At 42.0% G+C, this 112,797-nt stretch overlaps 5 protein-coding genes across 7 annotated transcripts; 2 read left to right on the plus strand and 3 right to left on the minus strand.

Moving 5' to 3' along the window:
• Positions 1-12,982: 12,982 nt before the first annotated feature.
• Positions 12,983-18,775, plus strand: LOC310913998 (histamine H3 receptor-like; the record flags this gene model as incomplete). The annotated part of the gene is made up of 3 exons (XM_083869877.1): positions 12,983-13,208; positions 13,276-13,442; positions 15,647-18,775. The coding sequence occupies 3 exons, from the start codon at positions 12,983-12,985 to the stop codon at positions 16,532-16,534; spliced, it is 1,281 nt and encodes a 426-aa protein (XP_083726003.1). The 3' UTR covers positions 16,535-18,775.
• A 200-nt stretch (positions 18,776-18,975) lies between these two features.
• On the minus strand, positions 18,976-43,498 carry VPS35 (VPS35 retromer complex component). Its single transcript, XM_083869876.1, has 17 exons — positions 43,444-43,498; positions 36,552-36,650; positions 35,107-35,203; positions 34,478-34,601; positions 32,885-33,067; positions 32,358-32,571; positions 31,524-31,607; positions 30,987-31,096; positions 27,872-27,968; positions 27,632-27,780; positions 26,933-27,140; positions 26,260-26,415; positions 24,434-24,556; positions 23,326-23,505; positions 21,924-22,163; positions 21,095-21,238; positions 18,976-19,842 (listed from the first exon to the last, which is right to left on the minus strand). The coding sequence occupies exons 1-17, from the start codon at positions 43,444-43,446 to the stop codon at positions 19,663-19,665; spliced, it is 2,391 nt and encodes a 796-aa protein (XP_083726002.1). The 5' UTR covers positions 43,447-43,498; the 3' UTR covers positions 18,976-19,662.
• Positions 43,499-43,659: 161 nt separating this feature from the next.
• Positions 43,660-49,435, plus strand: ORC6 (origin recognition complex subunit 6; the record flags this gene model as incomplete). The annotated part of the gene is made up of 7 exons (XM_083870394.1): positions 43,660-43,724; positions 43,949-44,078; positions 44,858-45,021; positions 46,074-46,163; positions 46,951-47,063; positions 48,317-48,388; positions 48,764-49,435. The coding sequence occupies 7 exons, from the start codon at positions 43,660-43,662 to the stop codon at positions 48,931-48,933; spliced, it is 804 nt and encodes a 267-aa protein (XP_083726520.1). The 3' UTR covers positions 48,934-49,435.
• An 874-nt stretch (positions 49,436-50,309) lies between these two features.
• MYLK3 (myosin light chain kinase 3) lies at positions 50,310-85,612 on the minus strand (the record flags this gene model as incomplete). 3 transcript variants are annotated; one of them, XM_083869903.1, is made up of 14 exons in its annotated part: positions 50,310-51,441; positions 52,393-52,525; positions 54,262-54,414; positions 55,491-55,619; positions 57,065-57,135; positions 57,890-58,031; positions 58,666-58,775; positions 59,048-59,141; positions 60,195-60,300; positions 61,505-62,058; positions 64,124-64,550; positions 65,820-65,910; positions 83,092-83,215; positions 85,344-85,612. In XM_083869903.1, the coding sequence occupies 13 exons, from the start codon at positions 83,098-83,100 to the stop codon at positions 51,370-51,372; spliced, it is 2,091 nt and encodes a 696-aa protein (XP_083726029.1). In that variant the 3' UTR covers positions 50,310-51,369. The 3 variants fall into 3 exon arrangements, with proteins under 3 accessions (XP_083726029.1, XP_083726028.1, XP_083726027.1); XM_083869902.1 differs by lacking the exons at positions 83,092-83,215; positions 85,344-85,612 and adding an exon at positions 79,626-79,731; XM_083869901.1 differs by lacking the exons at positions 83,092-83,215; positions 85,344-85,612 and adding an exon at positions 68,990-69,502.
• A 4,069-nt stretch (positions 85,613-89,681) lies between these two features.
• Positions 89,682-106,525, minus strand: LOC310914399 (UPF0547 protein C16orf87). Its single transcript, XM_083870509.1, has 4 exons — positions 106,372-106,525; positions 102,282-102,378; positions 100,031-100,213; positions 89,682-94,551 (listed from the first exon to the last, which is right to left on the minus strand). The coding sequence occupies exons 1-4, from the start codon at positions 106,435-106,437 to the stop codon at positions 94,433-94,435; spliced, it is 465 nt and encodes a 154-aa protein (XP_083726635.1). The 5' UTR covers positions 106,438-106,525; the 3' UTR covers positions 89,682-94,432.
• Positions 106,526-112,797: the final 6,272 nt, after the last annotated feature.

Genomic DNA, 112,797 nt, shown 5'->3' on the forward strand with positions numbered 1-112,797 from the left:
TCCTGCCCCTCTAGAGCTGCTGGCCACATCCTTGAAAGAATAGCTAAGATGCAGTGATTAAAAGTAAAGATGAAATCATGATAACACCAGATGCAGAATGTAACAGATTGTTAGGCACAATTATGTCAGGAAGAAGGAATGATTGAAGAGAATGAAAATCACTTGCACTAGTGATTTTGCGTGATCACTGCACCTCTTCATTCACTGTAAACAAAACAAAATTAAATTTACTAATGATGCAACAGAATGCAGCTGTTGGAGATGGGATATGTTGTTTTGATCTACACTGCTTTTCATCTCAGTTAAAATTTTGAACATGGCCATTTAAAAGCAATTCTCCTATAATTTTGTGATAGTTCAAGTACTTTAGGTTCTTTTTTTTCCAGAGGACAGCTGTGTTGTTATCTTGACAACTAATGTGCAGTAATGACAGATTAAGGTCTTAAAAATTAGCTGCTGAAGTGTGTCAGAAGAGAGATGAATTAGCCTGAAGTGATTTCTGACAAACCCTTGTCAGTGGGTTCCTGATTGTCTGAGCAGATGCAGTTTGGGAAGCTGGAGCTGTCTCAGTGCTCTCCCTCCAGAGCTGTGAAGAACTGACAGTTCAGCTTGGGCAGGAGAAGCCAGAAGAAAGAATGCAGAGGACACTGGACTTGTAGATTTGCTTTTCTGGTGTTGACTCAGTTTTCTGCAATCTGCTTAGCAATTTGTGCATAATCACAGTGATCTTACTACATGCTCCAATAATGACACAACACATAACTACATACACACTTAAATGATAAAGCCAATTCTTGTTCTAATAGAATTCTCAAGACACTTGGGAATTTTAAAAATATGTTGAAGGCCTTTCAGGAAAAAAAGTGTTTCAGACAATATACATGTTTTCTGCTCAGTAAAGCAGGTACTGGGGTACATTCTAAGGTGTGTGGTTTATAAAACAATAGAATATGTGACCCAGTAATTCCAAACAACTGCAATCAATGCAATTAACATCTTGTTAATTTAGCTTGTATGAAAAAAAGGAGGGTTTTTTTTTTTTCCAAAACATATTTTGGTTATTTAGTGAAATGTTTTAATTCAAATATGACAATGAAAAGATGCATTTTGACCAATATATATGATCTTTAAATTATAGCCAAATAAATAAATAAAATAGATAATAATTTAAGATAAATCTTAAATTAACTGAAGTCACTGCATTTATTTCCTTTGTACACATCCCCACTCCGGAATAGCATCTGTAATGTAGAATACATTCTAATGAGATGGAATATGGATCGTGGCCAGCTAAAAGTAAAATGAAATTAAATATAATTAAATAAATTCCAAGGTCTTAATGTTGTTTTTATGCTCTTTCTTTAGAAAAGATAAACCTATTTTTTTTGTTGGGGGCAAAGCAAAGCACTGTGTGCTGATGAGAATCATATATTTTTCTTTTACTACATCCTTTTAGACCCTCTCCTCTTATATCCTTGTTGTCTGAACAGGAGAGCTGTTATGCTGTTTGAAATAAAGGGCAGCTTAAAAGCAAAGAGTATTCCTGAGGTGCAAAGCTCAGCCCCATCCATGGTAGGACAGTGGCCCCACCTATGACTGGAAAAAAGCTTGGTGGAAGCAATAAAAATCCAATTAAAGCTGTATTAAAGCACAGGCAGCAGAGGGTGGCCTAACTCCCCCAGCTCCCAGGCAGTATTGCTGTGGTGTAGTCAGGACCTGTTTCAGGAGCTGGTGGCAGAGGGAAGCAGGGATGTGCCTAGCTGGGTGGGAAGTGCCTGGCAGTGTGGTATTCCCAGGGCCTGAAAACAATTTTTTGTGTGTTCATGACAGTGCTGATGAATAAAGGCTGACTGAGTTTGTTCATGCTCATCTCCTGTCTCATCTTAACTCACTAAATAGGCAGCCTCCTGCTAGACAGATAAAACTCCAGTATTCCAAATCTTGTTTATAAAAAGCATCTTTTACTAACATCCTTCCCTTGGTATCAAACTTTCTGCAGCACTTGTAACCACACCCCTGGCACGTGCTTGTCACTGACTTTCTCATCCCAGATTCCTTCCATTCATTAACTCCATTCCAAGTACAAAAATGCTGAGGTTCCCATGTTGTCAGTGGCAACAGTACCTCACTCATCCCTACCACAGCCCCCTGTGTGACACACCAGCTCCTGTTTTCCTGCTGAAGTCTGGAGGAGTGAGCAGGCACTGAAATGCAGCAGATGACCTGAAAAGCCTTCACAGGAATATCAATATGCTTCTAACAAATGTGCCCAGTGAGAAATCCTGCTTTGGCAAGGCAGCAGACAGACTCCTCTCAAAAGCTGCCAAGAAATGGCACAGTCCTAATTCCCCATATCACAAAAAGGTGTTGCTGTCCAAGAGTTAACATTGGTACTGAGCCAGATTTTTCACCTCTGAGAAGATAAGGCTGAGAGGAGTTGGGAGAGACCATATTTTTGTTCAGAGCTCTGCCACTGCTAATAGGAAGATAACAGCAAGTGGTTTTCTCTAACTGTATCAAACTAACCAGGTCCCAAATGGAATATCCTATATTTACATACATTTACTTTCTATATGCCTCATCCATCCTGATCTGTAGCTATTTCCTTGAGTTTATCAAACATTGTTCTTTATAGAACTCTGCTAATACCAACACACAGCCTGGCTTTTCAAATTATATAATAGATCAACATGAAATGTCCCAGATACTGCACTGGAAAGATTGAGAGGAGTTACTCATCACTTGTCCAATTACCCTGGTAAAAACAACTTGTCACAACTCCTTGCCAGAATAGATACATACTTGGGAATGATAAAAACCAGTAGCTCCTAATAAAAGGCCAGGACCTAAGCTGGTTATTTTCAGTGTGAATTGTAGTGCAATGCCACTTACATTGAGCTGTTGTACTGCATGGGAACCAAAGAGTCCTCCAGAAACTTGCACAGCCAGGACAAAACTCAAGGATAAAGCATGAAAGAGCAAAACAGTAGCAGAAATCCAAGCAAAAGCAAAGAGTTTTAAGAGAAGCCAGAAAATTAATTTCAGGTGTGTCTGTATCTATGCATATAAACATGCATGGAGAAACCTTACTCAGTGTAGGAAAAGACAACATGAAATCAGTAATAGAGCAGATTACAGCTGCACCCAAAAAAAGCACAAGTGATACAAACCCCCTCTCCTAGGTACTAGAAAGAAAAATACAGCAAATATTTTACCTGTGACTAGAAAAGGGACTGACTTCTAGGGAAATCAGGTTAGCCTAAATACTGTAGATATATGGTATGTTCTTATACTTTACTCATTATGTTATTCATTTCAGCTTTCTGAAGCCATGGATATAAATAACAAAATATAATATAATATTATGTAATATAATTAATATAATAGAATTAATATAATATCTTACGCTAAAGCAAGAAGGCTCAGCCTGGCTCTGGCCACTGCTCTCTTCTAAAGCTTCTCTCTCCTGATGCCAAAAGCCAGGCTGGAAATAAATCCCCACAGACCAATTTCTATAGAGCAAGTATTTGTTTATTGCAGCACTGGAGCTGAGGGGGATTTCTCCTCCTAACTCACCCACCTTTGTCATGTGCTGTGGTATATTTATACAGTAAGTATTGCTGAGTGTTACTGTGTCACTACAACATCATCATATTCGTGCCTGAACTGACTTACACTGCAGGATCTCATGTTATAAATAGTTCTTTTGCACTACACTTGCATTTCCCCAGGGGGTCCTAAAGGATCTTTGATGAAGGCTTTCAAAATCTTCTTCACATGTGAATTTTGAATTTTGTGTTCAGAGCATGCACAGTTCTGATGTTTCTTGGTCTGTCTGGTCCTAACTGGCCTAAATTCTTTGCTTTGTGGCTAAATGGCTTTGTTCTTGCCAATTTTTCATTAGTACTGTACTCATCTATCTCTCATCTATCCACCTGGTGAGTTTTTTCTTCTTTTTTTGTCTATTCAGCATTAAGCAACTAGTTAACCATAAACTAGCCATTAAATTGTATAGAAAGTTATTTGTATCAGGTTATATAGGTATTAAAAGCTATGATTTAGGTTATATAGGCATCAGGTTATATAGATATATAAGAAGTCATGATTTAGGTTATCTTGATATCAGGTTATATAGATATCTTATAACTCAAGCTATATAAGCACCTTGAAACTTTGATCTAAATTGTATAGTCATCACTCCAGGCAGCTACTCAGCATGGCTCTTGTTGCAGGCTTAACACCTTTAACAGTTACTGCAGAGTTATGAACTTCAAATATTAATTTAAAATTAAGAATTTAAAAGTGAAAATACCAGCTCAGAAACAGGAAACCTTGCCCAAATTAATTTTTGCATAGTTTATTGGTTTTTAAGAGGGATCCTGGTTCTGATAAGGTTATCTGAGAAACGAGAGAGAGGGAGATCCTTCAAAACACAAAGGTTTTGTTGCAACCAAAACAGATGGAGACACAGAGCCCACAGAAGCAGCAGCTGGAAAAGGCAGCTGCTCATTCAAAGCAGGCAGTGGCTCTGCTGGTTTTAGGTAGTCTTGTTAGCAAACTGAAACAGGAGTGAAGACTGCTCAGGATGTGGTGATGAATATGCTGTTCTGCTGCCTCTGCAGCTGAGAAAAACACAAGCTGCTCAGGGAGCATCCCTCCTGACACTGGCTTAGGAGCAAAGTCATTTTGAATAAGAAAATGAAGCTGCCATCAGCATATCAAATCATGAGAGTTAGCTAAAGCAAAGACTATGGCCAAAGGGAACAAAACAACCCTTATTTTTCTTATTTCATGTCACAGATGACTATGTAGAAAAAATTTAAGCTGACACCTTCTGGTTGGTCTTATACCACTGACCTGCTGATTGCCAAGAATCTCATCCATTGTGCACCTCTGCTTCTAGGAAAAGTTCCTGTGCAGCCTCAAACTCTGCATGATGACTAAAGAAGAGAATCCTAGGAGGGAAAAAAACAACAAAACCCAACAAACCAAAAGGTGCAGAAGAGACATACAGACAACTTCCATAGATGCTGATATATTTCACAGGAACGCAATGGGAGCTTTTTCTTATGGGGTAGATCCTTCTTAGCCAATAACCTCTTATAGTTTAAGTGTTCCCATCAAGGCTAGACTCAAAAGGGTGGTCACAGACTGAACAGATGCATCAGAGCTTGATTCTAATTGTAAGGAACCTTTGAAAATCTACACAGGTGAAGAGAAAAATACCAATAATATCTATCATTAGCAATTGTAATATCATTTCTCATTTACTGTAGTGTCACCTCTCAGAAAAACCAGCATGGATCAGCCATGATCAACATGGGGACTGTAACACCTTTGGGTATCTGAGAAATGTTATACCCTCTTCACCTTGACATTTTCACAAAAATTCTTCACCCTGTCCATGGAATAAATAAAGCTATGGCTGCATCAGAGAAAATCTGAAGGTTGATCTGGTGGAAGAAAACTCATTAATCTCTACGATGAGACAACAAGTTCACCACATAGCTAGAAATGCAGCACCTGTGTTTCCACTCCATTTCAATTGCATTCTTTATACAAATAACAAAACTGAACTCATTTCATCAAAGGATGAGTATCAAATTTTAATACAGCAGATTTTTTATCATCCTTCTTACAAGCAAGATGAAAAATTAATTTGATGAATCTATACTGTGTCCCATCAGCCAGACATGGATGGGTGAGTGTTCGCAGTAAGTTCAGGCATATAATTCAGGTTCCAGTGCTCAAAGCCAAGGTCACTCTGGATAGTCTTTGAGAAGCACAGACCCCAAATGTTGGTGTCTTGATTAACCCTGGGAGGCACCTGCTCTATAAACTCAGCAGAATCTGGTAATTTACACCAATACCCCTGCAGAGTGACAAATGAAAAGACATGTAATTCACTGAAAATTTAGACTGGGATGTGAAGCTGCATGAAAAAAACTTAGAAGAATCTCATTGATTTCTATAAATCCCAGATCAATTTCTTCTTCTGACCATCTCTTAAATATTTCATGGTCAGAACCAAACAAATATTCCACTGAAATCTGAGTTTTGATGCTCATAGACAGCATACACACGTTGTTGTGGTGACAATTTGAAAGCTACAAAATTGCAGAGCAACGTCAGAAGCTGGTTTTTTTTTTTTTTTTTGAGTCAGACATAATAAATACACACACATTGAAATCCTTCTATTTCTTGATTGAAAGGTCAAAACTTTTGTGAAAGGCTTAGGGAGAAAACATTAATTTTCTTCATAAACAAGATGAGGTCACTTGGAACATGACAGGAAGTATATATGAAATCACAAGTTAAATCAAAATGTTAATAGTGACAGCTGAAGGATGATAAGAGGGGATGGAATTCCCATTCCTAAACTGGCGTTGAAGGCTGGTTCAATGACTATAAAATACAGTGCAAATCTGAGGGCAAGACAATCCCCCTGACAATAATTACCAGGTCCTGGTATTAGCAAGAAAAGGGCATTTTTATCATTACAGATGTACCTAGCAGAAATGTTATTACCCATTAAAGTCCCCCATTATCCTGCTGTCAGTTACCATCTGTTAATGAAGTCTTCATGATCTGACAGCTCATTCTGTAATTGTCACCCTGTGCCAGTCTCTGGTTCACAGCACACTGTGAGCTGATCCTTCATATATTATACATTTCATGAGCTGAGTTCTCCAGGCTTCACCTCTGATGTGATCTTTATCTCCTCCCCAGGTGACATCCTCCTATGCAGCCAGCCCAGGCCTTCAGAGAATCCTTTGTGGACTGATAAATTACAGATTTCTGTGCTATTCTGACAGTGGAAGAGTATCCTTATGATCAAACATTTCTTTGGAAGTTTCAAGTCTCCTGTGAGACACATCAACTGGAATGTTTGTCATTTAGAGGTATTTAATGCTAATTATCCTGCCATTCCTCAACCCTGTCTCCAGAGTAGTTTTTAAGTTTCCATAGATACCAGCTCTGGAGCTCTGTTAAATAGCACCCTTTCAGAAAATTGTATTTTTTCCCCTCAAGAAAAGATTGCTTATACCTAGGAACCTGTACAACTACATTTATGTTTTAACAGCTCCTATGCACTCTGATGCCTCTCAGATGCTCCTCTCTCCATGTGATATTCCCACCACCACAAAGATTGAAGTGCTTCAGGTGTGTGTGGCATACTAATAAAAGGTCCACAAATATTCAGCACACTGAGAGGGAAGCCACAAAAGCTAGCCAAAAGCAAACTCTCAAAGAAAAAGATTTTAATTACTCCTTTTCTCAATTTTAGATGGCAAAATCTCCTTTGCGAAGAGTTGTGTGTATGCTGGAATTCTATAATTAGAGCATTCTCCTGGGGAATAAAAAACAAGACATGGGGTTATTAATCAAATACCAAAGCAGGTGTCCAAATAACGAGGCTGCAATTTCCTCTTCCCCCACTCTCCCTGCAGTAGCTGTCACTGCAGCACCTTTAGAGATCTGAGGAACTCAAGCTCAGTTTTCTCCTCAGTCTTTCAGCTTCTATACTGAACACATGAATGAAGAGAGGGCTAAATGGTTCCAGCTCTGCCACATCACAGAAGGAAACATGAGCCCCAGACACACGGCAGCATAACCAAATTTCATCCATGGAACTCAAACACATTGCCTTTTCAGCTTTGAATGGTCTGACATCAGGCCAGGTCTGTGCACTGCCTTCCAACACAAAGGGCTAATTTCTGATACTCTCTTTTGAATTTTATAAAATGTTTCTGATATCCTTTCCTCTAACATTCCAGGTATCTCAGTTTAGTACCTTATGAAGGAGTGTTTTCAGAATTGATGTCCATTTTTTATTTAATCTTGCATTGTCCTGCTAGATGCAAGCTGCTCTCAACAGCAAAGCCTTAATTATGTTTCCCTTTGATGCAAGAATTCATCATCTGGCTCTGGTTATGATCAAGGCTGAGATTTTGAAAACCAAGGGCTAATATAAGAACATACAAACTAGATCAGGCTCAGTGACTTAAATCCTGTCTCCCACAGAAAGCTTTGCTGGGAAAAGAGACCTTCCTGGTCTCCAAGCACTTGCAGCACAGGGAATTCTTAAGAATAAGGTTACAGGTTTCTGTATATTTATCCTAAATGGATAAATTTATGGTCAGAATTTACATGAACTTTCAGTATCCACTATGCCCAGTGACTTCTGATACAGGTAAAATGCACATTTAGAGATGCTGGAAAGAATACTGTGAGTCTGTGCTTATTATCAGCTTGCCATGGAAACACCTTCTTGGCTGGGGCCAGGGGAGATACAGAGAGCAGATGTGCTTCCAGCTTATTCCTTGGGAATGCTGGACCAGCAGGAGATACAGAAAGCAGCCATACCTCCAGCTTATTCCTGGGGAATGCCATCTGCTGGTGGAAACGAACGTGTTGTGCAAATACATTGAAATGCCAGAAACACTGTTTGCCTAGAACTTAAATATCACTCTGGCTAGAATTGCCAGATTAGCAGGATTATGTATCTGGACATTATCAGAGCAAATTAAAGAGGTAATGAGTCGGGGGAAAATGAACTTTTCCAAGGATCAAGAAAGAAGGAACTAAAAATGTGAAATGAGCCACAGTCTGGGTACCTCTGGTTTTTGCAATGCTCTCATAACCAATACAATGTTAAGAGATATTTTTGGAAGTCTGTCCAGCCCTCACTGAGTGTAACCAGAGAACATTTGGTGCTCTGTAATGTACTTGCAGCCAAGAGACAAAGTCAGGATGACATCCTTTGATGCTGGCAACATAAATGAGGTTGCGTAAGTGAAATACTGATGCATCAAGTATCCAGAATAGGAATCACACCAATGTCAAACATGCCAGACTGCTGAATTGGTAATGCACAGCACCAGGAATAACAGGTGAAACTGCTGAATGAATCCAGAAGGAGCAAAAGGAAATAAAGCTACTTGTAGTGCCTATATTTTGTCATCATGGTTCTCAGTGCTAATAAAATTCTGGTGTAAGCTTAAGGCAAACGTCTATGGGATGACTATTTCTATTTATTGGAGCCTAATTAGTTAAACCATATTTCAAATCTCTCATCTGTATTCATCAAACTCACAAGTCTTACTTCTTGAGAAGTTGTTATTAAAACAATAAAGCCAGACATGGGGGGGATCTCAGGGCCAGGATGTTTGGATGAATTCTCAGAGTGGGACATGGCAATCGTGTCATGGCCTCCCCTGAACTGCACAACCCAGAGCAGACCCCACTGACCCCAGCCTGGCCCCTCTCACCTCCTGCTTCTGCCTCTCTGTCACACCTGAGCACAGCAGGGGTTCATTAAGCAGCAAGTCACACTGGAAGAGGATGGACACCAGTTTCCTGATGTCCGAGCAGGCCATGATGCCTCTCATCAAGAACCAAAGGGGTTGTAGTCTGCTTGCTTTGTACCAGAGCCATTCCCTTCCAAGTGCCTTAAAACCAGGTTGGGATAACTACACCAGCTACACCAAAGATCCCACATCCCTCACATTGGACTAAGGTCCAATGGATATTGCCTTACTGAAGAAAAGCAAATGCCTCCTCAGTAAATGGTAGGTGACTGTGGGCTCTGAAGCAGATGGCCTTCCACTGGCACTGATCAAACAGATGACTTTTCTCTGCGTGTGTGGGAACAAGAAAATGTGAACTGCATCACATGAAGGAAGACTTCTACAAAACATTAAAAAAAAAAAAAAAAAGAAGGGAACCTGTAGACAAACAAAACCCTGGATGGCAAAGGGTATAAGGCTAATAGGAAATGCTCATGGCAGAATTTAGTTTTCCCCATTCATTTAACTAGGATCAGCTCCAACATTATTTGATTATATAGTGTATATATATATTATATATTATTATATATTATTATATATATATTATTTGATTTCCCAGGTCATAAAGCCTTATAGGCATTTTCTCAGAGAGTCTAAAAATCACTCCTCTTTTCCTGGCCAAAATACCAATCACTCATGGCAAGAGGATCGTCAACAACAACATCTAAATATAAAATGGGGCTATTAACAAGTAAATACTTTGTCAAGATTTTTTGTGAAGATTTGCAAAACTACTAACGCATAGTTTCTTTTAAATAAGTGAAGGTTCCAGCTATGGCATCCCACTCTTGAAATGTGCAACAATTGTCCTTTAGCTTCAGTAAAGCTTTGGTACCAGAGAGCTTGTGGCACACTGAGAAAACTGCCCTGCATGTGAAATCTTAGGATTAACAGGATCTCTGTAAAGAACATTATGTACACTGTGCTATTTGGAAAAGGCACAATGATTTAGCTTTGGGTTCAGATTCAGGCAAAAAGACAATGTTAATATATTTATTACCTTATTTAACTCTAAGAAGATGTCAGCAGAGGACTTCAGCACCCTCTGGCCCTACAGCCCTACAGCCAGCTGGAGTGTTCCCCCTCTCCCTGTGGTTTCCCAAGGCTTTTTGGAAGCTGCTTTTGACCTGTTTTGGGAAAAGTGTTATCTGTCTGCAGTGTGGGAAAATCATTCTGTTTTTCTGTCATTGCTCTGGATATACTCACCCACATATGCTCGAGTCATGGGAAATGGCATGATTCAGGCAGTTCTCAGAAATTACTGAAGGATGTCTTTGGAAGTGAAAACAATTATCAGGAAATCACAGGGAAAAAACCTTAACATTTCAGAACACATCGGTATTCATACGCTTTGGAAAACAAACCTCTATTTTTCATTTTCTTGGGCTGTTGTCATTCCTCTTTACTAACTCTGTTATGTTTCTTGTTCTGAGGATTAGAGAAAGGTAAAGAACAAAATACGTTTTCATTAAAAACAGTGACTCACAGGACATGAAAAAAAAATCCTTTTTCAGGGTAAAATAAAATGCTTGATGTCTGGATTTTAGGCCCTGCTGTTCTGAGAGTGCTGCCCACCTAATGCACACTTGTATCTGCTGCCTGCAAGGTCTCTGGACAGCATTAGCACAGTCTTCAACAATAAGTGTCCAAAATGCAGAGTTATGAACTGATAGTTCATGTTTTTAGGAACAGAGTTTTGTTAAGACATCATCCCTTACGAAAGCAGCAATAACAAAGGAGCATTAAAAGGCAGTAAAGGTAATTATGGGACTTACTGAGAATCTCAAAATCTGCCAGGAGGTAAAACACTACAAAAGCTACTTCACATAAAGGACATAAGTTTACATGCTGCAAACTCACTGAGCTGCTGTAAAATTACTTTACACTAGAGGAATTAAAGAATATAGCAATTATTCATGAGAGAATAAATCCTCTCATGTTCTCCTGGTGCTTGAGATATTTATTTTTTCTCTTTTGAGTCTCTTGGTCGAGTCTTTTATCTTTTAAATACCACAACACAATCAGAGAGCAGTAAATATCAGAAACTTGATCAGTAAATGGAAAACTGCCCCTCAAAGGGTAGAGAAAGTGAGTTCCCAAACTAGGGGTTAATAATAATCACTGTGGTAACAAGCCCCATTGTTCCTTTCACTTTTGTTTTGCATGGCTTTACTTATTTGCTTTAGAGACATAATGATATGGAGACATGTAAAAAGAGTATTTTCTCACACATATTAGATATGCAGATGCCATTTCTTGTCTCTGGACTGGCAGTATCATAAGCAGTTTAAATTGCAAACTATCCTCAGTGGAGCTCCTGATTTGCAGAGATTAACTGGCCTGAAATTTGTACTTCTAGCATTGACAAAGGCTTCATCTTTCCCCCTGAGGAAAAGGCTGCTCCACTCACTCTGAGAACACGTTCCACCCCAGACAAATAATAGAGAAGTTATTCAGCTGCTCTTGTTGTCTTACCTGATGCCCATTGGAATAGTTCTCTTTAGAAAGCTGCCGTGATTGCTTCTAAACTTATTTCAAACTGCTGATTTATGCAAATTTTTTATAAAAGAAAAGTTTGCCACGTTGGCTGAATTAAGGGAAGATTATGTATTGGTTTTGAGCAAGTTCTGTTGTCTTTCAGTGACAAAGGGGCCCTACTGAAGGCGGCAAATCCCAAAGTGCCCTCGGCCCACACAGAACTCTCATGGAAAGGGAGGCAAAGCCTCAATGGTCACGTACGTTAAGGCAGATGAAGATCCAGTGGGCCAAATCAGGAGAGTAGAGATATAAAGCTGTAATCCCTCTTCTGAATTACCCCTCAAAGGCAGCAAACCTCGGCAGCCTGGGCAGCTCTCTCGGGGTCACCGTGTCCCGTCCCGCTCCCCGGTGCCTCAGCCATAGTGCCACAGTGAGGGAGGCCCGGGCCAGCGCCTGGGTTTGGATTGGAACAGAGCTGCTTTCTGTGGTAAAACCGGCTCCCTGACACCACTGCTACAAGGGACTTTAAACACTGTCCAAGGTCACTGCCAGTTTGGGAAAGAGGCGTCTCAGAAATACCTCATTCCTGCAACTTTTGTGGGAAAGAGCAGCCGGGCAGGGCAGTGGGCCCTGGTTAGCGCTGTCCCGGAGGGAAAGGCCGGGGCGCCTCACGCCGGCAAAGGCAAAGGACAGACATCCCCTGAGGGCGAGAGGGCACAGCCCGCCCGGAACGGCGGAGCAGAGACTATCGGGGAGCCCGGGGGCCATGGGCCGAGCTGAGGTGCGGTGTAGGGAACAGGGCAGGGAACCGAGCCTGCCCGGCAGCGGCTGCGAACGGACCGGGAGAGATGGGAGTGTCCCCCGGGCTGGGGAGGAGCGGGCGGCGGGCACGGGGCGGTGCTGCCCAGCCCCAGAGCCCCGGGCTGGACTTTAATGCCGCACTCCCCGCTCCCCAGGGTGGCCGCAGGACTCCGGGAAGTTTTGCCGAAGCGGGGCCGTCCCCAGCAGCGGCAGGACAGGACAGGGGAGGGCTGGGCAGGGCCGCTCCGCCCGGCCCCTCGCTCCGCCCGGCGGGGCGGTGCCGCAGCCCAGCCCCGGTGCGGGTTCGGGTCCGGGTCCGGGTCCGGGCAGTGCCGCGGGCTCTCGCCGGCACCATGGGCCGGGACGGGCCGTGGCTGAACCTGTCCGGCAGCGCCTGTGCGGAGGGCGGGCCCTTCCCCGCCGGCACGGCCGCGCTGCTGGCCGCGCTCATGGGGCTGCTGGTGCTGGCCACGGTGCTGGGCAATGCCCTGGTCATTCTGGCCTTCGTGGTGGACCGGAGCCTCCGCTCGCAGGGAAACTTCTTCTTCCTGAACCTGGCCGTCGCCGACCTGCTGGTGGGTGAGTACCGGGGCGCCGCGGGGCGGGAGGTGGCTGCGCCCGTGTCACCGCCGACCTCTGCCCGCAGGCGGCTTCTGCATCCCCCTCTACATCCCCTACGTGCTGACGGGCGAGTGGAGGCTCGGCCGGGGCTTGTGTAAGCTGTGGCTGGTGGTGGACTACCTGGTGTGCACCGCCTCCGTCTTCAACATCGTCCTGATCAGCTTCGACAGGTTCATCTGTGTCACCAGAGCGGTAAGGGCTGGGCGGGGGTGCCAGCGGGGGCGGGAGGGGCTCCAGCCATTCCAGGCAGGGGGGTTTGCCTCGGGCACCGGGATTTCAGCGCCCTTGAGCCTCTCTCGAACAGCACATGAGACAGGGGCGATCGAGGCAGCTCCTCTCAGTCCTGGAAATAGTTCTGGGAGTGATTGGCTTTGCCAGAAAATGCATTTCCTTCTCACTTTTACAGTGGTAGAGGTACTCTGCTTTAAAACAGGCACAAGCTGTGTCTCAGAGGGAACACGGTGTACTAATTTCCTCCCCAGCTACACCTTGAATGAGCTTTAAAAGTTAAAAAAGCTGAACCAGAGCTGCTTTTCCAGGACACGGCCATGTCCCGTCGGCAGCTGATAGCCCCGGGCAGCCCCGCTGTGGCACAAGGCAGAGACCTCCCTGCAGTGGGTATCAAACTGCCAGGGGAATGTTGTGTACCGCTGTGGACGGGTTAAAAGATTATAAATTATCTAGCACAGGATGCAAAAGCCATTTCCATGTAACGGCCACAGAAGTAGCTCAAGTCGTGGCTGCAGCATGAAACTTATTAAAAAAGAAGATTAGACTTTGCACTTAATTTTCACCTAGACTATAATGCTTCAGAGTATTTTGGATGGTGACAAAATAACACATTTTATCTGTTAATAGTTTTCACACTTCAACACACACCTCTTGGTTATGTTCCACCCACATTTTCTTAAAATGTTCACCTAGGTCTGTTGCTCATTTAAATCACAAACAGTACAAAGAGAGGCTTTAGAATCAATTCAGCAGTTTTACCAACTTCTTTTTAAAGGGGGAGAAATGAACAGATAATTCTTAAACAGACAACACTCAGAATTCCTTTATTTTCTAGGTTCTGAATTAGCCATGAATTTTTCTTTCATAAACCAATCTCTCATGGCTAAGCACATAGTATAAATATATAAACTAGATGGTTTCAGAAACAGAAATGGAAACTGGTCATAATAAATGAAAATAGTCATCCACTTTAAAATACTTCAAATTAATCCCTCATATAAAAATCCCTCCCCAAGCAAGAGTACAGAAAATGACTGTTGGGTTAGGGCAGTATGAGAATGTATAAACAGGAATATCTGAAGTTCCAAATTATACTCCATCTCAATGAAAATGGTAACTTCCTCCAAGACTGCTCCTGAAATCATTCATAGCTTTGTTAAGGACTGCAAAATCAGACCCAATTCAGACACACTTAGGTTTCCTCAGCTCTGTGGCTCCTCTACCACAACAGCACAGCTGATTTCCACAGCTGTGGAGATCAAGGCCCACAGATGGGGGCAGTAAACATGAACCCCATACAGAATTTAAGGCTGAAGACTTCATATTCCAAATGCTGTGTGGCTGCACTGTGGAGACATGAAGGGTGAATTCCAAGCCCCTACATGAGTGTTTGCCCAGTGCCTCAGGGACAAAACATTCCAGGGAATCAGAATAGGGAAGATGATCTTGACTTTAAGATTCTGATGAATTCCATTGCAGATATGGCTTACTAACTCAGTATTACTGACACACTTCTTATTTCTGCACCTTACCTTCCCTATTTTCTAAATAATGGAAATGAGTTATTCTTTTGTAAAGCACTTTCCAGACCAGAACACTTCATCTATACACCTGAACTGCAAACAGGAATTCTGCAAGTACTTAATGAAAGAATTAAATTAAGTATATCAAACAGAAGATGATGTTGTAATTTTTTTGGTGTGATTTTCACATTAAGAGTCTCTCTAGAAAGCAGAAAGAAAAGAACTTGCATGATGTTCTGTGAATTCAAACCCTCTTACGTATTTCAAATTATTTAAAAACTCCAAAGTGTCAAATAAACATTTTTAACCATTCTGTAAACAGGTATCAGGGCTAATGCAATTAAATATGAAGCAACTGGTGACAACCAATTCTAGGAAGAGCAGTAGTTATTTGCTTTGAAGGAGACTTGGTTTTCGAGCTTTTAAGATCCGATGAGTGTCCTCAGAACTTACCCAATCACCTTGATAAGGTTTCTTGAAAGGCATATTTCAGAAATAACTCTTCTGTGAGCTTGGTCTAACCCTCACCCCAAAACCAGTCTCTCACCAACCCTCACAAGTGACAGAGAGAGAGAGCTAGGCTCCAAAGCAGCCACATAACTGTCTGGGATATAGGTAATGTGTGTGACTTTTGTCCCTCAGGTCAGCTACAGGGCTCAGCAAGGCACGACCAGAAATGCAGTACTGAAGATGATGACTGTATGGATTGCTGCTTTTCTCCTCTACGGGCCAGCCATTCTCAGCTGGGAGCACATTGCCCAAAACAGCATTGTCCCTGAAGGAGAATGTCATGCAGAATTCTTCTACAACTGGTATTTCCTAATGATTGCCTCTACTGTTGAATTCTTTACACCTTTCATCACTGTTACGTACTTTAACTTAAGCATTTACCTTAACATCAGGAAACGCACATTGCTCCGAAATGAAAACCTCTCACCTAGTCAAGAGGACTGTGAAATGAATTTCCAGGGGGAAAAAAGGGAACACACTGTGTTTTTTGTAAAGCCAACTAACAGAGACAAACAAGAGAAGAGAGCAAGCATCCTTCTTCCCCCAGGGAGAGCTCCAAGGCTTCAGGCCTTGGCTGAGCTTGGCAATCAGCCATCAAATCTGAGTGTCAGTCACAACCTCCCACCCCTCCGGGTGGATGGAAAGACCAGGCCTCCCAGGAATGGCTTCTTCCCAGCAACAGAAAGCCTGTGCCAGCCCAGCAGCAAAGTGGATGTTGCTAACATTATGGCAAATAGATTTAGACTCTCCCGGGATAAAAGAGTAGCCAAGTCTTTAGCAGTTATTGTCTGTGTGTTTGGGTTCTGCTGGGCTCCATACACACTCCTGATGATCATCAGGGCAGCCTGCCATGGGCACTGTGTGCCCTACTCCCTCTATGAGATCTCATTCTGGCTCCTGTGGGTGAACTCAGCCATTAACCCTGTTCTCTACCCACTGTGTCACACGAGCTTTAGGAAAGCCTTTATAAAACTCCTGTGTCCACAAAAGGCCAAAGTCCATCCTGACATTTTGACATGAAAAGTAGAGAGGCTGAAAATTAGTACATCCTGTATTTGGTGGGAGCACCAAAAAGCAAGTATTGCAATACCTGCAAATATTTATGAAATACTGGTAAGTAGGTACAAGTGTAGATATTTATGAACGTGTAGAAATACAGTCATCCACATTGCTGGGAAAATTACAGCAATGAAAAGAAAGGTCATTTTTCAGAGCTCTTCGGGAAATTACACCAACAGCATATTTTCTAGTAATGGTGCATTAGTGTTGAAGCACTGAAAATAATAACTTCCATGGCTAATAATTAGAGTTCAGGTTCTGTCACTTTTAATAACTGTAAATATAATGCATAAAGCATTAATCTTGGATCTGTTATATCTTACCCCAAGACATCAAGGGTCTCAGTTTTTAAGTCTAGGAAGCTTTCCCCCTCCACTTCATGGCAAGCCAGACAAGACATGACCAACGATAAAAATACAGGAAAAGCATGGGACAGGAGGCAGCACAAATGATGTTACCAGAGAAGCTGAGCAACTGCAGCAGATAAGGGAGGACTGATTTGAGTGGAAAAGGTGATGGCAATGGAAGAGTGGAATATTTAGTAGAATGAAGTCCAGGAAGAGAAGTATAAATGAGTTTTGAGCTTTGCAATAGGAAATACAAGAATTGGTAACTTATACACTGGAAGAATTTCACTAGGAGTCCCCTCCCTCAGCAGTGACTTCCTGCCCCTCACCAGGATCCTGCATGGGCAGGAATCTACTGAGGTCAAAACTACTCCCTACAGGGCTGAGGGTATTACTCTATGCTTTGCTGTAAGGACAGAGTAAGCCTAAGTAGTTCTGTAAGATCCATGACAGAGGTTTAGGTAAACTTCCAGTAATTTTTAAAACACTTAGAGTTGGACCTTTACTACTTTTAGCTAGATTTTAAAAAAAGTGTTGTTTTCCCCTACCCCACCCACTGAATCTTTCTATCCATCAAGTCATTAGCAGTCAAGAAAGTATCACTTGAAGTGTTGAGATACTTCCCAGGTTGTGCATCACGACTGGCATGACTCAAAGCCTTTACAATTTACAGCCTTGCTGCTGCCCAGGAGTGTCTCTGTCATTGTGCCTGTGCCACAGGAGCAGTTCACACCACTGATCCTGAGTTTGGAGTAGATTTGTCCCACAAGGTGTCACATTGAGCATCACTAATGATACAAGTTTGTCCCACCATCACCAGCATTTACTACATAACCTAACAGATGCTTTCCTTTGCTGACAAGTGATAATTACTGAACAGCTTTAGTTGTCCATTGCCACAGTCAAAAATGCATGGTAATACAACTGATCTTAAATTTTACAGCAGTAAAATTATTTACTTTGTAAACTTTCAATAAAAGTAATTAAGAGCTGTGGAAGAGTCCTAACTGTGTAGCCCTAACAAGTGGGAGAGGGTGAAAAAGCACCAGTCTACAACGTTTGGGTAACTGCAGTCGAAACTGCAAAACTGGTATTTCAAAGACACTTTCTAAGATACAAGGACTGACACTGAGAACTAAACAAACATGGTTAGCAAATACTGTAAACTAGGAGGGCATAACCCTACACTATGAACATATACCCACATGAACATCACCACCATATTCTGCTATGGATGTGCTATAACAAAACAGCTTAACAGTTCTATGAGGAACAGTTTCAACAAATACAGAGCACCATGAAGATTTCTGAATTAGCATAAATTATAAACCTGGAGAGGTAAAGCCTTTAAATTATCTCCCCATTCATTCCTCCTCCCTTCCAAGCCAGACTTATTCATCAGGATATTAATGATCTAATTATTGTCTACTCTGCAATTGTTTCCTAGGACTGCATTTGCCTTTTTCAGAAAACAGGTAGCACTAAATTACTGAACAATCCCACCAAAGTCTCATTTACTATGCAATCAAGCCAGGACACATTTTCAGAAAACAGTGGTCACTCAAGGAGTAATGCAATTCAATCAGTTATCTTTAGGACACCATATTCAGTAAAGGCAAACCAGACAGGTTAAAACTTTCAGCAACTGGCATTAACCCATAGACTGCACCAGCTTCACAGCAGCTGCCACTGGCTGTGCTCCACTGCTCAGGTTCCTACAGCACTGTCATTCAATTGCCACTCAAAACTCTGGCACAGAATCCAGTAGGATTCTTCCTCACTCCAGGTAGTCATAAAAGCATTCTGAAACGTGAGCACACATCATCTCAGTACCATGTGGAGAAACACTGGGTTTGTATGACAAACTCCTACATTAGAAATGCCAGCAGTCACCCAGCTCAGCCAGGGTAATTATGCCTTATTTTTCTGTCCCTACAAAACAAAAGTTCTTTCACTTTCATCAGAAGGTTCAACATTAGCTTTGAGTTCAAAAGTGGGCTCTGAAGAGACATGAAACAACAGGTGTTAATAGCAACTTTATTTTTCACTGGTGCAAAATCATGATACTGAATAAACTTGTGTAATGCATTTTCCCCTAAATTTACAGTAATGAAGGTTATACATATCTATATAGATTGCAATTTCTCTATTTTTTTATACTATTTGGAACAAAATTATCTTGATAAATATGCCCTGTGCACAGTACTGGCCCTCACTGAACGTCACAGAGCCTTAATATGCAAAATATAACTTCTGTTTTTTGAACATGGTACTTTAAAACTCTCCAAACATGCATTAATATATTCTAGTTTTAGGGAAAAATATTACACTTAGTCTTAACTCGCATTAAAAGAAAAGCACAAGCAGAATTTGACGTACAATAATCCCAAAAATCTGATGCTCTGTAAGGATCAGACACAGTTTCAGCTGACAGTCACTGCCAGTTTAGAGCTCTAGTGCTACAGAAGCAACAGTGAACAGACAGAAGAGAAATCAGAACTGAAGAGCCCTACCATGTCACATGGATTTCAAAGAAAGTTTCAGCCATGCTAACTGATGAAACCTGTAGTTGCTGGTCCAACCTTCCAAATTTGTTAGAGTACTCAACACAAGTGTTTGAAGTGCCAGACTGAACACATGAATGTTAAATTTGACATTTCTGAAAGGCACAACCTAGGAACCTATCTTAAAAAAAAAAAAAAATACGGTATGTCAATGAAAACAGGTACAGTGCGTGTCTTTCTAAAGAACAAGACCTTCATAAATTGGCCCCTCAGATTCTGGTGATTCCCTCCTCAGACGCAAGTGCTCCAGTGTGTTGTGAAAGTGTTTGTTAATTTGTTCTGTTTCTTCAGTAGACTCAAGGTTTGGGAGATCTTCTCTGATCTTCTGTATTAGCTGATTCAAAACCTGAATTGTCACCTACAGAAAATAAAACAGAAGTCATCAACACCACCTGTGTACAAGTGCACAGACATTAGTTTTAACAGACTTGTCTTTAAGCTATCTGTATTTGGACAATCCTTCCAAATGCTGTTAAGACTGTATGCAGACAAACTGTTGAGGACTGCCTTGTCTGGTTCCTCACAGGAGCCTTCCATCCAATTTCAGAGTTCTGTGGAAACTCCCTATCCCAGCAAATGTGAAAAACTTGTCAATAGACTAATAGCTTCATAACTATTCCAACAGCATTTCTCTCCAGTGTATTCAATACAAATTAAAAAAGCTTCAAACAAATGACACACACAATCAGATTGTATATGCACTGTGAGATAATTGTTTCCTATAGAAGTCAGTCAGGATGGTAATATCAGATTTAAAGTTATTCCTAGAAAACAAGACATAGCTGCCTATGGGCTGAAGTTCAGCACTACACAAAATGCTCTGCAAACCACCAGAGTATCCAGAGAGTAGTTTTACATTTGCCAAGTGCTTTGAAATTCAAAGCTTTATTTTCATCTCCATCAGATACAGCATCTCCAATACTAGAGCACTCCTATACTGAGGAGCCAGTTCAGTTATTGGAAAATCAGCAAATCCCTCAAATTTCTTTAGGAATTCTCTCAGAACTACAGGGTATTCTTTAATGTCTGCTCTCAATCAATGAAATCACAGGAGACACTGATCTCTACTTGACCAAGCAGGTTTTGCAAACTGCATAACTCTTCTTCATCTGCCAGCAGAAAATGGATCTGGTAACTATCTCAGATTATACACAGACACAATTTTAGCTGAGCACATATGGTGTCTTATCTATCTTGCAAAATTAAAGCTTACACCAACCTGGCAGGGTCAGCAGTGACCATGAACACCTGTAAAGAATTTTCTTTCCCTTATGTACACATTCATAAATGTGTAGTTCTAAAGCTAGAATCTTACTATTTTCTCATTTAAGTTCCAGTAAGTTTTAATCTAAAATATTTCAGGTATACAAGCCTCACAATATTTAAATTCCTAACTAAATGCAAACATTTCCCCCCAGTGTGAGAAGAACCAAGTTTAATCTAATTGTTTCACTAGCACATCAAGAATTGACTCCTCTCTTATCCCAAGAACTCGTGCCTCTCATGAGACTACAGGGCAAGCTGAAGAGAATTTGTGGTGTAAGTGTGAACAAAGAGCTTAAAGAAATGCTCTTTAAAAAATATGCAACAGAGAATGGATTTCCACTCACCGCCTCATTTTCCTTTTCATAAAAATAGATATATCTATTCAGAATTTCTATGAAAAGCTGGACTTGCAGAGAAGGGTCCATGCACTGATTTGCTATCTTCAAAGCCTTCTTTAGGCATTCCATCACTCTTTTTCCTCCATGAAGCTAGAAGGAAAAACACCAAAGTTACAAGAAATAAAAAAGCCTTAGGGAGCTGCAGTGTCTCCTCCCTTGGTGCGCACGCACACAGCATTTCCTGTTCCACAGAAACACGAAACTCCACAAAGAGCAGGCTGTCACTGACAGCCTGCCCTGCCTGACTGCCACCAACATTAGATTGTTAAACTGCACAGTAACATGAACAGTTGTTGAAAGCCTTCAATTATGAGATCAATTAACTCAATTTTGTAACACGCACCATAATGCATACTTTGAAAAATATGTTTCAAACACTGCTTTTTAAAATGACAACAGCTTATGTGACAAGCCCTGAAGAACAGAGAATTTTTTTACCTTTACTTCCACAACTTTTATCTTGAATTTGGAATTTTAGTAGTTCACATGCAAACTGAGCAAATATAGTAAATACAAGCAAGTGCAGAGCAGACAACTAGCCTTTAACTAGCTGAGACTCAAAACCTTGCCTGGTACTTCCACCCTTAAATTAGAGTTTTCTCCATTTTTTCATTTATGCAGTTTACACTGCAGTGAGTATTAGAAGTTTCATGTATTAGAATAAATTCCAGCCAAACAAACTTCACTGATGTATCTACTTTAGAAGTGTCTACGGAAGGAAGGCAGAAGTGGTACTGAGGCAGGATGTGTCCCACTGGTATGACTTTGGTCTTACCTCCTCTCCATTCTTGTCAGTGTTTCGGCCAGACCAGAACAGATGGGCACAAGTGCTCACAGCTCGGCACTGGTCTGGCTTCTTCAGGAGTTTGGAGGCTGCCAGTGCACACTGAGTCCTCAAAGGCTCATGGTTCTCCTCACTGAAGCACTTCATCCTCTCAAATGTCCCAATTATCAAGGTGATTGCAGCCAGCTGTGCTTTTGAGTCACTGATTTCATCTTCATACAGAGAGAAGGCCTAGACAAGGGAGAAAGCAAGATTCAATCAGAACACATCAGAAAAAAAAAAATAATAATCACACCTGCTACTGACACAGCAAGAAACTGTCCAGATTTGCATTTGTTAAAAGCTTCAGGCAGGAAAAAAAAAATTTCATGTAGAGTGTAAAAATCAAGTAAATCCACAGACCAGAAAAAAGTCTTACAAGAAATAGTATTCAAGTGGTCATAGCAAACAAGTGAGATCCCACATATAATCTGAAGATTGAGTTTTTCCTCGTTTCAAGCACCTATTCAAACACAGAACTTCAGCAGCAGAAACAGTCCTCAAAGATTTTGTTCTTTGAAACAAACAAATTGGCAGAGCATAGGTTGATGGCAGGTCAGTGATGACAGAGTAGGTAAGAAAAGCACTTGCACTGCTGCTACATGGATGAAGAATCTTCAGAGAATAGAAAAATCTTGAACTGTATCTCTAATGGAAAGTACATAATTACCATGCTGCTCTCATGGTCAGAACTGTGCTACAACAGCAACTGATGCAACACAGTGAGCAAACCCAGCTTATCAGCAACTGTTTAAAAACATGCATTTAGTAGCAGTATTACAGGAAAGATTAGACAGAGCTACAACATGGATAACATGGAACACATTGGTTCTTTATGTGATGGGAGGAGGGGAAAGCTTTTGCAACAAGTAAGGCTTAAGACCAAGTTACAAGTTCAAATAGATTTTCAGTAGTTTATAATAGGTTCCAATACAAGGATTTTAATTGGAAAGCCCAGCATAGCAGTTGTGAACACTGCAGATTTTAGAAAACTTCCAAAGAGTGCTTGTGGTCAGGGCAATACCAGCTGGGTATCAGGAGCTGGAGACAGAAGCAGTGAAGGAGCATTTTATGCTGAGAAGACTACACTCCTCCAGTGAGCCAACTACACGAGCAGGAGGCAGCATTGCAACATACCACTGTTGTCAGACTGAGTATTCAAATCAGTAGCAATGGAGCTTAATTCCACAGCAGCCTGGGAAGCAAGAATGAAATGAGGAGTTTCTACCTAGTAGCACTAGCTGTCCATCATTTCAGGCGTTTTAATCACACCGGATGGTTCAGTGTTCAGCAAACCTACCCAAATCAAATTAAAGGCAGCACAGGACACCAGCCCCAACAGCTGGACACTCACCTGGGACATGAACTCATAGGCCACAGTTTCATGATTCTCAAAGCCAATCTCTCCTGCAGCCAGTGCTCCCTGCAGGAAGAGCCGCAGAGGCAGCTCTGCCAGCTCTGCTTTGATCAGAGCACTGATGGTCTGATGAGCAAACGAGAAGATCTTCTGGCACTTCTTTTCCCATTTGTCATCCTAGACAAGGAAAACAAGTAAAGGCTTGAACAACAGCATTGCTACAAGGAAAAGAGAATCTAAATTGCACTAAGATCTGTTAAGTGCTCCAGTCTGTTGCTCTCTGATGCCACTCCAGTCACTCCAGTGCCTCAGCGGTACAGTGTTGGCTTCAGTGGGTCTGCACAAAGTATTTCTTTCATTTACAAAAATTTCACACCCATTTTTCCTACCAGCTAATAGAAGCCTTCCTCAGAAGCCTGCACTGAACTGCAGTTGGGGCAGTTATGCTTAGCACAGAACTGAGCAAAAGCCTAGCTAATCAAGGGGAGAAAAATTCTGTTCAGAGCAATCAGAAGTGGAAGAGAATTTTAAAACCTTCATTTTGAAGAGAATTTCAAGAAACATTTAAACTTATTTCCCCAAAATATAACATCCACAATAAAGGAAATACATATTTAAGGTAACTATCTCAATCAGAAAGTATTTAACAGCCAAAATGGATCAGTCATTATTTTAATGTACAGTTTTACTACTGCTGTGTAAGTTAAAGCAAGTGCTTTTTTGTAGGTTTAGAAACATTACAATAATGCAGCTACAATTTAGAAGTTTATGAATTTCAATATCCAGACTTAAGTCAATTTTATGCCATCAGTTCTGGTCCCCAGTAAAGGCACATAATCAGTCACCTTAATGAATAAACAAAACTGGCCAATTTCTGCTTCATCACTTCTAAAGTACTAAAGTAATTTACTATGACTTCATAAAAACCTTCATTAAATTAAAAAGCATTCAAACTTCAAGGAAAAAAAATCTGCCTTGAGAAAAAAACCCAAACGAAACTAGCCTTCTGTATCAAGTCTGAGCATACTTATGCAGCCAGACAAAATGCATTTTCAAGAAGACAAAGCCAAGCAGGCATACAAGAGCAAGCTGGAGGTGAACTTACCACTTTGGAGTTCTCTTTGTAGCGGAAAGCGAGCTGGTAGGCAGCAAAAACCAGGGGTGGCAGCGTGAACCGAATGCGCTGGTTCCCCCCCGCCCCAAAGTGCTTCCGGGCAGTGTTGAGGATCTGGAACAGAAACACTGTGAGCTCAGAGAATCCTGCACAGAAATGAGCACTCAAGGGAAGCTCAGTGCCCCACCCCAAACATTTTTAGATTAGATGTAGAATTCATGTAAATAACCTGATCATACAGAAGTCTGTAATCACCCATTACACACTGGTTAGCCACTCTGGCTAATACACTTGGACTAGGCTGTCTGAATTTGCATTTCATACATCTTCCATACAGAATGCATAATTTAAAGTGAGATACTGTGAAAATCTTATAGCCTTGGATCTTTTCCTGCTGCTGCTGTATTGTAGAAAAATTTGATGCAAGCATTTGTGATGCTGAGTGAGCTATTAAGCATTATTACTAAAAGGTGTTAAGTAGCTTATAGAATTGCACCCAAAAGATAACGTGCCAAATCCTTTGATGGCATTTAAAGGTGGTCAGTGTGATTATAGCAGAGCACTGCTAGACGAGAAAGACAGGCTGAAACTCAATCTTTGCAAAAACAGCTTTAACTCTCTAGCTATGTAAATTCTTTTGGGGTAGAAATATCAATTTCCTTGGTGCCAGCATTGCTTTGAGGGAAGCTTTGGTCTCTGTAAGGAAAAAAAAAAAACCACCAAAACTACAATGCACCAAAAAACCCCTTCTGCTTTACTCTAGCAATAAGGTGCTGAAACACAGTCTCCAATTCCTGTGAAGTTATGATTCTCCCCATTACACAAGTTTCATTACACTTCAAGCAAGAATGTTTTATACCAGACTTTAAAGCCAAGCTAAATCAATACTAGTTGTGTCATGCATAACTTGCACTTTGTTCTGTTGCTCTATTCTCACTCTTTATAAAGTGTGATGTTGCTGCAGCTTCAGGACAGAGTCAGTCAATTTTTTATCAGGCACAAACTGTAACTTCACAGTAGTCCCTAGGCAGGCTGACTCTGACATGAGCTAACTGTGCCATCTGCAGCAGAGCATCTGCATCCAACTTCAGCACAGCTTCTGTCAGCTTCTCCAGTGGATCTGGCACAGACAGAATATCCCAGGCCCTCTTCTCTCACACACACTTCTCAAGATAGTTTATTTGAAGTTTAAGTGACCTCCTTAAAGCCAGATATAGCAGATTAACAACAGAGAACTATATTAAGCTGCCATAGATCAACTCAAACCATTACAAGTACCATAATGCACAAGTTTCAAGGACACATGAAATCTACTGTTATAGATGAACCAAGCAGAGGAAAAGCATCTGGAACCAAGCAGCAGGATACTACATGCTGTATGAAGACCTCATCCTTACAGAAATTAAAATCTCTAGGGCCAAACATACTAAGCTGTATTTTCTGATGGTTTTTTTTGCATTCTCTTGGTATCAAAATACACAAATAGCACAGTACTTCAAGTAGCACTTGCTGTGTTTTCAACAGATGGTTACATGAAGTTGTCAGAACGTTAGGAGTTCTACAAACTAATACAGATAGTTGCCACCTCATGGGATCAAAACTTTAAATCAACAAATGCTCAAGTCCTCATCTGCTTTTTCTGAATAAACAACATATCAGCCTACCACTAAAGATGTCACACATAATGTTCTCTACTGAGTTTGTAGTCCCAAAGCAGTGATGCCCCAGCTCCCAGCTTCACCCAAGTGTTGTGCAGTCAATAATGCAAGAACTGTGACAGGTCAGAGCACAGACATTGAGAAGCACCAGTCACCAACCAGGTACTGTTGGTCAGGGTCATCAGAACGCAGCAGGTGAATAAATCTTCCCACAAGACTCTGCTCATCAGCAAAGTCCTCAGGGTCAGGATCCTCAGCAGGCTGATCTGGCTGATCCTGGATCAGTGTGGATACCAAATTCATGATGGCATCAACCTGTTAAAGGCAATAGAAGCTCTGTTGAATCTATAGTACTCCATAAGCATAAATTGCCAGCAACTGGGAACATCTTTACAGCCTTTCACAGTGGTGGATGCTTCAGACATGCGCCTTACACCCTGAAGAAGGATCCCTCTCAGCACAAGTGGGACAGGGAAGCACAGCAGTGCAGAGGAAATTCAGATTCCAAAGGCTATGCAGCCTTCTTTAGATAATAGACCCAGTTTTAAAGGGATTCAGGGTCTTTGTTCACACCTAACAGATTACTGTCTAGGCTGAGGTTTGGGTGTAGCAGAAGTAGCCTCTAGGATGAGGTTAGATAGGACGTTTAAAGACATTTAAGAACACAAGAGGAAGAATTACCAAGTGGGATAAAGTCTGTGCCAGGGGAGGCAGGGGCATGTAGGCTGGGAAACAAAGCATGCCCTGCATGAAGTCACTAAGTGTGTTTTCAGGTCTTTGAAGAGTCATTTAAATACCTAGAATTTCAAGTTAACTTATATATATATCATACCTGATCTTGGGACACAATTTCTGTGTTGTAATCCAATACATTGCTAAGCACGTAACAACTCATGCTCTTCCTGGACTCATAATCAAAGTATTCAAAGAGTGGGTGAAAATGTTTTAGTTTCAGAACTGTCAGGATATTGTTGTAAGTATCAACTGGGATTTTCAGAAGTCTAGTCAGCTCCTTTGAAACAGCACTGCTTGTTGCGATACTACAAGAAAATATATGCAAAAAAACGCAATTAGTCAATGGTTCACACACATAGACAGGTTTAAAGTCTGCTTCAGAATATCAGTTCTGAGGTATACAACAACCACCAAGCAGCTTGGTGCGAGGGAGAAAGGAAAGGGAGTATCAAAATAAGTCAGAGCTTTGGGACATACAGTAACAAATGCATGTTTTAAGTTGCCGCCAGCAGAAGCAGAGAATGTAGCTGCAAATGCAACAATAGCAGAACTCAAGCACTGTAAGGGATGCCTACAAAATGCACACATTTGTGTGGCTGTACAGCACAACTTATGTACAGAGGAGCCAGTCCCGGTAAATCAGGAGTTTATCAGGGCTGCTGCAGCTCAGTCCAAAACCAGTGACCTTACACATCCAGAGCACATCCTCTGCTATCTCACCAAACATAGTGAAATGCTAAAGGCCTGATTTTAGGGTATTAATTGCCACGTCCAAGAAAACGCAAGAGAGACTTACTGTTCCAGATTAAGTTTGTTGAATATTTCCACAGTAGTCTCCAACACCTTGTCAACATAGTCCACACGGTCTGGGTAGCATTTCATAGCCAGGTTAATGAGAGAAACTTGCAAAGACACCACATCCTCTGAGGGCATATCCTGCCGAGACTGAAATTTAAGACAGCACAAAGTTGATCCTAAAGCACAGAAGTTTGCAAAAAACCACCCCCAAAACTGCATGCAGGGATACCCAACATACCTGTATAACAGTAGCAACCTGCTGTGAAAAGATATCAAACAGTTTGATATCTGCTGGGATACCAGGTCCATCTTCACGATGTGCAAATAAAGCTAACCTGGTGACAGAGCAAGGAAAGCAGCTTGGTCAGGATCACTTTTCCACTCAAATACAGAACAGAAAGATGGACTGACAGAAAAAGCAAGTCCTTTAGGTATATTTGGAAGCTCTATTACAAGCAAAAAGGAAATTAATGGAAGTCATAAGCCTTATGAGCAACTGAGCCTGGTAACTATCAGTCCTGGAAAAGACTGCTGACAGAAAAGGCAAGGTGTAGAAGGAACAGGAAGGACATTTCGTAATTGATGTTGTTCAGCTAGAAGCAAGTGCTCTGTTTTTTCCAGCAGATAAAGAGGTATAGAGTAGGCTGATGGAAGAGCAAATATCCTGCATTTATTCATTCAGTGATATTACTGAAATTAGACACGCAATAGCATCCTCCACAAAATAGCCTCTGGAGAAAAAAATACACAAAAGGAATATGCTGACTTAACTATTCTTTATCACTAAAGACCAACCAACATGTTTGGAACTTACACTATTCACAGAGAACAAAATACAAAGTGAACTTGAGAAGAACGGAGAAGTGAAGAATATTTTTTTGGGAGGGTGGGGGGAAGTGAGAAATTGCCATCCAGCAAGCATTCAGGGAGTGGTGAGAGGTATTTTTATCTGTAAGAGGAGAAAGTCACGCCAACCACCATTTCTGCAAAACTGAGATACAGAATAGAAAGCACTACTATCAGAAAGCTAACATCTTACCAGACTTGCAGCTTTAAAAGCTCAGCACAGCTATCTTGACTTTCTAATTATTGAGATTATTCTACTCTGAATTAGAAAAAGAACTACAAAAATATTTAGGAAAAAGCATCGCATTAAATTTTTTTTAGTTCTTTCTACAGGGTTTTTCAATTTTGATCCTGAATGAACTCTGGATCTGAAATAAAGAGACACATAAGAAAAGTCCAGGAGGCCAAAAAAACTTCACTGCCAGGAAAAATAAGACATTGAACTATTCTTATATTTGATTAGGGTGATAAGAAGCAGACTTTCTAAAGCCAGGAACAACCACTGCTTTTTCTTAGAGGCACAAGGCAGCTTTCCTTGGCAACAGCTCAGTGTAAAGCCAGCAATGCTATAAGGTATGAACAAGCTGCAGGCAGATGGCAGCATAATTAAAAGTCATGAATGGTTTAGTAGGGCAACAAAGATCCCAAAGCAGCAAGACAATTTGCAGAGATTCCTTTAGCAGGAAAGCCCCACAGGAATAAAGATAAAATTTTCACAAGCTTCTTCAGCAGTCACTGATGTTCAGATTCAATTACCCAATGCCAGCTGAAACAAAGATGAGAAATGCCAAGAGGCACAACCTATACAGGGCAGCTTCACATCTTAACTACATAATCCTGAAGCTTTTGGCTATTGCTGCTACCAGCTCCAACACAAACACAAGAGCAACATCCTCCCTACACACATGGATTCCAAGGACAGATCCACTCATATGCTCCAACACTGGCTGCAACATTACAGTCAAAATCTCCAGCTGTTATCAAAGATAACCATCAAACTGCCACCTCTCTGCCCTTGTCCTACAGCCCCAAGAGAGCTCTGGAAGCTTTCAGTGGCCCAACAGACCCCAGCAGTGTAAGGCTGTGAGGACAGAGGGTCACTCCTGGTCAGTCCCTTACTGGTGTTTGTAACAGTAAGAACACAAAAACTTTGCTGTGGAGGTGATACCAAAGTTTAACAGCAAAAGCTACACAGGGAAAGCCTTCTCACAAGAATGACACACTCCAGTGTAAGAGCCTAGCAAAATATCCCATGACCTCTTTTAAAAGTAATCCAGATAGTCTCAAAAATCAGTTACAGGCAACATTTCTTGGGATTTGTGGGTTTTGTGGTGTTTGGGGTTTACAGTTTCAGGTTTGTTTGGTGCTTTTTAAGCTAACAAAATTATGAAAAATCTGAGCCACAGCATCAAAGTGTGGGAAACCAATGAACTCCTGTGAACATCTCTATATGAAGGCAACTAAGGCAGCACAATGTCTCTGACAAATGCACAAACACTGAAAGATACTCCAATAAAACCAAAGTCTTGAACATATAAATCTGACACAACCTGAAGAAAACAAACTACTGACTTGGTAAGTAAAAAGTTCAAGGTCCTATGTTATACCAGTCATGCCCAATACACACAAGTCCTCTCCAGGCGCTGGAGAAGATACAGTAATTCTACCCAATGCTGAATGCCAGGGGGACCCAAGATCCTGTGGTAACTGGAGTCCATTCATTGGTACATGGACCAATGAAGATACATGTCTGGATGCAAAGGACAAGGCTTCTCCAGGGCCTGAGACAAGCCATGCAAGTGCACTTCCTTTCTGCAGTAACAAAGTGCAGGTGCTTGCTGAAAATCTGTGTTTCCTTTCAGAATACAAATGGAAACTTCAGTTTGACTTTAAAAGTCTTTTCCAAACTAAAGGATTCTAGGATTCCTCACTCAAATCTGAACTCAGTGCAAGCAGTTTTAAGCAGTACCTCCACAGGAAAAACATGCTTTTGAGAGAACAGTCAAGATGCTAGTGGCAAGCTAAGAATTAAGAAGGTAGTCCCCATTCCCTACTAGCTCTGTTCTGAAGAAGCATTGTTATGTTCTCTGGTTTTTCACCCTGCAAGGTAAAGTATCCCTGACAGATGTTTTAGCCACTAGGATCTTCAAGTTTTCAAGAGGTACCTATGAGTGATATGGCTGTCAAAGCAGGGCACTGCTGTCACTTCAGTTCTGAAGCATGAAACTGCTCAATATTAAATGGGCTGTTTCCTGGCTTAATCTGTTTACAAGTTTTAATCAGTCCATAAAGCAGGTTTCATTGAAGCTGTAAAAGCAGAGTCCAGAGAGTAGAAGCTACAGAAATAATAATCTTCACAGCTTTAATTACAGCTGATAGAAAGACATGGAAACAGTGAAGTGGTATCAGAAATTAAACATATTCAAATGATAGAAGAATTATCATCATCTGCTTGTGCACAACACAAACTTAATTTTGAGTCAAGTTCCACCCCCTTAGTCACTCACCTGTCAATTAAAGCAATAATTATATTTTTCACATTCACATTTTGGTGCAGCTCAGCACAGGCTCTGAGAAATGGGTTCAGGGTTTGGAGGTGAAATTCATCTGGGAAAACCTGAAGTTTTAGATCAATAGTCATCAAGTTATAAACTGAATTTTCCCATTGTTACACAGAAGAAAAATGCAACAGAATAATTCTAAAGCAGATAGCCACACAGTAAATGCACTCTGGCCTATGACGCTGACCTTGACTGGGTAAATGCATGAAGCAAGAGATACAAGACAAATGGGTAACTCAAGGGCCCACCTTTCTATTACAACTCATAACACAGGCACTGCTGCTCAGATGCTTACAAGCTACTGCAACAGGAGCACAAAATCTCCACTCTGCCCATCTGATAAAAAGTAGAGGACAAGCCACTGTGTACAAGGCCCAGTGATGAAATTTTCCAGTCCATGAAGAAGATGTGAAAGCTGCCTGAATCTAAGTGTATAGAAGGATCCCTGTGTCCCATCACTGCAACTGAACTTAAGCAGCTCACCTGTATGATGCACTCCATGAGGTACTCCTGAGCTAAAGCATCTCTACAGTTCACAACTTGCTCCAGTATTCCAGGCAGAACAATCTGGAAAAGGGAGGGGAAGGTCTTGCAGTGATTTTTCAATTACCTTTTAAGTTTATATTCACATACGCATTTTATCCAAACAGAGCAGAATTTCTATCAGTTCTCAGCTGATTTTCTACATAAAGGCTTTCTGATAAAAAGTCCCATTTTTCTGCAGTTCCATCCTCCAGAGGAAAAAAAAAATCTACCCATCTCAGATGTCTGTCCCTTTCATATATTATGCAAGCTTTGATTCCATAAGTCAGTGCTACTGACTTTGCTGGCACATACCCAGGGTCTCAGCAGCACCACACAAAGCTGTTTTCAGCAGCCGTATGGTAGAACTTACAAGGGACAGACTTTTAAATAATACATCTCCTTCACTGTCATTTCACGCAGTAACAGTTCTCTTGAATGCTTTGGGAAGCATTCAACTTCACACAAGTTGTGAAGTCTATCCCAGAACTCTGGATGTGCACATAACCCTTGGACCAAGCCATTATTTGGCAAGAAAACGGGAATCTAGAAGCAAAGTTTTACAATTTCTTGTCACTGTTATGGACAGACTTACAGGAGAACGTGTGAATCATGTCCTTGGCCTGAGAATACACTGTATATCTTCATGAGTATTCACAACTTTTCCTTGTGCGAAGAGTTTGAGAAGCACTGGGATTACTGAGTCTTTAGCAAAGCTGTAACACTTCCAGCTGCTCATCTGGAAGTCCAAACTAGTTTATTTTGGCAAACAAAAAGGATGGAGAGCCACCCCACCTGCTTGTATCGCTCCACGTTAACCCCTTCCAGCTGGCTGAGGCGGACCAGGTTTGTCCCCACCAGGATCCTCAGCTCCTGCCTCTCGCGCTCCCTCTTCTCTCTGTCGCGACTGTGGCCCTGGTGCTGCATCCGCACCCACAGCTTGTTCATCTCAGCAAAGTTCAGCAGCACAAAGTCCATCGAGTCACTGATGTCTCCAGTGGTTTCTTCACTGCAATTGGTAAGAGGTTAAGAAGAGAAAAGCTTGTCAGAGGTGTTCATCCTTCTAGCCACTGGTGAATATACAAGTTTTAAGACGGTTAGAGTGGAAGTGTGGGGTGGGATTTCTGCATTCATAAGGAGGTTCATATCCTCACTTGTGAAGAACTTTAGTGTTATAAGGGAATTCTTAATGGACAAAACACTTGCCAAGTCTATGGAATTCTAGCATATCTACTTCTCTCAAAGCTGAAGTAAGTCATGCAGAAAATTTAAATAAGCTCTATTAACAGTAATTTTATCAAGTTATAGCCCATCCTTCTTACTCTGCTTGCTCGCCTTCATCTGGTAAGATATTCCTGGTACACTGCAGGAGATAGTTTCTAAGGAAGAGGCCTCTAAGAGGATGCTGCACTCCACGGCACATCTCCACCAGGTCTTTCAAAATATCTTTCCTGGACTGTGGAAATGACTTGACATAGACAACACCTACTGTTATCAGCAGATACCTGCAAAAGGCACAGAGTCAAACAATCAATCAATCATAAAGTAACAATATCACACTTAAAGGCAATAGTTCTTTTTGTCCATAATGGTAGGATTACCAAAGACCAAAAAAAGCAACAAAATTACCACCTTGGTCCCATAATTTTGGGTATTTAGTGAGCTTTCAACTCCTATTCTCCTCTGCTACAGAGCACAGGAAGTCTCAACAGCCACTAGACCTCATTACAATGTTTGATACACTGAATGTGTAAATGCTCACAAAGTTCTGAATGCTCTCACACCAGCTCATGTATACTTCCAGCATCCCACTAAGCTGGAAAACAGCTCTGACACATATAGGTGAGTAACCTGTGATGGGGAAGTAGTTCAGCCTCTCTTACACTGTAGCCTAGCAGGATAGGAACTACTGGCTTTGTGCTCATCTCTGGATCAGGTAACAGGCAGCAGGAATATGTGAGATGCAGAAGACTGCTGCTCCAGTATATCTGACTCCCCTTCAGCTTAGAAGAAAAAAACTACAATACTCAGAACCTACAGGTATTCAGTTCAGAGGCCTCACTCCTCCCTGCTCCTCTGCCCCATGCACAGGACCTCCATGAAAGCACCACAAGTTTCATCAGGGAGAACCAGAGTCTACAAGCAGGCAGGAAAACAACTCTGATGGTTACACATAGAGGGGAAGACACTGTGGTAGCCATCAGCCAAACTCCAGAAATTGCATGAAGATGCAGCCTGGTGTGTCCAGAGCCTCTTCCTGACATGAACATAAGGTCAGGAATGAAAAACTTGAGTACCAAGCAAAAGCCAGATCCCAAAACTGACTATGTCAAAGATGTACTGCAGCCCAACAATCACATATTTAAATATAAGCCTCACAGGCCTTCAAGTATCACTTCTGGCAAGCTATCACTTTGCCAAAAAAAAATATTCAGAAATACAGACTCTAAGAGTGAAGTCATAAACTTTCAGCATCCTTCTCACACTTCCAATTCTCTAGAAAGGCTAAAGGTTATGAAGCAACTACTGTGTAGGAGAAGGTAAGATCTACAGCCTCAGGTAAGAGCAACAGTCAATAAATGCATAGTCAATCTCCCTGATCAGAGTGCGGTACTCGGTTATCTCCTCCTGATCAGCTCTTTACACAAAAGCCAACTTCATTCCAAGATTGAAGTGCTTTCATCTTGGTCATGTGCAAAATTAACACACTGACACAAAAACCTGACCTTCTGCACCTGCACCTTGGCCTAATCTCAGAAGTCTGACAGTAATCCACTCCAGATAGGCAGAAATACTATTGACCACTGTAAACTAATTGAGAAGCACATCACTGTCTGAACCCAAAGTTAGACAACTATTCACCAGTTTAAAATAGAAAAAGCAAATAAAGCCAGACAACACACACACACACTTACAGTCTTGGAATGATATTTCCAGCATACTGTACTAGCTCATAAAGGTCTGCCACTTTCCTGCCTTTGGCAAATTCATCTGTCAGGTAGACTTCCAAGTAGTGCAGCTCATCAGAAATTGCCATGTCTTTTTCTCATAGTTAAGGATTTTAAGTTAGAATGTCCACAACATATTTTCATAGTAATTTGTTCATTCGCACCCAAGAAGAAAGATGCTATACCAAACACAAACATGCCCAAGCAGGCAGTACTTCTGAACAGTAATCATGATTGGGATAAATGTGAAAAATTAACCTCAAACCTTTAATCAATTTTGAGCAAATTAGAAAAGGGAATAAAACTGGGAATGAAAAAGCTGTTTTACAGAGCTGATACTGTTTTTAGAACTAGACTCCTGAAACTTCCCAGAGGAAGATATGAAAGACAATAAAGACCTATTTTATACGAGAGAGAAAAACTGAACTTAAGACAGTGAGCAAAGCATAAATTCTCCTACAATATATAAACATAATTGAATACTGGGCAGAAAACTGCTAATAAATATCTGACACAAGACACCATTGTACCAAAAAAGCAGATGAACATCCCATTCCAAATACATTTCAACTATTAATTTCCTCTTGAAAGGATACAGAGCTCATAATAGCTCTTTGGAGACAACATAGAAGTCCTCAGCTCCCCAAGCATGTTGGAAGCATGTTTCAGAGCATCCATCAGCTTGTTCTTGTCCTTCAGAGGAAGAAACAGAAAAGTGTGTTAGAAATCACAATAGGCAACTGCAGGATTTTTTATCTATTTAAAAAAAAAACACCCCTCAAGTGGTCTAATATCTAGCTTATACTACACCATGCTAACTAAGTGAACATTTTACCTGAGGTGATAAGAAGATGCATCTGAAGACAGAGCTACAGTAATAAATCACAATACTAATGGTAGAAAAACCTAAAATCATTCTGCTTATGCAGCAATCTGCACCCAACACTCGGATTCTATCCAGCAAGCAAAATAGAACAGGTTCCCCTCCTCCAAATCTGGTCTGTTTTGCTCAGATCTCACAAATCTCCTAGAAACCTCAAGGAGACAGACAATACAGACTGCCATCATCACCTTCCCCTTCTTCTCACCCACAAAAAACACCTCACTGAAAGCCACCCCTTACCAGTCTGCACTTAAATTACACTTCTGCTACATTTAATTACTTGGCATCACAGGATACAACCACAAACCTCTAATCTACCACTTTGATACAGACTTGAGCAACCCCTCATAAGCAGTAGCAGTAAGTTTTGAGGGAGAACAAAAAGAATTGCTAGTGTGATGCACTTAGTGTATTTATACTGCCACTTAATCACAGATAGCAGTGAAAAGTGCAGCTGCAGCTACTTCAAGATTTCCAAAACGTTCCACTGAGCACAAAACTGAAAGAGGTGTTACACTTCTTGCTACTCTCATTTGGCTGCAAACAAAGTTAGCTTGGCTAACCACATGAAAACATATGGGAATATTTAAGTTTTCATTGCAACTTTAAGCAGTTTCTCCAAATAACAACTGAGGCTTTTTAAACCCAGGAAAGCAATGTGTGATTACATAATCTGCCTGAATTGGCTACAATTCACAGATAAAAATCTCAGCACAGCACTAGCCCATGGTGTTTTCAGTCACAGAAGAATTCACACGTCCATCTACAGTTAATCCCTACAAAACTGATCCTACACAGCCTCTCAGTCAGCCAGTCACACCAAGAAACGGCTACATGAAAAAAACCAACAGAATGGTGGACATAAACAATGATCTCATAATAAAGTTCATCTTAGGTTTATTTAAATGCAAGTATGTAAATTATAAAGGTACATCTTTAACTTATCTTGTCAAATACTAGAGCAAAATCAGAAAGACACATTCAGAGAATACCCAAGGCTCACTCTCAAGGAGCAGCTGCCTCATTTATTGGCAAAGCCTCTGACACAAAGATACATAAAGGGTTAATTTTCCTCACAGCACTAGAGATTGGTATTGATTTACTGTTTTATTCCTAGCAGAGGAGAAGCTTCATTGCATTTTAAAGTCCCATTCTTACCAAGCATCTCTTCATCTGGAATGACTGCACCTTCACAGCCTGAATGGCTTCATCCAGGAGCTTTTCCTGTTCATCCTGAGGAGATTGCTGTGTTGTTGGCTGGGAGGAAAAAAGGAAACCAAACCAAACAGAATTCAATTATTTGTCTGAAGCTGTTTATAACTGGACTAAACCTGTATTCCCACACTTTAGAACGCACTCCAAGTGACACTGCAGTGTGAGCACTCAAGGCTTGTCAGAAGTAGTTGTGTGACATGTAACAGAGAAAGCTCAAGGGCCCGGCACAAACCTGAGAGAGGTTACAGCAGCCTGTGAGCACCACTGCTGAGCACCACTGCTCCTTGGACAGCAAAGCCATGGTGGCAGAGCAGCACCAGCTTTTCCTCTCCAACATTTAGAGGTCAAGAATCCAGTGCAAGTATCTGGGAAGCAAAGCTCCAAGAGAATGCAGAGACACAACTGTGCTGAGAGGAAGCACTGCTGTTACTTCTGTCCACAGAGCCCCAAAGCAGTGCCCAGACCACACAGTGCAACTGCACAGACGCTTTCTGTGCTCACAAGTCACAAGTTCTTAACTGCTATCTGAGCCACACCATTCCATTCAGCACAGGTTTCAGATAAGCAAAGGATAAAGTACAGTTAGTGCATTCCAGAAGGTAGAAGCTACTTGCAGATTGGATCAGAAAGCTGAAGAGCAACAACTCTTCATGTGTCCTTGTCCCAGTCACACTGTCAGTGACATTCTTGCTTCCCCTCAGAGAGGCACATTCTACATCTTCAACTGAAACTTTCACTGTCTTTTGACTTTCCAAGGTTCATACTGCATTTTCTTAAAATATTAAATAAATTAATTGCTTACATCCTTATATTTCCCCTCAATCCAGCTATAACAGGCCTTCTACTGCAGCTGCTACTCTCCCTCTACCACAGTAATGAGATCAGTTTCTACAAGCATCTTTAAGTTATTTGCTAAGATGTCCAAACCTACTTAGATCAGAACCCCTACTGCTGTCCCCACATGCACCCAGCCTTCCTCCTAAGGCTTTACACTGTCATCCACCTCTTGTTCAGGATTAGCCTTCAACACCTCATTAGAGCATCTCCACTTCTCTCAATCTTGCAGTTTGTTTTCAGATGGCCCCTCTGAAATACTGCTGGAGACAAAAGCACTGATGTGGTATCCCAGCTACTTCTTCCCTAGTCTTGAAAAATACCAAGTACATAGTGATTTGCACAGCAGGTTCTCTGAGCCTTCAGCTTCAGTAAATTCTCAGCTATTTGTACTTGTTTCCCTTCATCCACTGTGCTCAGAAAGTCTCTGGTCTCCTCCTTTTAACTGCATTTCAGAAACAAGCTGGAAGGCCATGAATTACATCACGCTAATGTTTTTAAAAACTTTATCTTCAGTACCAACTCCCACATGTTCCATGTGTGAAGTCCCCAGAAGTATCTGTTGAGGACTGAGATTAAAACTGAGGCCTTCATTAAAGCAGGGAACTTTTAGTTCAACACCAATTTAATGTTACAGAGCATTTCACACCCCCGTTATTTCCCATATTTAATTGGGCTCTTGTTCTGCAGTTGAAATCTCCCCAACTATCCTTTTCCACACACACAGAAAACAGAGTGTTTTCTCTGCAATACTGCTCCTGCCTTGATCATGCCATAATGAAACTCTGCTCTTGAAGCTCCTCAATCACCCAGCTGGACAAAGCCAAGGCTGATCTGATCCAACACAGGTGACAGATCTGCTTCGAGGAGGTTATGTGAGAAAAAGGTTCCTTCCAACCAACACTTCTATGACTTTGTGCCTCAGTAATACTCTAACTATGCACAGTAACTAATTAAGAAGTGTATTTATTCAACAGAAAAAGCCATCTCTGCTAATTAGAGTGATTGCACCTCTTACAAAGCTCTCTCTATATATAATTAATCAAAGTGCAGGTCTTCCATAAACAATTTAAGCATAAGGAAAAAGCAGCAACCATGGCTAGATGATCATATTTCCCAGGCAATTCAATAGCTACGAACCCTTAGACAACCTCAAACTGTCAAACAAGTATGTTCTGCCAGCAGAAGTTTGCTGTAATTGCTAAGCTTTAATTATTCAATGGCAGATCAGACTTTTAAGGAATATAAAATGACAGTGTAGGGACCAGTGTGCAGAAATCAATATCAGAACATCACATAACAGCCTTGCTGAGTTATGTCTGTGCCAGAACGTTGGTTACCCTCCAGTCCCCTGAATCCATACCAGTCTTTAGAGAAAATAAATCACTGCTGAGCTGAATGCCATATGCTCTGACCACATCGAATCTCTATTAAAGCACAGCTAGGAACAAACAATGCAGCAATGCACTGACCACAACTTCCTAAGCCCCCTTCTCCTGATGGGCATTGAGGTTCCACAGCCACCAGCCCTGCTCCTCCATCCCCAGCTGTTCAGGGGTCAGGCAGGGCTGGGGGAGCAGTTTGGGCTGTAAACCATAACAAAGCTCTAAGACAAGCCCAGCTGAACTAACACATTACCATTGACCTGATTCAGGTAAATTCACCTGATACCAGATTCAGTCTAAAGCCACTGCAAGCAGGGCTGTGAAAAGGCTTTTTAACAGCAACACCCAGTCAAAGCACGACTGAAACATACACATATTTGCTACAACCCCAAGAAATATTTGGCTGAATCCATGAGCACTGGCTTCCTTACTTTTGGTGTGCAAACATGTTGGTTATAGAATCATGGTTACAGCAAGTTCTGGACTATAGTTTTTATGATACCAGTTATGTGCTCAGCAGAAACATTTGTATCTTCTTACAGAACTTTAACCACTGTAGCTTAACAGCAGTTGGGAAAAAATTGGAGTTTCATTCATTTACAGTGTCAGCTTTACATCAAACTCTGTCTGCATTAACAGAAGACCAAGAACACTTCCATTTCTGCTCTAAACTTAAACAGCCAGGTCCCACGTTGTATTCAACACTGGGACTAAGTACTGAATTCATCAAGAGAGGCATTTTTATATTAACACAACACATTATTTTATTTCTTCAGTATCTCTCCAAGATACAGAGAATTAAGAAAGAAAATCTAATTTGTATGTGTGCTGATTTGAGGACTGAGAAGGTGATCAATACAAACAAAGATGTCTTTATACTTCATGTCTGAAGAAAAGACAGCTATAGCATTTTCAAGGGCAAGGGTAGCAAAATAACCTACACTGCTGTCAAAAGCATCCAACAGGAGCAGCGGTGTCACTTGAGGGATTATTTGTAGCAGTTTTACTTCTGTAGGAATAGAAAACAAGGGCAGCACTAGTGAACAAGTTGCAACTCTTACTTTTCAAAGTCTGAATATGTATCAGCTTAACCTTTTCTTCCAACTTCAGAAAGGAAGCTACTTCCAGCTTTAGAACTGCAGGGGTTCCCAAACATAACCTGGTTATTATCAAGTGATACACGAGATCACACCAAGACACATGCCTGAAGTTTGAGGCTGTGATGACAAAGGCAAATGAAGGAAAGAGAACATACAGCAGAAGCCTACCAGTGGCAGCCAGCAGGGCACACACTGAATCAGAACACAGTTCTGGCAGATTCCATGTTGAATAAAGCTGTTTATGTTCTGTGTCTTACACTGAAATTACCAATCTAGTAACATAAGATGGTATTTTCAAATGTCATTTTATTTAAAAAGCAACTGTGGAGTCCTAGGCCCATCTACAAAAACAATCTTGAACATCAGCTTTTGAAGAGGAAAAATACTTTGACCCTGGGCAAAAGCAGCAGTACAGAATTCCTGTGTTGTCAATTACATGTACAATAAGGTAAAAAGCCCTGCCTGAGCACAAGAGAAGCAATTTATAACAATTATGCAGCTATTTAGACTTTAGAAATGCCTGAGCTATAACCACACCAGATACATTGCAAATGTTGTAGGGAAAAAGGACAGTTGATGTGAAGAGTTTTTTTCACTCATTTTTTTCCTCTGAAGCAACGAGGAAGCAACTGAGCAGTGGGGAAGGGACAGGGAACTGCCTCCCTCAACTGCAGCAGCAGTTTCTGCACAAGAGACAAAAGCTTTTTGCCAGCTTTGAGCACAGGGCTAGCATAAGTTACCACATGCAAGTTATGGAAGCCAAAACTCACAGCAGATGAATTTGGATGGGGGTGAGGAAAGCTGGCTTTTGGTGTGGGGTTTTTTTTGCTCTGCTTTTTTCGTTCCTTTCAGGTTTTGTTTCTTTTGCCCCCCCCCCTTTTTTTTTTTAATAAAGACTAGTAAACTAAACTGTATCTTGTCTTGCAAAACAATTTTTTTAAACCCAAAACAGCTTGAAAACAGCTGACTAGTATAGTTAATACAAGTTATCCTGCAGATAACAATTAGGGAAGTTATTACTGCAGCAGCAAACATTATTCTGGATCATGCCTATCCTCATAACAGCAATTACTCCTGAACATACAAACCAAACATTGTACCTATTGTGTAAGATTTACTCATTTTCTAACATTCAGTTCCATGAAATTCATTTTTAGTTCCGTATTTGACACTGAGCTGCACTCTAGAGAGGGCCCAAAATAATAACCACTTATTTCAGTTAAAAATCTGGTACCTTGGAGTACTCAAGAATGACACAGTACTGAAAGAGAGCAGAGTTCAAGGAAGCTTGTCACTGTCAAGCCTAAAAGCTCATGTTCTGACACACAGGTGCCTTAAGTCACATGCTGAGTATAAATGAGTAAAAGGTTTTGTTTCCATTCCACTGGGAAGTGCATTTTCACCTAATCTCCAAAAGTCCTTTTCTTTAGTTAACTGCTGTGCTTACAGCCTGTTCCACACGGCCCTTCCTTCTGTTTGCTCACAGGCCTGCACTCAACACCACAACAAATGACATTTACCCAAGGAGGTTTTCCTGCCTCCTCCCAGAGGGATGGTATTGAGACAACCTGCCAACACAACACTGCTGAGACATTTCAATGACGGCTGCCCGAGACAGGATGGGTGAGCTACAGCAGCAGATCAGCACACTGCCAGCCTATTGAGAGAATTACCCCCCAAAAAATAACCCATAAGCATTTGATCCCATACAGAAAACGTTTCTCTGCAACACTGTAGGCTCCACAACTTCTATTACATCTCACAGTACAGGAGCTCAGAGATAAACCAGGGAGATGAAAGCATTTTCCACATGTTGAAACTGGTACTCACTGCTACAGGAAGCCACAAGACACTATTAAGTATTAAAGAGATGGACTTTTTATTCAGGGTATGATCAAAAGCCACCAGAGCCCTCTTAAAACAAGTCATGTTAAAGGTACTTAAGCATTCAGCTTCAAGGTTTAAACCAAGCTCAACCACAGGAAACCTCAGGGGAGCCTAATTTGGGAATTATCCCATGTTGAACACCTGTGATGATCCCATGTTCAACATCTGAAACTTTATTTTTTCTGAACCACCAGACAATATCTATTCTTAGAAAGAAGCCATGAGACCAGACAAGTGTCTGGCCAGTTCCCATGGAAATGACAAGCAGAGAAGAGTAATTTCATTGCTGAGTTAATGGCTACCACAAAATGTTTGTGTGGGGGACAGAGACCAGTGGCTATATAGATTTAGCATTTCTCATCACCTATTGCAGTATTTCACATTTCTCCTTCAAGTAACACTACAGGTTTTGCCCAGCCCCAAAGATACAGAGATCAATGTACATATAACTTTAAAATGAAAGTCTGTTCCAAAAATCTAAGAACTGAGCAATCCCATCTTCATAAAGCATTCAGTTTTTTCCTGCCTCACTATCTATGTACTGTTAGTACTGTTTACACACCACATTTAGGTTAATTACACACTGTGGTGGTTACAGCAAGTGCTGCTTAAAATTTTATTGAATACTACATACCACTGAAGGTAAATTAAAGATACTTATGTTTTATTAGGAAATTTGATTGTCCCCTTATTTTCATTGAGGACTGAAAAGTATTTCTCAGTATGCATTATTGCCATGTGGAAATTTCAGGTTTCACAGAATGAATGAGATTGGAAAGATCGAGTCCAACCTGTGGCCAAACATCACCTTGTGAATCAGACCAGGGCACTCAGTGCCACGTCCACTGTCCAGTCTTTCCTTAAACACCTCCAGGGACCGTGACTCCACCGCCTCCGTGGGCAGCCCATTCCAATGTCTGATCACCCGTCTTGTGAATAAATTCCTCCAAATGTCCAATTTGAACCCCTCCCGGCGCATCTTAAGACTCTCCCTTCTTGTCCTATTGCTGGCGGCCTGGGAGAAGAGGCCGACCCTCGCCGGGCTGCCCCCCTGCCTGACAAACACCAACATTTGCGGCAAAGAGCGCTAACGAGCTGCGCCCACCAACGCACAACCACCTTCTGCCGGAAAAGAAAGGAAGTTTACTCGGGAAGCCTACGACAGCAGTCTGGGAGGGCCGGGAGGGAGCGGAGCAAGGCGGCCAGGCACGGCACACGTGCACAGAGCCGGCAATGACACAAGGCCGGGTTTAACGCGGGCAGCACGGCAGGAGAGAGCCAAACTGACCGCTGCTACTGCCGCGATTCCCCGGCAAAAAACACCACCTTCCCCTGCGCCCCTACGAGCACACGGGCTGAACCTGGCGAGGCGGTGACCGGGCGCAGGCCGCGGGCGGCGTTACCGCCGATACAACGGGCCGGGCCCGCACCTCAGCCCCGCCCGGGCCGGACCGTGCGGCCTCCGCGCCCGCCGCAGCCCCGCACCCGGCCGGGCCCGCCGCGCCGCCGCTCAGGGCGCTGCCCCGGGCGCAGGCGGGGCCCGTCCCTCGGCTGGCAGCTCTCCCGGCCCCGCCGCACCCCAGCCCGCGGCAGGAGCTGCCCGCTGCCCGGCCGCTGCCCCTCACTCACCATGGTCGCGCCGCCGCCGCCCCCGCCAGCGCCGCCCCGTCATGTGACTGCGCCGCGCGCGCCGCCCCGCCCCGCCCCGCCCCGCCCCGCCGCCGCGCGCCGCCCATTGGCCCGCTCCGAGGAAGCGCCGCGCCGCTCGCCCATTGGCGGAGCGAGGCGGTGATTGGCGGCGCGGCTGGCCAATGGGCGGCGTGCGCGGCAGGCGCGCGGCGGGCGATGGAGCGCGGGGCCGTGCGGGCCATGGCGGCCCGGCTGGGCCTGGCCGAGCCCGCCGTGCTCAGGTACCGCCGGGACCCGCGGGATGCTCTGTGCTCCCGGGACCGCAGCCCGCAAAGGGATAGGCCTGCCCGCCCGGCACCGCAGCACCGCCCGCCGTGGGGCTGGTGGGTGTGCTGAAGTCCCCCCAAGGCCGAGCTGCAGGCGGAACCGTGGATCGGGGCCTGTCGGGCGAGCTGTGGTGTGGCTGTGGTTGTGACGGGGCCTTTGTGTTCTGGGTGTTTTGCAGAAAAGCTGAGGAGTATCTGCGGCTGTCCCAGGTGAAATGCACGGGGTTGATGGCTCAAATGACGGCGACAAGCAGTGCTGTGATGTGCCTGGACCTGGCGGCGAGTTTCATGAAACAACCAGTTGACAAAGTAAGACAGTGTGTGTGACTTGGGTGGCTGGTGCATCCCGCCTGACCCCACAAAATCACTGTTCTGTAGTGTGTGTTGGGAGCAGGAATGGGAAATAATAACTAACTTTGCCCTAAATCCTGCTGTTTGCTGTGTTAGACCTTCCACTGTTCGGTTTGAAACAGTGAAAATTGAGATAACAGTCATAGTCCCTTCACAAATTGAGCTTGCTTTGGTAGAATGTCAACTTAATTTCAACTCTTGTAGTAACAGATAAATTAGCAATAAGGATGTTAAATTTAGGATCAGTCCCATTTTACTGTGGGAAGAAAGTAGTTGATCCAAGAAATCTCTCGCTGTAGACCTGTAAACCTCCATGTGTAAATCTGCCAGGTGAATAGCACTGAGCAGTCAAAATAATGCCTGGTACAACCTATTCATGATTGTCCATTCACAGCACTGGAGAATTTAATTGGACCTGACTCCATGAAGGTGTTGCTCATGTCTTCTACCCAGACTTTGGTAATTTTGTCACTAACTACCTTGTGATAAAGGAACCATGTCATATATGGAAATGTCAAACCTCACTTTCAGTGAAACTATCTAAAAATACCACTGCATTACAAGATGTGCCATTCCTAGATGGTTCATCTTTCTGTGTGCAATCAAAACATACATTATTCATTGGACAAATTTGTTTAATGTAGCAACTGAACTTAATAGTTGTGTTGGTTTGCCTGATTAAGATGTCAGGAAGGAATCCTGCTAATTCTTGGGTCTTGTCTTTGTCTTCTTGACAGAGCTATTGTGTTAAACTCTCTGGTTTGAACGAGACCACCTACCAGAGCTCCATGAAGTCTTTGGAGTGTTTGCTAGAGGTGAACCAAAGGCTGGGGATGCGAGACTTGGCTGTGCAGTTTTGCTGCTCAGAGGCAGTGAACATGGCTGCAGAGATCCTGCAGAGGTGAGGAAGCTCTTGGGGGCACACTGGGAGCCACAAGTAAGGTTCTTTGTTCTGTAGGTGTGTAAAGAGCTTGATGTTTGGAAGGGCCAGATATCTCCTACTGAGGTGACTTCTTAGCACTGAAAATCCAGCATGAGCTGGGCCACTTTTTAGAATATTTGTTAGAAAGATTTAGTCTGTGAATCTCAGCAAGTCGTTGTCCAACTAAGAATTTTTCAGCTGGGAATACTGTAAAAAAATATGACTCTTAATCCCTGTATTTGCCCATATCATCACACTGTCATCCATTTAAGTGATCATGGCACAGTTCAGAAGTAATGCTCAGTAGAAATAAATTCTCCCTTTTGTGGATACAGATCTCTTAAAATGCACATCACTCTACCTGTAAAACCAATAGGTGGAACAGACCAGTGGAGATTCAGCAGAGTTAACTGAAATTTTCCATTCTGTATCATCTGCTTTAACCAGAGCAGTCCCTGAGGAGCTCTGTTCTGCAGTGCTGTCACCCTGATAGCACATGTTTAAAAGTTAGGTCAGTGCACAAAGGCTGTGCTTGCTTAATACAAACTGGAAAAAAAAATAGCCTGGGGCAGGTGGACAATAAAAAAGGTCATTCCTCAGTGCTGCACATGCACTCTGTCATTTTCCATTTATAAGCCTTCCTCTCTTGTAATATACATGTTACAGGAATCAAAGAGACTGTAATGCTGCCTTCTAGTGTAGGATGGATTTATGCAAAGCATCTCACTGCAAAATTTAAGATGTTAGGGAGAACTAAAAGTGCTGTATGGATCAGGAGCAAAAGAAATTGATTTTACTGACATCCAGATCCCCGGTTTAAAATACCTCTAATTCCAGAAGAGGAGGTCATCCCAACCCCCTTCTTTCCCTCATCTGTTTTGCTCCTCTCAGCAGCTGTTTCTGCTTGACTGGGTTGCAGAGGCCCAAGTGGTCCAACAGAGCTGTTCAGGGTCTGAGTGTGAGATGACAGATGGATTGCAGATCTTCCTGTGGGGCAGAGGCACAGTGCAGTTATCCCCTGTGTTCCCCAGGTATGAGTGCAGCCTCTCCGAAGCGCAGCGAGTGGACCTGGATTTCTCCAAGCCCCTGTTCCTAACAGCTGCTCTGTGCACTGCATGCAGGTGAGTGTGGCCTGGGAGACCTTCCACAGGCTGAAATGCCTGCTGAGACACAGCCACTGCCAGCAGCTCATTCATTCAGGGTCTTGCTTGGCATATCCTGCAAAGGGAGACAGCTGGAGCAAACCAGGCTGTTCCTCCTGGTGAAGTCTTCAACTTGCACTGCACAAAGCAAAAACTTACATGGCTTTTGGTGAAATACTGCACCAGGTGCAAGAAGGGCTTCTGAGCAGCCACTCTGAATAAGGAAAAACCCCAAGAGCTACAGCATCATATCCTGAGGGTGCTGTAGCATCTGGGAGATGGCTCTGATAGCTGTAGGCCCATGTCAGCTGAGAGAGGTGTGTGACTCAGCCAGCACTTGGGAAGAATTTGCTTGTATGCAAAGATCTTCCTCCCTCAGCATTACACCTTGTGACAGTCTTATTCAGCAGCACAGGTGCAGTGCAGTTGCACAGCTCCTGACAAAGGCTCTCTTGACACAGAGTCACATTCAGCCTTTGTTGTGGTGGCATTTTGTCCTGGTTCCCTGAAAATCTGAAAGTTACCTTTTCCTGAAACAATTCCTTGTGGAAGTTGAACTCACCTTGAGTTTCAGTTGAGCTGTATTGACTGAATAGTGTCTGTTTTTAAAGCAGATTTGTTTCTGAGTTAGACAAGGATAGGTGGGACAAAAAGTCAGGCCTGCCTTCCTCATTCTCACAGGGCAGTGTTGGTGCAGTAATCATCTCCTTACCTAAGTGATAGTTGCTGGAGTGTTGCTTTGTACAGATATAACTTTCTCTTGTAGGTGTTTGAAGCTAAAAGTGGACAAAACTAAAATGTTGGCTACATCTGGAGTGAAAAAAGCAATATTTGACCGGCTGTGCAATCAGCTGGAGAAGATAAGCCAGCAACTCAGCAGTAAGTTTTTGGCTTTGTCCCTGTAAGACAGCATACCCATCCCATGGCCTCACAGTGCCCCATCCTGTTGCCCTGGTGATTTCAGTCTGATCACTTTTAGCTGTCCCCTTTCAGCCAAATCTGACCATCCATTCCAGCATGTTTCCTGCAGCCCAGTTCCACTCTCAGTCCTTGCTTCTGGAGAAATTGGAATAACTTTGCAAGGACAAAAATAGGAAAAAAGTGGCAAGGACAAAGATATTTTCCTCTCTTCTGAAGTCCTCACCGCTCTTTATAGTTTCTGCTGCTACAATTTATTCCTTGCTTCTCCCATACTACCTGACCTATCTTGGATTCCTCCCTCTTGCCTGGTTTCTGCATCCTGTTAACATGGCAACCTGACACACAAATTATCACAAACATCTTCCTCAGGCTGACTCACTCCTGTGCTTTCCTTTCCCCCACTGCAGGATTAACAAGCATAAGCCTTGCTGTTCTGGTACCAACTGAGCCATTCCCTGGCACCACCTCTCCTCATACACTGGGCAGATGTCAGGAATATTTCTTGCCCATTGTTGAGTCTGCAGCTCTCTCTGCTCCTTTTTGTGGGGGAGAAAGCCTGAAATACATTATGTGCCCTAATGTCCTTGTATTTCTGCTGCTTCCTCTTTCTTCTTTTTCCTTTTCCAGGCTTTCATTTCTTACTTTCTCACTGACAGTTATCCTCTCTCACTTTGTCTTCATACCCTGATGTTTTCTGCAACACGCTGCCTGAATCCAACCCAAAAGCTGCTACTTTCTCCTAGGCAAGTGCCCTACAAAACCCCAAACATTACCCCAGCACTAAAGCAACTAAAGACAACTGGGAATTGCCGTAAGAATTCAGGGAAGAATGTGCATCTGTATACCTGGACAGCCCCCTGCCTGTTATGGGTATCTATGAAAACAGTGGGAATGGAATAGAAGAGAAGGAAATAATTGATAATCCTGAGTGACCTAGAAGGAGAGCAGTGTGGTTTGGGGCAATGAACATGGTGGATCATTGTGGTTACCAATGCAGCAGCACTTTGCTGCTAATTAAAGCAGGCAGTCAGTCCATGCTTGAAATGCTGGCACCTCTTGTAGAGCTTGAGCATCAGTCTGGACCAGGGAACTGCTCTGACTGGATGACAGTACTTGTGGAAGGTGGCACTGCCATCAAAGAATTACATTTAAGCCACCCTTGGAGCCCCAAATAACTGTTCAAAAGCAAAGCAACTTCCTTGTTTTTGTAGAAGATGTTCCAGTGGCTGCAGAGACACCTGACAGCTTGCAGAGTGCCCTGGAGCAGTGTGAGCAGGAAGCTGGTAAGTTGTGTTCAGCAGTGAGTGAAAATCACCTCCCTGGAGTTGTTCTGAGCTTTCTTGCTGCTCAGTGTTTCAGTTGTGTGCTGGGCCATGGTGCTCCAGGCTCCCAGCAGCTCTCAATCCTGCAAACCTCTGTGGCAGCACAAAGAGCCTGACAGCAGGACAGTGGAGTTTATACTGAGTGGTCCCAGTAGAATGAAGGGCAGCTGCTCTGTTCACACACAGATACAGAGGTGACTGTCCCAGCAGGTGAGGAGAGCAGTAACCAGGATTAGGGACAGCCCCATCCTGGTGTCTGCACATTTGCTCACTGCTTGGTATTCCACACCATGCTGCCCATGATGGCCTCTCATGGGCTTTCTTGTTTCCTCACAGACTCTGAAGAGGAGGAGGAGGAAATGCCGTGTAAACGGTCAAAGACTGAAACAAATCAGGACTATGAAGAATGGAAAAAGAAAATCCTGGAAAATGCTGCTAAGGCACGAGAGACAAGGAATACTGACTCTGTAGTGCCACCCAGTAATGTAACTGCTGCTGGCTCTTAATTTTAACTCTCCCTCTGCTCTAACAAGAGATCCAGTAGCATATGAGTGATGGCTGCCTGGCAGACAGATGATTTTATTTAGGTTTTAACTATTTAAGAATGTTATTTTTAATAAATGACACCACGGAGTGATGGGATTTTACAGGAAGTGTGTGTGACTGCTACCAGGCTGTGGCATTAGGGGTAGAATAGCTTCATTCTCTTGCTGCAAGAAGCAGGTAACATTCTAATGCTACTTTATTACTTTATTTTAAGTGTAAATAAGTTATAAGCTAGTTACAGGCCCTTGGGCCCCTGCCTGGAAGCAGTCAGTGAAATAAGAGGAAGGGGAATTAATAGTGCCTCGTTAAACTGCAAAGCCAACAGAAAAGAAAGCCTTATTTTTTTAGCTTTTGGGCTTATTTTTAATAAATATTGTTTAGTCAATGATTTTGACTTATTTTTATGTGTATAGGAATGAAGTCTTGTGCTTTTGTAAGGGATCCCAAATATTCCAAGAAACAATAAAAGTACTGGAAGGAAAAGCACTGTATTATGACATCATGTTCTTGGCTCAGGTACTTGGAATGCAAAATAAAAAACAGAGGAGATGCCTGTGCCTTCAGAAGGAAGATATCCAGAGGAAAAGGATGTTGACTGGGTGACAGATTTTTTTGTGTCTCACAGTCATAAGCTTAGAGAAGAGGTCTTTGTTCTATTTCTCTTGCATGTTTTCTGCCTGACCTGTATCTCTGGACCTACCCAGAAATACTTTCAGGTTTGTTTGGGAGGGGGACTTAAACCAAAGTTGATGAATATTCTTGTTGCACTTTCATGAAATTTATTAGTATTAATTCAGAAATATACAGACCAATGAATACAATGACATTCAGCATGCAGAAACATTGTGGAAGGAAAACATGATCAAAAGTGGGCCTTCATAGAAGGTGATAAATTACCAAGATTCTTCTCTGTCCCAATTCTGGAAATGCTGCAGAAGTCAGGACTATGCAAAGTGAGAAGCACTTGAGTAGAAAAGATAACTAGACTGGAGTAAGGCAGTCTTACAAACCTCATCATTAGCAACCAACACTTCTGCAAATTCAAGGGATGTGAAAGTCCATAAAGTTCAAAGGAGCTTTACAGGTGTCTTTGCTGGAAAGCTACTTTTAGTAATATTAGTTTCCATTTTTCCTAAGAGCCCATCCAGTTCACACTGAGTTTTGCAGAATCCAGAACAGGAAACCACACAGGTTTAATAAATAGTGATCAACTTTTATCTGAGAGATTGTAAGTGGCTCCCACTCTATGCATAAGAAAAGAGTTTAAAATCCAAAATAAGTTAATATTGTGAAGAAAAGGTTTAATGTTCAAGAGCAAAATGGGGGCGGGGGGCGGGGGGGAAAGGGCTTCAACCTCCTAACTGGACTAAAGGCAGAGTCTGGCAACACTCTTGTTTCCCTGTCACTGAACCTCTTAGAAATGAAACCTGTTTTGCATGTCACACCATACCAGCTCCTCAGACAGCATTAAAATTTCCAGAGAGGAGAAACAAATCCGCAAACTAAAACTTACCAACCTGAGGGCTGCAGTCATGATAATGAAAAGCACTTACCAGTTTTAAAACCATAAAATCTCTAGAACTCTCCTCTTTTCTCTACAACATGAGATCTTTTTGCATAGACCCAACAGTCATTAGGTGATTTGTATTCATGGCAGTTTCACACATCTCCTTCCAGAAGTTCAATCAGTTCAGCTCAATTCAACTTGCCCTAAGAAACAGCAGCAATGGACTGACTTAAGTTCCTTCAAACCAGGGTTCCTCATAGTTCCTAATTATGCAGTGACTATTCTTTAAAGGAGAGAGTAGAAAAATAAAAAACCAAAACAACAAACCAAAACCATCCAAGCTGGAGTTGCACTAAAGCAGCTTCATGCTGTGGGGAAATTACCTTTTGGAAAGAAATACAGAAGAAAATGATGTTTGTATCTTTTGCTTTAAGTAGCAAACACCTGAGGGACCAGTTGTGCCAATGTGTAGCAGTTCTCTAAATCTGGTAACACACATCAGTCAGTCAGGAAGAAAGTCTTTAGAGATCCCATGCTTGGTGTGAGACCAAAAAACTGCCAGGGGTTTTCTGCTATAAACACACCAACAATACTCTGCAGAATCAAAGCCTTCAGCAAGAAGTCAGCCCCAGTAACAGCCATGTTTTTCCACCACTGTATAGAACAACTAAAAACTTGTAAAAACAAACAAAATAGCTTCTGCTTTTAGAAACCTTGTGCCTCTTCCTTAAGGCACTTCTGGAACTGCAGCACTAACACACAAAATAATTGAGGAAGACAGTCCCAAACCCTTATGCTACAAAACAGGGATAGAAATGTTTGGAGACACTGAGTCCTCCTTCCAGGGCTTCATGTCCATCTCCAGAAGTGGTGGAGGTTTCACACAAGCTCACGCAAGCTTGACAGACGTACTCTGAAATCTCTTCAGCCTGTTAGCAGCAGCCACCACGTAGAAGTGTTTCTGTGAACAGAACAGAACAGTCCAGGTGTGAGTGCAACCAAGGCAAAGGAACTTTTCTGCAGCTGACAGGGATTTTTCTTCCTGGTAAATTTCATTTCCCTCTAGTGACCCCCAGCTTGTGTGGGTTGCAGCAGCTGGCACTGTGAGGTTCTTCAGTGTTATTATGAATTGTACACTGATAGGTCTTTAGATTGTGTCATCTTTAAGATGCAAGTGCAGAAGTTTGCCATCAAGCAGTTGCCGTGCAGGACTGAAAAAAGTGTAAGCCTCTGGGTTAACGCCTTGGCAAGGAAATGCAACTCCCCAGTGACAGAAGAGAAGGAAATGGTCCTCACTGAGTTTGCCTCACAATTCCACAGGCTTCTTTCTAACCTTTCTGAACTGTGTTCACCTTTTAGGGTCAATTATCTACAATCAAATAGAGACTCAAACAGAAATTATTACCTATCACTTCATAAAAACTTCATTCAGAAGGAGCCTGGGGTTATCAGTAAGATCCTGAAGAGTTCACTCCATGGGTTTGAGCCCAATTTTTTTTTTTTCTCTCTCTCTCTCCCACACTTCATTCTGTCATGGGAGGCACAAACTGCCTTAAGTTATGTCCCTACTCCTTAGTGACAACAGATCAATGCAACTGTTAGCAATGGAAAAAGTTTAAAGAGAATGAACTTTTAATAGAAAGTACCATCTGAAGCCTCTGAATGTGTAGAAAGAAAGATGTAAAAAACTTCTAAACACCAATCAGCATGAAAATTGAAACAAAACTTGGTAGAAATAGAAGCAATATCCTTTTGCAGGACAAAACTCTTCCTTTACAGGTAAAAACAGACTTCAGAGCTGATACAACCAAGAAGCCTGTGGGCACCACACAAGAGGAGGGAATGGCTCTGCCCGCCTTGTGCCGATTGTCCCTGTGGCAGCAGATTTGGCAGCCTTGGTGCATTTATTTACCTTCCATTTCCTGTGGGCCATGTAGCTCTGCAGCAGCAGCTGGGACTTGAGGCGGAGCCGGCACTTCTGGGCCTTGGCGGGGAGGTCGCTGAGCCACTCGTGCTTCAGACACTGCGTGGCGCTCATCCGGCAGCTGCGGGACACAGCGGTGAGAGCCTGACCCCACCTGACCCCTCACTGTCCCCTCAGTGCCCCCTCCCTGCCCCTCTGTCAGGGATAGATAAACTGCCTCCAGTGAAAGGAGACCAGGGCAAAATTGCTGCCCATCCCTGTGCACGGCATCCCAACAGCATCCTGCGCTCCCCGGCAGGAGGGGGAGTGGGATGAAGGACGGCTGGCGGCTCTGCGGTGCCTTGGGTGAGTTGTGCTTAAGTTCATGAGGTTCATAATGTATCGCTTTGTTATGCAAATTCATAACTTTGCTAACAGAAAAGTAACATTTGTGGTGTTATCTCTCTGTCCTGACAGCACAAGCTCATTCTGTGCCTCATATTGAAAAAGCACAATTGTCTATTCACCCTAAACTTGGATCGAGCTAAGCACACTTTATATCCTGACATCTAACAATGGCCCAAATGCCACAGCCTATGCTAAAAGGTTTGAGAAATACATGGTAATAGAGGAAATCTTGAGGTAGAGGTATCAAGAAAAAAAATTTGCCTTTTTTCAAATCAAAAGCCTATGCCTAACTCCTGAGCTCTGTCTGACCTGTCATGAGATGATGAAAAGACAAGTCCTGCCTGCTCATCCCGATTTCACAGTCAGGGCAGGGGCTGCAGGGCGTGCACAAGGCCAGACACACTGTCCCTGCAGGGCAAAGGTGCCTGAGCTGCAGGAGAGCAGAGGCTGCCACACACCTTGTGCACAACTGGGCCAACTAATCACTGCCAACACACTTCTCTCACATACCCCTTTCATTCACATCTTCTAACTAGATTTTGCAGACCCTAATCCTATTGCACAGAAAAACTGAATACTCCAAAGTTTACAGTCTCACAGCAAATCATCATTACAGTCTGAGAAAAAAAAAATCCTTATATATCTCCTGCTGGCAATACGCTAAATTTCAGTTAATTCTTTGTTTTTCATAGGAACCTATTGTTCAAAATGGAGTTAGTATTAGAACTGCTGATTTGTCTGATTTAGGTAATGATCTGGAAGTTGTTAATATTCCAAGCACTCCTTTGAATTCCCCTCAAACACACAATCTGATACTGTATGCATCATTTCCTGATTTGATTAGTTTTGTATCACAACTCAGCAGGAGAAAAAATTCTGTACCCAGCCAATCCTCCAGCTGTGGTCTGACATCAGTATGATCCTCATTCTCTGCTTTGTTTCATATGTGCTCACTTTTTATCTCAGTGAGCCAAGAATGAGAAGCCACAAGCAGAGTTAAATCCCAAATGCTGTATTTTTGAGAGGGTTATCTCCCAAAAGCCTGTAGACCACTTTAGAAGAGAACAATGCACATTTTCACAGCTGCAGCTTCCATTTATCCTCCATGGCATTCAAGAGGCATTTTTGCAATTTCTGTCAAGGCTTGTGAGAGTCCAAACTAACAATAGAAATAGTTTTTGCACAGAAAAGCAAAAGCTTTAGAGACAGATCCCTATACTGCAAATCCTTCCAGATTTCCTGTTCTGCCTGTATTGGTGGTACTGTGAAAAGCAACTTTCCTCAGTCAGGGCACACAAACACGTTTCTTTAAAACAGTTTCTGAATCACTGAGGAACTGCCGAACAAGCCCAGAGCCAGCACACAAAAATGTCACATAATAGGTTCTCATTGTTGGCTGTAATCCAAACAATTGTTGGCTGGTAAGAATTTAATATCATTGGTGCTACTTGTCCTCACAATCAGAGGTACCTTTTCTCCTTCACCAGCAGTCTGGAAATAAAGTCTTTGGCATCCTCTGAGACCTGTTCAAATGCTTCTGCATCAAAATCCCAGCTGCAGTTGACTACATAATTCATTGTCTCTGCATCAGTCTCTCCCAGGAATGGGGACAGGCCACTAAGCCTTAAAAAAAGAAAGATGGGGTGGGGAGAGAAGAGCAGTTATCATATGCAAGGTGTGTTTTTCCTTTTATGAATCATCTGCTTTTCAACTGTTGTTATCTTAGGGAGGGAAAAGGCTCCCAGCTATGGAGGGTTCCACTGCTCAGTCCCTGCCATGATAAGGCAACAGTTTAGGGCAATGAAGTGCTGTAATTTAGTGTTACCCCCTGGGAGTTCACTCAGGTCAGGGAGCACCATTAATAGACCCCCAAGGAGTGGATTCAGTGAGGATTTAGGTACACCCTTCAGTGCTTTCCCAGCTAGGAAAGCTAGAGGGACTCAAGAGCCTTCCCAAATCGGGGCCCATATCCATATGTGGCTTCAATTAAACAGAATTCTGAACAATAAATTACTTTCAACAATTAGTCTCTCTCTAGGCCCAGATTTATTGCTTCCATCATTGAATACTTCATTCAGTTGGGTTTTGGCTAACGTACAAATTTAAACCAGAAATTTATCCAGTTCACAGAAAATGTCTGTGAAAGACTCTGGGATGCAAAACAAGCTCTTTAGAAGTAGAGACTTTGGACAGACAAGCTGTCCATGGTTGCCATCCAAATCAGGGAAAAATTTTAGCCCTATCTATGACAGGTCATTTCTTAGACCCATGGCCCAACCAGATAATATTATATAATTCTCTCAGATAATAATTTTTCTGTGCAGATGCACACCAAGTCTAAGATTATAAAACAATCAGATTACAAAATTAAAAATTAATTCAAGACCTGAAAAACACAATCAAAATTAAAATTCTCACATATTTTGGGCAGCTTTTCAGAGTGAAAAAACCCCAAAACACCTGACCCATTTTACTTTGTTTAGTAAGATGATAAGGGAGAAGAACATTTACAGATTTATCAAAAGGATCATTTGCTGTTTAGACACTTTGGACACAGAGCGAGGTGTCACTGTATGAAAAGCTGGGGAGTTGAACAGAATTAATTAGGAGCAGTCACAGCCAGATGGGCTCAGTGGCTGCAGCATTTCTGCCCTGCAGGGCCCTTGGGGGCAGCACAGGAGCCCTGGCAGGGCACTCACAGCATGTAGGTGATGACCCCCACACTCCACATGTCCGTGGGGAAGGAAACAAAGTCATAGTTCACCACTTCGGGAGCCAGGAACTCCGGAGTCCCAAAATTCACCTTCAGCTTTTCACAGGGTTTGTACCTGTAGCAGAAAAAGAGCCATGAGTCAGGAGCTGGGGAGCTCCTCTCACCAAGGCAAGAGCAAGGGAGGCTTTGGGGAGCATGGCAGGGGAGCAGGGCAGAGTGCCCAGCAGCCAGGGCAGCACTGTGGGGACCTCAGGGGAGTATTCCATCATTATCCCTCTACCAGAGCAAAGCCAGGAGGAAGAACAAGGACACTAAACCCTGCAAAGGGCTCCCCAAAAGGGTGGGAGCAGCTTTACCCTCTGCCAGGCAGCACAGGATGCTTTCCAGCAGATGATGTCCAAACTCCATAAAACAAACAAAGCAGTTTTGATTGAACAAAATTTGGAGAGCAGTTGATTAGTGGGATGCACCCAGCTCTAGCTCAGGGTAAACAGCTGTATCACAGATGTGAACACAATCTAGCCACTAAGGTGGGACTGAAGAGGATTATTTGGGCTCAGGAACAAGTAACAGTGACCCCATATAGGGGGAATGTCTCTATTCTTTCTGCTATTGCTAAACAGGGGAAGGTTACCAGACAGCCTGTAACAATTGCCACTGACAGCAGCTGGAGTAACATCTGTGTTCAGACAGAGCAAACCACTTAAGAACTGCTTGTAAATCTCTTTCTCCTGGATGATCTTGTTCACAAAACTGCTTCCATAAAAGCTTGTATCTTTACCCAATTTAAAAACCAATGAAACAAACCCCCAAACTCAAGGTATATTTTTTTTTCTTTCACAGGTATTTTATGGAAACAAAGTCCTTGCACAGATGTTTATATACAAGCACATAAATATATATATATATATATATATATGCATGAATGTACCAGCTTTTAGGCTTAAGAAAAATCTCAAAGGGTTTAGAAAATAATTAGGGAAATATTATTGTTCTTATTGTCATAGTAATAGAAATAATTCCTTTTTATTCTAGAGCAATTCACTTATATTCTCACAGCTTTTTTTAAAACTCACGCAAGCAAAATAAAAGAATGGAGAAAAGTCCCTATTTTTCTGAAGGTTTCCTGTTTCACATGGGATAGCTCAAACATGCCTTTTTTTTTTTTTTTCCCTTCAATCAACTTAGCTACTTAAAGAGTTTAGCAGATAATTTCTACAATTAGAACATGCACCATGAAACCCTGCAATCAAGAAGTCTCTGGGAGCCTTCACAGAGTCCCTAGAGTAAAAGCTCTACATGGGGAATAATTTTGAGATAATTAGAACAGTAGTAAAGCTTTATCCAAGAGAAATGTTATTTGAAAATGTAATTAGATAATTAATGCACACATCTGAAAACTCATGCCTGCAAAAGCATAATGCTTAGCTCATTCACACAGAATTATTACAGAGCCATCAAAACACAACCCCCACCAAAGAACTACCAGAAACATGTCAGAGGTTTGAGGTTTGATTTGGTTTTACTTTTTTAAAATAATTCACAATTGAACTTTCTTACCTCCTTGCTAATCCAAAGTCAATAATTTTAATCTGGTTTCCTGTGTGATTTACACATAGGATGTTTTCAGGCTACAGAAAGAGAAGAGGGCATTTTGAGTTAAATGTTTGAGAGAGATACCCTAGCAAAAGATAGTCTAAAACTCCCTCCATAAAAAGCCACAAAAAACAGATCAAATGCACCTCCCCAATTTTTTTTTTTTTTTTTTTTCCAATGAGAACATTTTTCCAGGTGGGGAAAGGGGTTGATGGGATCCAAACATACTACAACTGCAGAACTGTCTGTGAGCCAGCCTGGTCTAATATCATTTGTGTAAGGTGCTACATAAGCAGGCAGGAAAAAAACAGCTTGTGTTTCTGTTTAACAATATCAGTTATTAAGGGGCCATTAGGAGAACATTGCAATTTTGCTCCAGGTTGGTTCCAAGCAGTAAAAAGTACAAACTATAGAGAATGGTTGAACAGGTATTTGTACATTGTCAAAAAGGGGTAGAGGAAATGGAGGGAAGACTGTGGGCATTTCTAGCCAAGGAGGTTTTGGATGGGTTTTTTTCATTGATGATAAAAGGGGATTGTTTAATGCTACAGAGAATGAAAAGCTTCTGATTTAAGAAAGGCAAAAGCCCAGAATCCTGATGATTCCAAGCAAGCTACTGAATAGACATTGGGAAAAAGTAATCAGTTTCTAAAGCTCCATTCATTGTAGGTTTTAAGTCTAATCCTTTATGATGTGAGTCCATGAAATGAGAAATTACCCCTCAGTAATGAGAGACTCTGTGCTGTCTAAACCAGCACCACTAATGCACAGAGAGCACAAACAACTGACCTTCAGATCTAAGTGGAGAATGTAATGCTGGTGCAGGTAGTGCACTCCTTCACAAATCTGTTTGGTGAACAGGATGGCATCCAGCTCTGTCAGATGGTAATTCTCATCTGTGATCCGGTCAAATAACTCCCCACCATCGAGACTAAAATTTTCACACAGAAAAGCATTAAAACCCCTAAAATCTTGCATTAGCCTGATTTATTTCAGTTGGGAATTAGGCTCTGTAATTGAGGGTCCTAACAAAACATCCACTATAAAGTGTATCAGCAGGGTCAATGACTTCAACAGATTTATTTCTCTTGAAATTAAGTATCAATCTAAATTCAAAAATGGCAAAGTTGTCACTAGTGTTTGAGGGGATACATGTCAAACCCAAACCCACACGACCTGGTGATCCTGTGGGACCTGGAGAACCTTCAGGGAGTACTAAAGTATCTGTTATTAACTCATCTTACTAGTCATGGGAAAATAAGTCTTCAACCTACAAAATTTACTAAATGGAACTTCTCAAACTGAAAGCTGTTTCACATGAGCTGACAACTGAACTTAATTCTGCAAAGAAAAGAAAATTAGTCAGAGATAAAGCTCTGACAAGCTTTTTAACCTGAAGAAATTCCCTTTAAAACATTGTTTTTTCCTTCTGAAAGTGAGATCAAGTCTCTCTTGGGCTGGGAAACCACTCACTTCTTCACAGCTCAGAATTATCATCCCCTGTTTGCTTTAGTGACCTGAGAAAACCCAAACATCTGACAATTCCTGAGGTCATTTAAACTTACTATTCCATGATCAAAGTGATATTATTTTTGGTTTCAAAAGCATCATAAAGCTGGATCAGATTCACATGATTTAACTGGTTCATGATGTTGATTTCATTTTTTACTTCCTCCTGAAAAAAATAAAGTAACAAAAAATGAGCCAAACACGCTCCTAAATTTCAACACACCAAAACAGAACTATATATAAAGCCCAACAACAGCTACACCACAGATCTCCAGGGAATTGGGGGTTTAATCATGAATACAGGAGATGATGAAGAGTCACACTAAGCCCACGATTTTGCAATATTTGATGGTACCCAAGGATGAGCTGCCCATTATGGGGCAGTGGTGCTGGGGCTGGCAGGGAGGGCAGGGTCAGAGCTCCCAGCAGTGTGGTTACCTTCTCTTTGGCTCCTTTCACTTTTATGATTTTGGCCGCCAGGTTGAGCCCCGTGGATATTTCCGTGCACTTGTGGACTTGCCCAAAACGCCCCCTGTGGATGCCAAGGAAAAGACGGGAAAGCAGCTCAGCACAGCTCAGCACAGAAATCTCTCCTAGAACTATTCTTACCACGAGCAAAAATAGCCCAGGACAAAGTGAACGGAGTCGGGTGGCCAGCAGCATGGAGCTCCTCTTTCTCTCAGCTTATGAAGGATTAGTTTTATCTTTCCAGCCAGTTGTTCAGTGCGTACATTAAAATATTAAGCCCCGTTGGTCCTGCTGAGGTATGATGGCCTGGCCATGCTCTGGCTCCCTTCTGTAACTGGACCCCCTCGCTGTCCTTCAGGGATGTGTTAGTGGGTATATTAACAAGGATATTTCTGTCCTGATCTCAGAACTTTTTAAATGACCAGAAGACCAGTAACTGTAGCCCCTCCAGAGCCTGCATTTCTGGCGTGCTGGAAATTCTCCCCCATGTCACGCAGATATGTTAATGCCCCTTGGGATGATTCCTAAACACCATCTTCCCTGCGGTTGCATCACATTGCTGATGCTTATTAAGCCATATTTGTACTTGGATCAATGTGTAAATCAAGCCTTCTTGTCACATAAGTAAGGATACAGGAATACAAAAGCTGAAGCAGCTGCAGACTTCCTATGAGTGAAAACTAAACATAAGGTCAAAGTAATTATAACTCTTCTTTAATTTTCTTTAATGTGCAGCTCAGCACAGGAAAAAAAAAGAGATTTTGGAAGCTGCCGGACCTACTGGGCTTTGTTGACTTTTCAAATGCTCTGAATCTGACTGTCTTAAGGGTACAGGTTCTTCTCACAACACTGAGGCCAGGATTATTATAACAAAAGAAAGAAACAGTCACCAGGATGGCAGCTAGGCATCTGACAGTGGGGCTGGGGCAGAAACCAGCCATCTAAGGGACATCCTTGATGTAGGAGCAGCTGTGATCACCCAAAGGGCTCCAGGATGAACCCACTCCCTCTGGCTGCAGAGAACTTGTCTGTGCCTCACACACACACCTTGGGGCCAGCAGCAGAGCCCTGCAGCTCCCTGCATTTCCCCAGCACAGCACAGCACAGGCACACTTACCCTCCCAGCACCTCATGTCGACACACGGAGTAGCTGGTGGTCACCTCCGCCTGCCTGACGCTGACGATGCGGTGCTCGAAGGGAGCTGGAGGAGAGGGGCTGTCATCTGCAGGGAGACAGGCTGGTCACTGCCACTGCTGCACACATCACTGCCCTCTTTCACCCCCTCACACCACACATTTCACCCCACAGGTTGGCAGGGGCTTTCACTGCTAAAAATGCCTTTTTACAGACAAGGAACACTGTCCCAGAACTGAGATCGGGATCCATCCCCTCCTGAATATCTGCTTGGTTTTTTTAACAGAGTAAACCCACTGGACACCTTTAGGGGACCAACATCTTAGTTTATGCATTAACAGAAAGGGCCACCACCAGAAAATATTATCTAAAAGTTTGAAAAAAATTACACTTATCATCTTTTAATTGTTATGTGACAACCAGAAAAACCAGCAAAAATACACAGCACTGAGGAATGAGGATAGTGATTGATGAAATCATGAGGTTCCTCTTAGCAGCAAGAATTTTGCAGACAATTTCCAAATTCCAAATGCAATTATTAGCATTACAACCATTAGGTTTAGTCTGTTTGTGGTAAGCTAAATTAATTAACTGTGATCACTCAATGTCCAAGGTTTTCTAGAGTAAAGCTTCATTAAACCCATTTTTATGTCCCCCACTGAAAGCAATTTTATAATTAATCTCCAGGTATCTCAGGCTGCAATTTAACATGTACTCAGCTCATCTCCAGCCCCTGCTCAGAACAGCAGAGCAGTCAGGTCATGTGCCCATGTCTGTACATTCTGGAACACACACACCTCTGTGCTGCCAGGAGAGAGCAATCCCTGAGACAACACAACCAAGTGTTCCCTCAGGAGCCAAGAGATCCACGGCCAATAACACAACAGGCCACAACAAGAAACATTTCCTGCAGTGCTGTGCTCTGTGCTCTGCATCTCCAGTTGCTAAAGTGTGTCTGGTTTGCCTGCTCTGTCTGAAGCAACAAATGCTTCATCTAAAGAAAATGGATTTTTTCAAAATTCTCATACTTCCCATCACACATACATTTCATGTTATTTTATTTTAAATTATTTTTTTCTCCAAACACACTTTTAAAGAAAAGTTACTATTAAAAGAACCTGTGAATTGTTATTCACATTGTCCAAGGTACCCAATGCAAAACACCCTTGCAGGGTAAGCCATGGGTGTTCTACTGAGCACTGCTCCTGCTCTTATTGTCTATACAACAGGCAGGAATAGCACTAAATCCTCCCTCAATGTACAGGTTTCTAGAGTAACTGTGAGCAACTTACCAATGATTTCTCCTTGAGTGGGAAGAGCTCTGCCAGCTTCCAGAGACTTGCTCTTCCCTGGTGCCTCTCCTGTACCCTGCTGAGCATCATGTCTGCTTCCCCCTGCAGTCTCAGGTTCTCTCTTCTCAGACTTGGCATCTGCTGGGGATTTTTCTGCTTTTGCTGTTTCTTGATGGGTTTCCACTTCTACCCCTGCATTTTTCACAGGCTCCTTTGCAGAGGTATTCTGTGAGGTTTTGGGCTTGCATTTTAGTTCTGGTTTCTCTTCAACTTTTTCACCTGGTTTGGGCTTGCTCGGGAACAACTGTTGCTTCCCTGTTTGAGGTGCAAGTTCATTTTGGTTATTGTCCCCTTTAACTTCTGAATTTGGCTTGGAGCTGATGTTTTTAGAACTCTGTTGAAGTTTTAATTTGTCAGGCAGTTGTTTGGCTCCTTTCAAATCTGCTGGTGTGGATTTCACTTTGGGAGTTTTACCTTTGCTGTCACTTACGTTTCCCTCCTTGGCCATTTCAATCTTTTCTTTCATGTCAGTCATATGTACACTGATGGATATCCTGCAGAGCAAACAGGAGACATTTGATATTGATGCTGGTGACCAGCCTGGTTTTTGTAACTTTGTGCGGGAAGAAAAATCTGTAAGTTTCCAAACTCATAAAATTCTACAGCATTGATACACCTAACTCTACCAATCTTGCTAGGAAAGACTCACAAACACCAAGGGGAGAGCACCAAAAACCATGCTGATTCCTTTTCTGTGTCCTCATCTCTCTACATGTCTGCCCTTCTGCTAAACAAAATGTCTCACTCTGCAAAGAGTTAATCCCACATTTGAAAACTCACCCACTTTTTGCAGTTATTACAGTTGGTCTAATAAAACACCACTCATCTGGGCAGAGAGAGGATAGTGATTGCTCTCACAAATTACAGGCTGATTATCTAAATGGCTGGCTGCTTATATGGCTCTACAAATCTGATGGTTTGTATCCTTTTCCAGCTGGCTGACCTGCACACTCAGCCATCTGTGTTTGGGTCTTCTGATGGGATAGTATTCTTTCCACAGCTTTCTTTTAAGAATCTAACTTTGATAAACTATCTCACTCCATCAATACTATTTTCCTTGGCACTTTAACTACTGGAAAAGTTTAATGATTTTTTTTTCCTCCCTTGTGTTGCCTAAAAAGAATACAGGTTAGAACCAATTCTCTGTGCTCCTAAACTCCATCAAAGACATTTGTGTGATAATGTTTGAGTCAACTGTTACTGCTCCAACTGTCATGAGGAGTCTGATTTTTACCAAGGCTGAATTGAAACTGGTTAAGCTGTAAAATAAATTTTATACAATGGCAAATGAAGAGAGTTTCTGAGGTCTGGGAGAGAACATGCCTCATTTTCACAAAGGTTATTGCATCTTTTGGTGGAACAACCTCATTACGAAAGATTTTATGAAAGAAAATGGTTCGACTTTCATAAAACAGGAGTCTGAAAGGTCTCATTTTCTGCACCTTTAACACCCTGGTGCTGTGCTGTGGATCTAAGCTGCTCTGGTGTGAGCTGTGAGGGCAGCTGAAGCCAGCTCTGAGCAAACACTTCCTCTGCTATCTAGACAAGCCTGAACTCAGTGGGACTCTTGGGCATTTCTCCAAGCTGAGGAACACAATGTTCCTTTGAGGCCTCTGTGTGGGCTTACAAACTTCATTAAAAGTTGCATCCATTTTAGAGAGGTGTTTACCAGCCAATGACTTCACACTCCAAACCACAACAATGCCCTGGGCTGCAGCTGCCCCTGGGGTTCTGCCTTCCAGTTATCTGCTGGCCTCTCTCATCCCCAAACCAAAATCTGGGGCTCAGACATCAAATTTGTACACATGAACAACGGAGAAATTCCCCACCCAAAGTCATTGGTGGGTGTGTATAGATGAGTGTCTATCACCCCCTCACACACATATATAAACCACTTTACAGCCACCCACCCACCCAGACAGAGAAGGTACTGAAGTTAAAATCTGCCACAGAAGTTCCATTTGTCGGGGTTTAGCTGGTAGGGGTCTTTTGGTTGTGGGATTTTGTTGTTATCTGTTGTGTATGCTTTTTAAATTTTAAATAAATGGGATTAAAATAAAATCCTAGATAAATAACCCAAACGAAAATGGACTATGAAACACCTATATGGGGAAAAAGTTAGCCTGATAGAGATGAATAAATGAACAATCTTTAGGTGACCAAGACACTGAGAACACTGAGGACAACAAATACAAGTTCTTTGGTTTTGTCATACACTATTAAATATCTCAAATTCCTTTCACCCCCATGGCTGTAAAAACCAAGGGGTGGGAGGGAGTGAGTGTTTTATAACTACTTGAGCTCCTCTGTGGTGGTCACCTTCCTATGTCAGCACACAAGAAATGCTGATACCTCAACCCCCTCTCTCCCATCTGAGCCCTGGGCTGCACAGAACTCCACACAGGGTCCCCTGAGCCTCCTCCTTAACCCTTGTAAGGTCTCTCCACTCCCACCCCATCATGCAGGAGCTGCCTCCTTTCATGGCCTGTCTTTCCTTTTGTCCCTTCTAACACATTTTCATGTTTCAGGTGACACAGAAAGCTCCCAAGGAAGCCTTACCTGGTGTGTGTCACCTCACAGCCCGTGTCAGATAAAGCCCGGGATGTGGAGGGCACAGCTTCCCGTGGTGCTGGGGCTTTGGTTTCATTCTTCCCAGCTTTCTGAGGAACAGGCTGCCTGGGGCACTCATTAGGGTGTGGGGCTCTGTCCACGTTCTGTGTTTTGGCAGGAGCCTTTTGGTTGTCTGCATGATCTTGATGTACGATGGGAAGACCATTGTGTTGATTCAAAGCTTTGGCATCGATGTCCTTTTGCTGTGCACAGCTCTTAGAGCTCTGTGTTTTGCCAGCACCTTCTACCCCTTGCTGCTGTGCTGTCCTGTCTTTAAGTTGGGGTTTGGAGTCAGATTTGTGGGCTACAGCACTGGAAGTGTTCACCTTCTCACATGCTCCCTTGTTTTCATCCGGCTTTTTCACGCTTTTTGTCTCTGAATAAAATAATCCATTAATAAACCATCCTTGGTAAAAGTGATGGCAAAATAGAGAAGGAATAAAGCAACACGTCTCTCAAAATAACCTACAGAGTTACACCTGAAAAGATAGCAAGAATCCCCCAAAAGGTTTAAAATCCTTACACCATCAGGCTTGACATACTACTAATGCTTGTGGCTTAAAACCAGAGATTTACCTGCTCTGGTGGCTTTCCAGCAGTGCCACAGACTGAACTTGGACCCCTTAAAGCAAACAAAAAACCTCCAAGGCTCAAGTTCATTGTATCTAAAATCTGAAATCACTTTGTGGGCAAATATAACAGGTAGTTTAAGGCACCGCAGATGCTGCAGGACCCTCCTGATCCCAAAGCAGCCTCTCCCCAGTTAGAGGGGTAGAGACACACCCAGCAAGGTCTAAGGGGACACTGAGGGGTGAGACAGTGCCCAGTGCAGCTTCCACAAAAGGACTAAAATGTTCTTCATCATCTTCCCATGACAATGGCTACGATTATTAACATTCAGCATGCCCACATCACCAGCAACCAGGGTTTGCTCACAACCCCATCCCATTTTTGAGTCAGAATTGTGACCATTTGCTTTGTTTTTGTCACTTCCAAAGCAATGAAGCTAAAAAGGGGATTGCCCATGAGGCAAGGGATTCACTGACAATTTGTGAAGACAACAGAATGACAGGGCCTGCTCAACATCACATTCACCCCTGTAGCAATTCCACAGGCACTAACAATGGATGCAACAGGGCAATGCCCTGACAGATGCACCCGAAATAGGAATCTGGCCCTGACTGATTTTGGCCAATGAAACTTGCTGATCAAAAAAAGATATTCCTAGTGTCAACACGTCCCTTTTTCAGAGAGGGGGAAGAGGGAGGGCTGTTACAGACATATTAATGGAAAAGAACTTATTTGGTTTGCTATGTGATAGGGCCACTATCTTCACAGTACCTCCAAACAAGCTCTGCTCTCTGAATTCAGCTCACTGAAAGCCAACTCAAAAAACCCCAGCACTTGAGCTAAACAAAAGTGCTCCTTTTAATTTATCTTCTATCTTTTTGTGGTGCTTGATCCTGGGGATAAATCACCTTGTGAAGGCAGTGAGAACAATTCTATTTTCCCAGTACTGAGGGGCAAAGTTATTCAGTTACATTTGAGTAATTCAGGTAGTGGGAAATAGCAGGCTATTAATTTCCAGTTTGTCTGCTGCACATTCTGGAGTCAAAGCTTGCAGCATGCCTGGAGTGATACATACCTTCCAGAGGCTTCTTGCTTTCAGTCTGGGTTCCTCTGTTACTAAGCACATGCTTAGGTTTTGCACCACTCTCCTCAGACTTATCTTTGGCCTAAAAATGACAGGGGAACACAGAAACTGCAGTTACAGCCAAGAGTGTCTATTTCTCACTAGTTCCTGCAACTATGGAGGCTTCAGACTGTAAAATGGACAGTTACATCTCTTCTGAGTTATTAGTCAGTGCTGTGTTTACCACCTTCTTTCAACAGCTCCCTGCCTTTGCAGGCAGACATCCTTTTAAAACAACACAACAGATTAATACATTAGCTCACTGCTTTCCAAGATTTTCACTGTCAGGGTTTTTGCCTCCTGTCATCTTTACTCACATTGATTAAAAAGTATGACATGTGAAACATGAGACAGTAGAAAAAGAAATGACACTGTATTTCTGTTGCTTTCTGGCTGGTGACAGAACAAAAAGTAATGTTTCTGAATATATTTGTCAAGATGTATTTGTCTCACGGTATCTAAAAATTTATTATTTGACCAGATAGGAGGTGACACCATAAAAGAATCTCTAGGTTTATATCAACTCTTGTGATATACTTGACATTTCACATGTCATCTTTAAAATTATTAAAAACAGAAGCAGATTTTTATCTTTAAGCAGTGTTTTTCCCCCAATTAATTTGAGAGGAGGGATATTTTGTAACAGGACCACTAAAGACTTCACACAGCAATACATGGGAAATCAAATTACAACTGACTTCTACATAGCAAAAAGCATTACACGAAATTAGGAAAAGGTATAATATTTCCTGTGGTTGGCATACAGTTAAAAATCTAGTGATGATCTAGCCTCCTATCCTGATTTGGCCAAGCAAATAAGCGACATGTAAAGTATTTCTGCAGGTAACTGATTACAAGACAGCTACATCAGCCCTTCACCTGTTAGTAAAAGCAGTTAAGGATTTCATGCACCAACCCTACAGACTGAACAGAGCCTCCCCACCTCCCCATTCCCAAAAAACCCAAAACACCCGAAGAGTAAAAGTAGGAAAAAGTCATTACCCTTTTTATTACAGCTCTAAGAAAACCTGCAACAATGACCAGGGTGAACATTATTCTGGCACAATCCTACATGCAAAGAAAGCCTTGGGTAAGTGACAGTTTAATGCTGGTGCGTTTTTTCTGGTTTTTAAGTAAGAAGTTAGAGGTTTGGAACCTAGGAAGCTCAATTCACAGTCTTTTGTTGACTCCAACCCCACAAAACTTCTTCCATAAGCATTCCCAAGGCATCCCTGGAATGCTGTCAACAGTTTCACCCAGAAATGCAAACACGACCTCCCCACTCCCAGCCCATCCCATGATAAGGAGAGCCCTGGTACAAACAACCAAGGCTGGAAAACAGGAACAAGCAGGCAGCAAGTGCTTTTTCTGTGCTACCCCTGCAACTGCGGAGCTCTCTGGACACGTCTGTGCTGCTGTCACACAACAGTTCGCAGATGGCTCAGCACAAGGTAATCTGTTCTCACGTTCACCTGTGCCTTGCTCCACGTTTCCCAGCCAGGTCACGTACACACACCACCTCACTAAGCTGAGCCTAGGTCAGATATCACACAGCAGACTGTGATCAAAGCACAAACCTGTCTTAAGGTCTTATAACTGACCTTATGCTCCAATTTCAAAAAGTGTTCATGACCAGAAACAAAAAAGGAGGAAAGTGATGGTCATACTGCAAAACTGGAGTTTGCCACAAAGCTGCTCACCCACTACACCCTGACTGGTCTCCAACCAGGCACAGGTTAGAGCCTGGGACACAGACCTCCACACCCTCCCAGCCCACCAGGTTGTCAGCAGCAGGTCATTTCACCTCAATCTCTATCTTCCTATGCACAAAATCAAGCAAAGGGCAGTATCTGTCTCCAGGCATTTTGCAGTGACAGCAGGCAGTGGCTGTAACAACACGGCTTTACCCAAAACTCATCAGACTTTCCCATTTCTCCAAAAACCTGTAGAACTGAAGCTGGAACTGCAAGTATGAGCTTTATCTCTATCCAGAGTCAAGGTTGATAACTAATGCATGATTTATTGTTCTCAACACTAATTGATTTTTGCCCATGCCACTTTATAAATTCTTCTGTCTCCTAACAGACCAGCTCATTTGCCAGCATCTGGCACTTAAAAAAGGGAGACCACTATAAGCCTGGAAAGGTACACTGGCATGAAGAACTGTTCTGTTCTTCTAATGGGTTAGATGTACCTTCCCATCAAAGGATTTTACAGTTTTGGTGAAAAATATTTGGATTAAGATACAAATGGACATTTTCATTTGAGCTAAATTCTCCTTACTGTAATCACATCTCTATAATCACATTTGAATGAATAATGGAAAAAGCTCTTGCAGTTTTCCTCTCTTTCGTTCCCACAGTGGGGTAGAGGCCATAGTGAAAAATGGAAACTCCCATTACCTAGAACTAATTCCAGATGCCTGTAACTGTGAAAAAACAAGGTTACTCTATTTTAAAACACTGTATCAACTAAGTACTGGTCTTGCCTGTTCCTCCCTCACTGTCCTCAATAATTAAGAAATTCTTGGGAATTGATGTCTGGGAACCTGCAAACACAAGAACTACTTGATTTCGGGAGTGAACGATGTCAATGGAGTTGATGAAGTCACAGCTGCATCACAAAAATGTAGCTAAAGACAACTAAGATGTCTAAGGACACGTAAATACACTCAGTAACACAACCATAAGTCAGCACAGGTCTCAGATACTGGAGCTGTGTTCAGAATTTATGAACAAACAAGAAAATAGAAGCTTCTCTCAAAAAAACCCGAAAGTATGTTACTCATACTTTTCACTGGGGCCTCAATTCAGTCACTAATTTGGGTGACATTGCTGAGTTTTGAGCACTGGTAGAAGCTGAATTTTCCTTTCCAGCAGCAATCTCCTTCTCACAGTCATTACAGGACTGCCCAGCACCCTTCAGGACCCTCAGACACTATTTTGAGCTTGATCCCTGCCTTAAGAGTTTGAATACCTTGCAATTCAAAGGTCCCAGCAGTAATCTGTACCAGCAACACAGAAAGGAAAACTTGAATTAAACATCATGCAAGAGATTGACAGGAGAGCCTAAAGCCCTGCTCTGCCATAAAGCAAAATGAAGAACAGCAAAACTAAACCAACCTCAACAGGGATCTCCAGCAGACTCCCCTTCTTCCAGGGCACAATGCCTTTGAGAATGAAATCCACTACTTTAGAGTTTTTTAATACTTCTCCCACAAACGTAATAACTTTATCCAGGGTATCAACCCTTTTCTCTATCTTTGCCAGCCTCTCCTTATGCTTGGAGGCATCTAGCTGGGCAGCTTTCATCAAATTCAACACTTCTGAGCACATGCTCTGGACATCAGGCTGGGCAGCACTGTCCGGTACCTGCAGCCCCTTCTGCAGGGCATCTGTGTCACCAGGAGCTGCTGGGGATACTGAGAGCTTGTTAATGCCATTTTCTACACCAGCAATGCCTCTGTCAACTCGCTGCAGTTTGCCTGTCAGGTCTTCTTGGAAATGCAACAGTTTGTCCACCTTTTCATTCAAGAGATATAGTTTTTTGTCCACCGTACTTAAACTGTTCACTTTTGCAGGCTGGAATTTTGTCAGGGCGTTTCCCTCTGCAAGGTCCAGGCTCCCCGCAGACATTGTGTCCAGACAGCAGGAAGTCAGACAGATTAGGCTGGCTTTTCATTAATCATAAATTAAAAATTGAGGCTCTGAAAGTTCATCTTCTTCAGCTATTCCTATACCAGACAAGCTCACTTACTGGAGTCGCTAGAGCGTATCATGAGATAGCTCCTGCACAAAAGATTTATTTCTGTGTTATCTGTTTCTTACTGTGTGCTTTCAATGATGGAGGCAATTTGGCACCAGACTATGTTTTCTTGTGCCTCCTTGACGTCACAAAACCATTTAAAATTCTTTCTGGAGTGGCTGTTGATAGGCAAGCATCTTAACAATGGCCAATGCCTGTGCAGGCCTCTGGAGGGAGGGGGATTGTTTTCATGATCAGTTTTAGGTCTGTGATAATGAAAAGGTGCTAGAAACTTCCCTTCATTAAGCAGGAAAAAACATAAAAGTAAACTGGCTGGCCTTGTGCTGAAGCTTGGAAGAATCCAGCTTTGCAGCACGGATGCAGAACACCCAGCAGAGACACAGGGTGCTCTTTCAGTTGGCTGGCACTTGAATTTAAAAATAGAGTACAATGACAATGATCTGAAATACGTATCTAGCACCAGCATGTCTTAGTCAACTGAAACTTCTAAAATTAAATCTTTCTCCCAGGTTATAAAAATGAACCAAGTGAAAATAAAAATCATAATCATAATGAAGGCACAGCAAAATTAGTCAAACTATTAGCAATGAAATTATTAAATCATAAATCTTAAAGGATTTGTTATTGACTTGCTTTTCACTTCTGAATCACAGCATATCTACTATACAAATTACAGTCACTAGAGAACAGACAAAGTCACTTCACACTGCACAGGCTCCACTGCCACAGTTCTGAATGCTTTAGAAACATTAATGAATGTCCCCTTACAATAGCACACAGAAGGGGAGTCAGTTCTCTGCCACAGAGGATGAACTGTGGCATAGAGAGAGCAGTTTGTCCCATGCCAGATGTGTGACACTGTCACACGACTGTGTCTGCTTCCCCCAGGTCCCTCTGCACTGAGTGTAGGGCAGGGAGGAGAAACAATGGAACCATAACAAAGCCACAGCCTTTGGAATACTCAGCACCCCTCTGCCTCCTGTCCCTTCTCAATTTTGTAAAGAGCACACGGAAAGAAAATAGCACTCTTAAAGTGAATTTCCTGTATGACATAGGACATTCCAGACATTAAAACCTTTCCCACAGAGCAGTAGAAGAATTAAAGTTACCCTCTCAAGACAATGTTGACTCCTTGCCATTTCTGTAAGTCGAGAATTTTTATTTACAGTTTTAAAAAAGTGTTCCATCAACCAAGGCCATCATATAATTATATCCAGCCTGGTGGTTCTGTGACATTGAGAGGCCAATAACCAGCTCTAGCAAATACAGCCAAAGCTGTGAGACTTGGACTGCTCACCACCTTCATAGAAGAGTTTGAATACCAAGCAATGACTTTAGAAAAAAACCTGGCACTTGGTGCCATGTCACTTCTCCTAAACAAAATGGTATTTTAAAGTCACTGGTGTTTTCACAGTGGTCTGGGATAGAATGCTGTAAGTTTTGTGATATCCCATACAACACAGTAAAATAAACAGCTCTGTCCTGAAGGTTTAGGACATGGACAATAAACACACCTTGCAACTCTACTACTGCAGCTAAAGAATCAGAGTTTTTAGGCAAACATCTCCAAGTAATTAATTCTTTCAACCTCACAAACATGCTTGATGACAAAAGATAAACAAAACAACCAACAAAATTCACTAAATCAAGAGTACCTGCTGAATGTTGTCCTGTTAGGAAGAAGAAAGTGGTAGAGTCATAAGAGTGTTGTATCTAAAGTCAGACAACTTATAGCAAATGCTTCAACAAGGAAGATTAGCCACAGAAAGTGATCCCCAAGTGCACACTCAGAACTCAAGTTGCCACCACCAGTGGGCTACTCCAGGCATAGCAAATGGCCAGAAAACAATGCAAGCACAAGCAGTGAGCACAACTGGCCTCTGGGCATGTTTGGGGGCAAGCACGAGTCCTGCAAAACCTTGAACTGCCTTCTTGTTATTTAACAACTGAGAGCAAAAAGCAGGAATGCTGCCCAGTTGTTATTATCTGGAGTTATTATCCATGGAACTGCTGATTTAATCCTCCTCATGTGCAATGGACTGTGGTAAATGCTGTCTAAAGCAAAAAGTGGGGCTTCAGAAAAATAAATAAATAAATAAAATCCCATCCCTTTCTCCTCTGGATTCAGCCACATGCACTGTGGATTCCAGCTACATGGAACAGATTTCACCACCCAACTGCTCACACAGTCCACTGAGAGATGTTTGAGATAATGCTCTATGGAGAATTCTTGCTAAAAATATGCAACAAATATTCCTTGGCGGTCTTGTCTGAGGAACAGGAAAGATACAGCCATAACTGCCTCCTTCTCAGATACAGCTGTTTGATATTATTTTATACTACTTACATCAAACTGTGAATCCATAAACAGCTAAAAATTATAGATGGGATGAAGGACAGAGAAGGAAACCTCATTTGGACCAAAGTGAAAAGTTTTAAACATCTGTCACAAAGTTAAGGTCAACTTTTCTTTATTCTTTTCATTTATTCCTCCATTCTCTCCCCTTTTGCACTGCTGGCAAACACACAAACAGAAAAAAATGGCTCTGGCAAGTCTAACAGTTTGTCTTGCCTTCAGGATGATAATATGCTCAAATACTGGCAAAAAACCCTTTGCTTCTTTTGCTTTGAATTACAAAAGCAGGCAATTGTTGTTCAGAACATTGATTCAGTGCCCAGCGTTCAGATCTTGCTTGAGCAGCCTGCAGAGAGTATTTATTTCCATTTCCAGTCCCAAGCCTTTCAATAGTTACCAAAAAAAAAAAAGGGAAAAATCCTAAAATGCCTTAAACACCATAAAAAAGCACAGCTGTTGTGACAAGTGCTCCAGCCTATCAAACTCACTTTTTCTTTGTGGGGAGCTATTGCTCACAATGACACTTTGCTCTTAGATCCCACTACACAGGGTGATTCATCTTCAGTCCCTGAATTTCAGAGTGTTGTATGAACAACAAATCCCAGGGAATGCTGCAGGATTTCTGCAGAGAGTAGAGTTATGTTCAGCCACCCCTGCTGGCATTGCCAAAACTGGTGACCCACAAGATTCCATCATCATCTGGATCCAGCTTGAACAAAGTTTCTGATGACAACTGATCTCCTGTGGGTTCCTGCTCATTTCCTCCAGGTAACAAAAAGTGAGCACTGGGATCTGGAGTGTGCAGGCAACTGCCTTGATTCCATTGTCTGCTGGACTGAAATGAATTGCTCTGATCCCTTTAAAACACCTCCAAGGTATCAGCTATCTCAGGAATGCAGAGAAAAGGAACACACATGCTGGAGAAACAGAACTATGAGTGACCTCGAGCCAAAGAAACTCCTATTCCCAAGGGGGAGAAGAGTTTATTCCTCTTTGGCTCACACCTCACACACACTCTCCCAGTTGTGAGAGAGAGAGATGTCAGAAAACAAGAGGAAAATTCAGATCCAACACAGAAAATCTATCATATGGCAGTTTAGTTACAATTCCTCCTTGCTAGGTTTGACCCAAAGGAAGGAAAAAATCCTCAAATATGGAGTGAAGAGAAAACAAAATATATTTTAAAAAATCTACACCATGCACTGAAGTGACAGCAGAGACTTATACCCCAAACAAGAAATGTCACAGAGGTTAAAACCAGCTGCTCAAACAGATCATCTCATTAGATTGTTGCATTGCTTCCAACAACATTGTAAAACTGGAGATGGCTGATAATACATGAGAAAATGAAAAAATAACTTTTTATATGGCCTATAAAAAGCCAAAGCCTAATACAGAACTTAAAGGCTTTGGGGAAAGTTTGCAGTGCAACAGAGTTCTAAAGAGATGGAGAACTCAATGTGGCAAAACATCAGGAGATTACAAAAGGAAAAATCAAGGCAAATAAGCTCAAAGCAGTCTGGCTACATCTGATAAACACTGCTCAGGCAAAGAGGAGAAAAAAAAAGCATGTAAATTATTTTACAAATATCTCTAACATAATTAGAAACCAGATGTCAGCTTTTTCAAATTATAATAAAAATCTACTTAATCTACATCTAATTGCTGCAGCTCATTAACATACATTTCCTAATTTTCTCCCCAGCAAATGAAAGGGTAACTGAACCTTTTTAGGGTACCTAAACTTTTGAAATACTAAACCTAGTCTCTCATGAACAGCAGGAAAGGTAAATTCACTATATCCACAGGGTAATGGTGCAGCAACAGACCAATTCTAACAACAGCAAGCACAAAGGAGGCACTGGCTCTAATTAAGAGGAATAACTTCCAAAGGCAAGATATGCCACAGAGCCTGGATAAATCCATCCAGTCCAATGGCTGGATAAATCCATCCAGTCCAATGGCTGGCTTTCCTCCTGGGACCAGGTAATCCTGGGAACTGGACCACACCTGCTTTAGAAGGCCAAGAACCCCACATTTAATGTATCACTCATACAACTGTTGGTTGAAATCCACCTGCCCAGTGAAAGGATCTGTGGAACACTGTTGGTATCCCCAGGTGACCCTGGCAAGAACAACTCAATGTTGTCTCTGTCAGAACCTGATTGTGGTGCCAGGTACACTCAATCTGAGCAATCACTGTGGATACTTGGGGTTTCTATGTATTTAATGAGAAAAAACTGCTAACATAGTCAATTAAGAAATACCCTTGCATGTCCTGACTTCCTTCCCCACTTCCATTGCATTATTATTCAGACAACAGGATCTAAGGATGCCTCCAGGCAGCAGCACAGCTAAGGATAGGTTACTGAACCTGATACCATGTGCACTATTGTAATGCATCTGTCAGGCAGCTGGCAGCAGAGAGCTGAACAGATCAATTATGACATTTCATTTACATCAAAGTGATGAGATTTCTAGATAACACTGTTTACCATTTGCCCACAGTCCTTCCAGCAGGTTACTCTGCCTCTCAGGAGGCCAACAGGACACCTGCTGTCTATCCACATTCACTCACTTGACCCCAGAGCTTATTCTCACCTCCAGGTCTGTTACTCACAGAAACTTCATTAGGAAGCTCATTACTTGGAATTTTCATCCTTTTCATTTATTTTGTTTTTAAGCAGCTATTAAACTATTTAACTAACTTGGAGCAGAAGAGTGATAACTGAGAACATTTCCCTGGTGTGGTGGTAAGGATTCACCCTCCCACTCCTCCACCCCCTCCAACAAAGACCTCTCCTCTGGAAACTGAACAAAAAAAAAGTCATGTTGTTCCTGCTTCCCCTGAATTTCACTGGTTTTATATCTAATGCAGTCAGTTCCTCATAAAGCCTGCTGATTTTAAGGGTCAGCCACAAAAGCTTCCCTTGGATTCAAGAAGCCTCTTATTTCCAAATGCTCTCTCAGTACTCCTGGGAGCTTTGCAGAGAGCCCTGAGGCCCCCTTGACACCTGCCAAAAGCTCCTGTGTCAATGGCAGTTTGCTCACGTACAAGTCATTCTGTGTCAGTAGGGACCTGCCTCAACAGAAGAGCAGCCCTGGCTGTGCAGAAATGCCAACAGGAAGAAAATCAGGAAAAACAATTTCTCCCCACCAAAGTGATGGGATGGGGCTCTCAGGATACATATACAGGGAACAGACTCGATGCATAAAAAAGGGTTATTTTCTAGACAGTCAACTTTTCTGACAAACAAACTTACATAATCCAGAGTTTGCTCCAAAACACATTAAAACCAGTACAATTGCTCTTGCTGACTTGAAATTTGACTGGCTTCAAATCAAATCCCTCAGAAAAGCCCCTACTTTGCCAGCAACATGCTTTTGTTTGAGAAGATGCAAATCCCCTAACTACACGGTGCTTTCTGCACTCCTGCTCCCTTCCTACTTCAGATCTTTTTAGCTTCAAGTCTGAAAAGATACAACAAAAATGCACGCTCAGAGCTGTACTTGTTAATTTGTAGCCATCATTTCCAATTTCACCTTTCTCACCACCATGACTGACAACTGTTCTAAGAATCCATCATACTGTTTTCTTTGCTTGTCCACTTACATTCCCAAGGTTGAAAGGCAAGAACTCTGTCCTCCAGCCCCACTTCTGCCCTTTATGGACACTGACTGAGGTAGGATCACCTCAAGCACAACTTGATTTTGCAGCGGTTTAGGTCTTTGACAGGTAAAACAGACAAGCACCTCAAATCCTACTGGACTGCACAGGAATGAAGTGACAAAAGTGTTCACAGGCAGCCTCCAAAACCATCCAACTGGGCTCCAGCATCCCTTGGCTACTGCCACACACACCCTTGGAAACTACTTCCAGGTGGAATTTACAAAAGCAGCTCCTGCCATCCTGTCAGGCCTTGTGTAAGCTGGAGCCTCAGCCCCTGATTTTTTCTCTCACTCACATTCCCACCTGACAGCTCCCAGCTGGGGTACAGCAAACACCAAGCACTGGATTCACTGCTCCTTGCTGATAATGCTCCTCATAGGAATTTAAGAGTGGGGGGATTTTTAAAATAAGAACTCTTTGACATTGCTATTCCTCACTAAAACCCAAACCACCATGTTAACAAAATTTTAGATCAAGTAAATCCTCACCTGCCCTATAATGAAGTTTGTTACATGCTATATTCACCTGCTGATTTAGATCTCTGATATTTTGCTTTGACATCATTCACAAACAGGGGAATAACCATCAGTTCAGGCTTAGTCTTTACACAAACTGCTTTGAAAAAGATTCAGAATAAAAGAGATTGTGTACAAAAAGCAGTGGTTTTGCAAACTCTTCTCAGTAATGAAAGCTCACATGGGAGCCGCTTGCTGTCCTTTAGGTGAATGTTTCAATGTCTGGCAAAAAGCAGAGAAATTGCTGCATCCATCTCAGCTGTGAAAAGTATCTCCAGCTAAACTTCTAATGGTTTTTATCAGGTTGGAAGAAGTATACAGGAAACAAACAAAAGAATGTGATCTACAGAAAAGCTTCCCTAAAGCAACATCATACCACATGCCAGTGGAATTGCAGAAAGCAACTACCAACAGGAATCAAGTTTCTCAGAGCAAGCAATGAGAAGGCAATTTTTTAAGTTTATCTCTCTAAAGCAGATAGCTTAAGAACAGTTGGGTGTGAATTAGAAGCCTTGAATTAGGGCTCCAGTGGCATGATTAAGCACAGTGAACTATTTTTCCATCTGAGGTTAGTATCTCAGTACAAATATCTGGTAAAAACAGAAATGCAGAGCACATTTGGTACAGCCATTTCCACTCCCAAAACAGTAAGTACTCCCCAGTGTTTCTCTGCAAGCCTTCTATCAGGACTCAGGAAGTTTTGTTTCTGAGCCACTTTGCTGCCTTAAATCAGCAGTCAACAGACTCCAGAGTATTAATTCTCCTCAACCACACAGACATTTCTCTGCACTCATAGAAGGCTCCTGAATTAAAACTAATAAATCATCAATTTTGGAATTCTGCTATTAGATCAGTGACAAATTAATCTCCAGCTGCATTGCAGAGACAGCTGTAGTGTAAATGCAGACACACTGATTATCAGTGCTAGACTACAAAAACAGCCCCAAGGCCTGGCACCAGAAAGCCAAAATCACTCAGAGGAAAGCAAGCAAATAACAGGGCTGATAAAAGACCCAGGATATAAATGGTTTGGATTTCATACTAGCTGATACCAGGAGTATTTGTCACCAATGGGTAGTAGGGTAGTGCCAGCCAGAAATCCAGTAACAGAACATCAAGATCTTCTCAGTGTAAGAAATTAGGAGAGGACTTAAAACACAGGGCTGGATGCTGGAACACATTGCTGTAATATTTTGCAGAGAGGTAAGCAAGTGACAGCTGGCAAGAGTCCCTACATAATATCCCTGAAAATTGTGAAATACGGGGTCTCCTGCTCTTCTTCCACCACAAAATGAGAAATGGAGAAATTCCGACAAAGTTTGTCTGAACTGAATCAATCCAGTGAAGAGTGGATTCTGCACTGACCATAAAAGAGATGAAAGTGCCCCAAAACAAGCTCAGTGTCCCACAGCAATGACTGGCAGATTTCTACCTGCCTTACCAAGACAAACCATCCCTGCTGGCCATGGTGACAACAGCTTCACACAGTGGGATGACCCACAGCCATCTGGTAGTTTGTGCCAAAGTTTTCTGGCCCTAAATTTGTAATTCTGCATAAATTCTCTAGAAATGAGAAGGTCAGTCTGTTATCAAATCTGTAGCAAACCATTTTCTTTCATAGCAAGACAGATCAAGGGAGATACAAATCAAGCTGTGCTGATTCCTAAAGGGGTGCTGAGAATTAACCAAGCCCTGAAGCTTCTCACACTGGGCTCCTGGGGACCTCAGCTGGAACTGGGAACAGGAACCCACCAAGAAAACACCAGAGCAGAGGTATTTACAGAAAAAGGGCATTTCTTTTCCACTCTGCCCAGCCCCACACAGTATCAGTGAACATGCAGTGACAGTGCTGGAAGGAATCAGGTCTCTGAAGGGAAGCATTCAGAATCTGAAATCAGAAGTATGCCTAAGATAGGTGAGTCAGAAAGGACATGGACTGCTCAAGCCTGAACAACAAAACAAGGACACAAATGAGAGTGAAAGGTGAGCCACGAATATAGAAGACAACAGCAGGAGGACCTGTTAGCTCCTGCTATCTCAATTCAGCCACGGAGAAGGTGAAAACAAACCTGGTTTGTAATGTCAGAGACTATATATAGTTTACTACTTTAGTTTCTGGGATATGAACTGTCTGAAAGGATACTCAATAGAGTATATTTAGACTGCAGACCATTATGGTGCAAAATTTAAATTGGAGCACATGACATGTTCCTCTTGAGGTCCCACAAATCCTGGGGAGACAGTGGTAACAACTAAGATGCTCAGAAGTTTTTAAATCATGCATTTTTCTAAAAATCCCAATCCTTCAGAATGGTTTACCAATTCCATTTATTTCTTTCAGTCTATTTGAAAGAGCTCGTGTCTGTTAGCTCCCCACAGCAGTGTGCACACAGCCTGCCAGGAATCTGGACACCAGGAGGGCTGTTTGGGTCCTGCAGTACATGGACTGTCCAGAGCCTGGATCCCAGAGCTGCTCTGCTGAGCAGAGAGAAGAGTGACTCCCCAGGTAAACAGGAGCCTGAACTGCAGGTGCCAAGGCCTGATCTCCACCAGCATCTCTGCAGTCCAAGCATCAACTCCACAAAACAGGAGACAACTGTTTAAAGAAATTAAAGTAAAGGTAATTGTTGAGCAGTGCAAGAACATGAAGCTCATGATGTGAACTAACAGCACCTAAGCAGTTCCAAATAACTCTACACAGGACTCAGAAAAATAACTCTGACTAGCAAAAGCAGCAAGATGTCAGCCCCTCCAGAAAAACCCCACAGACTGAGACACATAGCCCCAGTCACAAACATGGATGAGGAGAGGAGCAGCAAGATTAACTTATGGGAATGACTAGGTGACTTGAAATATCTAATTAAGTGACTGTGTCCTAAAAGAAGATAAAAAATAAATCAGGTCCAGAAAGTCAGAAGAAAGACAGTAACACCACTAAGGTTAAAAGGATTGATGTATGTGAACATCAAAGCTGTTCAGCTCCAGAAAGGAAAAGCCTGAAGGAAGTACAGGAGACTTGATCTTCAGGCACACGTTAGAACACTCCTGTCACTGCCTCTCCTAAGAGTCCAATTAATTTCAGAGAAAAAAATGCCTCATTGCTTGAGCACCAACTCCCCCCTCCACTGTACCTCTGAGCAATAACAGATTTCCAATCAATCTGTAAAAACATGCAGGGCACTGTTGCAGAGCTGCCTGGGGTTATGAGTCCTTCCACACCAGCCCAGTCAGCTGAGGCAGCCACTTGAGTGAGCAGCAGCAGCAGATCCCCAGGTGCACCAGCCCACAAACATCCAACAACAGATTCCCCCCTCAACCACTGACATCAGAACTGTACACACACCCACTGCACCCTGCTGGGACAGGCCCAAACCTGACCTGCAGGCTGACACTGGGAGAAGAGAGCCCTCCCTAGGGTTAATATTAAACTTACACATCAGAGCAGTTCTCACCAGCTTTACTAAGAATTGCACATGTGGTCCAAGACTATTCATCCTTCTATGTTCTCTGCCAGTCCCATCCTCCAAAAGCCTCCTTCCCTCTGCAATGCTCCATGAATTTGAGTACTAGCTTTGTGAACAAAACAAAGAATGATTTTCCAAGAGATAAACATAATGAGTTTGGTAAACTGGCCAGAGTGATGTAATCCAAGGCGAGACATCCAAAACAAGGTTGGTTTTGATTGTTAGTGCACTGGGGACAAGGAAAACCAATAAATCAAACTAAATCTAAGATAACTTTTACCTGTGGACTTTAATGTGTTCCCAGAAGGGAAACCATTATCACTAATTTTACAGAAAAGGAAATTGAAGTAATGAATATGAAAGAATTACTCAGTCACCCAACAGATCAATTACAGAGAAACAAGATATTCTGAATCTCATTATAGTCTTCATTGCAAAACACTAACTCTGCTCTGCACAGAGCCCAGCCACAGAATGCCATGGAGACAGATAACTGCAGTACTGACTTATTTGCCCCCAAGACATGACTAGTCCAAATAACCCTGGCTCACTGTTTTTTTATGGTTCTAGGGCCACCTTCTGTAGCCCTGAAAATATCTTCCATTTGCCCTCCTTCAGAAAAAAGCAAGAGAATATCACATGTATTTCAGGCTGTTTATTACCTTTAACAAAAAGCTGAACATAAACAATTTAAACACATCATTATCTCTCCAACAAGAACAACAGTTACGTAGTATACTCAAATTAATAGACCAAAACATTTTTCTGCTATGTTGCCATAAATAGACAACAAAACATGCAGTCACTGGGATATGAAATGGTCAACTGAACGTGTTTCTTATGTAATGTATGATTAAAAAAATTGTATCATACTTTGGCTATTAAATCCACTACATGTTGTTACATTAGAGGAATTTGAGACTTTGGAACAATATCCTAATTATTAAAATTAGTAAAAAAATTGTCCTTTCTTCAACTGAGCCAGAATTTGGTTTACTGTTGTTGATTTAGTTCATTTACACTTTTGGCTCTTTAAAAAACGAAGATTATTACAAATAGAAGCTCTTTAAGAAAAACCATTACAGCTATTATTGAACAAAATACATGAGGAAATCTTTTCTTCAAAATTTTGAAAAAGAACAGTTTCAAAAAACCCACAACAATCTGATCTATTCTAACTTACAATGCAACTCCTACAATTTTTTTTTTTTTCTTGAACATTATTATATATCCATGGAATTATTTTTAAAGTTGTTTAAGTATATTTTCAGCTACTGGTCTTTTCAGCAGCTCAAAGAGTAGATAAATGCAAACAGGCTGCTGAAAACAAATGCTATTCCTAGACTTTCTACCACGGTAACAACTGAAACTGAATTTTCCAGGTATCTTGACAGCCCTGGGTTTGAATGAGTAGCTTACAAAGGTAGAAAAGCAGATTCCCATTCTGTGTTCCACCAGTGGCGTCCCCACGTCTCTCTGCGCTTACAGGGTCTGTGCTCTGTCCATCAGTGCCTCAGCTTTGGAGAGAGCTCTCCTCTGCTTTGTTCCTCAGCCCTTTTCACCATGGGGTTCTGATCTCCCAGGCTCCCAGGACTACCCCAGAGCACCTCTGGAGGCACAGAGTGCCACCGCTCAAGGTGATAGCACCGCTTTTACCACAGGTCAAACGGGCTCATGCAGAACTTGGCTGCTCATTAAATCACCTCAGGGTCAGCCTGCCCCACAGAGTCACTGTCTGAAAACTCACAGACATATGACAAGCAAAGCAAAAAGCACTAACAACCAACCTCCACAATCTGAATATCAGTCTGCCATCCTATATAATAAGTATTCTAGACAGAATAAAAGTTTTATTGTGCCAAGGCTCCTATGGAAAGTAAATTTATTTACAAAGGAAAAGCTTGCAGTCATCATTTCAGAAACACCTCCTTGACGCTGGCAGGTGTTCTGCAAGCCAACAGGCTGCACAACCTGGCCAAGAATGTCAAACACACACAGCACGTTGCAAAGGCACAGAAACCAATTCTGTGCTGTCCAGAAAGCTCAGTTTCAAACCAGGCTCACAAGAAAGCACGAAGGAGTCCCTTACCGTAAATCTCTTTATGTAATCTGAAACGCAAAATCCTCCCATGCTCAAACGTAGGGATCTGTGCAGGGCAGATTCTTGATATAAAGTCCCCATTCTGTTTGTCTCGTCTGGTGGTCACCCTGGTAGCCTGCAGCCTTTTACTGAATAAAGCTGCACAGCCTCTCTGGATCTTGCTAGAATTCTACTTGTGTGATAAACCAGGCATTTCATCTTATCTGCCACTACACCAGGCATTTCAATCATTTCACTGCCTATCAGCAGCCCTAAGTTCTATCCATATCCCAGCAGTTCACTTCCTGAAGCACTGATAACAGATACTCCAGGGCACGGAAACAACACAAGATGACAGCCAGACCTCTGGAGTCACTGAGCAGCCCCTTCTCTGCATTTCTTTGTTCCTTCACTTATTTTAATTCAATTTTACTTTGCTTTAGCTGTAACTTAAGGACAGCACATTGGCTTCAGCCAGGCAGTGACAAGACTGTCATTTATCCAAGTGCTATTCTATTTTTCAGTGACACTGATAACTGCTGCAGGATATTGGCTTCAATGCAACACAAATATAATACATGTGGGAATTTCTTGCATGTCCAATTTCTTAAGCACAGGAACAGAGGGAACAATGAATGGACTCAAAATGACCATTCAGGACGGCTCATGTTCCATCAGAATTCACATACCTATTATACCTGAAGCACTGTTGCTACATCTGATGCACACAGAGCCATTCCCTTCAGTCTCTAAAACACCTTCCTTACTTGCAAAAGTGTATGTTGCCATGAAGTCCATGTAGGCATTTTTGTGAACCCCCCTAGACCTAAGATCTTTTAATTTATTTCTACCTACACAGTTAAATATGCAGCCACAATGCACCCAAATGATGATCCTCATGCATTTGGTTCTCAGCTAATCAATTCCTTTTTATTTTGCCCTGTGCAAGATACGCTTTTTTAAAATAGAGTTCTTACCTGTGAGTTTGTGTCCATGGAGGACAAATATACAAACAGAACAGATATCAAGATGCTGGATTACCTAAGAAGGAAATTAGTTCTAGAGAAGTAGAAGGAAATATGCTTTCAGTTTTAATCTGTGCCTTTCCTTTCCCACTCAGCCAACAAGCTCTAATAGAATTATCTCTGATTACAAGCTGCAAGTGATCTAACACTAAGATGAATCCATCAGGCATGGGGACACCAAATGACAGCCTCTCAAAGGCCCTGCCCTTGAGCAGGAGGACAAGCACCTCAGGGCCTGGCATGGCCCTATGTCTTCACTGCTTCCATCCCACCAGAATTCTACCACAGGATGGGTGCACGGGCACTCTCCCCTGAAACAATCAGGGAGGGATGGAATAAGATACTGTACCTTTATCATTATGATCTAAGGGATGTCAGGTCCAGATGTGTGGGCACAGAGCTGGCTGCCCCTCTCACAGCAAAAACAAGTGGCGTGTTTCCAGCTGGGTTTGTACAGCAAGATAACAAATATGCTGTTAAAAAACAAAATGAAACCAATGTAAGTACAGACAAAACCAGAAACAGGTGAGTGAGGAACTCCTGCAGGGCAAAAGCCAGGGAGGAGATAGCCATGCTTGCTTTACTGCCTGGCAGGGAATGCTTGTCAGGCTGTTTAACAAACAAGTGAGCAGAGGTTGCCTGGGATGACTTGAGCACAGCTCATAGAGGTGAGGGCTCCCTCAGATACTGGACTGAAACCTCCAGAGATGAGACCAGTCTCAACTGCCAGACCCCTGTGTAATTCCTAACCCAACCTCTGTGCCTTGGCTTTTCCACCTGCAAAACAGAGTTAAACCTTTCCTAGCTCACAGAATATCTTCAAAGCTTTAAGATCTATTATTACCATTCTGCCCTTTTAAGGGGCAAGAGTAAACCATAAATTCTAGTCAAACTGCCTCAAGATGTTTAAGACCCATCAGTTTGGTGCAGGCAGTGGCACAGGAATACACTGGTGCTCTCTGAGCTGAAAGCCCTGCCCCTGCTGAGCCATTCCACATGGACAGGGCAAGGATGCTGCTGGCCTTGTGGCAGCACCTCCAGCAGCATTCCTGGCACTGGGGACACCACCCAGCCACTGTCACTGGAACAGGAGACCATCCACATGGGCACCTTGCTCTTGAACACGGCCTTCAGCTTTCTTTACTACCACATATCTGATTGTGGGAATTAAAGACCCTCATTCCAGTACCCAAGAAAAGAACAAATATTGGAGCTGCTCAAGAGGTGCAGGGCTTAACAATGACGACAGACCCAAGGGAGGGAAAGAAATATCTTTATATATTTGTGACTTCTTCCAATAGCACAAATAACCATGCAGTTACTCTAGATTTAGTAAAGAGACACTATTACTTAATGTGGCAGCAGAGGCATGTACAGCATGCAAGCACCATGCCATGGGGGAAAGCTTGCATGACAAAGAGAATCCTTTAGAAACTTTGGCAAGAACTCTGGAACGAGCAATGCTCAGCCTGCAACCTTCCATTAGCAGATCTAAATACAGAACCATAGTGTAAAACAACACCTTCCTGCAGTATTTGCATTAATTAATATTAAGAATATTATTATTATTATGAGCTTCACTGGCTGCTTTTTCTCTATTTAGGTTCTGAAAAATAATTAATTTGGAACTTCTCTCTCCCTCAGTTTAATTTCCAATCTTACAGTGTCAGTAATGGACTGTGTGATTCTAGGAGTATTAAAGGCAGCAATTTAGTAGCAACTATATAATTTTCAATCCCCATCAAGGAAATAGTCCACTTTTCACAAAGTTAAATGTATTTCTGTGACAATGGACACAGGACTATGTTATCTTTAGTACCTGGGTAAAGTCTACTGGATTTTACATATAAGGAAATATAGATCTTTGTGCCTTGCCCTTGAGCTAGAGGCAAGGAAAGTAATCCCTTTCAGTATAAGCTTTGTAGGTGCCACAAGACACCATTTACTTATAGAATAAATGCAGAACTTTACCGAAAGTCATGCACATAACATCCAACAAATGAAATCAAGATCAATGTTAGTACTTCAGCTTCTAGAGGAACTCTCCCAATCTGCTATACTTACACTCCAAAACTCTCTCAAACTAGAGAAGTTAGCAGCACATCAGTGCATTTGGAGCACAGACCAAGATAAGGAAAGAGGTAAAGAGATTAATTATAACTGGCTTCTCCAGCCAGCTGCTGACATATTTGCTAACTCCTGCCCTAACTACAGAGGAAAATGAAGGGGCTCAGCATTTTTGAGGTGACCTCTCTTATCTCCTAGTATCAGCCTCTGTGAATTAGGAGGAGGTGTACTGGTCCACAAACACCTCATTTTCAGGGAATTTATAATCTAAACATTACTTAGATCAAACAGTTAATGCAAAGTATCTTCCTTCCTGAAAATGAGGGGAAGCTTCAGTCACTTGGCACATTTCTTTTACACACACTTCAGAGTTATGAAATCAGTTTTAGAACTCTTGTCATTAATTATCAGGGGTAGGGAGCTACTAACACTGATGTCAGCCAGTCTAAGTCAGCATGACTATGCCCTAAACATCTGAACTGAAGGTTCCCAGCTCTCCTCCAAAGGCACTTCCAACCTGCACTGGTAACTTACCCTTCCATTACGCTTCCATCCATGCAACAAGCTAGAGCTGCAAGCCAGCATACAGCAGTGTCCCCAGGGAAATGCACACAGCACCAGCAGGCAGGGTACTGATACCAGAAATGCTCAGGTGCCCTTCTGGAGCTGATCAGGACAAGTATTCAGGAGCCTGTGAAGACTTTGACTGATGAGGCATTTTCTAAGAGCAGTCAATTCCTGGTTGTCTCTGTGCCAGCATCAGCTCACTGCTAGAGCTGCTCCACTCACAATGGATTAGTATTAAAGGACAGGTCTGCAAGCCTCCCCACCTCATTAATATTCATTTGAGATTTTAAATTCCAGTTACACAAGGACTCATGCCCAAGGCTAGAAGCCTCATAAATTATATTCCATTTTTAAACCTGCAGCATTCGCTCTCATTGTTTCAGAAGGAAAACACTAGCAGAGACGGTTTTAGGCGAGCTGCTTTTGTTTAAAAGAATGCTATCTAAAGCCCTGCTTTAACTTCATTAGCCCACAAAGATTTGCACTACAACAAATCCTGCCTGCAAAGCACAAATACAACTGCCAGCAATTTTAATTCTGTCATTATGCTGCTTTTGTTCCAGCTGCCAAAGCAAGTGCATATAATGTCTGCAGCTGAATAAACTCACAAAAGGCAACTTAGAGAGAGGGAAGATTTGAAAATAGCTACAACCACCATAAAGAAACCAAATTAAGAGACAAAGTGACTCAATAGGTACTTTGTCTTCTGGCAAACATGGGTGGGTGACAGATCATTTTGCATTGAGCTACCACATTACACAGCAAACCTGCCTTTGATGGTCAGAAGAAAGGTCCAAAGGAGAAGAGATTGAAGCCTTCTCTTCTAAGGATGGGGGCCAATTTTTGGGTAGCAGTCTCTGCCTTCAGTGAAACATCACGCCTTGTTACACAGCTCAGCACTTGTATCCCTCTAGTCTCCACTACAGAAGGAATGAACAGCAAAAGGAAAAACAAACTTTTCTCATTTTACCTTTACAAAAGGTAAAAGTTGCTACAGCACAGATTTCATATTCAAGAGCCTGTTAGTTTAAAACATGGAGAGGTAACTGGAAACAAAAGTATTTGACATTATTCTTCTACTTGCCTTCTAAAAAGCCTTCAGCAGGGAGAGGAGCAGACCAAGCATGTTTCCCAGCATGGGATGAGTAGGCTGTCACTTGCATGGGATGAGAGATTTTTAATCAAGCTCCTATTCTGCAGATGCACTATCCTGTCATTTTTATAGAGAATTAACACATATCCTCTTGCCCACTCTGAGGCAGCCACAGAGGTGGTAATTATAGCCTCTCATTTAATGGTCCATTAACTACAGGAGACATCACTTAAGTGAGTAAGCCCCAGAAAGTACACATTAAGCACATGAATATACATGTAGAAATCAGAAATATAGAATCCTCTAGGCTGAATTTGAAATTGAGAGGTAAATATTTTAATGTACTTTAACTTCGGCAGCCTGGAGTGATGACTTTTTCCCCCCTGTCTTTAAATCACAGTCCCTTAATCAGGCTCATTCTAGCCCTCAAAAAACCTTCTTCATAAGATGTTTCCCCATTTTGACTCAGCTCCGAAAAACGAAGATTAACATTCTCAATCCCACTCCCAGTGGGGGTGGGATCTTGTTCACCTTCCATATCATGTCTAAATCTGTTTCCCACAGAAAAGCCCAGTAAACTCACAAGTATAGATGGGAAAGACCAAACACAGGAACAAAAGAAAGGAGCCTCTGGAGAATTCCTTTTTCCAACCACTTAATTTCTAGGTGTAAAGGAACTGCTCAACTCAGGGAACAGCTAGAATAGCAGTATCCTTACTCCTCTGCAAATGCAGCATCCCTCCAGTCACTCTCCTTGTTCTCCAAACTGCCCTGCTCCCCAAGGCTGAAACCATGCCCACAAGGCACTGCTTCCTTCAGTGATATCCTGCAGCTTTCCACGTCACTCTCCCAAACAGCCTGGACACGCTCATTGTTAATTCCATCACCAGACCTTTCTCCATTCTCTGGCCAAGTCCAGCTTGTCTTTTTCCTACCCTGTCCATTCCTGGCTTGCTCTCCCTGGTCCTGCCTCCCCCTCCTGTCTGGAGCCAGCTGCAATCACCTTCCTGCCTTTGCTATATAAGGAAACCCCACTGCAGCTCCAATGCTGGCTAATAAGGAAAACTGCCTGCCTGAAACCCCAGAAACTGAGATTACTGTCATCATAATAATAATGCAATCCAGTAACAGTCTGACAGTGGCCTTTTAAGTCACTGTGCTTTTGAGTAATCCTGCAGCCATGGAGTGCAAGCTGTCAAAAACCCATTAAGATTTCACAGCTTGATCAGCAAAAAAAGCACTGGTAAACTGACAAGCAACAATCAACAATCAGTAGTAATGAATCTAATATAATCTCAAACCATCTGTTAGTCTCACAAAACAATTTTTATGACTTTCTCAGATTCCCAGTGTTCGAATAATGAATCTTTTTGTTTCCAAGGAATGCATTTTTAACACAGGCATTCAAAACAGAACATGTCCCCCTGCTCTTTACCATTTGCTGTGTTTTTATTTTTGATCTTTCTGCAGTTGGTACAGAGTAGAGTTCCGTTCATTTGGATTTCAAATTTTTGCAACCCATTAACAGCCTAATAAAGATTTTAAAAGACAAAATACTTTGAGACCAATTTTCCTATATACCATTGTCATCAGTCTCAACCACTGAACAGTACAAATGGTTCAAATATCTGTTTCCCTTTCCAAACTCCTTTAACCTTTTCTTTTTTTTTCCAGAACCACATTTAGATGCACACGCAGGAGCTGTAAGCAAACGTGAGCTTCCCTGTTGCTAAGAAACTGTGTGCCAGAGCCAGCCCTGCCACTGTTGTAAGCAACAGCACCACAGCTGCCACGTTTGGAATTCGCTCAGCGTCAAGAAATGTAAGCTGAATATTTTGGATGAGACTCCCAATCTTCTTAAAATGGGTGTGAGCAACAATGAAAGAAAAATAGATCTGGAGATGACCAGACTCATGAGTAATCCTAACGCTGCAGGACACTTTTCCCTATCAGAACACTCAGGCTGTATTTCAGAATGCAGCTATTAGTATTTACCTAAATTAGGCTTCATGCTCATTTCCACTCAGCTCATTATACACTGCTTTGAGGTGCTATTTTCAAAACATTCCTCTTTGTAAGTGTTAGAAATAATAATTGTGATCATTCAGCTAAATAAAAAGTTTGTTTTAATAGTGCCTTTTTGAAAACCTTTCACTGGATGTCAAGACCTGCCATTGTAAAAAAATCTTAAAAGTAAATTCTAATGCTTATTTTATGATCTTAAGATAGATTTGTCCACACAGCTCAGTAGGGAATTCTAGTTGTGCAACTAAAAACCACATTTTTTTAAATTGTTTCTAATTTAGTTTCTTGTTTGTCAACACAATCAGAGGTAAAAGTACCTCAGGATGAGGCTCTGAATCAGTTCTTGGCCAAGACTCAATATATCTCTGTCTTAAGCATTTCCTAACTTACTGCACCACTTTTCCTTTTTTGGAACTGCTCTGTCCTAAAGAAGAGAGATCTTTGTTAGTTTGCTAAGATGACAGGAAACAGTCTCTATCCTCCATTGTTCCAGACAGCTACAATAAAAGGCACTTTTACCTTAAGCCTCAGTCCACAGTTCCTCAGTGAACTTAAACAAATTGAGCCTTATTCTAACTTGATTCACTGGAGGTTATACACCAAAGTTTCACAGTTTTAACAGTCCCCAGCTGAGAGGACCATGCAAAATAACCACCTATTCTTTTCCAGAGTTTCTTACACTCATGCCTTTCCTCTGACTCTGTATAACAAAACCTGCACCCCTCCAGGACACTGTGTGGTTTCACAGAGAGATTTCATACCTACTGCACTCTTAGGCAGGTTCTGACAAGTCTGGACCTAAAGATCCCTGAACATTGCTGTTAGTAAATTCTATGCCATTCCTTAAAAATGTCCTTTAGCCCATCAGAATTTTTTATTTGCCAAAGAGGTCAACTCCACCAACAAACACTATTTTCAAGTACACTGCAGACTCCTGTGCCAGCAAAATCATTTATTCATTTTACTGAAAACCAAAGCACCTGGGTCACCTCTTGGGTCACTCCATGGAGTTCACTGACCCTGAAACACTTCTCTGGTGTTGCTGAGAACGAGGAGCTGGGGCCCAGAGCACCTTCACAGCAGATTCTCCAACTCCAGCACTCCAACCTCTCATCACACCTGCTCACACGGCCACACACACAAACACGTTTTGCTCCACAACTTCTCCAAATAAAGCAACTCTGACCTCAGTCTGAAGATTTCTCTTTATTAGCATGATATTTTCCATTAAATATCCATAAGTTGTTCCAAGACAAAACAGAAACCACAGAAACTTGGTGAACTGCCAGACTATTAATATTTGCACTCCTGGTATCTGGAACTCTCACTGCTCTTAACAGCATTTTATGGTCTTCAATGCTGTCCAGGATTAAAAATAGTATTTAATTCTTAACTCTTATTAACAAAATTACTAAGTTATAATTGAGAGAAATAACACACAGAAGAAAACCAAAGGCAACAAACTAAAACACAGCTCAGGTTTAATGTATAAAGTTGAACAGCACCAAAAAAAGCAGCAGAGGGGAGGGAGTAAGGGGAGGATGAAGAGGTACCTGACCTTTTCCTGGGGAAATGCTGCATGATGACACCAGATAATTCATGTGAACCATGTTCTGGGCTTGAAACTTTAAACAACTTTGATGAAAGCAAGTTTAGGTTTTCTTCTGCAGAAAAAAGGGAATACAGAGATTTATCCACTTTTACTGCCTCCTGCCTAATCAATTCCTTTCCTCTTACTTGGATGGCACATCCCAACCAACAGCTGGCAGTGCCAGAAATCCTTTTAGAGTAAGTGGAGGGAAAAAAAACCCCAAAGACTTTAGTACATCAATTCACAGATATTTTTAGTTCATTATGAACTCACAGTATCTGTGGAAATCACAGTGTCTGATCTGCCAGAATGCAGAAAAACTGATCTTCGTCTCAACCAAAAAATCTGCTTAATCATTTATAACATTGGGACAACCAGACTTAAAATTCTGTAACCTGTTTTGAAAGTGGTAACCTAAAAAGGGGAAACAAAATTATTCTATTATTTATTAGAGCTGTCCTGCCACCACTGCAACCAAGATACAAGTGCAGGCCAAGATACAAGGAACAGACACAGAGTTGCTAATACCCTACATGATCACTGTTCTACTCAAGAACACCCCAAAACCTAGAAAAGTTACAAAAGAAAAAAAAATCAAAAAGCACTATGTTAAAACCAACCTAAAGACATTGTTTGGGATCTGATATTCAAAGCCATTTTTAGTATCTTTCTCAATTAATCCTGCCCAACCAGAGGGCAATGATAATCTGCACAAAGTATTCCCAAATACCTTGTCCCAATTTCAACTTCTTTTAATCAACTCTAAGAGTATCAGAACAAAAATAACTGGACAATTAAAGATGTTTGTAATATTTGACCAAAGAAGACTTCCAGTGGACTTCCGGGGAAGGTGAAGAGTTTCCTCAAACCATTTTCTATTTCATTGCCAATTTAAAGTCCAGAATTCTCTGGTCCTGACAAATTATTCAACTCCACCAATCTTCATACCTCAAGAACTGATGAAGCAATGTTTAAATGCAGACAGCCAGTAACCCATTAGCAGGATGTTAATTTCTCATGTTAGGTAGGAGTGATGTTCTAAAGAAAAATCACCTTTTAGGTTGCTTTCACCGAAAACAAAACACCTCCCTCTTCCTGGTCTCCCTGGAGAGAACGCCTGAACACCAGGGAGCTGTTTAGAATTCGGCTGCCATCTAGGAGCAGAGCAGAGGAAATGCAGAGGAATCTCAGGCCAAATTTTGAACTCTGAGCCCACTCCATGGTCAGACATGCTATTACACAAAGCTGTAAACACTGGAAGAACAGATCTTTGGAGAAAAAAAAATGGAAAAGAAGTGGCAGAAAGCAGAACTTGTTAAAAGGTGGTTTACAAATCAATCCTAAAGTATTTGGTTCACAACAGTTTACCCAGTCAGGCAAGTCAACATGTACAGAGGTTCAGCAGTGTTTCACTTTACCTTCTTTTGTTCATTAAAAAACTGCAGCCTAATTCACTTTTTCTCAAAGACTGTTTTTCTGTGTGAGACTGCAGGCTGCAAAAAATGCAGTGAAACAAATGAAATCAGCCAGAACCACACTGACAGTCAAAGGCAGAGCCTAAAATCTTACACTGAAACTAGAGTCACAAAAAACCCTTCACGTAAGCAACTTCCTGAAGCCTTACCATATTTATTCTTCCTTCTCAGAAACTATGCAGTTTCCAGGCAAGTCAGAGCTGCAGTACATAGAATTTTACTCTTTCATCATTCAGCTGTCACTGGCTTTATTTTAGTTTCATAGACCCGGAACAAATACAATTTACAATTATAATCTACAGTGATTTGCCAGTGTTTCACCCATGGATCATCTCTAACACACAAAAGAAAGAGCTCTTGAGATCCATCACGTTGATGCCTATTTTGTACAAAAACACACACTTTGCAGTTCAGTTACTGAATATGTTCCAAGAAATCTGTCTTGGCACACCACAGTTACCAGGGCTTTTGGAAGAGGCTGAAATGTCCTGTCTGTATAGGAAAGACGGTTTCTGGTTAGTGGGAAGAGAAATCAGGTTTCTTGCTTTGCCAGATCTCCTGGCAAAGACCCACTCCCTCCTGAGGGTGCTTTCAAGGCCACCTGCTTCCATCACAGCATTCTCAAATAAACTGGAAGCCATCAGGAGAAGAACAGTAGTATGAGGATATGTGGGAAAGACATGACAGAAGGGACCTGAGGAATACAAAGAGAAGAAATACAGAAATAGAACTCAACCTCTGCTTCAGGAGAGCCTCCACCAATGAAGGAGAAAAACTGGCCTTGCACATCTGAGAGGTACCAATGTGATTTTCAAAAGTACTGATGTGAAAAGGCACCAATCTAAATATAGAAATTAACTTACAGTTTTGTCACATCCAACAACATTAACTTCGATCCTGTGACAGTAATTAATTCCATGTGCAGGAGCAGAGAGAGATGGAAACCTGTAGGAAAGCAGGTCAGAGCACCAAAGGGACTGCCCTGCAGCTCCCACTGTCCCTTCCTAACACAGCACCTCTCATTCCAGCAACAGAAGCAGCACCAGCCTGATCATACCCCTAAGCCAGAACTTCCCTTTTGTCATTGGGACTTCTACAACTTACCATGCAAACATATTCTCTATCCTTGACTCATCTGTCCTTAATTCTGGTATCTGTGACAGGCTACAGTTCTGGGAGGGACAAGTTTAATGATGCAGAGAAGTCAGTCTTGTATTTGCAATTTCTCGTTTACTGGAATAAAGACAAATGTGTTTTAGTGGCTTAAGCACATTTCCACACCATCTCTCTCATCCAGTGTTAATAAGGATGCAAATTATTCCTTAGGAGTTAAGAAGTAAAAATCACTCTCCATGCTTCCTGCTTTTACTTACACAGTTTGCATTTGATCAGTGCCTTGTGGCTTAACTTGAAGCTATCACAGCTCCTTCAGTTAATCAGTAACTAATAAACAGCCGGTATTTGACAGTCCTGCTTTATTAATAAACATCTTGGCTTCCACCCAGAGATCACTTCTGTAGCTGAATCTCATTAGGCAATTCTTGTTCCTCAATGTGATATTGAAAAGCACCAGTAATACTGAAGAAAAAGACATTTAGTTGCATTCCCCCTTCTACAAGAGCACAAATGAAAGGTAAACCCCAGTGTACCAGATTTTATGAATGTAATTATCTCTTTACATCTCCTCCTTCAGGATTTTACACAGCTTGAGGCTTTGGAGTTTCTTCTTGGTAAAATAAAGCCCTCATATAGTTCCTAAAGGAAGAATTTTGGCTGAAATTGCACTGTACCACTTTAAGAAAGACTACTTTGTTGAATGTCTTACCCAGAACTGTTTCTACCAAAACAGCTCATTTCTGCACACTCAGGTAGACTTTGCTTTGGTATTTACAGTCAGCAATTCAAACACAATACCAATAAGAATTATGCTTTTAAAAGACAGATAAAAAAAGCCACGGGGAGTAAAAGGAACTACCACATCCCTGTGTTTTGGAAATACCAGTCACAGGAGTGGTTCTGCCAATTGCAGATCTACATTTCTCCTTCTCTCCCTCTCCAGTAAATAATGGGCCATGAAAGAGCACAGGACAAGAACTTACCATCTGGACAAGGCAGATACTCAGCAAACAATTGTCACAAAACAAGTGCTTGGCTCTCAGATTTCAGGAGTCTGACCCCCAAAGTACATGGTTTTTAAAAAATAACTCTATGGAGCAAGAAATTATTTCCTAGAGATAATTCATTAAAAATATGAGGTTGTCTAACAAAATAATCCTCCCAAATTAAACCACTTTAATTTGCTTCCTACCAGAATTATATCACGCCTATTAAAAAATGTAAAACTGAAGTCATACCTAGGATGAATACCAGATTTAGAAGAGGATTAAAACCAACACACCCTGAGTATCACAAATGTACTTAATTCTCAGTTCAATAAAATATTGGAATATCAATTTATTAAAAAGTTACGTGAACTGTACATACATAAACTGCAATATAGCTGAAAAATCTGAAATATATAATTTTAAAGGAAAATCATTTATTTCTGAAAATATTTAAAATATTGCATTTCTGGCAGCAAATTCAAAAGAAGTGCTCTGGAATGGGTGCAGTCTCTCTGTGCATTTGTCTAGCACTTGTCTTCAAGGCATGAAACATATCTGCTTTCTGATTTTTCACAGCACAATCTCGTGACCACTTTCTTTCTGACTTGTAGAGACAGAATTCAATTTCCAAAGCCAGGAGTAGAATTTTAACAGGAAATGCTATGGTCCTTGTTGGTGCAGACAACACACTTTCCGAGAGTCCATGGCACCTTGGAAATCTGCTAGCCATCCTGCATAAAACTGCATCAGATTGTGCTGCTCACAAGTTACAGAATAAGTCTTTGATTGATAATTTTTCTGTTTATTTCCGCCAAGGCCACTGAAAATACGAAGGCCTTTTCATCTGAAAGGTTAGCATACATGTCAACTTCTTTTTCTTGTTTCTCTGTAGGAGAAAAAAAAAGTCACTATTAGAAGCTTTTCCCATTATTCGAAGTTAATGCAAGTCACACAGAAATTAGTAATTTATGTGAAGTAGTGGAATTGCAGTTAGACAATTAACTCCTATGCACAGAGGGAGTGAGAAAGAGGAGGAAGTAATAGAGGCACACAAAGGTGCTAGGAGAGCCACAGAATGAGTCAGCCAAAAGCATGACTGAATTTTTCTTCTTTAATGAAGAAGGAAGAATGAGTCGTTAACACAAAGATAAACAAGTATTCAAGTGTTCCTTCATGTTCTTTTGGTTTTAGTGGTTTGGGGTTTTTTCTTCTTTTATATAACCACCTCCCATCCGAAATAACAAACTTATTTTACAATATCCTATTAGACACAAGATTTGCCCCCTTACTTTACAACTACATGAAAGAAACCCAAGAGTTTACTGACAATGTCAAAAGGCCAAAGAGTCTTGGATAAAGTCAGGCTCCAAATTTATAATCATGCACATTTCTGGACTTTCTACACTGCAGACTTTCCATCTTTTCCCAGCTGCAGAACAATGCTAACACCTCACTGAGCAAGTAAAAGCCCCTGAGATCCCTGTGCTGATGTCAGCTTGGTTCAATGCCACAGACACATAACAGGAAATCATCAAAAGGTTTCCATATACTGCAGTGCTCAAATAAACCATGTTACACTATAAAAATTCATAAAATAATACAATTTGAGATATACCAGTTTCAAAAATACCGCCTCCTCCAGATCATGACTAGTTCTATCCCAGTGTAGCTAGACACAGGTAGCTGTCACAAATTGTTAAGAAAATAAAGCCAACAAAGAAACAGTTTTGTCAGCAAAAGACCAGGCTTGTAGACAGAAGGAAGAGAGAAATACATTCAGAGCTTTCAGCTGTGCAACTCCACCTCTAATCCAGGTTCCACAGCAGCCTGGACTCCCTTACAATCACAAGGCAAAGCTCACCTGAGAGACCCCTCTGTCTCACTAACACACACCCACACACATCCACACTCCGGCAACTGCTCCACCAAGACACCTAATATAGCATGGGAAAGCCAAAGAAAAGGCAGCACTGGAAAATAACAAAGCATGATCAGGAGAAAAGATCCCAGTATCTCCTGTCTCCACCTGCCCACACAGTTACCCTTCAATGGGCTCACACTCATCACAATGGTTTTAGATTTGGCATCACATTTGTGTTACAGCTGTGGAGAGAACCCCAGCAGACTGCCTTCCGTGTGAAATCAAGTGCTTGTGTTCCACAACTAAGTGGGAAAAGCTCCAAAATCCTTTACCACTGCGTTCTCCTGTCATACTGATATAGAAGCAGCAGAAAACAGATTTTTGCTGACTTCCTGGCTAAGCAAGGCAATATCCTCTAGTGTATTGAGTTTGAGAATGAGTTTTGCTGCCAGTCCTATCCCCTAGTTTAAGACAAATCAGCTTCTGTATGTACATTCTGGGTTGCTCCACTTCCTCCCTCTCACCATTGAAAAATTAACAATGCTGGGAGTTGTTCTAAGCACAGACACTACACACACTGGTTATTCCACATTAACCTTTTCTATTTTCATATCTAAGCTCCACCCCTTGTTTCATACTTCCTGATCCAAACGAATCCAGCCACAATTTGAACATATCAGCACCCAGCAAAATTAAAAATACTCCCCCTGCACCACACCCTGGTTGCTGTTAACAGATTATGGACTTTTTAGTTTCTCTTCCTCCTTGTCCTCCCAGATCAGCCTCATTCTGAGACTTCAGCTTACTGAAATGTTGATATCAAAGAGCATGAGGGATTAACACAGGTGTACAAGCTTCATGCACTCTCAGAACAACTGCAGTTCTCATCAGTAACAAGTGAAGAGCTCACACCTGCATGACATTTTGTCATACACTACTCCTAGGATAGCACAGCTTCCACACACACACTGAAAACTTTCCACTTCAGTCTTATCTGAGATAGTTCTGACTCATTTCTCTATTATGAGCAATAGAAAAATAGTGTTGTGCTTCTACAAGACAGTAAGACATAAAAAAACTAGAGGGCTTTGCTATACAACCAAGAGGCTATTTAGGCAAAAATAGCTTTTCTGGATGACGCTTCCTGCATTCCCAGATCTCCTGCAATCCCCTTACACTGCAGCCCCTAAAACAGTCATTATGTATAAATCACATATGGACCTCCCCCTTCATGAATTTTGTATGGATTCATTTTTCAAGATAGCAAGTTACTTCAAATATGCACACTGGGCAAATAAATGCATGAGTAATACAGCTGGAAAATACTGAGAAAAGACAACTTGCATCAAGAAGATGTATTCAGCTTGAATTTTATCAGGATACTGAAATGTATGTATACACCTTTATGAAGATTTGGCTTGCTCAGTAACAAGTCTGCTTTAGCCATTCTGCTACTCCTACTGACACTTATTTGCTGGTCACCTCTTTCAGAAAATAAGCAATACCACTTCCTCCAGTATGTCAGGGTTTTTGTTTGCTTTAATACAATCAGGGTTATTACCCAGATAACAAAGCAACCTGGGAACCAGTCTACATGTGTGTCACAGCCCCACACAGCGAAACAAAGAACACACCTCTGCAACAAAATCAGAGTCAAATTATTCTGGAGTGTTTGTATTTTCAAAATCCATTGTAGTACATCTGACAAAGAAATTAAATGACAATTTTGACAAGCCAAGGCTGCAGGGACAAGTTCCTATTTTCCAGGGTCATCTCACAGGGCTCTGAAACACGTGACAGGATAATTTTCTGGGTCCCAGTACAGCCATATCCCCTCAATCTACATCTGCTTCCTCTTTCCTCCCCCTCCATTCCTTCTTGCTAAATCTGTAGGAAAAAATAGCTTGTTTTAAAAAGCCTTTTTGCTTATTCTATTCTTCTTAATTGCTGCAGCTCTTTGCTCTAATGTGAGCCAGTCACGAAGGACACAAAAGAACCAGTCACAGGCACAGACATAACTGGGAACAAGCACACTGTGTATGGAATTGCATGACAAGCAAGGAAACAAAGCTACAGATGTCATCGGGGTCTTTAGGAAGGAAATTTTCACAGCTGGCTGATCTTCAAATGTACAGATAATCTGTTCTTCCATGTTAATACAATCGAGGTGTTTTCTGTCTGACCGTTTTTCCATCTACAAATGCATTAGGAACCAAATGTTTAAACACCCATGCAAGCAGTGGCTTCTTTTCAAGTCTTTGGGGCAAAAGCACAACCTCTAGTGGCAAGTAGCACATACCCAAAATATCCTCGAGACACGTAACAGGCAAGGAAATAAGATACTGACATCTTGCACTCCAGAGCTGACTTTCAACATGCACAGACTGCCACAAGGACTAGCAATCACTCACATAAAAATCACCTTAACTGTGGTAGAATTACAGTTGCTTAATATACACAAACAACACTATCAAGCAGCAGATATGGTAAAGGAATAAAATTTTCTAAAATTCCTGCTAATTACTCCACACATGGTAGTTTCAATTTTGAAACAACTTGAAAAGGGAGAGGTCAACATTAATTTGTTTTAGTAATTACTTACAAAAGGATGAGTTCCCAGCTGAATTTGTAACTATGGCAGCCTTATATATAATTTTTTTTAATCTGCCTGATAATCATCACAGTGGTCTACACACTGCAGTCTGACATAATCAGAAGTAAGAAAATATTCTAAGCCTACTCACTCCTGAGCAATAAGATGAGTTGCACTGGGGTAAAAACAATGACAAATAGATGTGAGGCAAATCCCTGCACGAGAGGCTGAGGAAGAAACAGCCATGACAAGATCAAGGGAATGGGATGGTAAAAACAACACCAGAAGATGAAGGCAATCTTATCAAGTAAGATTCAACTTGAAGAAAACACCAAGAAAAGGCACACCACACACACTCTTATGCAAAGATCCCACTACATCCAAATCTCTGGTCTTCCACCTCAAAGCACTGCAGATTCAGATTTTGCAGCAAGAGGTTAGTGACATTCAGCCTGGTTTTGGACAGGAAAACATGTTCTCTAAATATCCCTCTTGCTGTCAAATTCTTGCTTTTTGGAAACTATAAAATATGTCTTAAGAAAATGGATCTTTTCCTTTGGTTGCTTTCCTCTTTTTCAAGGGAAAGAAAAGAAGACTCACTTTTACAGGGCAACCTAAGCAGCTTGCTGGAATTTAAAACCCAAGGCTGTCTGTGAACTAGACTGGCAGTTAGATGTCTAAAAAGGATTCTAAAGCTACCAGACAAAGTCCAGCTTGGGTCAGTAACAAATAGGGAAGCTACACACATCAGTAAGTCATATGTAATAGTGAAGAGATTAGATACTACAAAGTGCATGTCTATTATAGTAAAACAATTGCCATCTGGAAAATAAGCACAAATGAAATTTCACCTTCTCTTCCCACACTGAAAGCACTAAAAAAACCCCAACACATCTAAATTTATACTTGGTTTTTACATGAAAGAAACATTAAGAAATAGATTTATATTAAACAGCAGAGATATCAAAATTGGTTTGGGGAAGTCAGAAATTAAAGGAATTTTCAACATGGATTAACTTTTTGTTGTTGTTGTTAAGGTGGAAAGGTAGAAATAATTGCATGTCTGAGTAATGCCACATAAAATACTTCAATACTTCAGGAGTTTTAGGAACAGTATCTGCTGAATATTTGTATGAAGTCTTGTTATTCCCCTTTTATCTGCCTTCCACCCTTCTGAAGCCCATGCTAAGTTTTGGATTCATAATTCAGGTCTAAAATTACTATCTCCAAAAACACAGCAAATGCAGTGTCAATAGGCTCTTAAAACAAGAGGAAACCTAAGTGACAGTTACATTCTTGAGGGGTTCTAGAATTACTCTAGCTATGTAACAGCCTCTTTACTGTATAATGACTAAAAACAGCAGGGCACCAAGGAACCTTAACAGGCAAGGAGGCATTCTTTCCTCCAGAAACACGGGACCAAAATTCAGGTCATGGTAGTGTTTCAAGATGCCCTTTTCACTTTGGCCATTCAAAAGGTTTCAAGAAACTTTTTTAAGTAATCCAGTCATCCTAATCCCTTCTCTGACTAGAGATATCATTATATGGTTTGTCCTTGTAACACAGAGCAGCAGCACTTCAAAAAAAAAAAAAAAAAAAAAAAAAAAAAAAAAGAAAAAAAACCAAAATAAAATCCTACTTAACACTTTGGTCCAATGGCTTTCAATTTACACGTTGAAACTTGATACAGTGGCTAAAAATACAGATTTAGATCTTTGCAGTTAGTTTCATCAGACACTGAAACATAAAACCAGAGGTTTCTGCACATGCAAATCAGTCCCTTCCCCACATTAAGGTATCAGGTAGTGGCTGAACTAGTCTAGTTAAATGGTTTGAATAGTATAAAGGTTTACTGATTAAAAAAAGATACAAATAGAAAATCCAACAAACAGATTTCTCCAGCTCTCATACCTCTTTCTTCCTCGTGCTTTTTTGCTGAGGCACTCTTAGGTCTTCCTCTTCCTCGTCTGCTGTGATCTGAGTGGCTGTTAGACCTGGACCTTTTTCTGTTTTCTAGGTCTTTATTTACTGCAGAATTTATCTTCTCTCGCTTAACTCTCTCTGTCCGCCTCCTTTTGGCCTCACTCTTGTTTTCTGTGCAAATGAACAGACATGGCATGATCCAGGGCTGTTTTCACCTTTGTTTTTAATTTACTCTTAATGCTGACCCCACCCTATCAACCTTTTCCTTTAAACCTATACCTTTTACAGAACAATTGCATCTGCATGATATCCATCCAGAAATTAAGGTGCCAAACCCAGGAGGACACTTCACTTCTTGGTTCCAAAGATCAAACCTTTAATTACTTCAAAAGCATTTTGTAGCATGAGATGTTTGCTGGTACACAAGAAGCTGTTTCCCAAATAAGATGGTGTCACAAACTGCACACACCACAGCCTTTAAGACACCCCACTGTAACTGTTCCACGAGAAAAAGTTTATCATGCAGCAAAAACCACAGCACTTGAGCTTCTTATGACACTACCAATGAAATCATTGCAGCTGCTCAGACAATGATTTCTGAATGCTGAGTCAACAGTGCTGTCAGTAAATGCCACAAAACAAAGTGTACATGTCCCACCACATCCAACCTGGGACAAGGCCTCCTCATGCTCACTGCTGAACAGGTGTATTGTTTTCCTAAATGAGTCACTAAAGAAAGGAGTATTTACATGAGTTCTATCTGGAAGTTAAGTATGAATTAATGAGCTTGGGTACCAAATACAGTACAGTCAGCACAGCACACTCGTGGATTAGCTGCATTGTAAGGCTGCAGCACCACCCTACAGTAGCTGCACTGCTGAAAATACTGGAACATTTCTAAAAGATGTTGTGGTTACCTTAGGAGCACAATACAGACTCACACAGTCTCCTGCTGTATCTCTCTGGGGAACTTTTTTCCTTTGGCTGCAGCTGCCCCAGGGAACAAGCTGGACAGCAGAGTCCACTCACTGATGCTGAGACAGAACCTCTATTTCAGTGTCCCAGCCAAGGTGAGGGAGCAGGGGAACCTCCTCAGACCCACAGGGCCACCAAGAGCCAGCTGCCCAGGACCATGCCCAGAAGGCTTCTGAGTACCTCCAAGGATGGAGATTCCACAACCTCTTGGACAACCTTTGCCAGTGTTTGGTCACACTGCCAGTAGAAAGCACTCTCCAGAGCTGCTTTCCAGCAGGATGGCCCCCAGCATATATTCATTTTGCCTCCCCTGGTGCATTTCCTCTGTACAAAGCTGAATTATACAACCTGATTATGGTCATTAGCTTCATTTGGTAACTACTTTATCAAAAAAAAAAGAGGGAAGAGGAAAGAAAATTGACCAACACTTCTAATCTTCCACAGACATTTCTTAACCTCCTCCACCTTCAACATTCAGTTGTCACCATAATGTCACCTAATTCCTACAAGTTGTAATCTACAGCTATCCTTCAAAACACAGATACAAAACATCAAGTAGCTGACTTCCATTTCGTAGATCTGGCAGATCATTTTAAAAAGTAGATATTATAGATCAGATATTTGTTGGGTTTCAGTTTTTTTAATATATATCTTCGCTGTCAAGCTCTTTTTCTGATTAATTCCTACTACTGGAGGAAGTGATAGAAATGAATACAAGGGGAATGCTATTCATGCCAGAAAGCACATTCAACTGACTTCTTACTGTGTCCATCAACAAAAGACACACAAGTTAGGCACAAAAAAAGCACTATTTAATTTAATCATGGAGAGAGAAGCAAGATCCACCCAGTTTTAGATTAAATATTATGACCAACTTTTTATTTTCAGAAAACCCAGCTTCAATCAGCACGGGCTCTGAAATCAGATCCTTTTGGGACCTCTATGCATTTAGCTTCAAAACACAAAGGATTAACACAAAGCATTCTGGAAGGGGTTATTTTGCATAACCGTCAATGTGTGCAGCTAGAACATACACAGAATAAATGCCAACATCACGAGTGCAAAGGAAGACTGGAAACACCAGCTTCCCTCCTCTCCCCAAAATTCAAGAAAAATTGACATATTTGAAATCTCTCATGCACAAATTCAAGGGAAAGTGAACTGACAACAGTTAAGTTACACAGGGAAGTAAAACACTATCTTTGCCTCCAGGAAATAAGGGGAAAGAACTGTTGCTCCCTTCTCCCCCCTCTGTAAGTATTACCTGTGATGGGTGGTGATCTCTCAGCACGTTTAGCATGCAAGAGTTTTCGACTGATAAATATGTAGCCACAGGGACATGATTTACATGCAACAGGAACCTGGGAAAACAAAAGACAAATTTTTCAGATATTTTTATATTATGACAAAACTCCTGTCCTATGAAGAAAAAAAAAAAAACACACTTAGTAACTCACATTTTGTCCTCAGAGATAATTCTTCAAACTCAGTCTGTACTGCAAACTAGGTCCTATCACTGTATTTAAACATAATAAAACCAGATTCTGCTGTAAATCACTCACCAAGCCTTTTCTTTATGCAGTTGCTAAAAATCAGGCTTGAAATGTACAGCTGTTGTGATTGCTTTGCACTACTTTTCCCCAGACTGACAGGAAGGGGGTGGGGGAAAGTAGAAAGCATTAAAGGAAGGCTGAATTAAAATAGAATTACAATTTCTCTTCAGAGCTCTCAAATATCAGCAGTCACATCAGTCAGACATTTCCAGTTTTGCTTCCTCTACTTGTAAAAAAAAATAATAATTATGAGTTAAAACCGTCAGTGCATTGTGAATGCATCCACTTTCAGCAGCATTTGAAAGCAGCTCCTTTAGAGAGGAGCAGCTTTAGAGGCACAATAGAGCCTGAAGCAAAACAGATGCATTTGTAACACACTCTGCTCCAGCGCTGCAGACAAGGCCGGGTGGGTACAGAAGGACCTCGTTAATTCAAAATGCAAATAACCCAGCCCAGCCAGGCAAGAACTGACTGCAGGCCCAGGAGTTTGAGAGAATACAGTGCCTCTGATCAGCTAAGCAGACAGCAGCACTATGCTCCCCCAGAAAATAACAATGTAAAACAAGAAATGCTACACTTAATATGAAAAATAACTAAAATCCACTCCCAGCATTTTTTAAAAAGCAACACTGACAAATCACAAAATTCATTACCTCAGTGCCAAGATCTTTTGAGATCTTTTAGAGCAGTGAGGAATACACCATGTTGCTTTGATTAGGTTTGAGACTGAAAACACAAATCAAAGCAAGTTTAGGCAGAGATCTGGAAGAGATTAAATAGCACACATTAAAGTGGAGTCATGCTGAAGCATGATAGTGGGGGGAAAAAGGCAGGAGGTAATTTCTCAAATGTAATTCTTTAAGACAGGTCACCACAAGTCTGCCACTGTCCACTGAAACACACAGGAGCACAGAACCACAACTGTCTCCTCAATTTAACCAGACATGGAGAAGAACCAAGTTCCAAAGTCCTGCTGACTCAAAAACCTCTACCAAATAAGTACGTGAATTTGTAAAGGGGAACTTCACTGCTACTCAGAATAAACAAATTATTTTGCTTTCTGTAGCACGTCTGAACTGCACTTCACCCCACAAAAAGCTTACAGATAGACTTTTTGATACAGGTTTTGCAGAACTAGAAATTTTAAGTCCTTTTCTGGAGACACTGACATACCAAAACCAACTCCAATAGAGGTTTACTGAACTTTAAAGGTCAGAATTTAGCAAACTTGTGTGCACACTTGTCTCCCTGTTCCTATATCCATGTAACAGTACTAAAGCCCCACTATCTCAGAAAATTTGTGTCTGTTTTAAAGGTGATAAAGAGTCCCATGGTTAAATCCATTCCTGAATACTTGGGTCTCTCCAATAATTACCTTTCCAGGCTTGGCCTTAAAAAAACAAAAAACAAAAAACAAAAAACAAAAAAAAAAACAAAAAAAAAAACAAAAAAAAAAAAAAAAAAAAAAAACCACCACTTTGGCAAAGCCACCCAAGGGGATTGGAACAGAGTCAGTATTTTTCAACGAACTCAGCTGTGTTTAACAGAACAATACTGTTCTCGTGTTACAGGTTTTGCTCGTAGGGGTGTGCACCATTTGAGGGTGGGGGGCCTGGGGGAAGGGGTTTATCACTGAAACCCATCAGTTATCCTTTGAAGACCCAAACTGACAACATCTCGCAACATAATTAAGGCAACAGAGTCCTAAACACTATTTCACACGGTTTTAACATTTTCCTACAAAAAGGAAATTTTCTCATACAAGACATTTTACCTGATGCTAAATTAAGAAGTGATAATTATTTCCTCAGATTGACTGCAAGCACTTCAAGCTCCCTAGTTTAATGGAGCTGTGCTTTGATTGTGAAAATACTGAAATATGATACATTATCTAAATTACAACAGAAAAATGTTTTGAAGTCAAAGAAGTGTTACTCAATATCTCACTCCAATAACTGTGGCTGTGTAAATATTTCCGTGCATGCCACTTCTACTGAAAAAATCAGAAAAAAATGCTAAGCCTTTGCTTATGGAAGAATTTAGGAAACACCAGTACACGACACAGTCAGTTAAGAATTATATGAGAGTTTCCTCAAACTCTGCAAAGGGTTGACCTGTACTGTAGGCCTTAGTTCCTTGCTCCCTCTCAAATATTTGGCAGTGGAAAACAAAGTCCTATGAGCAATGTGTGCAGGGGCAGGACATATAAGCACATAAAATCCAGGGAAGCCACAGAGGAGTTGCTAACAGAAAATCTACACTGACAAAAACTAAAACACATGATATGCATGTAAGTGCAGAACAAAGTGACAGTTTTCACGTCAGCTGAAAAAGCCTACGTTTGCTTACTTGCCTATTGTTGGTAGCTTGACATTCACTACATTTATTTTAAAAAGCCAAAACAAACAAAAACACCACCACTCTCATCTATGACTTATCCCTCGCTTTCGTTTCTCCTTTCACCAACCGAATAACCAGAACTTGGCACTCGATTTCTTTCTCAGAAATAGTATTTCAGTGACGTGCTTAACGTGCATTTGCAGCGGTCGATCTGTTGGTTAAAACATGAAACGACGCCCACACACAGCTCAGCACTCCCAGCCAGCCGTGCCAGGATGAGTAGGAATACTGCAAAAAACTATGCAAGTCAGAACAAAAAAAAAAAAAAAAGAGATTTCTCTTTAAAGCTATGCAAGTAGAGAAAAACTACAAGAGGCTATATATATATATGTTTTTTTTTTTTTGTAAGTGTGGCTAAAGCAGTGACTAGGGGTCACTGCTTCATATATATAAATATATATATCTAAATATATAGGGGTTTTTTTGTAAGTGTGGCTAAAGCAGTGACTAGGGGTTACTGCTTTATATATAAAACATATATATTTATATATATAAATATATATTTATATATATAAATATATATAAATAATTATAAATTTATAATTTTATATATATTTATATATATAAATATATAAAAAATATATATATTTATATATATAAATTTATATATATAAATATATATTTATATAAATATATATAATTTTTTGTAAGTGTGGCTAAAGCAGCGACTAGGGGTCACTGCTTTATATATATATATATAATTTTTTTAAAAAAAATTTTTTTTTTTTTGTAAGCATGGCTAAAGCAGTGACTGGGGGTGACTCTCCAGGGTCACATCAGAGCCCCGGTGTCCCCAGCAGTGCCTGTGACAGGCGCTGTCCTCGGCCGAGCCCCAGGGCAGCGCCGGGCCATTGTTCGGAGCCCCGCTGGAACAAACCCGCCCGCTTTTAACACTCACATCGCTCCCAGTGAACGGAGAGGAGCTCCTGACACGGCAGTGTGTGAGGAGTGTGTGAGGAGTGTGAGCAGCTCCATTTTGTGCACACGGGGACCCGCAGGGGGACACCCACACGGGCTCACACGGGCACCTCGGGCAGAAATTGCACCAAAGGTCTGGATTTCGCCGCTTCTCAACCGCCCCAGGAGAAAATAACACCTCTGAGATCTCTCCCGCACAGCCCTGGGCACATCAGTCACCCAAAGGGCGAACTGCATTATATAAATCACCCCGTTCATTGTATTTTTAACAGATCACACAGCTGCCAAACAGCACCGGCACATAAACAAGAGGCTCTGCAGCCGCGCAGAAACCCCTCAGCACAATACAACCACTCCGCTACCCACATTCCCTGCAGAAGCCGCAAAGGCAACAAACCATTTAGTTCACACAAAACACCGACCGACACCCGCACGGAGCCGCTCCGCCCTCCACAGCCCGGCGCTCCGCCGGCAGCCGCTCACCTGCTGGTCGCACTCGGGGCAGGACTTGGTGGCCATCTTCACTTTCTTGGCCCTACTGGAGGACATGCTCGCTGCTGCCGTGGCTGGGCTGACACGGCCGCGGCCGGAGCGCCCGCCCCGGGAGGAGCCGGCGGGAGGAGCGGGAGGAAGGAGGGTGGAGAGAGGAGGAGGTGGAGAAAGGAGGCGGCCGGAGGAGAAGGCGGCCGGAGGAGCGGGAGGAGGCGGGAGGGGCGGGAGGAGGCGGCCACAGGAGGCGGTGGCGGGAAGGGCCCCGCGCGCGCCCCCGACGGAGGACAAGCCCCGCCCACCCCCCAGCGCGCGCGAGCGGCCGGCCCCGCCCGCGCCACCGGATTGGCTGCGAGCGGGCGGCGCTCGGAGCCCCCTGGCGGCCGCGCTGGGAACGGCCCGGGGACTAGAGGGAGCGGGGGCTCCTCATGAGGGGAGCGGGAGCGCTGAGGGGAGCGGGAACGAGGGCGCCTGACTCCCTCATTGAAGCACCCAACACCATTTCTCTGGTCCCCATCTCAATTCAGAAAAAGACAAGACTGCAGCAGAGGGGGATGTTTATCTATCGCCTGCTGCATTGGTGCATTTAGGAGCCTGGCAAACCAAGAGCAGTTTGTCTGGCCGTGCCTCTAAGTGGGGTTACGCTCACAAATGGCGTGTTTTCGAGTACAATGTCCTCAGATAACAGTGTGCTACCGCCAGACCACTATCAGGACCAGGACCAGAGCAACAGGAACAGCTGTCTCAGCAGGGCCTGGATTTCTGACACATAAATTTCATTTATGTCCCAGCGAGTATCCTCCAGATGGTCACGCCAGCCCTCTCCAATATAATATGATGAACAAAGAATCAAACATCGTTTGCAATTTCCTCTCCTGTGCCAACACAACCTGTTGATTTTATTCTTCCTCTTCCACGAGTCTCTGCCTTGGGCCTGGTTCCCACAGAGGGCAGGAGAACGTCCTGCTCTGTCCTTGTGAGCACCGGGGCTCCCCAGGCGTGGGGTGGTTTTTGGTTGTGTACACAGTCACCACACTGGCTCATGTGCCCTTTTCCTTTCCTCCTCACTATTTAAGTTATGACTCAGAGGGTGGATTTGTTTCCCTGTTCTCCCTGGAATATTTTTTTCCAGCCCATACCAGTCCATTGGCACAGGTGTTTCTCCAGAGATACACAAAGACAAGACACGTTTATTTTCCATATAAACCGTGACTGCTGCCAAAACGCAAATGTGTTTATACAGGCACAACACCTGGATTTCATTCCTGAATCCAGAACAAATCCATGCAAGCAGAACCTTGAGCTTGCATTTGGATTTTGAATTTTTTTTCCTTAATTGATAAGGTCCAGACAATAGCAAAACAGAGAAAGGTATTTGAGGAGGGTTTATAACAGCAGGGGGCTCTGCTGAGTATAGTAACAGTATCTAGTAAATAAATTAATGAATATACAAGAGATCTCACAGAGATCTATGACAACACCCTGCTTTTCTTTATAGAGTAAAAAAAGCAGTCAGGGACAGCTGTTCAACTACTCCATAAAAACAAAAATGCTTTCCTTACCGAATGCAACCAAGATAGTTGCTAACTAGAAAATTGATTTACCAGACATGTATTTTTCATGTTGTTCTAGTTTTTTTAACACATTAGTTTGAGTTCTGAAAGTCCAAGACTATTTCTTTTACATAATTTCAGAGGTTTAATGCAGCACTTAGATAAAAACAACAAATACCATTTTAAGGGTACAGGTATTTTCTCTCTTAACAGAGTCAAGACACTTTGCAATACCAAGCCTCACTTAAAACATGGTTTACACCAATTTAAAATAGAAAATAAGAAAATTAGGCACTTTATCTTATGAAAAGCTACATATGACTTTGTAAGTGCCTGATGTCTTCTTTTCTTTGCTGTTGTCACCACAGGCTCCAGCTGAGCTGAATGGCCTGAGGTGTTTCCATGGCCTGACAGATCAACTGCCTGCCCACGGCAGTATTTTGGTGTGCAACTATAATTTTACAAGGAAACAAAAATTCCAAAGTAGGAACAATTCACACATCTAATCCACCTTGGAGGGAGAGAGAGAAGCACTCTTGAGTGTATTTCTGCTCAGCCCTCCAGGCAATTTGGAAGCATCCTGCTGTCCTTGTGAGAGCTGACAGCCCGGGGCTCTGTTAGTCCCAACGTGTTGACAAAATTGAGAAATTAAATTCCTGAACTGCTGTACAACCTTGTGTCAAAAAGGTTAAAAAACACATCCTGGTTAAGTAACAACTTCCTAATTAGTCAGCTACAGTCAGCAGGGGTATTATTCTTTCCATGGCCAAAGTACTATCTAGAGAATTCTTAAATTTTATCTAAAATATAAGATTAGGATGCATGAGAGCAAAATTACAAATAATAGGAAGAGCTAGATGATAATATTTGCAATGTTACCATGAAAGTATTGAATGTTACTGAATGAATAATATTGTTACGTGACAGTTTTCAACTGGCAAGAAGAAAGTACTGTATAAAAAATACAGTGATTATACAGACAAGCTTCAACCCTATTTTATTATTCTGATTTTGGTGATTTTGATAAAAACAATAGTTTGCAGTACTTAATAATGTTACTGTGCTCTCACCAGTAGATTTCCAGGCAGGTGTAATCTGAGTCCCCTCTGAGTCCTTTCATAGGGAATCAAAGTTATGCCTAACAAGTCCTTTGAGATCCCATTACTGAATTTGGGCAAGACCAACATTTAAGTGGCACAAATATTGCCTTTGTTCTCCAAGTACAGGTAAATATTGGGTGTTTCCTGATTACAAAGCATTTTCTAATTCACAGTCTTGTTAAGCATTGATGCCTCTTGGTTTCAGGAAGCCCAGGCTTAGGCTGGCTCCTGCCTCCAGCTCAGCTGAGCACATTAAAGCTTGCCTGAGAAAAGAAGGCCACAGCCTCAGATTTTAAAAAGAAGCTTTTCTTAAAATATGAATAATTTAAACTATTTAATAGCAGAAGCACCTATCGTTCCCTAAAAAAAGGCTTCCAACATTTTATTCTCACATATCAGGCCTTTTTTGTGGGAAACTTTTTTAAAATCCACATGGTGTTCAGAACAGTTCAGTTTCTACTAATTAATATAGTTTCACCAAAAGCTTACATTATTTTAATAGAGCATCTTTTCAATTAGTTCTTATGAAGAGAATTCAATAGATAACTTTACACGCTCCATCTGAGTTTGGGTCTTGGGTAGGAGGTTGGGCTTTTGTTTGTTTGTTTTTGCTTTATTATGAGATAATGAGAGTTGTTAAACATTAAGATATGAAGTCACTTAACTGGTACTTTTGCAGTGGACTGCATTAAGCTTTGCACCAAATCCTAAAGTTTTATGTTCAGTTTGAAGAACAGCAGAAACAGTAATTTCTCTGAAGATGGTCCTTATATTTTGAACTGCTACCATGAGCAGTAGTCCACAGGAAAAAAACATCCTCCTTACTTGAACAATACAGAATACAGAAAACCTTGCTCTTTTTGTCTGAATAAACCTAGTTTCATAATGTGGCTTCCATTTACTTAGTGTGCTCAAAGACTGCTAAATATCATTAAAAACACTTTGGCATTTTAAGCTATTGTGAGCAGTTTTCTATCCAGGGTCTTTATTTCAATGAAACAGCAGCAGCAGAATGAATGCTCAGTTACCACATGTCATTATTGTAATCATGGGGTTTAAAACATGCAACTATTCATGGCAAAGCAGCTTGTTGAAGGTCTGTCAGAATGGAAACATATGAGAGTAGCTGTTAGATTGTTTATCACCCTTATTTCTTCAGGTCTCCATCTACCTTTCTCTGTATTTATGCATTTGCTGCTGTTCTGTATCTCCAGCTCGGCACCATCAAAGTGAAATTCATTATTTTCACTTCTCATAACTGCAAGCAAAGCAGCCTGTGTCTTTATGACTAAAGGTGGAATGCAACATGGAGATCAAAGAACCTTGGTAAGCAGCACTGTCCACCTTCAATGTCTGGTTTGTCTGAAACTTGTGTTCATATAATTTGCACATTCATTTAGGAACAACTTTGCCTCAACACTGCAAGTTCATCCTACACTATTTACTTCCAGGAAAACATCTGTATTGAAATAACCTTTAGAGATACATTTACCACGTGTAAAGAAAGAGACACTTTTCTCTAACACCACTTCATAGTGCATTTACCATGGAAAAGCTTTGTTTCATCCCTTTTATTCCCTGTGTGCATTTCTAAGAAATTACCCAGACTATTGAATTCCAGTTTTTGCATATATTTATTCCAATGTTTTACTGAGCCCACTTTGGCTTGTGCCAAGTGCATTTGCAGGTGCCAAGCCCCATTCCAAGGCTGCCCTGCATTACACACTAACCAGCAGCCTTACAGGATTTGCCAGCAAGGTCTGAGGGCTTGCTTGGATTGTCACCAGGGCAGAAACAGAGATGTCAGAGGATCTGTATCTTTACTTGTGGGGGATCAATCAGAGACACGGGGGCAGTGCTGGCTGGACACTTTCTGCTACGCCAGCTTTTTCTGGGGGGTGGATTGGGGGTGGAACAGCAGCTGTGGACCAAGAGCAAAGGTTAACTTGTGTACTTCCCCCAGCAAAATTAGTGTTTCCAAATTACAATCCAAACTGATTTTTAATAATCCGGGTAGCATTTCAACCTTGATTTCTAAGGAACCATGAAATACACTAGAATTAAGATACCTAGGAAGTCTACTTGTATCCACTGAATGTAAATATTAGAATTTAAAAGAGATTGAACATTTCAGGTAATCTGATAAAATCTTACTATAAAATCCAATCTAGTTTTGTGGTAAATCCAACCTTGACATGTCTCACCACAGCTTGAATTTTTTTTTTCTGAATTACTTTTTATCAAACCTAGAGAAAAGGCACCATGACGCTGTTAATTATCAAACTGCCACATTCAGAGAGCACTCAGCTTTCCAGATACATGACTGATGACAACTTTAAAAGTAAAGTGTCAAAACACACAGGCTCCAAAACCTGACATTTCGAAAGTTAAAAAGGCTTAAAATATGGAAAAAAAAAATCAGACGCAATGTCCTGGAACAGCTGCTGCGGCCTCAAGTAAACAAAAATGGACTTCTTGGAACTTGAATTTCTAACAGAGCACTCTATTGGGTCATTCTGTGGGCAGAATTTTGGAGGGAGGACAAGCAGGGCCAGAAATACTCCACGTGGCCTTCACAAACTGAACAGTAAACAAGAAAAAGCTCTTAATAAAATCAGTACAGTGACTGGAAACAAAAAACAAATGAGTTTTCTGCACCACCTCAAGAATGTTCCTTCAGCACAAAAAAAAAAATCCCATCTCTGTTATTCTGTTAACTATGAATTGACTAAAATCCTCAAGCAGCAATTATTTTTAAATTAGCACAAAGCAAGTGCTGAAAAATATTGCACTTGAAAAAGAATAAGGACTGGAGCATATTACTAGTGAAACTACTAAGGCAAGCAGAAGCTTGTTAGAAAAAGTAGTAAAGACAGAAAAAAGGCTCAGGACATAATTTGATGTAATGAAATAACATCAAACACAGCAAAAGCAGCTTCCTAGCTCTTCATCTGCCGAGGAAAACACCAAAACAGAACAGAACCCAAGTCTCAAACCATCTAATTTAGGCACCTAAAATTAGGAAGCTGGTTTGCCATATTTTAAGTGGAGAAAGAGAAAGTAAAAAGAAGCTTCTACAAAAACAATTCACAAAAAACGGCTGATTTACAGCCCAGGCTCCTACTCAGGGAGGTAACATTAGGTCACAGGAATATTCCTGAGTGAATGATCCCTTATTCCACTCTCTGAGCACAAACAAGGAGGCTCTTCTGGGCACCCAGGACGGGTAAAAAGGGCCTTCTCCTCCCCACGGGCAGCAAGGAGAGAGCATTTACCTCTCTCCCCCCTGAATTCTGCTGCTGTTGTATTTCATGGCAGACCTCCAGTCATTTGCTATGAAAGCTGAACTGAACCCGAGAGATAAAAACATTTTCATCATCTGGAAACAATGAGGAAACTGTGAAAGAGGACCGGCTTGTTCCTGCGGGAGGCAAGGATCAGGAGCAAATGCTCCCCTGGCAGAGTGACAGGGCGAGGGACGGGGCTCTGGCGCTCGTTCAGCCTCTGCCTGCCCGACTCTGGAGCGGCTCTCCCGCAGCCCCGCAACAGGTGACCCGGGGCAGACCCCCCGCCGCATCCCCAGCGCCACGCCGGGCTGTGGAACCAGCGCAGGCGGCCTTTCCCCCGCGGCCGGAGGAGACTCGGCGTGGGCAACGCTGCGCTTCTCACACCCAGTGCAGAAAAGCACCCCCAGACAAAGGGAGCGCTCTGTGCGCGGGCAGGAGGCGGCACCGCGGGCTCACAGCGGCTGCGAAGCACCGAGAACA

This window comes from Zosterops lateralis, assembly GCF_965231275.1.
Source record: "Zosterops lateralis genome assembly, chromosome: 12".
NCBI classification, from domain to species: Eukaryota; Metazoa; Chordata; class Aves; order Passeriformes; family Zosteropidae; genus Zosterops; species Zosterops lateralis.

What these genes read in the sequence shown, in the direction of transcription:
- VPS35 (XM_083869876.1), bottom strand. An exon ending in GGAAATATCATTCCAAGACT is followed by an intron (nt 33,068 to 34,477) that starts GTAAGTGTGTGT and finishes TGCCTTTTGCAG; the next exon opens with GTATCTGCTGATAACAGTAG. An exon ending in GATGAAGGCGAGCAAGCAGA is followed by an intron (nt 32,572 to 32,884) that starts GTAAGAAGGATG and finishes TACCAATTGCAG; the next exon opens with TGAAGAAACCACTGGAGACA.
- LOC310914399 (XM_083870509.1), bottom strand. Translation starts at nt 106,437, where the DNA reads ATGTCCTCCAGTAGGGCCAAGAAAGTGAAGATGGCCACCAAGTCCTGC. An exon ending in GAGATCACCACCCATCACAG is followed by an intron (nt 100,214 to 102,281) that starts GTAATACTTACA and finishes TCATTTGCACAG; the next exon opens with AAAACAAGAGTGAGGCCAAA. An exon ending in AAAGCACGAGGAAGAAAGAG is followed by an intron (nt 94,552 to 100,030) that starts GTATGAGAGCTG and finishes TTTCTCCTACAG; the next exon opens with AGAAACAAGAAAAAGAAGTT.